Source organism: Sphaeramia orbicularis, chromosome 16 (genome assembly GCF_902148855.1).
Source record: "Sphaeramia orbicularis chromosome 16, fSphaOr1.1, whole genome shotgun sequence".
Classification (NCBI taxonomy): domain Eukaryota; kingdom Metazoa; phylum Chordata; class Actinopteri; order Kurtiformes; family Apogonidae; genus Sphaeramia; species Sphaeramia orbicularis.
The window spans coordinates 40,969,373-41,113,551 of NC_043972.1; the positions used below are offsets into that span (position 1 = coordinate 40,969,373).

Below are 144,179 nucleotides of genomic sequence, written 5' to 3' on the forward strand. Positions count from 1 at the left end.
TGTGGCTTTTGTGTCATATGTAATACATATCAGTCAGAAGGACCAAAAAAGTGACATTACTACATTTGGCTGCTAATATTTACTAAAATAACAGTTTTTTATGCAGGACTTTTACTTGTAATGGATTTTTTTTTTTTTTTTTAGGTTTTTTTTTCCACATTGCTGAAATACTCTTAAAGGATCTTAATACTTACACCACGTCTGTCTTAATTCCAGACAGTATGTTTGAATGAAATGTGACATGCAACACGACAACACTATATAAAACAGGATTCTACTGAGAGTTGCTTCAGTTTGTGTGATAGATGTGACTGTATCAGGGGAGACTTTTTCTATGAGGTCTGCATCTGGTTGCAATTAGTATGTCAGCTCCTCCACTATGGGAGTTGACATATTATTGTGATTATATGTTTACTATGTTTTTGTGTAAGGTTGCTTTCACTAAAACCATATGACATTCTCGTTATAGCCGTACGCTGCAGCTCTGAGAGAAACGTGACTCTAGTAACAAATTGCAAACACCCATTCTGGGATGTACAACAGGGAAGATCCCTCATTTTATTGCGAGCATCATGGCAACATAATGGCACCAATGAGATGTAATAAATGTGTAATTTCAGATGTTCTGGGGATGCTTTGATGAACTCAGAAAATACTCCGAAAAATGTTTTTGTGAAGTGATGTGCAGTTTCTTGGTTAAAATCACCATGACAACCATGTCTTATTATTTTCTCTGGTTTTATGTTTAAACCTTGTGCAATATGAGCACTAGGGATGGGAATCAATAAGAATTTAACGATTCCATTATTGATTTTGCTTATCGATCCATTCCTTATCGATTCTCATTGGGTGAGGGAATGAAAGAGTACAAATGGGTGTGTTTGCATTAACTGTCTTTTATATTTCCATCTCTGCACAGAAAATATACCATATACACTATGTACAAATAAAAATAATGGATGACGCCGGGCCCAATTCGGGGGTGCATGCGTGCAGTGAAAGTGAAACTAAAGACTCTTTACTAATTCTTCTATTGCCACATTTCCACTAGTGGAACCAGTTCGACTCTGCCCGTCTCCCGTTGTTGTGCACCTCATTTCCTTTCCCCTACCTTCGGAAACTTGTATTTGAGGGGGTACGACATTTGTTGCCCGCACTGGAACCGGAACTGGGCCTGGCGTTCACTCTGCCGCTACATTCACAAGCGTTGCTAAGTAGCGAATCAAATACGTGACATTCCTGTAAATGACTGACATGCTGTGGACAAATGTTTGAGCATATTGGAGGGATTCCACCCTTTTGAAGACATGGAAGCTTTGACAGTGTTCCAGTGGACCTGGTGTCGTCTTTTTAGACCGTTTCAGCCTCAACACCATGTTGGCTACACTCTGACTAAAACAATGCAGCGTACGCATGACATCATTGCGCATGCGCAACAAAGGCAGAATCGATAAGCAGAATCGTTAAGCAGGCAGGCAAACAATTCCAAGGAATCGAGCTACTGGGATCCAATTCTTAAAAAGAACCGGTTCTCGATTCCCATCCTTAATGAGGACAATAGACATCTGTATATTATAGGTTCAATATTTATTGTATCCAGGGTGCAATTTGTGAAAAAAACAGAGTTTTAAATATGACAAACTGCAGCAGTCAGCTCTTTCCTGATTTTGTATGATGCTTGAGACACACACACAAACAGGGTCCACTTCCTTTTTATAATATAGTAGATGGTTAATCTAAGTTGCCCATAGGTGTGAACATGAGAGTAGTCGCTTTTCCATTGACCCCCAAATTGTGCAAATATAACTTGCGCATAAAAATTTACCTAATGGAAAAATGACAATTTCGCCAAACATCTCATTTTTCGATTAAAAGTTTTTGTGCTGGCAAGGGGTGGTTTTTCAGGTGTAGCGCAAATGGTATATCACGCAAAGTTGCAATGGAAAGACCTTTTTTTCGCAACTAGAGTCAGGTGAATTAAAAAACTGGATGTTGACGTATGTTAAAACAAGCAAAGAAGAAGAAGCGTCGCTGTATTTGTGGACACACCAGGAAGCCCAATCATTCTTAAATTTAGTACGAGATAGAGGGGTAATATATAATAATAATGAATATATCTGTAAATCAACAATATATTTACGTTCGTTGCCATGTTTATCAAATGACTTCTTGAGTCATCTAGTGATAAGAAATAAACAAATCATCGCATTTGTGATTTAATGGAAAAAACTGACACTACGCCCTTCTGTTTTTTCGACAATTAGTAAATATCGGTAAAGTTTTGTGCAGATGTCCAATGGCAAAGCAACTATTGTTTGGCTGTTCGTCTCTATATGTCAGCCCTGCAATGAACTGGTGACACGTTCTGGGTGTACCCCGCCTTCACCTATAGGTAGCTGGGATAGGCTCCAGCGACCCCCTGTGACGCTCTTGAGAATAAAGCGGTTCTGAAGATGAATGAATAAATCCATTTTTTGGACAAACATCATGTGTGTAAATTAGGGTTAGGAATCGAGAACCGGTTCTTTTTGAGAACCGGGTCCCAGGAGCTTGATTCCTTGGAATCGTTTGCCTGCCTGCTTAATGATTCTGCTTATCGATTCCACCTTCATTGCGAATGCACGATGACGTCACATGTACGCTGCATTGTTTTGGTCAGATTGTAGCCAACATGGTGTTGAGGCAGAAACAGTCCAAACAGACGACACCAGGTCCTCTGGAACATTGGCAAAGCTTCCATGTCTTCAAAAGGGTGGAATCCCTCCAATATCCTCAAACATTTGTCCACAGCATGTGAATCATTTACAGGAATGTCACGTATTTGATTCGCTACTTAGCAACACTTGTGAATGTAGCAGCAGAGTGAACGCCAGGCCCAGTTCCGGTTCCGGTGTGGGCAACAAACGTCGTACCCAAATACAAGTTTCCAAAGGTAGGGGAAAGGAAATGAGATGCACAACAATGGCAGACAAGCCGAGTCGAACTGGTTCGACGTAGTGGAAATGCGGCAATAGAAGAATTAGTAAAGCATCTTTAGTGTCACTTTCACTGCAGCCCCCCCCCCCCCCCGGACTGGGCCTGGCGTCATCTGTTATTATTTGTACATACTGTATATGTTATATTTTCTGTGCAGATGGAAGTATAAAAGACAGTTAATACAAACACACTCATTTGTACTCTTTTATTCCCTCACCCAATGAGAATTGATAAGAGAATCGATAAGGAATCGGATCGATAAGCAAAATCGATGATGGAATCGGAATCATTAAATTCTTAACAATTCCAATCCCTAATCATGTGTGTAAATGGTGGCAAACCTCTAACGGAATAAAAAAAAAACCAAAAAGTCACTTGTTTCTCACTATTCACCTCCATTCACATTTTTTCCAAAGTTACATCCCATGGGACACTTCAGAGGGGGGAAGGACTTCATTTCTATTGTCACGTCTGGCTCCAAAAAACCAACATGGCAATGGTCAGTGAAAGCAGCAGTCCAAAAACCAATCGGGGGGGGCATCACAGTGACAAAACACACTCCAGCAGAAAACGTACACACTGAAACTCTACCAATGAAGCGTAAAATACAATGTAGTTTTTACGACTCCCAGAGCAGTGCAGTTGCACATGCCAGTAGTGATGATGTATGAACGAAAACACACAAAACCATCCGACATGTTGTTTCTTTGTTGTTGTTTTCATGTCGTACTGCAGTGTGCATGGAAAAACTGGGATAATTTGCCTGGAGTTGCTTTCTGCATGTTTCCTTAACAACAGAGGGAAAGTTCCCCTCACCAAACACACACACACACACACACACTCATTGCCGTCCTCCCTCCCCTCTTCCCTGCGCCTGCCCTTTTTAGGCTGTTCCTCTTTTTTTCCGTCCGAAAAGAGAGGGATAGTATGACAGCTTTTCCTGCTTCTTGTGGATTGGAGCTGAGAGGAAAAAAAAACTCTGTTACTCACTCCGTCTCCAACTTTGAAAGGAAGTTACCACCTCTTCCCCATACTCACACGCTCAGGCAGACACACACACACACACACTCATACACACACACACACGCTCTTCAGGACTTGACCACAGCAGTAACAGAGAATCAACAGTCAGAGCTGCTTATAATGCTGTGTTTCTTTTTAAAAGTGGAGGGAAAAAAGGCCAGGATTTCCATTTTAGCCTGAAACTCTGTGTGTGTGGACTGAACAGCTCTTTGTCGTCATACGCCGGTGAGTTTGACAGTTATACTATACGTTTCAGTGTATGAACAGTAGAACTCAAAGTGCATCCAAGTACAGTTTTCCTGTTGCTGTGCTTGGCATGCTTTTTTGTTTTATTATTTTCTTGCATCTTTCTTAAAACTTCGCTTCTGCAACCTCTTAGAGATGCATGACTTTTGGAAAACTAGTGCTATATAAAGTTTAATGCCTGCTTTCAATCACTAAACCTCCTGTAATCATAACTTCATTTATAATGTGTGTTCTTTATATAATTAAGTGAAGTAAGACTCATGTACATGACTTGATGAAGCCCTTCAGTTTGTGTTGATAGTAATAACCCCAGTACATTACACATTTTTTTTCCATTTACTGTTCTGGACTAAGTTGATTGTTTATGTCTCTATAATGCATCACACAGCAGTCTCGCTACATATGTGTTTTCAACATGTATCCTATGAACCGGTGCCAAAGAGGAGCTGATGCAGCACTTATTGTTAAGACAGGACAGGAGAGACTGCATATGGCTTTCCTGTGCAGCTGCACTTTATTGGCTAACCTTGCCGCGATTAATTACTTGTCACCTTGCTACAATCAAATCAAACATCCTGTCGCCTTTTGTGTTTTTTGTTGAAGCAAGCGAGGGCTGACGTAATCTAACCTGAGACAACTGAGGTGAGAGACGTCACTGGATTTCATAGTGTACACATGGTGCATATGGCTTTATTTTTCCTCACATGGAGCTTCATGCAGAACAGCAGTTAACCATATGCTTCAGATCCCATTGCTCTCTCTCTCTCTCTCTCTCTCTCTCTCTCTTTGCAGTGGACATTCAGAGCCTCTTATCTAGGAGAAAGCGAGGTGGGAGGGTGGAGGCTGCACTGGGCTGGGTTGCTCTCAGGGGTCTCTTTCAATTTACACTATCTGAGTGGGCAGGCAGCACTTTAGCTGTGCCTCCTCAAGTCAATCAGATAACCTTCCATAGGATAAGTGTGAATGCTTGGTTAACAAACCCCTCTGAGGCTGACTGGCTGGAAGGAGATGACTTCTGAATGACCTCTCGGAGCTATTCATACCAGCAGACGCTTTTTTTTTTCATTCTCCAAAACCTTACTGATTCACTTATCAGTCGACTTGTCTTATCTGTTCTGAGGATGGTTGTTAACCAACTCTGTTTACCCAAAGGTTAGGGGTCACACGCTGAATTTTACTGCTTGTCTAAACTCCCATGGTAGCAATCGGTTTTCAGGGGAGATGCAGAACGTTTCAGCCTACGCATACAGTATACGCAGGGTGTTTGCTCTTTAGCCAAATAAAGTCAAGGTCTTGGGTAAAAAATAGCAGTTTTTTAATGAACTTTTATGCACTGTAAAAAAAATGACTGTAGAATCAACACCGAAAAGTTGTAAAATTGCAACATAAAAAAAACTGTAAGTGACAATACAATGCAAAGTTGTTTATTTGAAAAGATTTTTGTGTTAACGATTAAATCAAATATAGCTGTAGTTCTTACAGGAAGAGTATGTGAACAAAACCAGATTTGTATTTAGAAATTATGTATTTCTATTGTTTTCAGAAAATAAAACTGTAAATTGAAATACAGTGTGGTGCCGTTTAAATTGCAAGACCATAATGTTGTAATAACGGCGTATTTGCTTTTTTTTTTTTACATATATATAAAAAAAGTTATAAAAAAAAAAAGTAAACATTTAACAATGTAACATTTTAAATTTGTAAATGAATGGGTTGGTAGAGTGGCTCGTCCAGTAACCAAAGTGTTGGTGGTTCGAATCCTGGCTCCGACTGTCCATATGTCAAAGTGTCCATGGAAGACACTGAACCCTAAATTACTCCCAGTTGGAGCGCTTTGGACACCATGAAGGTGAAGAAAATGTCCTAAATAAGTGCAGTCCATTTACCATTTAAATCCAATGTTAAATCTACATGTTTAAAATGTTAAATCTACATGTTACTCCATAAATATGTTTACAGTTGGATGTGTTTTTTACAGTATTGTTCTGGAAACCACAGCTGCCAGTTTTTTTCTGTAAAAAAAAAAACAGGATTTTTTTTACACTTACTTGTACTTGCACTTGTATTCCTACTTTTTTGGTTCAGATTGTATCTGTTTTGTGTAGTAGAAAAATTTGCATATGCATAATTCACAGCAAATTATGTTTTATAGACAGAAACATTTTCAAAACATATGAAAATCACAAAAGTACATGGATATCACACAAACAACTTTCACTAGAATCATTCCAGTACTGACTGGTTAGTGAAATCATATCTAGTTTTTAATGTTTTCCCCATATATTTCATATCTCACAAGATTATGTGCCTTTAAGCAAACTCTAAAATTTAACTATGAGAGAAACATTTTCCATACTTTATAAAGACTGTCAAGGTCTGGAGAAGAGACTTTCAAGCTCTGCACCAGCACCCTGTATATGGGATAGGTTACAGCAAACAGAAACTTTGTCCTGTGCTCTGTGAAAATCCAAAGAACCACTTCCCATACAGTAAAAAAAAAAACAACTGGGCTGATTTAACAAGCTGACAAATGTGTTTTCTTAAATGCAAAACACTTATCATAAGATAATAGCTTTTTCCGCAGTTACCCCCCTAAAAGCCCCTTTAGTTTTATTTCCCTCACAGTGTGTATAATAGCCTAAGGGGAGAGCTATTATTAAAAAAATAAATAATCTTAGACTATGGCAGTAATTACAAAAGGGTAATTTGCACTCACGTTATGTTTCCTTTAAAGTGTAAGTTCAGCAATTTAGGTGTTTATGTCCTGTATATAAATATAATGTGTATCTTATGCAGCAGTATTACAGGGACCTGCAGGGAAATCTGGATTTTGTTAGTTATTTATTGGAAAATAAGGTTAATGTTAAATTAAAGCTAACCCAACAGAAAATATCAAACAGCTGAGTAAAATGAACATTTCTGCACCAATGAATTATGATTTCATGATAGTGTTCCAGCATCATTTCACCGCCCTTGTTCAAAACTCAACATGTCATTGCTTCCAATTTGGCTCGAACCATTTCCAAGGCCTTAGCTGTACATTTACACACCCCTGCAAACCACTTTGGCAAAGGAAAATAGTTGTAATTTTCCAAAATCCACACATAACTGACCGATGATTTCAGCCATCTCAGTCAAAAGTTTCATTATCCAAAAGGGAAAGATTGATTTTTGTACTGAAATACACTGTGAAGAATTGATCTATGAAACTGAAACGCTGCGATGATGGAGCTCATTGCACATATTCAGGCAATGACACACACCATTAGGGCCCCACAGAGATCAGCTGATTAGCATCTGATCGCTGCGAGCATCAGCTACACCCCCAGTCGCATAACTGAACAGTCTGTTCAAACACATAGTCTTCATTAACGGTCAGTATTATGAGGATCAGTCAGGACAATGTACACTATAGTCTGTTTGCTCACTGAACTATGAATGGTTCCTTTATGCATAAATCAAAAAAGTAATGAATGACAAAAGTTATGTGGAGCTTTAATCTTATTAACATTATAACCAGCAGGATCTTCTAGATTCATTGAAGAGAAGGAGTTTGACGAATGAGCTGTCTCAAAAACTGTATTTAGCTAATCTCCCATCAACCACTGCTGCCTTGGAGGACTCTGTAGTAGGAGCCCAGTCGCTGGCCCAGAGACTCCTCTGTTTAGGCTCAGGCACATGTTTGACAGGCCAAATCCATGGGGTTTTCCTAAGCTTACTGTACACTCCCATCATGGATATACAGACATGCCTATAGACATCACACTGACATAATGGGCTGCATAAAAAAACAACCCTCTTATACTGTAATTATCAATTTAGTCCCAATGTTCAGTCCAAGTTAAGTAGATCAAACAGATCAAATCAAAAGTCCAGCTCTTAAATTTATTTTTTAACCCATAAAGACCCAAACATCCACCATCGACCGAAAGCATCTACTGATCTAAACTCTTCATCCACTAATCCTATCAATACATGTAAATAATTGGTGTAAAATACAGTTTGTCATCTTTTCATGGTCATCAGATATGACCCATTTGGACGTTCAGAGGCTCCGTAGGGAACATGGAAACACCATCATCTTCTACAACACTGATTCGCCAGTAAAACCCATGGAGTTGGATAAAAGACAGTGGATGGAGACACTTGGTTTATGTTCAGTTAATGATAGATTTGACTGAAAAAGTCACCTTTTCTTCAGTTTTTGACATAATAACCCCCAACTTTAATCTGAGCTTTAATGAACATCTACATGAGCAGTGAATTAAATATAGGAAAATACCTGATTTCCATAAAAAAAGTAAAACACAGAGGATAATGTAATAAATGGTGACGAATCACTTAAGAAAGGTTAAATATGAGTTCTTCTATGAAACTGGTCCTAAAAACAGGACAAAGGGGCTGATAATTCAAACCAGATGTAGGCTAATGTTATGAAGCAAGTTTGGAAGCACTTTGGGTCTATTTTAAAAATAAATATTTACTGAGATAAAAGAGAAACTATTTTTCAGAAACACATTTTTGTACTTTTTGGGGGTGGTTTTTTATACAAAAATCTGCATGTAACATGGTAAAAAGGACACAAAAATTTTGCGCTACTATTTTTTTTAATATCTTTTTATTCTCTCACAGGTACATTTTGGGAATCAAACTAATCATGCAGACTGTTTCACAAAAATGACAGATGTGGCAAAATCACTCACAATTTATTTGTGTTCCGCATGTAACGCCAGTGGACATGATGAGTTACATGCGACACCTGGAATGAGACTGAGATTCATGAAAAACCCACATGTCTGAATTAGAAAAACCAGTAGGATCATCAAATTTAACACAGCGTCTTTATTTATAGTAGTATATAAGACCATTTCAAGCCACGTTTTCCAGATCAAATGCACTGACAGTGACAGTGTCAAGTCACTTTTTCTTCAGTTTTCTCTCTTTCGATACAATAACCTTTGACTTGACTCTGAGCTTTTATGAACATCTACATGATCAGACAATAAAACATAGGAAAATAGATGATTTTCGAAAAAAAAAAAAAAAAAAGTTAAATTCTTCAGGTGGTGGGGTAATAAATGCAAAACTAAACATCAAACTAATCATAAAAAGTGTAAGTGTAGGCCAAATGTTATGTATTTGCCAGTACTGACACTATCTTCTGCTGATACAGGTAATTTGTATAATGTTCTATCAGTGCCTATTAATCATCTCAAGTAAGATTATTTGTATTAACCCTTTCATGCATAGTGGTCACTACAGTGGACAGCTATTCTACAGCTGTTCTCTTGTATATTCATGGGTTTTATTGTTTCAGTTCCATATCAGCCAACACAGTGGACACTTATCCATCATCCCATACAGTGCGTTTCATACCGTTACTGTAACTATGCTGTTCTTGATAAACCTGATCTGCAGTGACATGTTTTAGTGTAAATCAACAAACAAAACAGGTTTTTTTTTTTTTTTTGGCATATTATCTCCATGAAATGAATAATAACTGGCATTAGAGTATGTTAAAATGTGGGAAAACATCTGATTAGCAGCATTAAAAATGTTTTTATTGCATACTGTTCCATATCACTTTCTGATATTAGGTTTTAAATTCATGTTTCTTTGCTTGAAAAATTAAATGCATTGGGTCCGGCTGAGTGGACAGTTTTGTAACTCCTTAGAAAAAAAAACAAACAAAACTAAATTGTATGTTTTTTTCATGCCTAAAGAACAATAAAAACACACAAATATTGTGACCAAGGTTCTCATAATTGCATGAAAGGGTTAAATTACTCTTGTGCACTTTGATTTAACATTTCTAGCGCATCAATAAACGTCTTATACAGTCATCACTACAGTAAAAATCTGACTTCTTACCATATTCTGATACAAATGAAATGTCACTGTTGATGGATGCAGCGATTTACAGTGTATATATAGAGTTTTAGCGACTGTTAGCTTGTACATTTACTATATAATCAATTCCTGTCACAGCAACATTTGTAAACCTCCTAAATATACTGCAGCTTCACCTTATTCATGAGCACATTGGAACAAGACCAGTAGACATAATCATGGGAAGGGCACACTGGTGGTTTGTGTAACAGAGTAATCCGACGGGCTCTTCTAATTGGTACAGTATGTGGTGCCGGCGTGCTGCTGGACGTTCGCCCAGATCGATGAAAACGGTGAGATCATGGTTCTGTTTGTAAAGCCTGAAGTTTAAGATCATCTAAAGCCCACTGTTCTTCAGAGAATTATGGAGGAATGCTGACATACATACACAAACAAACCAGTATCTGTCTATACACTCTGACATACACACAAATAAAGCCTGTCAGCAAACATGCACAGCTGTGGCTCCGTGGCTTACTACTGCCATGAGCGCAGTTTGATACGCTTGACTGGTACCGTGATAACGTCAGGATGAAGATGGTTCACGGCAGATCTGCTCTTGATTTACATAGCCAAGCATTCTGACTCTGCCTCACATCAGGAACACATCTGGCTGCTATTAACCACTTGCCCTAACCCCTAGCTCAGTCCCATATCTCCATTACCCTCCTATTACCTGCTGTAACCCACAAATCTGTATCTGTACGCTCTTCACAGGACGAGCATTACCCTGCGGTTCACTTTTAATGACACTAAGATACAGGGATTCGTTGGGGCAAGGGTTGTTATTAGTCTTAGCCAAGCTGGCGACATGTGGAGTAACTGTTCTGTTGTATTTATAACCCAAAACGTGTTGAGAAGTGTGATGTGTGATGTCTAAAGTTAAATAATAACTCTCCAGAATACAAAATAAGTGGTTGGTAGAATTTTATGTTTACCTCTGGAAAACTTTTAGTCCTTGAAAGAAAAGCTGTGGCTCATTGAGTCTATGTGAAGTCAAATAAAGTACAAGCCCAAAGCCAAATATATCAAAACAAAGCCTTCTTTCAGCTTTATATCAAACACCAAAACATATTCAAGTGGTTTGGATAAGACTGGATTGTCTAATGGAACAAAAATGTCTAAGTTTGAATACTGAACAAACAATGCAGGTTAAGGCTTAGTCAAGAGGAAACCTAATAAAAGCTGGGCAACTTCAATCTGTATTGATTTGACGTGTTAGTCTTTCAGCTGGCAGCGCACTGTAGTTCAGACAAGGGTCAGATATGACTGAGATGTGTTTGGTTTAACCTGAATGTGCTAGATGAGCGGATGTTTTCGTAGAGAAGCGCTATAGCGTTAACGTTGGTATGTTTGGCTTCAGATTTGTCTATTGGATGCTCAGAAAGTGACTAAAACAGGCAGGATCACCATGACTTTGCCACTCTGAAATACACTAATGTTGTTTCAGTATGTTTTGGTTCATTATATAAGTACTGTTCAGACAAAGAGGAGGTAGTTTGTTTGTCGGATTTGCACTGTTATATTTCTTTTTCTTTATTTTAGCCACTTGAACCCTTTCATTCATAGTGTACAGTGGACAGCTATTCTACAGCTGTTATATTGTATATTCATGGCTTTTGTTGTTTTAGTTTCATATCAGCCAACACAGTGGACGCTTATGCATCATCCCATACACTGCAATTGATAACATTACTGTAACTTCGCTGTTCTTGATAAACCTGATCTAACATGTTTGACTGTAAATCAGTTGCTTGTTATTGTTATTAGACTGTAATTAACGACGATTTGTTTTTTTTGTTTTTTTGCATATTATCTCCATGAAGTGAGTAATGGCCAGTATTAGAGTATGTAAAAATGTGAGAAAACATCAGATTAGCAGCATTAGAATGTTTTTATTTCATAGTTTTCACACAGTATACCAGTAATTACATGTTTCTTTGCTTCAAAAATTAAATGCATGGTGTCTAGCTGCGTGGATATATTTGCAACTCCATGAAAAGTAGCTTCATAAAAAAAAAAAAAAAAATCAATTTCATTTTTTTTTTTTTAATGCCTAAAGAGGAATAAAAACACTCAGGAAAAAAACCTTGACTAAGGTTCTCATAATTCATGCGTGAAAGGGTTAATACTGTTAATGTCTGTTAATCTTTATCACTCTTTGCAAAGGCACCATTGCCATGCTTATGTGTTTATGTGAAGTTTGCGGAACTGGTTGTTTCTTGACATTAGGTAACCCTTTAACCCCTGATGTGTCATTGGTGAGTGTTCTGAATGTATGATTTATTTGAAATATTCATAAAAATTCAAACGTTTGCTAAATAGGAAAAATGTCAAATCGTGCTGATAGAATAGACCTTGTTCTTTCCATAGATATCTGAGCATGCTCAGTTCACCCCTTGTGGAACGGGGGGCAAAACACAAAACAGTGAGTGAGGAGTGAGACCGACTCGCTATAAAAATAGACGGTTTGGGCTTCTTTTTTTTTTTTTTTTACACTGTTTTCCTTGTCGTTTTTTGTTTTTACCGTTGTTTGCAGTGTTGTGGTTTTCCTTTATTTATTTATTTTTTTACTGTTTTTACCGAGTTTTGACAGTGTAACTGCTTTTTGGAGTTCAACAAGGTGCTTTAAAAAAAGAAAAACTAATCCAAAACAAAAACTACTGGGCTTAAATTCAAATGCTTGTTGTTCAGTGTGTTCCAGTTCACAGTCCATGTTCAATATCCTAAATCTCTTTTTGATGTACATTCTGAGTTCCTTATTTAGTAAAAACCTGACAAACTTCAATTCCTTTTCTTTGTCTTATTCCATTATTCCACCTTGTTTTACCCTAAAACACACAGTAAAGCAAAACCACTGAAGAAAAGGAACACAAGCAGCTTTTATGACACTGAAACAGACACAAATTCACAGCAGAATGTTTCCCTGAAATAATGTCTGAAGGGGTTCAAGGGTTACTAAGTCCTATTTCTAAGGTCGTGGTAGGTGAAGTTGTACATTGTTGTAGCTGAGAAGAAAAAAAACACTGAAGAACTTGGGAGAAAGTATGAGGCAAAAGCTACCAAAGTCATCTCCACATAAATCAGTGTACAGGCTGTTATGGAGGATGTAGACAGCTGTTAGCTTATGATTCAAGAAATGAAGAACTCCCAAGATAAACTTCATGTAAGCACACAAACATCCATGAATAATACAGTCAACCTTTGTAGAATTAAAGAGTTTTTGCCCTTATTCCACAATGATGATACAGTCACGAAAAAAATTATTAGACCATCAAAAGTCATCAAAAACAATGGTTATGCCACAGGTGTCAAACATGCGGCCCAGGGGCCAAAACCGGCCCGCCAAAGGTTCCAATCCGGCCCGCGGGATGAATTTGCAAAGTGCAAGTCATGGCATCAAACTCAAAAATAATATTATAATAACCTATAAATAATGACAACACCAATTTTTCTCTTTGATTTAGTGCAAAAAGCATTAAATTATGAAAATGTTTACATTAACAAACTATCCTTTAACGATAAAATGTGAATAACCTGAACAAATATGAACAACCTGAAATGTCTAAAGAAAATTAAGTGCAATTTTAACAATATTCTGCCTGTTACTAAATGTTTTGTGCCGCTGTAGATCTGATCTGTAATGCATATGTATGAATGAAAAGTCGACGCAAAATATTGATAAGATTGTACTTATATTTCTTAACAAATTTCATTTTTTTCAGGTTATTCACATCCTTTTTGTTTAGATACTTACCTCTGCCAAGGAGGTTATGTTTTTGTTGGCATTGGTTTGTTTGTCTGTCTGTTTGTGTGCAAGATAACTCAAAAAGTTATGGACGGATTTGGATGAAAATTTCAGGAAATGTTGATACTGAAACAAGGAACATATGATTAAATTTTGGTGGTGATCGGGGGTGGTGGGGCACGGGGGCCCATTGATCTGCCTTGGCGGAGGTCTGCACTCTCTGAGTGCTTTTAGTTTGTAAACGTAAATACTGGCATAATTGAATGTCCTTTTTTGTGCTAAAACAATTTGTAGTTGTCATTTTTTTATTGGCTATCATGCTATTTACTGGTTCCGGCCCACTTCAGATTAAATTGGACTGAATGTGGCCCCCGGAAGAAAATGAATTTGACACCCCTGGGTTATGCAATCAAGTACTAAGTCCTGTGTGTATCATGTGACTAAAACAGGCAGAAAAAGAAAACATGGAATGCCTAAAAGCACTGTTTTTGGCAACACAATGCCATAGCTATTGATATAAGAACTGAAGTGATTTTGGTTATCATCAAGAAAACATGGAAAATGGCTAGATATCAGCTCTGAAATTAAACTGTTATGAGCTATTTTTGTTGTTATCATTATATTTGTCCAAACAAATGTACCTTTAGTTGTACCAGGCATTAAAATGAACAAGAAATTGAAGAAAACAAGGGGCGGTCTAATATTTTTTTCTGCAACTGTAGGTTGAGGAAGGCCTTTCTCCAGTAGTGCAAAACCCTAAAATGACGTTTGCGCAAAACTATACTGTCTACAACAGGGGTGTCAAACATGCGGCCTGGGGGCCAAATGCGGCCCACCAAAGGGTCCGATCCGGCCCGTGGGATGAATCAGCAAAAATTACACTTAAGATATTAACAATCAAGGATGTCGTAGTCATTTTTGTTCAGGTTCCACATACAGACCAATGTGATCTCAACTAAAATAATAGTATAATAACCTATAAATAATGACTCCAAATTTTCTTAGTTTAATGTGAAAAACATAATATTACATTACATCTATAAATAAGTAAGGACAACTCCAAATTTTTCTCTTTGTTTTAGTGTAAAAACTTACATTAAATGATGAAAATATTAACATTTACAAACTATCCTTTAACAATAAAATGCAAAAAACCTGAAATTTTGAAAGGGAAATTTTAATTATTAATTATTCTTCCTGTTATTAAATATTTTGTGCCTTTGTAGATCCAATCCGTAATATGCATGTATAAATGGTAAGTTTAGGTGTAATATTGTTAAAATTGCTTCTCAAGAAATTTCAGCTTTTTTTCAGGTTGTTCACATCATTTTTGTTTGGATAGTTTGCAAATGTACATATTTTCATAATTTAATTTTGATTGCACTAAAACAAAGAAAAAAAATTTGGAGTCATCATTATTTACAGGTTATTATGCTATTGTTTTACTGGTCTGGCCCACTTGAGATCAATTTGGGCTGAATGTGGCCCCTGAACTAAAATGAGTTTGACACCCCTGGTCCACAACTTTCTGTACCTAAGTGATTTAACACAACAAACCTGTAAAAGTTATCTGATGGTGTTTGCAACCACCGAGAGAGCAAGGTTGTCTTCGGGATCAAACTCACCTGGATTTCCACGCTTCTATCATGATGGTAACCACATGGCTGTCCAGTTTCCAAATACAACTTTCCTCTCAGTCTGATATTGTGGCAGGCCTTGACAAGGAGGAAGCAGCACCAACACTTAGCACAGCTTGAAACCCAAGATCTTCATGTCAAGAACTGGGAAGAAATGCACTCTTGATTTCTGCATACATGTCCTCTGCAACCTTTTTGGATATGTAAGACAAAAATTGCTGTGGGTTCACTGAAAAAATTACTTTCACCCCACGGACTTCCATGAGTGCTTTCACAGACCCTGTAAGAACAGATCTGGGTTTGGATGATTTTTCTGTTTACCGGGTGGAAAGTAATTCGCTGCACCTCTGTCCTTTGGAGGAGGGTTTGAAGTTTGAGTACATTTCAGTACTTGGAGGACGTTTTCTGGCTCGACTGCAGGTGTGTGATAAATGGCTTGCATAAAAGTCCAGCAGATATTTTTGTGATACAGTTTCAGATTCTTTGGCAGTTCCGAGGTATAGCCGTTAACCTCTGCTCTTTAAGGGAATTTCTTCGTGAAGGAGGGAATAACTGAGCTCTGATTCAGTATATTTATTTAAGAGGGAAAATGCCAATTGAGAATGTGCTCTCCAAGCTGAAAATAGAAAATAAATTAACCAGATTGGTTTGTTTGATGCTGTCGCGCATCATTAGGTCCAGACTAATTTCTTTTTCAGTAGCATCAGCAAGGACTTTTTAATGAACACTAAATCTTGTAAATCCTCTAAATCTTCTGCGATCTCTGATACAAGAGTGAAATACACGTGGATTAACCCATAAAGACCCAGTGCGACTTTTATGGCAATTACAAAAATGAATTTTTCTCTCTATTTAACCATTCTTTAGTGTTTTGTCACCATTTATTATAATATTATCCTCTGTATTTTGCATTTTCAGTGAAAATCAGGTATTTTCTTATATTTAATTTACTGATCATGTTCATAAAAACTCAGATTAACCCTTTCATGCATAGTGGTCACAACAATGGACATCTATTCAAAGCTGTTCTCTTATATATTAATAGATTATGATGTTTTAGTTCCAGCCAATGCAGTGGACGCTTATGCACTATCCCACAGACTGCAATTAGTAGTAGTAGTAATCATTTATTCGTCCATTTAACAGAACATGATATATACATACATACAGTTTGGATTTCTATGTTAAACATGGGTAAAAAGGTGTAGGGTGAAGCAGCAGCTTATTTATGCCTTCCCTGTTTACAAGAAGAAAAGTTGCAGAAACAAAACAAGATAAGAAGATGGCACAGTTTTAAACAATAATATAATAAAACAAATAATATGATCTGAGCAAAATCTTAGATTCATACTGATAATTGGCTTACTTTATCCTAATACTAATTCATACCATTACTGTAACTTTGCTGCTCTTGATAAACCTGATCTGCAGTAACATGATTGAGTGGAAATTAATGGCTTATTATGGTTATTAGACTGTAATTAACAGGTTTTGTTTAAACAAAAAGACTTTTTTTGCATATTATCTCCATGAAGTGAGTAGTGACAAGTATTAGCGTATGTTCAAATGTGAGAAAACGTCAGATTAGCAGCATTAAAAATGTTTTTATTGCATACTGTTCCATATCACTTTCTGATATTAGGTTTTAGTAGTTTTCGTACAGTATATCAGTAAATACATGTTTCTTTGCTTCAAAAATTAACTAAATGGTGTCCAGCTGAATGGACATTTTGAAACTCCATGAAAAATAGGTTCATAAGATAATTTTCATGCTTAAAGAGTAATAAAAACACTCAGAAAAAAAAATAAAAAATCTTGATTAAGGTTCTCATAGTTCATGCATGAAAGGGTTAAAGGCTTATTATATCACAAAAAGAGAAAACTGAAGAAAAAGTGACTTTTATCAGCAAATATATCAGTAACTAAACATAAACCAAGTGTCTCCATCCACTGTCACTGATCCAACTCCATGGGTTTTACTGGTGAATCAATGTTGTAGAAGATGACGGTAGCCTCTTTTACTTCTGTTATGGAAATATTTCACCTTTATTCCGGAACGACGTCTGTGTGAACTAAATGGTGGGATCATTTGCTCCCACCTTTATTGTAATGCCTCTGGAGGTAGTAACAGAGCTGTGATAAAGGTGGAACGCTATGTAAAAGGAGCATCTCTTGTTTCGCAACCAAGGTGTGACGTTTTATAACGGTGACTCCCGCACCTGAGAAACAGTGGGCGTGTATGGAGGCATTGGCATGGATTCTGCAGCAGCCGTTCAGGTGCCGCGGCTTCGTGCCAGAGGTATCATGGCTTTGTGCCAAGGGTACTGCGGGTGCCGTGGCTTTGTTCCAGAGATTCTGCGACTACATGCCATTTTCACCCGTGGTACGAAGCCGTGGGACCGGCACCCAGGACGGCTGTCACAGAATCCATGCCAGTGTCGCCATATGCGCACTATACGCTGCACTGCGTCAGCGCCAAGGTTATTATCGTTAACGAAAACTAACGAAATGACGAAAACTAGAATTGAAAAAATATTTTCGTTAACTGAAATGAATAAAAACTGTAATTAAAAGAAAAAAAAATAACTAACTGAAACTGAAACTAACTAAAACGTTTAAAAATTATGGATAAAATTCCCTTCGTTTTCATTTTTGTCAACGTCGGATTGATACGAAAGCGATTTATTTCGCTCTAGCAATTTTATCTGCTGTCACCATATGATATTTAACGGTCTGTCACTTCTCGTCACTTGTGGTTTCCAGTCATCTTCTGGTCCCCACTCTACCTGGAAACATGGAGAATAAAGCTGGGAGAAAGCAGCAGAGTCCTGTCTGGGATTTATGTGAATACGACAGAGAAAAAGAGAAAAGATATAAAAAACACTAAAACTAAACTGAAACTAAGCATTTAGAAAAAAATGAAAACTAATAAAAACTAGCAAACCTGCTCTAAAAACTAATTAAAACTAAGTGAATTAGAGAAAAACAAAGTCAAAACTAAATAAAACTAAACTATAATGAAAAATGCAAAATTTTTATAACCTTGGTCACCGCCCCTTTGATTCCGGAACACAGGTCCACTGTGTTAAAGTCCAGCCTGTCTCACCTCTGTTACACCTTTGGCTTGACTGTGTAAATCAGTCAATGGTGGAAAAAAGGTGGCATCACCATCTCGCCTTTTTTCCAGGATCTCTGTGTAAAAGTGTCTGGTGTTTCCACCTTCACTACGGAGCCTCTGAACGTCCAAATGAGTCATATCTGATGACCATGAAAAAATGACAAATTGCATTTTACACCAATTATTTACATGTATTGATAGGATTAATGGATCAACACGTATTAAACAGTTTAGATCAGTAGATGGTTTTGGTTTTTATGGGTTAAAACGACAATGCAATGGGATTTGGAACTTTATCCGAGTCAAACCGCAGAAAAGCTGTCAGCTGTGCCAGGAATTGTTGTGGCTGTGCAGAAATTCTAAGTATTAAAAATATTTCTTTCCTTCTGCGGTTCAGCGTGTGTCATTACAATGAGGAAATAACACCGGCCTGCTCCCTTGTGTAATCTGACCTTTTCATCTTCCATGTATAAATCAAATGTGGCTTGACTCTCTGCATAAATCCCACTCAAGTGTTATGACTTTGATTTCTTCATTGTGGATGAGGAGCACTGTGGTTGGGTGGTTTATGAAACAAGTACATTGCTGGTGAAGTATCTAGGCAGAAGTGCTTCTATTCTGCGACAAATCTTTATTTTGGAGATCTGCCCCTGTGAGGAGGCAGCTGATAAATCACTCGGCTGACATCTGTGTACAGTAGACAACTCAGTTAATCTGTTTTAACAAACGTATCTCAAACAATAGCGACGATGCTGAGGGAAGGCTTTGACGTGGACATTCCTGCGGAAAGGGACAAACCTATAGGAAGGAAGAGCCATTGTGGTTATTAAAAGGTGGATAACAACAAAAAATACCACACAACATGATAGTCTGGAGCTCCACAACCACACATAATGTTTAACCCTTTATTGGACTATTTTTGGTCATTTCCACATTCATTACAAAACAGTGACAGCAACAGTTCCAATGAGGACAGTGAGTCAACAATCTCAGGTCCAATGTGGTCTACAGGGTCGGTAAGGTCCACCTCTGCATGAACAGTGAGTGTACCTGCTTTGTTAGGTACCATGAAGTAATGGTACTAATGTAAGGAATGATGTTCAAAGGAGAATGTGGATGTGGACAGGGGTCTGGATCAGCACTTATGATGGTCTAATATTCTAAAATACATGTTCCTTTTACCTTACATGTGTTTTTTTTATACTTCTTGGGGTGTTTTTTGGCACTTATGGGTAAGGAACCAAATATGGTAACTTCATTCATTTAGAATTTTTCTTGATTTTTGTTCCAGTGTTCTAAACTACATGTTCCTTTCACCTTACATGAGTTTTTATTGTATTTTTTATATTTAATTCTTGGATTGTTTTTTGGTTGGAGACTAATGAATAAGGAACCAAATATGGTAACTACATAAACCTTGATTTTTCTTGATTTTTGCTCTAATGTTCAAAAATATATGTTCCTTTTACCTTACGTGTGTTTTTCTTGTGTTTTTTTTTTTTTTTATATATATACTTCTCTGGGTGTTTTTTGGCACTTATGGGTAAGGAACCAAATATGGTAACTTCATTAACCTTGATTTTTCTTGATTTTTGTTCTAATGTTCTAAACTACATTTATCAGATGATGCAATCAAAGCATTTGGTAATTTATGGGTTTATCACAACGACAGTGCCTCAAGGCAAAGAGTTCTTAACCCTTTATTGGGCAAGTGACTATTTTAAGTCATTTCCACACACATTATAAGACAGTGACAGCAACAGTTCCAGTGAGGACAGTGAGTCAACAATCTCAGGTCCAATGTGGTCTACAGGGTCTGTAAGGTCCACCTCTGCATGAACAGTGAGTGTACCTGCTTTGTTAGGTACTATGAAGTAATGGTACTAATGTAAGGAATGATGTTCAAAGGAGAATGTGGATGTGGACAGGGGTCTGGATCAGCACTTACGTTGGTCTAATGTTCTAAAATACATGTTCCTTTCACTTTACACATGTTTTTCCTTTTTTTTGCTGCTTATGGGTAAGGGACCAAATGTGGTAACTTCATTAACCTTGGTTTTCTACATAACAATAAACATTTTTGAAAATTTTCACAAAAGTAATAGTCTTGTTATGTCCTCCGATAACACAATAAGGTTGAAATTTTAAATTTCAGAGTATTTCTTATTTATTTGTTTTTTATTTATGCTAGACAAATACTGTGACAGGGCAGGGGTAGCAAAAAAATACAAGACCAAACATCTGACATACTAATTCATAGACTTCAAGAAATACAAGTTCATAGACACCAGACAAGACAGAATAGTTTATAGACATTAAGCAAAACAAAGACGAATGCAAACAGAGGGATATTTACTGATGAGTTTGTTTGTTTGTGTGTGTGTGTGTGTGTGTGTGTGTGTGTGTGTGTGTGTGTGTGTGTGTACTGTATGTATGATTATTTATGATTATTTTGTGCATATGCAGGTGGAGACGGAAGAGGGAATGAAAATGAAATTGACAGTCTAATAAGTAAAAGGGTCAAAAGATTTACAAAAAAATAAATAAATAAAATGAAAAAATAAAATAAAAAAATAAAATAAAATGTGTAACAATAAAAAATTAAATATAAATAAAATACATTTAAAAAATAAAATAATAAAACAAATACAAAATTGAGAAATGAGTAAAAAGTGTGTAATCAGTCCAAATATGGTAACTTCATTAACTGTGATTTTCTACAAATCAATAACAAATTTTCAAAAATGTCACAAAAGTAATAAAGTCTTGTTACGTCCTCCAGTAACACACTAAGGTTGACATTTTGAATTTCAGAGTATTTCTGAGTGTCCTATAAAGGGTTAACCTCTCCTCAGGCCACAACACTGACCCATGTTTATGTTGGATCTTCTCTCGTACTGTTTTGGTCTGATAGAAACGCTCCATTGCTGCCGGATGGATTTTATGTAGAATTACTTGGCGTTTTCACTGGAGTTGCATTTCACTGAAATATGCATGATATTTTCTGACATACACACTCTTCTCACACAATTTACATATGTCCAAATAGGTTAAATGACTGTCTCAGGAAGAGGACGTCTGAATGTTTGGCCTCAGGATATGAGGCAGGGAAAGAGCAAACGATAATGGAGCAGGGACAAAAAAAATAGTACTTATCTTTAACGTCACTGAAGTCCAGACTTGGCACGAGAGCACAGCTTTGGTCCAGTCAGTGGAAAATTCAGCTGTGTTATATTTTTAGTTTCATTGTTGACTATACTTTACACACAGTATTTAGAAGAATACTTTGAGGTGTGATTGCAAGGTTATAGATGACACATGTTCACAATGTTATAAGATATGTAACTATTTTTTTTATTGCACCTTGAATAAAATGACATAATTGACAAAATACACACTTTATCATTTTACCAAGTCAAAAATAAGACAAAATTGGGTACATTCTATACAGCCCAAAAACACAATTAAGGAGTAGATGTAGAATTTTCATGCATTAAATAACAATATGCTGAAAGGGAATTATATAATTTTTGCCAATGATGCTAAAAACTATCAAGCACTGCAGCTGTAACTGTAAAAATGTAACATAATGTATAAATCAAACAGCGCTATCCATACCGTTAGGCTTAAATTCAGATCTCTGACAATGTCTGGGAATTGGGAAATTGATTTGATTGGCAGATAAGAGATACTGATAATTCAAGCAAGAGAAACATCACAAATAATTGCCAAATAATTGAAACTGTGTAGACATAGAAATATTTCCTGATAAACCATCCGACCCTCAAATTTGTCCCAATGGCTTTGCTGGACTATGAAAATATACAAAGCAACAGAATGGCCTTTTTTTTTACTAAAATAAATGTGTTTGGATGCATCTCCAATATTTTTACACTGTTATTTAGTCATTTTTTTATCATTAATTTGAGGTATTACAATTATGTTTACTTTGTAATTTAGGTTTGGATATCCTAGATTTGCATTCTCATATTAGATTTGATTCAACTTTATTGTTATTGCACAAGTACAAAGCAACAAAATGCAGTTTGCATCTAACCAGAAGTACTTAGCAGTGATTAAATAGTATATATTACAGGTTAAAATAGCATATCATAGTGTATTGTACATATTATACAGCAATGGTTCCCAACCTTTTTTGGCTCGTGACCCCATTTTAACATCACAAATTTCTGGTGACCCCAGACATTCAAAACAGAGACATTTTTTTTGGGCGAAAATTAATTTGTTTCTGATCATGTAATAGTTTGCTATGCTATGTTACAAATAAGCGTTAATTTTAGACAACATTTAGACTAAATAATATACATTTTTATTGGTAAGTTTAAATTTTTTTTTTTGTATAAATTATTAGAAATTTCAGGCGACCCCAGACATTCAAAATGGAGACATTTTATTTGCTAAAATTAATTTGTTTTGATTGTGTAATAGTTTGCAAGGATATGTTGCAAATAAATGTTAATTTTAGGCAACATTTAGGCTACATAATATACATTTTTTTAGTAAGTTTAAATTTTTTATCAATTACTAGAAATTTCAGGCAATCCCATTTGAATTCCAGGCAACCCCACATGGGGTCCCGACCTCAAGATTGAAAAACACTGTTATACAGTGTGTACAGGAAGTGTGGTGTGAATGCTATATAGTATACTCTACTTGAATGTCTATTATGTACAGTAGTGCAAATGGGATGATTATAATATATACAGAATATATATGTACAGAGTATGAGGACTGTCCTGGAATGTGTTTCATGCTGATTTTAGGTAACGCCATTTTAGAGTTTAGGATTAGATTAGATTAGATTAGATTAGATTACATTAGATTAGACTAGATTACACTAGATTAGATTAGACTAGATTAGACTAGATTAGATTAGACTTTACTGATCCCACAACAGGGAAATTCAATGGTCAAGGCAGCAACAGAATAAATCGCCAGAAAAAATGTGCATTCATAAAGCAAACTATATAAAATAATTAAAAAAATTGTAATAAAAACTATACAGATGATGCTGTTTACCTACATGTATGATAAAAGCCTGTGCGTCATTTGCTATGTCGAGAACTGTGGTCGGTCATTCCCTAAAAATCCTTATGCTTGCTCCTCACTTGTGCTCCTCTACAGCAGCGACAATGTGTAACCATAGCTACCATTAGCGTTAGCACAGACTGACACAAATTTCACATAATCACTCTTAAATCTTTCACATTGAGCCTTTAAGATCATAAACATGTAACTAATTACTCCCCAGATTGCACAATGAAAATTACTGTCCTATAACAGATGAAGTTCTACGTGATGCCTTCATCGTCTTCATCAGAATATACTGGAATATTTGTTTGAGTAGATTTGCCACACAAAAACACCATATGGGATCCTGATTTCTGAGATTTTCTCAGTTCTGCCGAAGCAGTTGGTGTGATGCTCCCACCAGTTAGCACTCGCTAAATTGCAGATTAAAGTGTAAAAAGACTAGGGTTTTGTTTGTTTGCTTGTTGTGCATAACTACATTGATCCAAGCCAAACTCCTTTCCCACTTTTTGCGAAATCCTATAAACTATCATGACAGCTTAAGTTGCTCTGTCTTTTTTTGCAGGATGCAGTTCAGGGTTGGTGTCAACATGTACTGTCAGGGGTTGTTATTTTAACTCCGGTGGTGTTGTAATGTTTTACAGATGGATTATAATGCATCTTGAGTTTGAGTAATACATGATTACACAAAATGATGCATCAGACATGAAACCATGGCTTTACTGTTGCTGCATTTCCAAGGCTGGAGGGTAGGGCAACTTAGTAAATGGGGTCAGTTGGAGTAAATGACTGAAAGCTGGATCATGGGATAACATAGCTGGGCAGGAGGGGGGTCTGCTAATAATTTCCTTCTTGAGGTAAAACAAAAACACAACAAAACAACAGGGTAGGATAATTAGCGTTTAGATAGGCTTTAAACAAGTCTGCAGTTGTCGTGAACAACCAGTAACAGATGCCTGGTGTGGCTCAGGTTTGCTGCATTCCAGTGTGAGAAGAGGCCAGTTACTGGAGGTGTTCGGTCGTTAGCTTTGACCTTGGCTTGAAGAGCGACCGTGGTCATTTGAGCCATTCACGTTATTACCCTTGGGACGAAAAAAAAATATTTGTAGGAAAAGCTCATGCTCTGCAGCTTGGCTCGGATGATGAAGAATAGATTCCATTAGTAAAGTGGGATTAGACTCAGTGGGAGGGAGGGAATGAACGGGATCATAACCGAAAAGAAAGGGAAGAAGCTCCACAGGAAGAGACAGTGCGCCGCTCCATCCCTACGGTTTGGCACTGGTGCAGGAACAAAAGGCCTCGTCATCTCGCTCCCGAGGGGGTTGGCCTGGGCCTGGAAAAGCGGTTGCCATAGTGACCACTCTGTCACTAGCCCCCAAGCGCTGTCTCGGTCAGGCGCTGTGTAGTGTACATAGGATCTGCCAAGAGTCAGCAAGATCAAAATCTGCCCTGGAAAGCACAGAGGCTCTGTTAAACCAACTGCAGCTGGCACAGGAGCCTTTTCCTAAACAGGGCTACAAGTTAGAAAATTTCACAGCACAGCGTTTTCACAGCCCTTGACCCCCCACCTGGCATGTAAAGCCCAAGCAAGTTACAGAGCTTTCACTGAGTAAAAGAAAGTGATTGTAGAGCTCTAGCTGAAAGATTTAACATGACTTTTTATGGTTGCAATTGCAAGCACATGAATTTGAGACACACAGGAAAAAAAGAGTTTTTTTGTGTAATACATCATTTGAGATACATGGACCAAACATAGTTGCTGCTTCACTGCAAAAATCTAAGTCTTACCAAGTGTGTTTTTCTCATTTCTAGTCTAAATATCTCTTCACATTTAAAATTAGACATAATCACCTAAAGAGTATAGGAAGTTATTTTTAGACAATAGATCTTGAAAATCTTATTTCAAGAATTCTTACCAAGATATTTTCACTTGTTCCATTGGCAGATTTTTTGCTTGAATTAAGCAAAAAAAATAATCTTGAATTACGCAAAAAAAACAAAAAAAATCTGCCAATGGAACAAGTGAAAATTATCTTGGTAAGATTTCTTGAAATAATATTTTCAAGATCTATTGTCTAAAAATAAGCTCTTATATCTCACTGAAAAGTTACTCTTTAGGTGATTATGTCTTATTTTATGTGTGATGAGATATTTTGACTAGAAAAGACAAAAATACACTTGGTAAGATTTGGATTTTTCCCAGTGTTTGCATATTGGCTCCTTATAAGTTCTAAAACACTTTGTAATGGCTTATGAATGACTGTCATGTGCATTGCATGTTGATTACAACTAATTATTTCAATTTAATACGCTTAGTGTGGGAGTCCGTGTTTATGTGAAGTTTGTGCTGGGAGTCAGACTGTTAACATTAGCTAACTCAATAACTCAATTTCTAAGCTACCAACTGTCATGGTTTCCTATTAATGATAACATCCAATACACTTCTTTTTAGACATTCAGCTTTTTTGCCAGAATCCTTACACTCCATCTTGAATTCTTCAGTGCCTCTCTTTTGCTCATCTACAGCAGCGACAACTTACAGCACTAAAGTCAGCAACTTAGAATTAGAGTCAACAAATTACTACCAACCCAACACTGACTCCAACATAAATATCACAGAAGTACACATACATGCACGACTGCTATTTAACCTTTAACATAAAATAAGTATTCTTTCCTTTGCTCAGCAGTGCATATTAACATCATAATGCATGTACAGATTTCCTTAATAAACCCACTATTTATACGTATTCTTTCACACCTGTATGTCTATAGCACCAGTGTCAAACATGCGGCCCAGGGGCCAAATCCGGCCTGCCAAAGGATCCAGTCCGGCCCTTGGGATGAATTTGTGAAATGCAAAAATTACACTGAAGATATTAACAATCCTTTTAGTTCCGGTTCCACATTCAGACCAATTCAATCTCCAGTGGGTCAGAACCAGTAAAATACAATCATAATAACATATACATAATGACAACTCCAAAATTTTCTTTTTGTAAATGTAAATATTTTCATGTATTTACACTAAAACAAAGTAGAATTTCATAAAAAATGTGAATAACCTGAACAAATATGAATAACCTGAAATGCCTTAAGAGACGTAAGTACAATTTTAACAATATTCTGTCTGTTATTAAATGTTTTGTGAATTTGTAGATCCACTGTGATCTGTACGTTATAATGTAAATGTGTAAATGATAAACTGAAGCACAATATTGTTAAAATTACTCTTATTTTGTCAGCTTGTTCATGTTATTCACATCTTTTGAAAGGATAGTTTGTAGATGTAAACCTTTTCGTAATGTAAATCTACTTTTTTCACTCTAAAACAGAGAAAAGTTTGGAGTTGACATTATTTATATCTTATTATGTTATTATTTTACTGGTTCGGCCCACTGCAGATCAAATTTAGCTGAATGTGGCCCCTGAACTAAAATGAGTTCAACATCCCTGGTCTATAATGTATATTTACTTCCATTTTCCTGTGTGTACATATGCAAATCTTGTATTTTTTTCTGCTTTATTAGTGTATTCTATTTATATAGTTTATTGCTTTTATCTCTTCACACTTACCTTCCTTTTTTGCTTGTGGTTTTTCTAGAGTGTTTTTTTTTTATGCAACTGAGCTATTGTGACCAAGTAATTTCCCTTGCGGCTCAGTAAAGTTTGTCTGAGTCTAAGTCTTTGGGAGGTTATAGTAGTAGTAGTAGTACTTGTGTGTAAAAGGCCAGAATGCTACTAATATGTGCTATAATAAGCAAGTAGTTGAGAGTTAATATGGGTTCCTCAGTATGAAGTGTTACCATCCTTTGCATTGGTTTTTCATTCTGCTGCACGGCCTGTGTTTTTGCAGGATCCTTTCATTATACCCTGTGTGGATTTAAGACAGCACAGTTCAACTACTGAAAACTAAGGGGCTGTCTCTAGTCTCCTGCTCGACCGTGTATCCTGCAACAGGTCCGTCGCTGTTTGCATTGCAGACGCCTCAGTTAGTTTGGATCTAATGTAGCTTGACATCTGTATGTGTGTGTCTGTGTGTTTGCTCTTGTCCCAGGGTGGCCAAATGAACTGTTTAGCCTGAGGACCAAAGATCACAGGCCCTGATCCAGCAGCACTGGGGGAAACAGAGAGAAGTACTATCATTTTGTATCCATTCTCCAACTGCTCATTACACCATGAGCTGGGACTGAGGACTTCAGAGTTTCATTTTGTGGTGAGTTTTATACTTTATCTGTACTCAACTTTGTTTATTTCTGCCTTTACAGGGGAATTTTCACTGCATTCTAAAGTTCATTATTGAACCACATTACATATGGTTTACATATGCGAGGTTTTATGCTTGAAGTTGACTGAAAGCTGCATCAACAAATAAGCAAAAATGCCACATAAATCACTGAGGTATTCACATTGTGATAGAAATCAGGCACTGAGGTTATCAGTGGATACAATTTAGAGGTAAATGCAAACACAAACATGTGGTTTATGCAATTTGGGTACATCCATATGATCCATGTGTAGGCGCACTGACATGTGTTTCGACTTACAGAGCAGTACACACAGGTTAGAGTAGGACGGCTTCAGAGTCATCGTCATCGTTTCTTGTGAATAGACTGTTTTTTTCCACAGTCAGTCACAACACAAAACACGTGTTTAAGAGGAATAGTGTGAACATTAGTTGGAAGGTTTAAAGGCACCTCCTTTCATTTTGTTCCGGTCAGTCCCGTGTTGCCATCAACGCTCTCATGTGTTTCAAAGTGCAACACCATGATGTCATCGAGCCAGGGAGGTGGAAATTGTTGACAAAAAGACTAAACAGCAGAGAAAAACCAGAGTCAGCAGGAAAAAAACAGGAAAAGGCTGAAAGGCAACAAGCTAGGGAAGGGTAGTACAAATGCAAAAATGGTCTTCTTTTAGATAAGATAGGTAAAAGCAGTGTTGTAGAGGAAAGAAGTAACAATACTCCACTACTGTACTCAAAGAATTGAAACTTTACTGAGTATTTTTCATTCTGTTTTACATTCACTTTTACTTCACTACATTATCGAACTCAATTGTATACTTCTACTCCCATACATTTTTAATGCGCAGTATCGTTACTCGCTACAAAACATAATTTAGAGGAAATTTGCTGTTTTCACCACTGAGTTTACGGGGGTCTGCAACAAAGTCAGGAAGATGATTTGTCATTGGGCCTAATCGCGAACGTTGGTCCACACTCAACCTGTTGATCTGTTGATGTGAGCGGCAGCGTAATACTCTAAACTCTGACTGCCTTTGGTTGTTATTAACATTTACTTGTACTTTTGCTTTCATTACTTGAGTACATTTACTTGTAGATTACTTAATATACTTAAGTACAGTAAATACTAGATACTTAAAGACTTTAACTTGAGTAACATTTCAGTTGGTGACTTGAACTTCTACCAAAGTCAATTTTTTTGTAGAGTACCTGTACTTCTACTCAAGTATGACTTTCCAGTACTTTATACAACACTGGGTGAAAGGTGGTTTCTCCTAATGAATGCATGGAAGTAGAAGGTAACACGCAGGACTGGCAGCAGATGTAGAAAAAATGAACATAAATGAAAACATTTAAGCAGTAAACTTGAACTTGTCTCGTCCAGTAAAAAGGCAACATGCACATAAGGAAGGTTAAAACCCGGTGGTATCTCTTAGACTTACAGGAAGCCAAGGTGACAGAAACCCAAAATGTCAGGGACACAGTGTCCGAAAAACACAAGTGCGACAACAACGCCCAAGCCCTTTCCTCTCAGCTTGACAAATTGATCTAGGAGTCCCATCAGACGGAAAGGAGCCCTTTGTGGCTCCTTGGAAAATTGACTCTTGACCTCCTTTAGAGAGGCCTGTCCCGGTTCGCAAAGAAAAGGAGTGGCAGACTGCCATGTGCCGAATGCGTTATGATGATCCCAGATGAAGCCAGTACTTAAAGAGGACACAGAGGAGCTTTTGTCCGACACTCGGAGGCTTCATCCCACCCACCTGACGGGACATGAAGAAGTGCTCCGCTCAGTGGGTTGGACATCCAAGTACTGCACAGAATGTGACACTGTAGGGCGGATGTCTGGAAGAGGGTTCAAAAGAGTCAAAGCACCTCGAGGAGCACTGACGTAGAGTCTAATCAAAGGACGTTCTGGTCCTACGTAGGCTCCAGAGCTGATGGTACATTTATTATCCTATGCTTATTGTTTTTCAGGTGTCGGAGGCAAACCAAACACAGTCACTATGGATGTGAAGAAGAAAGAAATGGACCTTCTGAGCAACACCATAGCTGCTTATGCACACATCAAGGGTAAGGTGAACTCTCCAGCCCTGCAGAGTATTTACGTTTAACAGACATGATTTGTTACATATATTTTTTTCTATACTGACAGTCAATAGGAACTTTGAGGTACAAATGTACGCATATTTCTACTTGTAGGGGGGTTGTAATTATTCATTGTGGATTTATTGATGACTTAGTGCTCAGGTAGTTGAGATAATGATGAGTTGTCGTGTTGTCACGGTTCATTGCACATGGGTTGGTCTCTTTGCAAAAGTGGACCAAATACACATTGAGCAATACTCAGTGGGTATCTGCACAATTTGAGGATTGGTTTTGAAGGCCTATATGAAGGCCCAAAAAGGCCACCATTGTTAGTCCAGTGAACGGCATCATGCCACATGTATCATGTGAACAACGTCTCCGGGCACTGGGTATGGTGGAGGCCGGTTTGAGCTGCAGTGATATAGCCAGGCGTATGTATGGGCTGTTCCCAACCCACAATCAGAAACCTGGTTGAACGCCACAACACCACAGGCTCTGTTGATGATAGACCGCGTCCAGGGTGAAAGAGAGAGAGTGACAAATTACAACCAGGACCGCTACTGTTGTGACTTTGTGTTTGGCAGGTGCCGTTTTCTTTTGTTAAGTGTTTTGTTTTGAAATTATTCTTTAAACTTTAGAGTTTTATTTCTGTATGCCAATATCCTAAACTAATGATTCATATGAAAAAATTCCAGTTTAGGGTTTCAAAATAAAAATTCTGTCGAAAAATATGGTCTCAAAGTTTTCATCGACTGTGAGTGTACATATTTCAAAGTGCTATGTTAGAAAAGCTTGATGGAATGACCAAAAATGTGAATATACAGATGGTATTTACCTTTTAAAATGTGTTTAAGGGGAGATAGGAACAGCCTTTTTTCTTATCATGATGCTCATTCAGATAAATGTGGCTATCTCCATGAAGTGCAAAAATACAGCTTCTATGAGGAGATAATATTGTAAAAAAAAAAAAAAAAAAAAAAAGTCCTGGATAGTTTAGCTTGCAAACAACGTCTCAATGCTCTATTTTTGTATTTGTATTGTAACCTAGTTTATTCACACCAAACTTGCCAAAACTGAATTGTCTCACTCTCTAATGTCTTTTGACTTAATTTGATGTCTATTTCTGTCTTGTCTTTAGCAAATCCAGAGAGCTTCGGTCTTTACTTTGTGCTCGGAGTGTGTTTCGGACTGGTGCTGACCCTCTGCCTTCTGGTGATCCGCATCTCCTGTAAACCGCGGACCAACATTGCCCCTTCTACGCCTGAGAAAAAACAGTTAAAAGACATAAGCGAGGATGATGAGGAGAGTGAGGATGAGGAGGATGAAGACGAAGGGGACGATGTAGAGGCACCAATTACACTGCCCACCACAGAAATACCTGTTGGTAATCACACCAGCCAATCAGACGGGACGCTGAGCGTTAACGTCTTTACTTCGGCCGAGGAGCTGGAACGGGCCCAACGATTGGAGGAGAGGGAACGAATCATACGTGAGATCTGGAGGAACGGCCAGCCTGATATCCTGGGCTCAGGAACAGGGACTATTGGACGAGTGCACTACTACTAAAACATTCACGAGGCTACAGAGGAGGCACTGCGAGCCCAGAGAAGGAGATACACAGACTTTTGGATGGGTCCAGTGTCCCTGTAAGACTAAAAACTAAAGGACCTGTGGTAGAAAAAATGCAATACCATTAAAAAAAAGGGCAACATTGACTTTGTCGCATTGATCTATCTAGCTCTGACAGAGCAAAACTACGTGATATTGCACTTCTGATGTTAAAAAAAAAAATGTTTTCATGGAATTAAGCCAAGAGTTATTAATCACAAAGGAGAAATGCAGTGTGAATGTGAGTGCTGAAGGACACTTGAAGTAAATGGTTAATTAAAATGTATGTAGCTTGACAAAAATGCACACGAAATAATATTTTGTATGTAATAAGTAAAATAACAGCATAAATCAGGATCGTGTCTGTGTACTGTACGTTCCTTTGTCTGCAGTGAGGAAATTTCTCCTCAGGCGTGCATTGTTTGGAAAGTTTGTAAGGACAAGTCAAATGTAATCTGGAAATTTCTCCATGAACCCTAAGTCTCAGGGGTCCTCTTAAAGGAAATTACATTGTTTTAACAAGCTCATAGAAACCAATTTGAGGGGTTGGGTTAGGCATACAATAATGCCAGGACAATTACAGTTGAAGTTTTCTAATATATATGCAGCTAAATTACATCCATATCTACAGTATGTCTTCGATGATAAGTCCACCAAAGGAAATCAGAGAGTTAAAGAACCATCTAAATAGCTGCTTTTTTACATTCAAATATCAGATAAATCAACAGTGGTCTTTACTGTAGCCTACCTTTGGGCCATTTTAATCAAAATTTTAATAGACTAACAAATTTTGTCATCATGGAAAGGTCATCAATTGTTTGTTCTTTCTGTACGGCGTCTCCCGTTAAAGGTTAAAGAAACAGTTTTATAATAATAAAATTTCCTGGAACTACACAGTGGACCCCTGGTGATGGTAAATGTTTCAGACTTAGTCATAAATAGCTAAAGAGCTCCTGATAGCAGATATTACAGGTTAATTCCAAAGCACTTTCTAAATTTAGTTTGTACTTTAGGTTTTTTTTCCCCAAACTGTACAAGCCGGTCAGGTGTGTAGCATATATCACATACACCATTAGCATAAAGGTGGTTATTGTAACCTGTCAACACCTCTGTTAGCACAATGCTACTGCAAGAAACAAACCCAACTCAGCCATTTAAGGACTGTTTAGTGCATAGGTGTCAAACATGCGGCCTGGGGGCCAAAACCAGCCCACCAAAGGTTCCAATCTGGCCCGCGAGATGAATATACAAAGTGCAAAATGCAAAAATTACCCTGAAGATATTAACAGTCAAGGGCATGAAACTAAAAAATAACTGCATAATAACCTAGAAATAATGACTCCAAATTTTCTTCTTGGTTTAATGTGAGAAAAATAGTATGATATTATGCCTATAAATAATGGCAACACCAATTTTTTTTTTCTTTGATTTATTGCAAAGAAGATTAAATTCTGATATCCTTTAACATTAAAATGTGAATAACCTGAACAAATATGAAAAACCTGGAATGTCTAAAGAAAAATAAGAGCAATTTTAACAATATTCTGCCTGTTTTGTATCTTGGTAGATCTGATCTGTAATGCACACGTAGAAATCATAAGTTGAGGCATAATATTGATAAAATTTTACTTATTTTTCTTCAGAAATTTCAGTTTTTTCCAGTTATTCACATCTTTTTTGTTTTGGATAGAAATAGGTTCATCATTTAATGTTATTTTTTGCACTAAAAAAATTGGAGTTGTCATTATTTATAGGCTATTCTGCTATTATTTTACTGGTCCGGCCCACTGGAGATCAAATTGGGTTGAATGTGGCCCCTGACAGAAAATGAGTTTGACACCCCTGGTTTAGTGGGTTAAAAACTGTGTTTGTGTCATTTTTCTCCCTACTTCCCCAGTTGTTTCTCATATCAACTGTTTTAACCTCCCAAGACCCAGGACATGTCAGCAAAGTACAAGCTTTTTTGTTTTTTATTAAATAAGTGCCTATATTAGAAACATCATGATGCAACAGTTTTTTCAGATGCAGTTTTTAACATTTTTATGGAATGTCCTTTGTGGTGGACAGTTTTCTTTTCTTTTCTTTTTTTTGTATAAAGTTGTAAAACTCTTGTCCACAAATGTGGACAGTGGGTCTTAGGAGGTTAAGATGCAACCTAAAGCTGGTAGCAGGAGTTTTTCATCCCATTCTTTGGACCCACAGAGTGATTAAGTAGTTTGTGCTTATGTTAACAAACTGTTGTGTTCTTGGGCGTATTTGTAGGGTAAGTCATGTCCTTGTCCAGGCTCCAGACATACTATTGTGCATTACTGGGAACCTCTGTGGTCCTTGTGAGAATAGATAAGTAGGTTATGTGGAAAAACAAGCACTATATAAATAACACAGAACAACAAAAAACCCTTTGTCTCCTTTTTTAGGAATAATGTCTCATCTTGAATAACTCAATTCTGCATCTGAAATGAGAATTTCCTCACTTCTGACCAAAAACTTTCCAATCTTCTGCCAATATCTTTTATTACATAGTCACAATCTGCAGATAATATGTGAGAAATTGATTAACCCATAAAGACCCAAACATCCATCACCGACCAAAACCATCTACTGATCTAAACTGTTAAATACCTGTTGATCCACTAATCCTATCAATACGTGTAAATAATTAGTGTAAAAATACAGTTTGTCATCTTTTCATGGTCATCAGATATGACCCATTTGGACTTTCAGAGGGTCTGTAGTTACCATGGAAACACTATCACCTTCTACAACATTGATTCACCAGTAAAATTCATGGAGTTGGATCAATGACAGTGGATGGACACACTTGATTTATATTCAGCTAATGATAGAGTTTACTGAAAAAAACCCCCACTTTTTTCCAGTTTTGTCTGTTTCTGACATAAAAACCCTCACCTTTAATAAAAGCTTTTATGAACATCTTCATGATCAGTGAATTAAATATAGGAAAATTCCTGATTTATACTGATAAAATACAAAATATAGAGGATAATATTGTAAATAAATGGTGATAAATCACTTTAGAAAGGTTAGATATGCAGAAACTTTCTTTTGGGACCTGCCATAAAAGTAGCACTAGGTCTTTCTGGGTTAAATGTACTTTTAGATAAGAATACCAAGCCCAGTAGTCCATCGGCTTGGCTCTAAAATATTTAAAAATATTTCAGACACTGTCTGCTTCTCTTTTTCTGACAGTTTCTACTAACAGTAATCACCATCATGTCTGGTTTGAAGTGCCCTATCTGGATGAAATAATCTTCAATGAGTTCTCCAATCCAGGCTCCAATAAAAATCACAGCTTTCAGCTTTGCATCACTTTTTTCACTGAACCAAATTCTTCTTATAGGTATAAAATCAGGGGTGTCAAACTCGTTTTAGTTCAGGGGTCACATCCTCCCAGTATGATCTGAAATGGGCCGGACCAGTAAAATAATAGCATAATAATATATAAGCAATGTCAACTCCAAACATTGCTCCATGTTTAAGAGTTAAAAAAAAAGTTAAAATTACATTGTGGAAAAGTTTGCATCCACAAACTATCGTATAAAAAAATCTGAATAACATGAACAACCATGAGAAACCAGTTATTTGATAATAAAAGTAAGTGCAATTTTAATAATATTATAATGCAAAAAATTTGGGCTAAACTGACAAAACAAGACATAAATGTAATACCTGACTCCAACCAGAACATATAGTGACTCACTCTCTAACTTCTGCTGAGTCTGATAAGTTTGGTCTATGTAAATAGCCATGATGAGGTCAGAGTTCATGCAGCCCAGCTAGTGCATATTCATAATACATGTGATCCATGTGAGTCGACCACCTGTTGTATCATATTGCTGCCAATGAAGACTGACAGAACGTTGATGGATTGCCTGCATTGGGAGAATATTTGTTCTGCATATTATTATAAGTCAGCCCTCAGCGGTGAGGTGATTTACAAGTTATGAACTGTTAATTCTTGGCAAACTAGACCAACCACACAAAAGGGGTAATGTACTGTACTCATCAGTGTATGGCAAGTGTCCATGGTCAACCTGGAGGCCGGGGGCTTGGGTCTGCGTAGCATAGAATGGAATGGAAGGGGGTCTTCACTGCAAAAAAGGAATATCTGACTTAGATAAACTGACCTGAATGTGGAATATTTATCTTGAAAGATAATTTTTAGGTTTATTTACTTATTGAGACTTAATCTTCTTTAGATTATTCAAACTGTTCCAAGAATTTTCCTCTTGAGCTACCCCACTTGGATATTTAAACACATTTTAAGCAATATTTATGACAAAACAAGCTACATTGTTGGGATATGAGTATGACAGACACAGTAACTGTTTGCCCCAAGAAATTTTTACTTGTTTTATACAGTTTTGCTAATACGTATCAGTGGTGGATCCAGAAAAATGGAAGGGGGGAGGGGGCACTATATGCTCCTGAGACCCAGCAATGCATTTTTGTCCTCTGTAGGGGACAAAAGTTTCACTGTTTTACTTCAAAAATGCTGCCCATTGCAAGGGACATTCCATAAAAGAAAAAAAAAAAAAAAATAATAATAATAATTTTAAAAATGTATCTGAAAAACAGGTCAGGGACTTTGAATTCTTGTTGAGTTGACTCTGGAAGGATGACGGTGGTAGGTAAATCTGACACTGACATAAATCAGCCACTGGGACAATGTTCACTGTGCAGAATTCTACAGGACCACAGCACTGAACTGACACAGAACTTACAAGTCATACATGACACTACCACATCTATGTAGCATGTAGCTCCGCCCACCTTCTCCAGCCTCTAGAGCACAGGTGTCATACATGTGGCCCAGGGGCCAAATCCAGCCCACAGGATGCATTTGTGAAATGCAAAAATTACACAGAAGATATTAATGATCAATGGTGTCAAAATCATTTTAATTCAGGTTCCACATACAGACACATACAGTCCAATTAGATTTCAAGTGGCTCAGAACCAGTAAAATATTATCATAATAACCAATAAATAATGACAACCCCAAATTTTCTCTTTATTTTTTTTGGTGTAAAAAAGTAAAATTACATGAAAATGTTTACATTACCAAACTACACTTTTACAAAAAATGTGAATAACTTGAACAAATATGAACAAACGGAAATGTCTTAAGAAAAGTAAAGGCAATTTTACCAATATTCTGACTGTTACTAAATGTTTTGTGCGATCGTAATGCACATGTGTAAATGATAAACTGATGAACCGAGGCAGAATATTGTTAAAATTGCACTTATTTTTCTTAAGACAATTCAAATTGTCCATGTTATTCAGATTTTTAAGGAAACTTTGTAGATGTAAACCTGATCATAATATAATTTTACTTCTTTCACAGTTATTTTACTGGTCCGGCCCACTTGAGATCAAATTGGGCTGAATGTGGCCCCTGAAATAAAATGGGTTTGACACCCCAGCTCTAGAGCAAAGAACACCATAAAACAACATATAGAGTATTTAGAACTATAATTCCTATTCTATACTATAGACTATCACTAATTTGTCTTTTCTTCCACCAGTTGCCACAGTATTGTGGTAGCAAAATGCACAAAAGAATACACTGAAGTATACGCCATATATCACCACAGTACTGTGGTAACAAGAGGATAATGAGTTCATGGAACGGTATCCATGATTGGCTCTAGTACAAATGCTAACATTTGATTGGCTCTGTGGCAATAGAAAAAATGATATTGTGTGCCACAGTACTGTGGCAGTAGGCAAAAATCTTACTATGAAGACTTAAAACAAGCATATTCTGCTTAAAATAAAAAATCTTAGCATTCTAGAAGTCTTAGATAATATTTTCTTATTTTAAGAAAACTTAAAAAATGCATTTTTTTTTACTGCACAGGCAGATAATTTTACTTGAATTAAGACATTTTAACCCAATAATGACTAATTTTTTTTCTTTTTGTGCAGGCCTTTTTTGCAGTGTTGGTCAGATATGGAGGTAGGACATGAACGTCTGTGACAGGGTTCAGGTTTTCCTGGGGGTCTGCTCTGGTTTCACATAGAGCCCACACTGGAGTCTTCTGTGTTGAGGTCTCGGGGAAAGCCTCTCATGTGGGCGCCGCCTTTCAGAAATCAGTGGCGTTGATGGTGGGGACTCTTTGAAGCTTCTGCGTAATTACATTTGTTTAATCTTCTCGTCAAAGGCTCGAAATCATAGGAGCAGAAATATGTTTTAGTAAACCCACGCTTCAATATTTGGAATCCAGTCCTTTTCATTTTGTTGGATGTAATCACGACGCAAGTGTAATTAGAAGCAGCGTATTTTACTTATGATAATCGGGCAACTATGGAACAATACCTCGGTGAAATGAAGTGAAAATCAACATGAGGGGAAGCCGGTTTGGGAAAAGCTGTAAATCTGAACCACAGCACAGCGTGGGAATGATCTCCACAAAGACAAACCGAATATGAGATGAGAGGCTGTCATTTGTGGTTCTTTGGTTAATTCTCTGAGAACAACCCCTTTTATAGATGTGACAACTCCAGTATTCATAGAGTTTAACCACTGTCTTCAGTTGTTAAATTAGTCTCATTTCATGACAATGGTTCGTTGGCAGTTTAGTGTTTAAAATGCCACAAATTCTAAGCTCATAGTTGACTGTCTTATTGTTCCCCTCGGTAAAAGTCTGTGTTTTTAAATGTCATTTGTAAATATGTGGTGGTTTTACTGGCATTTCCCATGAGGCCATGCATATTTCATTCTGCTGTCCAGTCCTTCTCGTTTACATAAGCGAGCTGTTTTGTGTCTGCTCAGCTCTTCTTTCGTTATTTCTAATTTTAACTGGTTTTTTTTTTTTTATTCTGACCTCTGATCTCCTTAATTCTTAAGTTGTATGCATGAAGAATATTTTCTCAAAACCGAGCATAAAAGTTGCATTTCCACTCTGTAGCATCAGCTCGGCCCTTTGTTTACATTCACCCCCTGTCAAATAGAGAGCATGACCTTAATGACCATTATTCAACACCGTTTTTAAAAATAGTATGTTCCCATGGTGGTTTCAGAAGCATTCGGGTCCCTGATGAGCTCCAGATGTTCTCCAGATGTGCTCCACAGTGGGCAGCACCGCCAGGCTTAGACGGGCTCACGACGCCGCTACCTCCACAGCTAGCATTTAGAGCCCAAAAAACCCCAAATCTATACAATTTACTGCGAATGTCTGATCCAAATATGGTCAAGTTAAATACGCGAGCAAAGAATTTTCTCATTAATTCTGTTCCCACTCCCCATCCTTCACAGTGAGTCACTAGAGTTTTGAGAATGAGTCAGTTTTCCTGAGTTTTCCAGGGATTGCTGTTCCATTTAACTGCCAAAAAATGCAATTGACCACAAGCTCAGAATGACTTCAGATTTTGATCATGAAGTGCTTTCGATCCATCATTTGTTCATCTTTTTTTTTTTTTTTTAAATCCAAACACACTCTTACTTTTATAATGAGAACACCATGTCTTTTTTTTTTTTTTTTGGTCTTCTTTTTTTTTTAATGAAATGAAGTCACTTTCTCCCAGTTCAACAATCCACCAGTCACACTGACAGTTAGAGCATTTCTCTTTATATATAGAACAACAGACATACAGTACCCCCTAGTGGATTAATACAGTATTACATTCTGCACCTGCAAGTCTTTTTCTGTCAGTAGTATTTAAAACATTCCGGCAATAATGCCCTTTGCACATGAACAATGATAATAATGATAAAAAAAAAAAAAAAACATGGCATAGTTCCTCCTATGTACATTGGCCTATATTGTATATTCTACTAAATCCATAGTTATTTTAATGTTATAACTACAAGTATACAACACCCTGTTATGATATTAAAAAAGGGAACTGACACCCTTATTCTGTGACATAAAATGGCAACCAAACCTTTTAATTTTAGACCAATGTTGTGATTTCCAGCATTCATAAAGTACACATTTAACAGTCTGTGCAGGATCAAATGACCCGGTTTCTCCAGTTCAGTGAAGGACAAAGTTGATCCTGTGTCAAAACTTCTACTTTTTTTTTTTTCCATTGTAGCCCTTGTTTGTACGTCTGCAGTGGGAAGTGTGCGAAAAGTTGTTCATTATATCCCTCCTCACTTCCACACTGTCAGAAAAATGTTCATGTTTGTAGGAAACTGCAGTCCAAAAGGGCCAGACAGCGAGTCAACCGCAGACTGTGGGTTTAATGTTTCATCCTCAACGCGTGCACTTCCTCCTGTTGGGGGATGATATTTTTGACCATTAATTACACCGCAGTCATCATGTTTTCAACCACAGTTTCTGTTTGGTTTGTTGTTATTGCAGGTATTAACCCATAAAGACCCAATGTTAATTTTGTGTCAGTTTCCAAATTAATTTTTCTCTCTATTTTAACCTTTCTTAAGTAATTTATCACCATTTATTTTACTATTATCCTATGTGTTTTTCACTTTTCACCATCAATCATGTATTTTTCTATATTCAATTTCCTATATTTAATTTAGATCAGGGGTGTCAAACATACAGCCCGGGGGCCAAAACCAGCCCGCCAAAGGGTTCAATCCAGCCCGTGGGATGAATTAGTGAAATACAAAAATTACATTGAAGATATTAACAGTCAAGGATGTCAAAATAAATTTAGTTCAATTCCATCTAAAGTGGGTCAGACCAGTAAAATACTATCATAATAAACTATAAATAATGAAAACCAAATATTTTTCTCTTTGTTTTAGTGCGAAAAAAAGTAAAATTACACAAAAATGTTAACATTTACAGACTAGCCTTTTACAAAAAATGGGAAAAACCTGAACAAATACGAACATCTTGAAATGTCTTAAGAAATTTAAGAGTAATTATACCAATATTCTGTCTGTTACTAAATGTTTTGCTTGTTTGTAGATCCACTGTGATCTGTAAGTTATAATGTACATGTGTAAATGATAAACTGAGGCAGAATATTGTTGAAATTACACTTATTTTTTCAGTTTGTTCATGTTATTCACATCTTTTGAAAGGATAGTTTGTAGATGTAAACCTTTTCATAATGTAAGTTTACTTTTTTCGCTCTAAAACAGAGAAAAGTTTGGAATTGACATTATTTATATCTTATTACGTTATTATTTTACTGGTTCGGCCCACTTCAGATCAAATTTAGCTGAATGTGGCCCCTGAACTAAAATGAGTTTGACACCCCTGATTTAGATGCTCATGAAAACTCAGATTAAATTGAAAGGTTATTATATTGAAACAGAGAAAACTGAAGACAAAGATCATTTTTCAGTAAAATATATCATTGACTAAACATAATCCATCCACTGTCATTTATCAAATCCATGGGTTTTACTGTTGAATCAATGTTGTAGAAGATGATGGTGTTTCCACGGTAACTACGGAACCTCTGAACGTCCAAATAGGTCATATCTGATGACCGTGAAAAGATGACAAATTGCATTTTACACCAATTATTTACATGTATTAATAGAATTAGTGGGTCAGCAGGTATTAAACATGTCAGATCAGTAGATGCCTTTGGGCTGTTTGGGTCGTTATGGGTTAAATATGGATGTATGCAAAACCCAGAGTCATGCTTTACTAACCTGCAATATCAGGCGCTTACTTCTCTCTTCCTGCAGTTCTTCTTTCACTTCCTGCATGTCTTGTCTGATGAAAAAAGTCAGAAACATAAGACAAATGTCAGATGTGGCCACATCTGAATAGGTCATTACAGCTGAACTCTATGGGCGCTGCAGTGTTTTCCTGCCGCACGTTATGACATAACAAGAATTTTCACCAGATGGTTGAAATGTGCAGAGTATCTTTATCAACATATCAACTTAAAGCTGAGTTGGTTCAATTCCTTTGTGGTTTCAGAAATCACGTGGGTGCAGCTTCATACAGTGTGGTTCGTGTTTACAGACCAGGCCTGTGTGATTTTCGATATTAAACTAAATCAAAGAGACTTTTTTTCCTGTTTTCATTCTAGTGCAGGGGTGTCAAACTCATTTAGGTCAGGGGCCACATTTAGCCCAGATTGAACTCAAGTGGGCTGGACCAATAAAATAATAACAGTGAATTATAGTAAAATTATATTATGATCAGGCTTACATCTACAAAGTTTCCTTAAAAATCTAAATAACATTAACGACTTGAATTGTCTTAAGAAAAACAAGTGTAATTTTAACAATATTAAGCCTCGGTTTCTCAGTTTATCATTTACACATGTGCATTAAAATCGCACAAAACATTTAGTAACAGACAGAATATTGGTAAAATTGCATTTGCTTTTCTTAAGACATTTCTGTTTGTTCATATTTGTTCAGGTTATTTACATTTTTTATAAAAGTATAGTTTGGTAGTGTAAATATTTTTATGTAATTTTACTTTTTTGCACCAAAAAACAAAAAGAAAATTTGGGGTTGTCATTATTTATAAGTTATTATGATAATATTTTACTGGTCTGACCCACTTGAAATCTAACTGGTCTATTTGAGTCTGTATGTCAATTGATTGTTAATATCTTCAGTGTAAGTTTTGCATTTCACAAATTCATCCTGCGGGCCAGATTGAACCCTTTGGCGGGCCAGATTTGGCCCCCGGGCCGCATGTTTGACACCTTTGTTCTAGTGGGTGAAATTGCTTTTTTAGGAAACATTATGAAATTTATGAAATTTAAATAAATAGACACGTTTTTGACTATATTGTAATTATGAGCTAAGGTTAATTTTGTATTGCATGTAATGTAAATGTTCTATATTGTGTTTGCACCTGCCCAGGGACAGCAGATGGATTGTAGCTTGTATCTAACGCTGGTGCCAAGCATTTCTTCGCTTTGAGAATAATATATTTGTACAGTGTCCCTGACAAATAAACAATAAGCTAAACTTGGTACAGAGTTAGCGTTCCTCTCTTTCCTTACTAGTGATCACTTCCTCTGTGCAAAAGTATTTACACACCGACCATTATATGTGATTTAAGCAGATATGATTTTAAAGCAGAGTTTCTTAAAAAGTCTTAATCCAATAATCTAAATTTTATGACTTAAAGTGTCATTTACTGCTCTTAAAATTCATTAAAAGTTGGAAAGTTGCATAACATTTCATGTGTTTTGGGGAGTAATACTAAATAATCATACAACAGTGAAACCAACATGGAATCACCTTCAGTAATAGAATGCAGCCTGGTCAGTTTATTGAAGAACACACATATGACTTATGTGGCTTAGCTCCTCTCATTAAAAAGAAAAAAATAAATAATAGTTTTTTTAGATTGTACCGTCTTGTTCTTTGTCAAGCACCAAAACGACTGACTTCTTTTCCCCACACAGTTTATGTTAGATTATAATATAACATGCTTTAGGTTGTCATAACCTTTTATATGTAGCTGATGCATTGTCCTCTAGTGTAAAATGGGTTAATGTTACTGTTATGTCTACTGTTTTGTTATTATATTTTGTTATTTTATACATATTTTATTGTAATTTGTCATTAGATGTCTATTATAAATTGCTGTTTTCATCCACTTAAAATTTGATAAAAAATTATCAACATTGAAAGGTTCTTATCATGCATTTCTACAGAAAAATATCACATATGGTCAATTATACTGCTCTATATTTTTTATTTATTTATTTTTTTAGGAACTATCTGTTTCAGACATTAAATGCGTTAAATCTTACATACTTTAATAAAAATAAATTGGAAAACAAATGACAAAACTGCAGGTTAGAGGATGTTATCAATGTATATGATATAGTGTTATTACACATATATATTGGTTATAAACATTTTAACCATAGCTTTATAAATCTCAGTAAGAAAAAACCCATTCTCTCATTAATTCTCACATTTTCATATTTTGACCTAAGACTGAAGCTTAGAAACTACAGCTAACCAGCATTTTTGGACTTAATTTTTCTTTATTAATGACTCAAACTTGACTTTCAGTTTCACTACTTTTATTCTGGAAGCATTTCACTTGTAGACCAGTGTTATTTTTTCCAAAGATATATAAATTAACTTTTGCTGGGCTAAAAGAGCACTCGTGTAATACATTCCTGCCTGTTTAACTCCACCATATAACTGCATAATTATAATTACACACAACTATATTTTTGTATACTTATTCATATGATATAAATATATATATATAGTATGTGTGTGTTTGTATATTTAATTTTATATATCTATACATTTTCTTTTTTTGTTGTATTGATAATTTCTTTCCTGCTACCTTTTGTTATACTTGAATGAAACGACTGTCACATCTAATAATTTCCCCCTGGGATTAATAAAATATTCTGACTCTGATGTAAGGAATCACAAAAACAATGGATTTGGAGATACAAGGTTGAATAAATTTAACACAAGTATATGAACTGGGAAAAGTTCTTACTTTTGGGTAACTTTGCAGTGAATTACCCTGGTAATGTTCCTTTCATGTAATATTAGTAAGTATCAGTGCAACAAGATCAAACTGGAGAACAGTGCAAATATTACTCTGTGTTGACATTGGGAGCGTACGGAAGAGGAAATGTAAAAAAATAATAAAACTGAAGGTCCAATATTTTTATTATTATTATTATTATTATTATTATTATTATTATTATTATTATTATTATTATTATTATTATTATGAGAAAAAAGAATTCCGACTTTTTTCTCAGAATAATAATAATAATTAAATATATATTGGACCTTAATTTTTATTTTATTTTTTCCCAGTGGCCCTAATCCTCTTCTGTAGGAGCGTCACCAAATACAAACTTTAATTTTCTTTTACATTCATAATTTTTTGGAGTAGTTAGACATGAAATAGTTGTTTAATTGTATTCGCAAATGTCTTAAAATCATGAGTCAAAGTAGCAGATTTTAATCCTAGATAAATGAAATGATCTATACTCACTCATGTCGCGTCTGGAGCAGATCCAGAGCCATCCTCAGCTCCTTGATCTCTGCCTGAAGGTTTTCCAGAGTCGGCTGGTCTTTACTGGTCACTGCTTTACCATCCACGACTACCTTTGGCGGTGCTGGTCTTGTAGGAGGTGGGGTCTTCGGAAGAGGATCAGGCTTGACAGGCAATGGCAGTAGATTTTCTGTACCCTGCAATGGTATAGATGTCATATAACAGTCCATGTGAAACATAATGAATGGATCATGTTTCTTGAACTGGTTCTAGACCCATTTTATACATGTACAGTACTGTCCAAAAGCCTTAGGCCACCTCTAGATTTGTTGTTTTTCTAGGGTTGAAATGACCAAACATGTTTATTTCTCACTCTCTTTTTTTTAGATACAAAAAGAAAATGCAGTATATATGTGCACGGCCTGAAAACACGCACAAAAAACTGAACTAAACAGGTTGTAAAGGTTAGATTCATTATTTAGTGTGACCTCTGACCCCATGACCAGAAGCAGCTCAAACAGTCGAATGAAACCTGGTATAAAACAACAGAAAATTAATGTAATAAATGTCATATTGTCTGAAAAAAAGAGTTATAAGAGCAAAGGGAAGTCACAGTAAATACAGTTTGGTTTATAGAAGCTGTTTTTTTCCCTGAACTTCTGTTTTTACTGTTGTATACTTCACATATATCTACTCTTTCTTCTTCTCCTTTCTTTTTTTTTTTACTGTAACAAGACCTGTGTGTGTATTGTAACTGGATCTGTGTATTCTGATTTTGTATCCTGAACTTTTCTTTTTTTTTTTTTTTTTTTTTTTTTTTTTAAGGTGACCCCAGGAAGAATAGCCTGGTGTTTGTGGGTCTGCTAATGGGGATCCTCAATAAAGAATAAACGAATAAAGAAAAAACAAATATATCCAGATTGTATCTAAATACAGACTGAGAACTTAATGCACTACTGCTGCTATTGTAAATAGATTTATATTCTATTATAGTTTATTCTTTATACCACCTATTTATTCCTATTTTATTTTCAAGTCTTTTTTTATTTGCATGGCTTTTAATTCCAAGGTGTGAGAGAAATAGTATCTCAGTTCTCTGCATGTATCCAGTAAATTGACAATAATAAAAAAAAATATTTGAATTTTGTTAGAACCAACAAACCTAATCTTGGACTTGGACGTTTGCACAGTATATATTTGTCACCAATTTACAAAAAACTAATTGTTTGAAGAGCTAAAGGAGGCTTAAGGCAATTTTTTTCATTTCTTTATTTCACCGAATGACGTCTAAAAAGCAGAGTTCAAGTTACAAGTTGTTGTGAAAAATGGGTGAATATTCCGCTTGTGAAAAGTGAGGTCAGGTCGGGGCTTTCCCTCTGACACGAATGCATCTTGTAGCTGCAGTTTGGTTTATTCAGAATGCTGATGTAGAGATGTTGGTTCTTCCTGTGTTCTGCTTGTGCAACTAAATCTCATTTAAAAAGCTAAGCAGAAAAACATTAAAAAAAAAAAAAAAAAAAAAAAGAAAGAAAGAAAATAAAAGCTCTTTGTTGAACATTGCTCCCAATTAGGACTTCACAGTTAATTAAAATTTTATTGAAATCCCAATACGGTGAAGTGGAATATCCCCATTACCAGCCTATAAATCCCATTCTGCAGATGTTAGGGAATATACGGGTTTAGTATGACAAAAACCACATTGTTATTGTCTTTCTAGTGAAATTAAATGCCAAATTTGCCATTCCCACTGAAATCATGACTCACACTAAAAGCAAATCTGTTAAAATATTAGGTTTTCTTTCCCAAAAGTGTTAAACTAAAAAATGAAGAGCATCCATTTCTATCACCCACACTGTGCCGAAAATAACCTGACAATGAAATACACGCCATGTCATTGGAACGATGATGCACAAACAGGTATAATACAAATACAAAGCTTTGACAGTTATTACATAATTACATTTATTGGCTTTAACCACATTTCTTTTTGCAGAATTCTGGTTCAATCCACCTATAAAACCACAGCTGGATGGAATTAAGAGAAATGTCACATTTCTGCAACAGTATCATTAACTTCATTACATATATCAGGAACTGACTTTGAATAGTTCAGTGTCAGTTCTGTTCTGTGTAATTAATACACAGAATCTAAAAAACAAGCAAAATACAGCTTGTATTACTCTGCTCCAGTGTTTCCAGTGTTCAGAGTAACTAAATGGCTCTTCCTCTTTTTCATTAATTATACGTGTGCATAAATTGTGAAATTGTTACTGGTCACTTGTTAAGTATAAACTGTAATAAATAATGAAGTTGTCCCCCGAAGAGGGGGGGTGGTGGCGGGTCAAAAAAAAAAAAAAAAAAAAGTTATAGGTGTGCATTGTAAAATGAATGTTAGCCTCCTTGAGGTGGTGTTTAAATACATTTTCTGTTTGAAGGTACTATCTTTATTCTATTGTTTTTATTTGGTAGTGGTTTATTGTTCTTATTTATTTATTTTGTTGTTTTTAATTGTATGACTTTTTAAGCTGTTCTTGTATTTTATTCTTTTTTTGTTTTGTTTTATTTATTCTTCTGTATAGCATTTTTTTCTTTTTTGTACAGTTTCTGTGTCTTTAAATCTATTCTGTATTTTATTCTTCTATTTTGGTTTTAATTATTCTTCTGTACAGAACTTTGGTCCACTGCAGTTGTTTTAAAGTGCTTTACAAATAAAGTTGGATTGGATTTTCTGCCTCATTTGTTATGGATTGGGCACTCAGTTTTGTTTTGGAGATTTCACTGTCTTGTCAAAAATGTTAATTTTACTGTTATAGTTGTGTTTTTATGCATAATTTATTATATACTATCTTTAAATACCTATTATAAATCTGTGTTATTATCCGTTTTGATAACTGTGAAAGGAAATTATCAATGTTTAAGGGTTGATATAATTAATTTATAGAGAAAAAAATAAACACAGGCAGTCAAATATTTTTTTCAGATCTATATAAATAGACTGTATTGCTAAACTTGAACTGTACTAGTCACATAAAATAGGACCAATGTCCCTGTTTCTCACCGGTAGTAAATGATAAACAGAGACAGAATATTGTTAAATTGCACTTATTTTTCTGAAGACATTTCAGGTTGTTTATGTTATTCACATTTTCAAAGGATAGTTTGTAGATGTTAAAACTTTCATATAGCTATTTTACTTTTTTCACTGTAATTATTTTATTGGTTCAGCCCACTTAAGGTTATATTGAGCTGAATGTGGCCCCTGAACTAAAATGAGTTTAACACCCCTGCTATAAGCCATCAAAATATGGCCCATTGAAAGTAAAGACAAATGTTTAATATTTCAAAAAATCATTAAAAAGGTAAAGTTTCTCAAGAGACAGGAGATACCTCATGTTGCACTGTTTTTTCTGCAGTAATAGTGGTTAACACCACCTCTGTGGTTTAGTGGGTTTTCATAACTGGATAAAAATGACCTAACTGACACATAGGTGAGAGGCCCTCTCATAAAAAGTCAACCCTCTTAGCATTCTGAAGTGAACATACTTGTGTGGTGGTGACCAGGCCTGTCGGAGGTCTCCTCTGAGGTGGTTTGGCTCTGTTCGCTGTGGGATGGCTTAGCTTTTCAGTCTCCACGTCCAATCCATCAAACTGGTCACTGTCTTTCTCTTTCTCCTTCTCCTTCTCTTTCTCTCTCTCTTTCTCTTTCTCTTCTGGCTGTTTGGGTACGGCAGGCACTGCATCACCATTGGTTCTAATAATAATAGAAAATAAATAAACAAATAAATAAATAGGACCACTGTACCTGTATCTCACCTGCATGTTCAATCAAGCATCAATAACAATTTGAATCGGTGAGGTTGTCAGGTTCTGTCTCTATGTTACAGTCTTGTGGTCTGGATGTAAGAGATCAGTCTCCCAATAGAAGTGGGTGGTACTTTCACTGGAGGAGAACTCAACTAATTAAATGAAAGTCCATATATGACTTCTATCAGTGATCAGTAGTAACTATATTGATATCTGTAACCATTTCCATGTTATAAACTATCAAAATATGGACCACTACAAGTAACTAGTGCGTTGACCCATGGGGATCCATGGGTTCTAGATGTGGTAGTTTTTATACTGTTGTGTATTTGTGCATTATGTACCACATTTGTCCAGTAGTCACCACCAAAGTGTTTCGGCCAACATGATTGTAAGGCTATTGTATTCCAAAACTAGAAGCACTCGGAGAGCGCAGACCTCCGCCAAGGCTGATCAGTGGCCCCCCCCGTGGGCCCCCCCCACCCCCGATCACCACCAAAATTTAATCATTTCTTCCTTATCCCATTTCCAACAAACCCTGAAAATTTCATCCAAATCTGTCCATAACTTTTTGAGTTATGTTGCACACTAACGGACAGACAGACAAACAAACAAACAAACAGACAGACAAACAAACAAACCCTGGCAAAAACATAACCTCCTTGGCGGAGGTAATTACGAATATCTCCCAAAATATTGGTCTTATCAACTTGCCGTTTTCGCTAATCTCTTCCTTGACCAAAACTATGTAAGTATGCCAAACTGCAGCTGTCAGCTCTTTCCAGATTTTGTGTGAATCCGCGGACACACACACACACACACAGACACAGAGGCCACCTGGCTTTGATATTATAGAGGGCAAATTTTTAATATTTCAAAAATTCGTCAGAAACTTAAGAATGGTAATTTCTTAAAACTGTGAACAGACTTTGTAGACATTGTCCCAAGGAAGCTACATATACAAATTGACATTAATCCTACCAATAGTTTCAGTGAAGAAGACTGTTGAAATGTAGACATTGGTGACCTTCAAGGTCACTCAAGGTCAAAGGTCATGAACCCAAATGAAAGTCCATACAAAAATTATTAGACCATCAAAAGTCTTCAAAAACAATGGTTATGCAATCAAGTACTAACTCCTGTGTGTATCATGTGACTAAAACAGACAGAAAAGAAAACATGGAATGTCTAAAAGTACTGTTTTTGTCAGTACAATGCCATAAATATTGATGTAAGAACTAAGTGATTTTAGTTATTATCAAGAAAACATGGAAAATGGATAGATATCAGCTCTGAAATTAAACTTTTATGAGCTATTTTTGTTGTTATCATTATATTTGTCCGAACAAATGTATCTTTTGTTGTACCAGGCATTAAAATGAACAAGAAATTGAAGAAAACAAGGGGTGGTCTAGTAATTTCTTCTGTACTACATATATCTATTGAGTCATTACATCTTCATAAGACCATATATATGGGTGCTTCTATGAAACTGGGTTCATTTTGGTATCTGGCACTTTGCCAGCTTTTTAGACCGAATAATTAAAGACAAATTTAGACATATTTCCCCCCAAAATGTACCTAATGATGCAAAAAATTATACTCTTGCTCTGAGCCATCCCAAAATTAATGAATTTTTAATCAAATATTGGGACCAAAAACACTGGTCTACAATTTTTTAAGAAATGATTTGCTTCAGAGGTTAAATGTGCAAAATGTTACGTATTTTAATAAGATTAATTGGAAAATAAATGACAAAAGTGCCGGTTTGCTGATGTTTTCAAGGTATATGATTAAGTGTTATTACACATATATATTGGTTTATGTACATTTATATAATAGTTTTATAAATCTTCCACTAAATAGAACCTGTAAAGTGAATGTATTCTAATGTGCAGACAGTGTTTTGAAGTAGATCTTGTAGCTCTGAGACAAATATTCCTTTTGAGTCAAACCCATTCTCTCGTTAATTCTTGAATTTCACATTTTGACCAAAGGCTGTATCTTGGAAAGTTCAGCCAACCGGCATTTTTGACTTGATTTTTCTTTATCAGTGACTCTCATGTGGTAAAATTTCATTACTTTTATTCTGGAAGCATTTTCCTTGTAGACCAGTGAAATAGGACCAAAAACAAACAAAAAAAAAAATTGAAGAAAAGAAGCGGTGGTCTAATAATTTTTTCTGTGACTTTATATGACTTGCTATCAGTGCCCAATAGTAACTATTCTGATATCTGTAACCATTTCCATTTTATAAACATGACCCATTATAAGTAATGGCAAATCTTAAATAATTGAAAAAATTTGTCAAAAATTAAAAAAAAATCTAAATTTCTAAAAAAAAATTTGGAGACAGTTTGTTGACATTGTCCCAAGGAAGCTACATATAAAATTTCAAATGAATTTGAGTAGTTTTGTCAGAGAAGATGTTTGACGAAATGAACCAAAGTACAGTTTTATGTTAATGGTGGTTAAGCTGCTGGTACATGACTGTAGTTCTGCACAGGCTGCAGTTCATATATGACTTGGAGAATGTGGTTTACCATTTCCTATAGCCTGTATGGTGCAGGTGCAGAGCACAGTGGCAGAGGTCTTGAAGTTTCTGTGTCCCATTTAGTCTTGGCATACATTTCACTTACACAGCATAAAGCATGAACTAGAGTTGAATTAGTGAACTGACATCTGAGATAATCAGGTGTGTTTTCTCTAAATAATTGCTATAAATGCTGTGAGACTTAACTTTTGTAAATATTACAAAGGATCCTTTAATACATTGGAAGATTATCTGTCGCCAACTTATCTGCTTCAAAACAATTTCCAGAAAAGCTCGTTCTCATTAGGAGTCCCCATCACACACTGCTGTTTTTGTTCCCTCCGCTTTGTGTGAGTGTGTGCGTTTTCGTGTGTGTGTGTGTGTGTGTGTGTGTGTGTGTGTGTGTGTGTGTGTGTGTGCGTTTGCTCAGGAAACAGGAAATGGGCTGCTCTCGTCTGTTTAGGTCCAATCTGACTCATCCCAGAGTTTCCAGTGAGCCACTAAAGGTCGGGCATCCTGGCATTCTTCTTTAAGGACGCTATAGCAACCAGCGGTGGCAACCAAATCCTTTAACATCTACAGGCTCCGCTCCCGGTGCCAGACCAAAGAGAAGAAAGTGTTCTGACATTTCCTAAAGGCCTTGTACTACACAAAGGCTGAAAATGAATCACTATTCATGTTTCACTACGGGTTCACCAGTGGTTACTGACTTGATTTACACAGAAAGTCTTAGTCTGGGCTTCCCCAACAGAGCGTAATGCAAACAAAAACTGAGCAAAACAGGTTTAAAATGAGCAGCCTAAGCAGAAAGTAAACTCTAAATCCCAGTATTGATGTCCAACAATGTTAAACAGGTAGTATGTTCAGGTGTTACAATCACAATAACAGACAATATAAATTATAAAAATAAAATAAATAAATCCACCGCTTTGTTCATACCTGTCATCAAAAATGCAGAAACACATACATATTTACAATGTAAACAATGCAAATATGTAAATACCATTTAAATTTTAAATTTTTAAGAATGTGCAATTCTACCTGCCTTTCTCTTGCATCTTATCTTGTCTTGTCTTGTCTTATCTTATCTTATCTCAGTGGTTTCCAACCTTTTTTGGTTCGTGACCCCAATTTAACATCACAAATTTCTGGTGACCCCAGACATTCAAAACAGAGACTTTTTTTTTTTTTGCTAAAAATGAATTTGTTCTGTTCAGAGCTTGTATTTACAAGGCTGCAAATGAATACTAAACAAACAATAACTAAAACTATGAATTATGAAAGAGCTGTAGCATCTGAAACCGACCACAATGAACATTTGAAAGATAAACAGTACCACAGTGCTTCAGAGTTACATACTTACATACACAGAATCATTAAAAAATATTTTTATCAGTAAATTTTTTTTGTCAATTACTAGAAGTTTCAAGTGAGAGTTCACCTGGAAAATACAAAACATAGGGCGACCTGTTTTAAGTGATAAATACTGTGGTAATATGAAGATGCTTACCAACTCAAATTAAAATAAATGAATACATAAATCTATAAATTTAACATTAGTGTTGGGAAACAGTGTTACAGCTGCATTTCAGCTGCTCTGTATATATAATTTTATTATATTTAACCTTTATTTAAGCAGGAAAAAGCTCACTGAGATTAAAATCTCTTTTTCAAGTGTCCTGGCCAAGACAGCAGCAGCAGATGAACACAAAACAGAAATCACAGCCATACATCCACATTAAAAATATACATAAAACACAATAAAAGTCAGTTCTAAAACCATATACTAAAACATATATACAGACACTACATTATTTTCTTGCAAAGTATTAAGTTAGTTTAGCAAAGAAATTTAATCTATCTCTTCCTTACTGAAAAATTTGCCCAAAAGAGAAAAAACAACAGGACAGTAAGTGAGAGTGGTGGCAGTTTCAGCCATGTTTACCTTTTTGTTGTAGAATTGAGCAAAAAATTATCTCTCTTTTTTCCCCAGTGTCATAGACAGTGAATACAACCATTGTTTTAGATCCTGCTCTGACAAAACTTTATCCTAAAACACTCTTTGTTTAATAAATGTGACTGGTTATATGACCATTCACAGTATATTTCAGGAAGCAAACAGCTTAATTTAAAACTTTTGTTGAGCAAGAAAGGTCTCCAGAGGAAGACAGGAAATATTTAGTATTTTTCATGATTTTCAGAAATTAAGTGTATTAATTCAATATACAGGGGTTGGACAAAATAATGGAAACACCTTCACCTCAAGATGATAATGCCCCAATCCATACAGCTAGAATTGTTAAAGAATGGCATGAGGAACATTCTAATGAAGTTGAGCATCTCGTATGGCCGGCACAGTCCCCAGACCTCAACATTATTGAGCATTTATGGTCAGTTTTAGAGATTCAAGTAAGACGTCGATTTCCACCGCCATCGTCTCTAAAAGAGTTGGAGGGTATTCTAACTGAAGAATGGCTTAAAATTCCTTTGGAAACAATTCACAAGTTGTATGAATCAATACCTCGGAGAATTGAGGCTGTAATTGCTGCAAAAGGCGGACCTACACCATATTAAATTATATTTTGTTGATTTTTTAAGGTGTTTCCATTATTTTGTCCAACCCCTGTACTTCCCAACCTTAGTTTGTTGTGTCTGACTGTACCAGTATCGAACCAGTATATTTACAGAAATCAAACTAAACTGTAGGGAGCTTTATATTTAATCTTAATTTTCAATTCAGTTTCATTTATAGAGCCCAATATCACAACAAAGTGGCCTCACGGGGCTTTACAGAAATTGTTGATTTGATTAAAAAAAAAAAAAAAAAGTGTAGGGAGATGATTTATTTGGGTTTATAAGTGAATCTTTGCATGAGATTATTAGAGATGGTTTTACTCACTTTGGTAAAATCTTGTTGGGTTTGTCTTTGACTGGAGGTGGGCTAGGCTTGTTCAACGCTGGCAACTTGACTTTGGTTGGAGGATTACTTCTCAAGTCCTTCGGCTCTGGTTTATCATCTGTAAGGAGAGTCGTCACATTAATCCACAAGAGTGTTAATATTAAAGACATTATTTTCAAATGGCTCTGGGTGACATGGACATTAAAAACACAGACATACACAGACACACACACACACGTATATTCTGTATTGGCAATGTATTTATTTATTCCTGTGTCCCTCTGGAGGCCAAAGCAGTTCAAAAAATGAATGAATGAATGAATAGATTCTTCAGTATATTATGGGCCATTTATAACTATAGGGAAATGAAAGAACTGTCACACTGAATATTTAACAGCAAACAACCAGGTTACATTTTTCATTTAACCCATAAAGACCCAAATATCCACCAGTGACCAAAACCATCTACTAATCTAACATTTTTAATACTTGTGATCCACTAATCCTATCATTACATGCACAGTAAATAATTGGTGTAAAATGCAGTTTGTCGTCTTTTCATGGTCATCATGGCTGTTCAGAGACTCTGTAGTTACCATGGAAACACCATAATCTTCTACAACTTTGATTTACCAGTAAAATCCATGGAGTTGGCTCAATAACAGTGGATGGAGACACTTGGTTTATGTTCAGTTAATGATATATTTGACTGAAAAAGTAACTTTTTTTTTTTAGGTTTTCTCTGTTTTTAGTATAATAATCCTCAAACGTAATCTCAGCATGATAATTAAAGTATATGATCAGAAAATTAAATATCGGAAAATACCTGATTTCCACTGGAGAAAAAAAATGCAAAATAGAAGATAATACTATGGTAAATGGAGGTAAATCATTTAAAAAAGGTTAAATAGAGAGAAAAATTAATGCCACAAAAGTAGCACTGGGTCTTTATGGGTTAAGCAAAAAAAATACAAAATCTGAAATGGATTTTGCTGGTTTTTTGCTCTTATTTTTGATTCTATCTCAGTCCTATCTCCAAACAGAATTATAAAAGAGTCTGTGTTTGTACCTTTTGCCTTTGCGGGACCACCTCTCTCCATTGCTTGACTTTCTGTCTTCTTCACTAAAATAAATACATAAATAAAAAATATTGAATGGAAAATCACCAGTATCTCATCACAAATCAGGCTCCACAGTCCTGTTCAGACAAACAAAAAACAAGCTTTTATTAGGGATGGCTACTTCATGATGAACTTAAAAGTGCAGGTTATGCTTGTATATAGTTGAAATAGAGCCCAGACAGCGTTTTGGTGGTTGTTTTGTGTTGTGTAAGCAGGGTGTTGTAGGTACACAGGGCCTTCCCCAGGTGTGAGTGTGTTTCTGAAAACCGAATGCATGATCAGCAGACCTTCCTCTGGTAAATAAAGGCTCGTCTTCACTTCCACGTTACACAGGTTCAGCTCTGAGGTATTGATTTTTCTCAGGTGTAGCATCTTGTCAAGCTAATACATCATCCTCAAAAGCCATGGGTTTATTTTTATTAATTCACAGCAAAAAAACAAAAAAACAAAAAACAAAAAAAAAACAGGAATATCTGACTTAGATAAACTGACTTGAATTTGGAATATTTATCTTGATGATTTTTTTTTTTTTTTTTTTTAAGATTTATTTACTTATTGAGACTTAATCTTGTTAAGATTATATGACTTGTTCCAAGAATTTTCATGTTGAGCTACCCCACTTAGATATCACAACTAATTTTAAGCAATATTTATGACAAAACAAGCTCCATTGTTGGAGGATGAGTATGACGGGCACAGTGACTGTTTGCCCTCTAGACATTTTCACTTGTTTTATTCAGTTTTGCCTATACATACAGTCATAGAAAAATAACTACACCATCAAAAGTCATCAGAAACAATGGTTATGCAATAAAGTACTAACTCCTGTGTGTATCATGTGACTAAAACAGACAGAAAAGAAAACATGGAATGCCTAAAAGCACTGTTTTTGGCACTGCAATGCCATAACTATTGATGTAAGAACTGAAGTGATTTTGGTTATTATCAAGAAAATATGGAAAATGGTTAGATATCAGCTCTGAAATTAAACTCTTATGAGCTATTTTTGTTGTTATCATTATATTTGTCCAAACAAATGTACCTTTAGTTGTACCAGGCATTAAAATGAACAAGAAATTGAAGAAAACAAGAGGTGGTCTAATCATTTTTTCCGCAACTGTATATATCTATTGAGTCATTACATCTTCATAGGACCATATATATGGGTGCTTCTATGAAACTGGGTTCATTTTGGTATCTGACACTTTTCCAGCTTTTTAGACGGAATAATGAAATAGAAATTTAGACATATTTCCCCCCAAGATGTACATAATGATCCAAAAAAAAAAATATATATATATATACTTTTGCTCTGAGCCATCCCAAAATTAATGAATTTTTAATCAAATATTGGGGCCAAAAATAGGACCAAAATTGGGACAGGAAAAGCTACCTAGGTGTCAGTGCATTTTATCTGGAAAACATGGCCTGAAATGGTCTCATATACCACTATAAATAAAGACACTGTGTTAAATTTGAGGATCCTAGTGGTTTTTCTAATCCAAATATGTGGGTTTTTCATGAATCTCAGTCTCAGTCCAGGTTTGTGTAACCCATCGTGTCCACTGGTGTTACATGCAGAACTTGCCCATTTAAATAATAAACACTAAATAAATTGCCAGTGATTTTGTAACAGCGGCCATTTTTTGTGAAACTCTGCCTTGCATAATTAGTTCGATTCCCAAAATGTATCTGTGAGAGAATAAAAGGATATTCGAAAAAATTGCAGTGTGTAATTTTCGTGTCCTTTTCACAGTGTTACATGCAGATTTTTGTCTAAAAATAATTTTAAAAAATGTGTTTTATCTGAAAAATAGTTTCTCTTTTATCTCAGTAAATATTTATTTTTAAAACAGATCCAAAGTGCTTTCAAACTTGCTTCATAACATTAGTCTACATCTGCTTTTAGGGACCAGTTTCATAACCATGTATATACCATAGATTAAAAAAAAAAAAAATCTTACTGTTTATTGTTGTTCCTGTTCTGTTTTTGCCTGTTGTTGTGTATAACCGCTGTCCTGTTCTCCCATCAGGTAATATCCATACAGTAATAAAAGTATTAAATCCAACCAATAGGGGGAATTAATTTAAGGTTCAAAACCCTCTTGCTGAACAGGACAGGGCTGAAAAAAAAAAGAAAAAAAAAAAATAAACAAAACAATTGAAACAAGTATATTCTGCTTAAAATAAGAATTTTAGCATTCGATAATCCTTAGATAATATTTTCTTATTTTTAGTGCATTTTTCTGACTGCACTGGCAGATTAAAATAAGATATTTTAACCCAATAATGACTTTAATTTTCTTATTTTTGCGCAAGCCTTATTTGGGGTGTTGAATTTGTTTACTCCAGAATGTGGAATAGTGGTTTAATGTGGCAGAGAAAGAACTCTAATGGTGTTTAATTAAACTGCACTTTGGTTTAAGAGCTGTTACAGAGAGCGGATCATGTCAGGTCACAGCTGTTTTCAAGAGGGCTGAAGTAACTGTTCCCAAGGCGCTCAACAAGTTCACTCTGGCTCAGCTCACAGAAAAAAAAAAAAAAAAAAAAAAAAAAAAAAGAAAATAGAGCCCCTGAGAGCACTTTGCCTTGGAGACTGAGAGCACAGATGCTTAGATTAAGAAACGCCAGTGAAGTGAAGGTAATACGAGAGACTTAAGGTTATATCTACGTCAAAAGCAGGTGAGAGGCTGATGTAAGTCCTGCTGTAGGAAATAGAAATAAACACGAAGCAAAAAAAAAAAAAAAAAGAAACACACTTTGTTTACACTTGGAACAATAAAGAAGTCAGATCTGAGAACGGACTGAACGACAACACAGGAAGCCTACCTTGAGTTTGCAAAGCATTGTGCAACATTTCTGTCAAGTAAACCATCCACAGAGCAGGAGGACATGAAGCTGGAGCGCTGCCTGTCGTGCTGCTTGTGAAAATCTCTGTGTGCAAAATTGTCCTCAGCCCCTCACCCCCCCAACCTCCTCCCTACCCCCCCCTTACTTGTTTCCTCCAAGACTCCTGAAGTGTGTCACATGACCAGTGTGAGTACATCCCCCATCTCACTACATTCTGAGACTTCCTGTGAAATTCTTGAGAGTTATCGTGTGTGTGTTTGTGGGGGGAAAACTGTTATTCAGAATGTGACGCTGTAGAAAATAAGACGAGTTGTGTTGAGACGTCCTTGGTTTATGTGATAATCTGAACAGAAGAGCCTGTGTTTTGGATTATTTTGTAGAGTATACAGCAGAGGTGTCAATCTCATTTTAGTTCAGTTCCATATTCAGTCCAATTTGACCTGAAGTGGGCCGGACCAGTAAAATAATAACTGCAAAAAAAAGTAAAATTACATCATAATAATGTTTACATCTATAACATTTCATTAACCCATAAAGACCCAGTGCTACTTTTGTGTCTTAAGTGATTTATCATAATCTATTGTAATATTATCTTCTTTATTTGGCATTTTTTCAGCAAAAATCAGGCATTTTCCTACATTTAATTTACTGATCATGTAGATGTTCATAAAAGCTCAGATTAAAGTTGAGGGTTATTATATCAAAAACAGAGAAAACTGAAGAAAAAGTGACTTTTACTGTAAAATCTATCATTAGCTGAACATATACCAACTGTCTCCATTCACTGTCACTAGTCAAACTTCATGGGTTTAACTGGTGAATCAATGTTGGAGAAGATGATGGTGTTTCCATGGTAACTACAGAGCCTCTGAACATCCAAATGGGTCGTATCTGATGACCTTGAAAAGATGACAAACTGTATTTTACACCAATTATTTACATGTATTGATAGGATTAATGGATCAACAGGTATTAAACAGTTTAGATCAGTAGATATTTGGGTCTTTATGGGTTAAAAATGTGTATAAAATGAACTACCTGAAATGTCTGAAGAAATATAAGTGCAATTTTAACAATATTATGCCTCTTTTTATCATTTACACATGTAAATTATTACAACTTACAGATGACAGTGGATCTACAAATACACAAAACATTTAAAAACAGGTGTAATATTGGTAAAATTACATTGACTTCTCTTAAGACATTTCAGGTTGTTCATATTTGTTCCGATTATTTACATTTTTTGTGAAAGAACAGTTTCTAAATGTAAACATTTTCATGTAATGTTACTTTTTTTATACTAAAACAAAGAGAAACATTTGGAGTTGTTATTATTTGTAAGTTATTATGATAGTATTTTACTGGTCTAACCCACTTTAGATCAAAATGGCCTAAATGTGGAACCTGAATTTGATTGTTAATATTTTCAGTGTAAATTTTGCATTTCACATATTCATCCCATGGGCCAAATTGGATCCTTTGGCGGGCCATTTTGGGCCCACAAGCCATATGTTTGGTACCTGTGGTATACAGTGTAAGTCTTGATATAGTAAATGGCACCTTTTTGTTGATTTCTTTAAAATGTTGCAAGATTTCACCGTTAAACTACAAACCTCACGTTACACCTGACAACAAGCCACATCCTGCTCTCCAACTTGTGATTTTTTTTATCATTGTAAATTAAATTAGTTCATTCACTTTTTTAGTCTACACAATAGTACTGAATGAACAGCTTTGTAGATAATTACCGGACCACCACAACAGTTAAGATTTGTCATTTGGGATTTTTCTTGTGCATAAATCTGAGCCAAGTCACATGAAACACATGAAATGCATGATATAAAGAAGTACGCTATATTTAAATAAATGAGAGCAAAAACCTAATTTCCTCATAACACATAAATTATGTGGTTGAGAAAATGGAAACAATGAATATTTCCAGAACAGAACATGAAAAGGTAAAGCTGCAGAGCTCTTATTTTATGCATAATAAGTATTCCCAAATCTGTAAGTTAATGTTAAAAATGATTTTAAAGAACTTTAAAAATTAAAAGTAAATCCACTCTGTTAAAAGATAAAAGACAGGAAACAGTTCAAGTACAAAACACTGATTTTATAAATAATTTGACTCATAAATGTTTGTCCATATGATATAAGATAGTATTTCCTTTTGAAAACACAAGCAAGGGATTATTAACATAAAAATTATGTTTCAGCCCCTATTTTTTGGTATCTAGCTACATATTTGTAAGACTTCCTCACTATAATATTATGCTGTATTTATTCTTGCAATTATTTTACCTTTAAAACCTCTTTATAATTCTGATCTTAAATCTCTCTTCTTCCTCTTATAATTGTTTTATATAAGTGTATTTAATGATTTCTTTATTCTAATCCAGCTGTATATTTCATTTTTATTTTTAATTTTGTAACACTACCTGTTTTTGTGATGCTCTTTCACTTATCTTAATGTGACTCCATGTCTTTGCCAACGTGAGCGCCCCCTTAGTGACCTCTCGACTATAAATAAAGGTCGTCTGATTGATAATTGGGATGTTCTCTATACACACAGCTGGATGAAACCACTATAAATGTCACATTTCATTGTTAATTCCTCATCGTCTTTGAGGTTTGACAGGTATTTCTACTTTAATGGCATACTATCTTCATCTCAAAGTGGTTCACTTCTATTAGTATCTGCCCTTTCTCAATCATTTCTGGGTATATTTACACTCCAGTTGTTATATCAAATCTGGGATGTGCACCTTGTGTTATGAAAATGCAGTTTTTATGTATGAGGTTCAGTTTTTAATACCAATAAATGGCTCCACTTTTTTATTAGATGAACTGCATGTGTATGAATAAACTATAACTTGGCTAATTCTATGAAAATGGTAAAAACTGAACAGGAAAAAAAGTAATTAAATCATAATTTACAATTATTTGTATGCACCAGATGGTCATGTCAGCTACCGTGCATTGTAGATTTACCGCCTCCATTACTAATTACCTCCGCCAAGGAGGTTATGTTTTTGTCAGCATTGGTTTGTCTGCTTGTGTCCAAGATAACTCAAAAAATTATGGACGGATTTGGATGAAAATTTCAGGAAGTGTTGATACTGGCACAAGGAAAAAATGATTTTGGTGGTGATTGGGGGTGGGGGGGTTGTGTGCGTGTGTGTGTGGTGGGGGGGGGCGGCACAGGGGCCCACTGATCTGCCTTGGCTTTTTCTAAAAAAGCACTCGTAGAGCGCAGACCTCCACCAAGGCAATTCAGTGGGCCCCCGTGGCCCCCCCACCCCCCAATCACCACCAAAATGTAATCATTTGTTCCTTGTGCCAGTATCAACATTTCCTGAAATTTTCATCCAAATCCGGGGCACTGATCTGCCTTGGCGGAGGTCTGCGCTCTCCGAGTGCTTCTAGTTTTAACAATAAAATCCCCTAGCATATCATCACTGTCTGGTGGAAACCTTGTAAGTCCATTTTCAGTCTTTTTCAGTTTTTTTGTCATAAAACAATTCTATTGTTCGGCCTTCATGGCCTGAAATTTTTTGAAATATTTGTCTTGCATTTTGCCTTGTGATTGGCTAACCAGGCCTAAGCTACTGGCTACCTTACCTTCTTATATACGGCTGCATGTAAAAGAAATTTTTTCTTCTACAAGGGGGTCTTCAAGGGGGGGTCTACATATGAGACCGTGCTGCTCAGCAAACTAGAAAATGTTAGTTGAGCCTCCCACCCTCTGCACTCATTTGCATAAATAATCTGTCCCCATATGATAAAATCCTTGATTTTCTTTATTTTTTTTACAACTCGAGAACTGCATTTACATGATCAGAAAATTAAATACAGGAAAATACCTGATTTTCACTGAAAAAATGCAAAATGCAGAGGATAATATTAGAAAAAAATCATGATAAATCGTTTAAGAAAGGTTAAATAGTGAGAAAGACAATTATTTGGGAAGTGCTACAAAAGTAGTACTGGGTCTTTATGGGTTAATATAGAAATGTTACATACTGTGGGTTTAAATAATTATGTATAATCAACAGTATCAAGCACTGAAAATAATGGAAAAGTTTAACTAACAAAACATGGCTTATTATCAGATTATTATTTTAAAATCGATTAAAATATCTTAAATGCATAGACTGTAATGACATCTATGTGAGAACTGCTGTACCTGCTTTTATAAACCAACCTCACTAAAGCTGAAACACCAAAAACATGCTGCCAGTATGTCCATCTGCTGCAATGACAGTCCAACCTGATGGCTGAAGTGCCAGGCTGAACTCCCACGGCTAAAAGGCATGAGTCACAACCTCTGAAACATGACCCACGGCAAGCCACCACAGTGTCAAACAGTTGTTGCTCCTGCAGAGTTCGGCTTATAATGTCATCTTACCTGAGGTTTTTTTGCTGAGGGTACGGGCTGGAGGCTGGCTCGAGTTCCCGATCTAAAGGAGAAACAGAAACAGGCTAGTAAGTATGTTCCCCTGTGCTTTAAAGACAGCCAGAGTTTCCACTAAGGGAATTTTTAGAGGGTAATTCCAAAACAGAGGATGTCAGTGCTGAGTCACTATGTGTTGACTACTACCAACCAGCTGCATTAAAAACACCATTATACACTGAAGAAACTGGAGAATTTAAAAAAATAAAGTTACTATAAAGTATGTCCACGGCTTCATGGCAGCACCACACGGCGATTGAACCCGTCTCCAAAACATGGTTTTCCTGGTCTTGATACTCTACAGATTGTGTGTTCACTCACTTGCAGACTGTCCATTGGTGGTAAAACCATGACGAAGTTATCAGGGAAGAAGCCGCAGCGTCCGTTTACCTCCCCCTCCCACCAGCCTTCATCTTCTGTTTCCTTCAGATGGAGATTAAAGAGTCACATCAGAACCTCAAACACAACACCGTCCCTCAGGAGGTGAAATTGCTGCTCAAGAGGTTACGGAGCGGTCAAGGAAAACATGTCTTATTTACTAATTTATCATTAAAGGTTTTAGAAATCAGTCTTTTCACTGATGCTGTATCATTAAGGTGTAAAAACTCCATTCATCTTCCTTAAAAATAGTAGTTTTACAGTAGTTTCTACCATATATAGAACTTAATTGCTGCTGCATGAAAAGAAGTCATTAATCGTCACTATTTTGACTGTATTTTACCATTTATTTTTCTGCATGTAGTAAAATATTAAATTAATCTAATTTCTGCCATGTGGTTGATTATGTATTTGCTGTATTGAACTAGACTGACATGATGATATGAAATTATATGAAAGCTGGAAACTGATTAATCAACCGAATCAGTCATTTTATTCCAGACTGATTCCGGTTTCATGTGTTTTATTTGGAAATTCAGGTGGAAATTCTGGTGGTCCGTCTTTACATTCAGATCTCAGGTCAAATGGATGTTGTGTCATCTGCTGTGTTGGGCTTTGATTGACAGGTCAGTATGACAACTCACCTGCCTATCCAGTCAGACTTTGAGTTTCTGTTCATTCAAAGGCACTTAATATTTGAAATCTACCATTTTACGGAATCAGTAAGCTAGCGTTTAGCATTAGCTCACCTCTGACCCCCTGCACTCCAACAGTTCCATGCCTTTTGTCCAAATATGGTTATTAGGCTTATTAAGAATCTGGTCTACACCAACACTAAATGTGAAGTATCATGAGTTAACTTTTGTTATATATTTGCTCAGGGGCACCACTACTAATTGTGGGCCCCATGAAAGCGTAATTGTTGTGGACCCTTTATAAAATGAGTATCTTCTCAATCTATCAGACAGGGGGGCGGGAGGTCCATAAATAACATCATGTGTGCCAGCATGAAATGAAATTGAAACTTAAATGTTTCAACGTCCGACTGCTGACTTCTATGCCTCTATCATACAACGGATCTTACATGAAATTTTCACAACTTGCCTGTATCCGCTGGACCCCCTCCACTGCTCTATGGGCCCCCATAAATGCTGGGCCCCATGAATTTGTCATGTTTACCCCTTTATTGGTGCCCCAGTATTTGCTATGTAAGTAAAAATTAAGCCTTATTGGTTGGTTGGTTGGTTGGTTGGTTGGTTGGTTGATTGACTGACTGACTGACTGACTGACTGATTTATTGATTGATTGATTGACTGACTGACTTCTGACTCGAAAAAGACAGTTCACAATGGCAGTTCACAAACCAATGGGTGATATCATTTTTCCTTCACTAATATAGATAGTTTGTAAAACATTACATTAGCAAAATTAATCAATCATACAGCATATGATCTGTTTCTATACAGAAACTCAGCAATACCACAAAAGATTACTTTTAGCATCTAAAAAACATCTACTTTTATTCATTTGGCTACTGTGAAGACTGAGCAATAATAATGGAGAACACAGGTGTCAAACATGCTGCCCAGGGGCCAAAACCGGCCCGCCAAAGGTTCCAATCTGGCCCGCGAGATGAATTTGCAAAGTGCAAGTTAGGGCATTGAACTCAAAAACCATATCATGATAACCTATAAATAATGACAACACCATTTTTTTCTCTTTGTTTTAGTGCAAAAAAACATTAAATTATGAAAATATTTACATTTTACAAACTATCCTGTAACAATAAAATGTGAATAACTTGAACAAATATAAACAACCTGAAATGTCTGAAGAAAATTAAGTGCAATTTTAACAGTATTCTACCTGTTACTAAATGTTTTATGCCTTTGTAAAATCAAATCTGTAATGCACATGTAGAAATGATAAGTCGAGGCATAATATCTATAAAATTGTACTTATATTTCTTAATAAATTTCATTTTTTTCAGGTTATTCACATCCTTTTTGTTTGGATAGTTTGTAATGGTAAATATTGGCATAATTGAATGTTATTTTTTGCACTAAAACAATTTGGGGCTGTCATTATTTATTGGTTATCATGCTATTATTTTACTGGTCCGACCCACTTCAGATTAAATCGGGCTGAATGTGGCCCCCGGAAGAAAGGGAGTTTGACACCCCTGATGTAGAAGATCTGATGTTGTACATTATTGCTCCTTGGATGTTTGGTACCAATTTCAACTCAGCCCAATGAAAAAAAATAAGCAAATGAAGAAACTCAAGAAAATCCATTGACTGAGAGGCCACGCTGAGCTGTCATGGAATGACCCATTAAAACATCTGTCATCTTGTATGATTTCTTGTCAGTGACTTCCTGGTCTGATATGACTCTGACATTCCTTTTCCTGGTTTGACATGATTATTAATATCAGAAACCTGCAGCTACTGTGTAAGAAGGAAACAAAGCAGAAACCACAATTACACAAAGTAAAAAAATAAAGTGGAGTCACACCTTTCTCAGGATCACAACCACGTCTCCAGTCTTCAGATCCAACTCATCGTCGGCTAGGGCCTTGTAGTCAAACATAACTTGGCAACATTCCACTTCTGAGGACACACATGACACAGTACATGATTATTATGTATGACGAGCCAGAGGATGATCTGCATAATGTGATACGGGAAAAGGAGATTTCAACAGCAATGGCTAGTCATGACGTCTGATGAACCATAACGTACAGGAACTTTGTCAGAAAATAACCATAAAGAGGATGTGAGTAAGTGATAGAGGTCGTAAACCCTTGACTTCTGAAGGATTCCTCTCTATGACTCAACGCTCTGAACAGAACAATAAAACCATGTCATTATGATCATTATATTTGACCTCACCTATTAATGATCTGAAAATACAGGTATTTCTTCTTGTCTCATGTAGACAAGGCTATAAATAGAACCAATTAGCAATAATAGAAACGGTCTACAGGCAGGTAAAATACTGTGACGTACCTTTTTTCATTTTGTTCCTCACACTTGCTCTTTGAGAGGTCTACATGGGATCAAAAACAGAATATGAGGAGTTAAAAGAAGATCATCCAGAAGAGTTCATAGATGCGATGTTTGAGTTTTACTCACGTCTTTGCTAAACACAGCGTCTGCCAGTTTAGGTCTTGTTTTGCCCTCATTGTGTTTGCCGTCTGTAAAATGAGTATCAGTCATGATGAGTTTTTAACCCTTTAACCCAGTGTTTTTCAACCTTGGAACCAGGACCCCATGTGGAGTCATCTAGAATTCAAACAGGGTTGCCTGAAATTTCTAATAATTGATAGAAAAAGAACTTACTAATAGAAAATATATGTTGAGTTGAGAGAGACAATCCCAATACGTAAAAAACATGACAAATTCTGAAGCTGAAACTGAAGCACTGTGGTACTGTTTATCTTTCAAATGTTCATTGTGGTCAGTCATACTGCAGCTCTTTCATAATTCATAATTTGAGTTATTATTTTATCAGTATTAATTGTCAGTCTTGTAAATCCATGGACTGACTGTACATATCCTGACCAAGGAAAATAAAATTCTCACTTTGTGCAGTAATCTACACCTGGCTTTTCTGCCTCCGTCCATAATAATATACATTATATAGACTAAATGTCATTTAAAATTAATGTTTATTTACAACATAGTACAACAAACTATTACATGATCAAAAACAAATTCATTTTAGCACAAAAAATGTCTCCATTTTGAATGTCTGGGGTCACCAGAAATTTGTGATGTTAAAATGGGGTCACGAGCCAAAAAAGGTTGGAAACCACTGCTTTAACCCCTGACACATTATTCCAGGTAAATGTGCTGCTGTGAATTTGTCTGTTTCAGTGTCATAAAAGCTGCTGTGAGTATGTGCTTGTGTTCCTTTTCCACAGTGGTTTTGCTTTACAGTGTGTTTTAGGTCAAAACAGGGTGGAATAACAGAAAAAGACAAAGAGAGGAATTGAGGTTTGACAGGTTTTTACTAAATAAGACACTCAGAATGTACATCAATAAGAGATTGAAGAGATTTTGAAATTATTGTCTTAATGTATAATTAGTTTTATTGTTTTTATTCATTCTTTTATGTTGTAATAGTTTTTATTACCTCTGCCAAGGAGGTTATGTTTTTGTCTGTCTGTCCGTGTGCAAGATAACTCAAAAGGTTATGGACGGATTTAGATGAAAATTTCAGGAAATGTTGATACTGACACAAGGAACAAATGATTAAATTTTGGTGGTGATCGGGGGGGGGGGGGGGGGGGGGGGGGCACGGCACTGATCTGCCTTGTCTGCGCACTCCAAGTGCTTTTCTAGTTATGTCTGTGTTCAGCACTTTAGCCAACTGTGTTGTTTTAAAAGTGCTTTATAGATAAAGTTGATTTGACTTCTTTCACCCCCTTTTTTTTTTTTGGTTCTGTCCTCCTGTTTCAGACTGCTAAATGCCTAAGGGAGGGCCATGGGTCAGTCTACTGGATGTTCGTCTTTACTGGATGTTTGTTTTTATTGGATGTCTGATTTTATTTTATGTTATGATAATACTGAATGTTTGATCTTATTGGGTGTTTTGATTTTATCAGATGTCTTATTTATTGCTATTCAACCTTTTATTTTGTGGCACCGATGAAGATAAGCTCTACCCAGTTTCGTTGTATAGCCATTGTGCAATGACAATAAATCTATTCTTCTATTATATTCTGTTTGCTACAATTGGATTTCACCCAGTTTTTCTTGCACTTGATAATGTTTTGCTTATTGAACTTTAGCACTGATGCTTGATTTGATTCTCTCTTTTGTAAGTTGCTTTGGATAGAAGTGTTTGCTAAATGCAATGTAATGCAGTGTAATGTAATTTAGGATGTTGAACAGGAACACACTTAACAACAAGTATTTGAATTTTGGCCCAGTAGTTTTTGTTTTGGGTTAGTTTTTCTATTTTTCTAAATCAGTCCAGTTGCTTTTTGGTACCTGGTTGAACTCCAAAAAGCAATTACGCAGTCAAAACGCAGTAAAAACACAGTGAAAAAAAAAATAAAAGAAAAAGAAAATCGTCACAATACTGCAAACAACAGTAAAAACAAATGACAATGAAAAGTGTAAAAAAAAAAAAAAGGCCAAATCGTCTATTTTAAAGTAAGTTGGTCTCACTCACTGCTCTGTTTTATCCCCTCAGGTCTATTCTCTCAATATGTTTCTCAGTTTTGAAATGTTTCCTATTGAGCAAACGGTTAAATTTTGATCAATATTTTAAATAAATCATACATTGAGAACGCTCACCATAGATACATCAGGGGTTAAAGGGTTGATATGAGTAATAACACACAAACAGCTTGGATTGGAACATTTGGGGGGTTTTACCTTTAGAAGGAACGAAGATCTCCTTGACAAAATTTGATGGAAATGCTCCAACTTTGCCATTTTTCACCCCCATCCACCAGCCATCTTCAATCTGTCATGCAGTACAAAGAAAGTAAAACATAAACCCTTACCATCCAGGAAACATTCCAGTCTTTGGTGACTTTCTGTCTATAAGATCTCTGATAATATAATGGCACGAGTGTCACGAACTCAGAACTAGTCAGGTCAGTTTTTCAGAAACTGGGGGAAAAAAAAAAGAGACAACTGAAAAATCAAACAATTAATGAATGCCATATGAAACGTCCTCTATTTACCTGTGGATATTTAACTAAACAAACACTTAACCAACGCCCTCATTTGCATAGTCTGACCAAGATTTGTTTCCTGAGGAGGGTAACTCTGCTTTAGCCTGAGGCTGCCGCAGATCAGGACGGATTATTCAAGTTCAGATACATTTGTAAGAGCAGCGATAAGCTTGGACTCTACCTCTCGGATGATCTCTATCGTCTCCCCAACACAAAGCTCCAGTTCATCCTCATTCATGGGGTTGTAGGCAAAGGTCACTTCACATTTCCGTGACTTCTTGATCGTGTTTGCTGGGAAGACACAGGACACATCAACAAATATGTAGACAGTTTAGATCACAGGTGTCAAACCTACAGCCCACCAAAGGGTCCGATCTGGCCCATGGGATGAATTTGTAAATGTAAAAATTTGACTGGAATATGGACAATCATTTTAGTTTAGGTTCCACATACAGACCAATTCAATCTCGTGGCTCAGATCAGTAAAATATTGTCATAAATTTCCCATAAATTAACAAATTTTTCCTCTTTGTTTTAGTGTAAATAAGTAAAATTACATGACAATCCCTTTAACCTGAACAAATATAAACAACCTGACATGCCTTTTAGAGAGCTAAATGCAATTTAAACAATATTTTGTCTGTTACTAAATGTTTTTTGTATCTGTAGATCCACTGTCGTAGTAGAATTTATTTGTCCATTTAACAGAACATAATATATACACAAATACAATTTGGATTTCTATATTAATATTCTATATTAAATCAATAGCTGATTTATGCCCACCCTATTTACAAGAAGGAAAGTTGCAGAATCAAAACAAGATAACGAGATGGCACAGTTTTAAACAATAACATAACTACCGTAAATTCCGGACTATAGACCGCACCTGAATATAAGCCGCAGACCCTAATTTTAGAAAGAAAATCAATTTTGTACACGTATAAGCCGCGCCGGTTTATAAGCCGCGGGTGTCCACCAGTGGCGATTTCTCATAGACTGCAGGAGAAGCCTGGCTTCCCCTATCATTACGAAAATGAAATGGTTAAATGTTTGGTTGTGTTGACATTTCATTGACTACACATGTGTTAAAACACGTTCATCTCACAGACAAGTTGGTTCAGAACCAGCTTTATCGCAAATCATCAGACTCCATGTTGTTCACTTCTCATACATTCCCGTTGCACTGTTTCCTCATACGATCTATGGTCGATGCATTTCCCCGCTGAAGCCTGGCTTCTATGGGAGTCTATGGGACCTAGTGGAACCTTTTTTTTCATTGCGTCAAAACTGCACGGTAATTGGATAAAGGTTTTCTTTGAGTTCAAATGAAATTATTCCCTGTATGTAAATGGGTATGATATGTGTGAGCTTGCTGTCATATCTATAGGTTGATTCGTTGTTAATATGATGATTAAAAAACAAAAGACAAAAAACGAGGCAATAAAAGGATAGTAATAAAAGCACATTTTCTCTTTCTTTTTTTTTTTTTGTCGGTGGACTTATCGTGGTTTCCTTTGGATTGGTGCCGATACGGGATTGACTTGCTTTTGCGCCGGCTGTGGATTCACGGACCTAAAATGACTTGAAAGACACTTGAAAGTGAACAAATTTTTTGTTTTTCGTTAGAGTAGGACTTTTAATTTGTTTTTACAATATAAAGATTAAAAACAAGTAATTACGTCTGTTGTAATATCATTTTCATTTAACATTACACACGACGTGCAGTAGGGACGAGATGCCACGGTACTTGGCACTGTGCTGTGGTATCTGGTACCAAGCCGTGGTACCGAGCTGAGCTGTGTTACCGAGCCATGGTCCCACGGCGCCATGGCACCTGGCACCGAGCTGTGGCACCGCGGTGCCACGGCACCTGGCAATGAGCCTTGGTGCCGTGGCGCACCGAGGTGGTGCCGCCGCGGCTCGGGGGCAACACTAGGTGCCGTGGCACCGAGCCGTGGTACCGGAAGTGAGCCACCGGCGATGTCTGTGCCTCAATATGCACTCGCTGTCTCTCACGACGTGCGCATTAATTCTGAGATGCTTTAAATTTATGACAGTCTCTGGAGAGCTTTATTGGGCGTTTTCAATCAGAGTTTTGTTTTGTATATTTGTGAAACAATATTAACATTTGAAGGTTTACTATTTTTCCTTAAAAGTTCCCCTTTTGTGTGTGTTAATATTAACTTTATAAAGGTTAAGTTGTTAATGTTATCCATTCCTGCATACCTGGTAACAATAGACAGATTCTCCCCTGGGGTGTGGCAGGCAATAAGGGAAAATCATATAAGCATAAGCTGCGTCGGAGTATAAGCCGCAGTGTTTAAAGCGTGGGAAAAAAGTAGCGGCTTATAGTCCAGAATTTACGGTAAAATGGGTGGCTGTGGCTGAGTTGGTAGAGCGAGTTGTCCAATGACCACTGAGTTGGCGGTTTGAATCCTGGCTCTAATTGTCGAAGTGTCCTTGGGCAAGACACTGAACCCTAAATTGCTCCCAGTAGGATCTGGCAGTCCATTTACCATAAAAAAAATATATAAATCTAAGCAAAAATCACAATGATTTGCAAGTAAGAATGAGAAGCTGAAGCATAATATTGTTAAAATTGCACATATTTTTCTTAATAAATTGTAGTTTGTTCATGTTATTCATATTTGTTAAAGAATAATTTGTAGATGTAAACATTTTCATAATATATATTTTCTTTTTTCACCCTAAAAAATACAAGTTAGACATAAAAACTTTGGAATTGACATTATTTATATATTATGATGTTATTATTTTACTGGTCCCGCCTCCTTCAGATCATATCGGGTTGAATGTGGCCCCTGAAATAAAATGACTTTGACAGCTCTGGTTCAGATCTGACAATTCAAGAAAACAGAAACCAAAATGCACAGAGAAACGAGTAGATGGGTCTCAACAGGAGAAACCTTCAACTGCAGGATCTGGCACTGCATATCTAATCCCTCAAAGACGCTGTGTTCAATATCATCTCTATTCTCCTAAATTATACTTAAGTTTTGTGAGGCCAGGATGCGGTGAATGTATAGCTACAATCAGCTGCATTGTTTTCTGTCTGAATGCACCACACTAACCACACAATGAGCACTTTGTTTTGTAGATTATACATTTGTAGAACAGAAAACCGAGCGGATTTTGAATTGCATGGTTTATTTTCACTCTATTCTTATGTCAACTGAGTGTATTTTTTTTTCCTTGTTGCAATATGTGCAACTTTATGGCATTAACCCATACAAACCCAAACATCCACTGGCAACCAAAATCATTTACTGATACAATAAGTTAAATATCTGTTGATCCATTAATCCTATTAAATCACGCAAATAACTGGTGTAAAATACAGTTTGTCATGTTGTGACCCATTTGGATGTTCAGAGGCTCCATAGTTACCATGGAAACACCATCATCTTCTACAACATTGATTCACCAGTAAAACCCATAGAGTTTGATAAATGACAGTGGATGGAGACATTTTTTTGTTCAGTTAATGATATATTTGACTGAAAAAGTCACTTTTTCTTCCGTTTTCTCGCTAATAACCCTCAACTTTAATTTGAGCTTTTATGGACATCGGCATGATCAGTGAATTAAATATAGGAAAATACCAGATTTATACATAAGAATGCCAAATACTGAGTATAAATTTAGAATAAATGGTGATAAATTGCATCAGAAAAGTTAAAAATAGAGAAAAAATCATTTGAGAACTGCCACAAAAGTAGCACTGGATTTTTATGGGTTAAAATTGCAATAAAAGAACAGAATGTAATAACTTAAGACATGAGAACTACTTTGTTTTTTGTAGATTTGTGTGTTACAATCGGTGCAGTCTAATCTGATAACAGTGACAAAAACACGTTCATAGCACAGATTCGGGGTTTTACGTTTTCTCAGACTTCGTGGTTCCCTTTTGCTGTCACCCTGTAGATATACTGGCACCTCCTGTAATGAAAACCCAAAAGGAGACCAGTTTAACACACTTGAATATGCTTCAATGCACCATGCAGAAACGGGCAGCATCGTTCCGACAGACCTTGACAAAGTTAGCGGGGAAGATGCCTCTCTTTCCTCTCAGCTCCCCTTCCAGCCAGTTCTCCTCATTGGACTTGGTGACGTTTTTGATCACATCCCCCATCCTCACTGTGAGCTCATCCGCCATGGTGCCCTCGAAGTCGATCAGCACCAGCACCTCTGCTCAGTTCAGCCGTAAATGGGGCAGAAAATTAGATTGTTGGCACAGAGGCCTTTCAGGATATGTGCTTTTTTATGAGTGATGTGTCCTGACATCAACACAAATATCATACACAGTAGGAGCATAGCAATAATATGGACTTGACCCATAAAGACCCAAACATCCACTAGTGACCAAACTCCTTTACTGATATAAAATGTTAAATAACTTCTGATCCATTAATCCTATCAATGCAGGTAAATAATTGGTGTAAAATGCAGTTTGTCATCTTTTCATGGTCATCAGATATGACCCATTGGGACGTTTAGAGGCTCCGTAGTTACCGTGGAAACACCATCAACTTCTACAACATTTTTTTTTTAATCAATTTATTTTGAATATGGAAAAGGTACAAGCTTCCTGATTGCTACTAACTGACTTCTTTGCACAACATAATATAGAAATGAAAATTCAAGGAAGCAAAAAAAAAAATTATATACACAAAAAAAAGAAAAAGAGTCATATTCAAAAAGGAGTGAGAGGAAGCTTATTAGCTATCACCCCTTTATCCATACTAGCAATATATATACATATATATGTATATATATATATATATATATATATATATATATATATATACACACACACACACACACACACACACACACACACACACATATATATATATATATTTATATATATATATACACACACACACACACACACCAGTAAAAACCATGGAGGTTGATCAATGACAGTGGATGAAGACACTTCATTTAATGACAGACTTTACTGGAAAAAGTAACTTTTTCTTCAGTTTTCTCTGTTTTTGATATAATAACCCTCAACTTTAACCTGAGCTTTTATGAATATCTACAAAATCAGTAGAGTAAATATAGGACAATTCTTAATTCTCACTTAAAAATGCAAATACAGAACATAATATTATCATAAACGGTGACAAATCATTAAAGAAAGGTTAAAAATTGACCGCCACAAAAGTAGAACTGGGTCTTTATGGGTTAAAATGTAAAAATACAATATTGCAGACAACCCACATTTAGTCTGTCAGTATAATGTAAGTAACTTTTATGCAGGTTTTTATTCTTTTAACCCCTTTTGGTAAGACTTAAAAAATAGGACACAGTTATTACAGTATAGACAGAAAAAAACTGTAAATAAATGAGCAAATCCTTTATATTCAAAGTTATGCGTAAGTCAAATACATTTAGCAAATATTAAAAAAAACTGCATTTTTACATTATTTACAGTAGCAGTGTGTATGTTCAAGTAGAAAATTCCCACATATTCAGGAAACAGACTGTAGTTCACACACTGAAACTGTAACTTCATCGGTCTTGTCAAAAATGCACAGACATATCGACTCACCCATGTCTTCTATCTTGTTCTCTCCCGTCAATATGAATGTGTAATTCTGCCACACATCAGCAAACGCAGCCTTCAAAAACAGAGAACTGAAAGAGTGTGGTTCTTTGAGTCTCAAGACGAGATATGGCAAAGGCTGTTCTTCCTACTTGTCAAACATTAACATTGAGCAACTTTTCCTGAGGCTAGTCAGGGCAAGTGAGAAGCAAGGAGTAGGATGGGTCAGAGAGAGAGAGAGAGAGAGAGAGAGAGAGAGAGAGAGGAGGAGGAAAGGAAGATAAAACAGGTCAGACAGGTTTATAGTAGAGGAACAAAGCTCATAATAGGTATGACTTAAAATGGAGCATGACAACAAAGCTCAGATGCACAAAATACAAGCAGTCATAACAAGTCAAACACACATATCCATAGTCTGTTGTACTGACCTCTGTGTGGTGTCGAAATAACTATAGACTTTAACCTTGTAAAACCTGACCCATTAACCCTTTAACCTCTGACGTGTCTGTGGTGAGCGTTTTCACTGTATGATTTATTTTAAATATTCATAAAAATTCAACCATTTTCTCAATAGGAAACATTTCAAAATGTGCTAATAGACTAGACCTTGTGCTTTCCATAGATATCTGAGCATGCTCAGTGCATTCCCGCCTTCTGTGTAATGGTGGGCAAAACACAGAGCAGTAAGTGAGACCAACTCACTATAAAAATAGAAAGTTTGGGCTTTTTTTTTCTTTTAACACTGTTTTCCTTGTCATTTTATGTTTTTATTGTTGTTTACAGTGTTGTGCTGATTTTTTGTTTTTCTTTGGGGGGGGGACTGTGTGTTTACTGAGTTTTTTTCTATCTATCTATCTATCTATCTATCTATCTATCTATCTATCTATCTATCTATCTATCTATCTATCTATCTATCTATCTATCTATCTATCTATCTATCTATCTATCTATCTATCTATCTATCTATCTATCTATCTATCTATCTATCTATCTATCTATCTAACTAAGTCAGTGTTTTTCTACCTTGAGGTCGGGACCCCATGTGGGGTCACCTGGAATTCAAATGGGGTTGCCTGAAATTTCTAGTTATTGCTAAAAAAATACAACTACATATATATATATATATATATATATATATATATATATATATATATATATATATATATATATATATATATATGAAACCAAAAAAAACAAACAAACAAAAACTTACTAATAAGAATATATGGTGTGTTGACAGGGACAACCACAATACATAAGACATGACAAACTGTGAAGCTGAAACTGAAGCACTGTAGTACTGTTTATCTGTCAAATGTTCAGTATGGTCAGTTTCAGATGCTGCAGCTCTTTCATAATTCATAGTTTGAGTTCTTGTTTGTTCAGTATTAATTGTCTGCCTTGTAAATCCAAGCTGGACTGACTGTACATATCCTGACCAAGGAAAATCAAATTCTCACTTTGTGCAGTAATCTACACCTGCCTTTTCTGCCTCCGTCCATAATAATATACATTATATAGCCAACATGTCGTCTAAATTAATGTTTACTTGCAACATAGTATAGCAAACTATTACATGATCAGAAACAAATTAATTTTAGCAAAAAAAAAAAAAGTCTCAGTTTTGAATGTCTGGGGTCGCCAAAAATTTGTGATGTTAAAATGGGGTCACGAGCCAAAAAATGGTTAAAGGGTTAAAAACTATCCATAAAATTTTAATTTTTTTGAAATCGAAAAGTTTATTAGCCATTTTAACATAATCCAAACAAAAAAAATTGCCATATCATTTTGTTTATCATATATTTTTTGTATCACATTTGATACATTGGGCTTTTTTGGCAACTGACAACATTAACTTTGGATACAAAAATAAATTTTACCAGTAACATTTTGAAAATATAGAACATTTCAGGTAGTTTTTGTTTTTTTTAAACATAAATCTTTTTATAGCCCTTTTATTTCCCTTGAATGGCAACAATTTCAATATTTTCCACCAAATAACAATATAAATGTGCTTCTTGATGCAACTTTGTGAAAATTACCAAAGACTTTCCTACAAAATGTGTGTTGATGATTTAATGATAGCGGCTATATTGAAAAGGAAAAAAAAAAAATAAAAAATTCTTTCCACAGGCTGCAGTGGGATGATAATCCACCAGGGGGCAGAAAACAAATATCAGGTCACACGACACATTTTTAAGGGAAGTATTGATCTTGTTGATAAGATAAAAGTCTCAGAACCAGGCATAGCGAATATGATACAAATGGTTTTATAGGGTTAATGGAACTGAAGCTCAGTCTCTTGTTTGTGCTGTTATTGTGTTCACCCCTCGAGGCCAAGTTCCATTTATAGAAAGCAGAACCTATGTACACAACACTGGATTTGACAAATAAAACACATGACAAACAAAAGGATCGGCCTTCTATAGGCGGATTAATGATTAATAATGAAACAGAAGTTCAGCAGTTAATACAGTGCAGATATAGATTCTTTTGCTGTATTTTAGTCATTGCATGCACTTACTCTACTTTTTTAACCCTTTAACCCCTAAGACATTATTCCAGGTAAATATGCCATTGTGAATTTGTAGAAGTGTCATAAAAGCTGCTGTGAGTATGTGTTTGTGTTCCTTTTCTTCGGTAGTTTTGTTTTACTGTGTATTTTAGGGTCAAAGCAGGTTGGAATAATAGAAAAAGACAAAATTTGACAGGTTTTCACTAAATAAGGCACTCAGAATGTACATTAAAAAGAGATTTAGGATGTTGAACATGAACTGTGAACTGGAACACACTGAACAACAACAAGTATTTGAATTCTGGCCCAGCAGTTTTTATTTTGGGTTAGTTTTTCTTTTTTTCTAAATCAGTCCAGATGCTTTTGGCACCTGGTTGAACTCCAAAAAGCAGTTACACAGTCAAAACTTGGTATAAATACAGTTTTAAAAAAATAAATAAATAAAGGAAAATCACCACAATACTGCAAACAACAATAAAAACAAAAAATGACAAGGAAAACTGTGTAAAAAAAAAAATCCCAAATCGTCTGTTTTTTATAATCGGTCTGGCTCACTGGGGTGCTCTGAGCATGCTCAGATGTCTACAGAAAGCACAAGGCCTATTCAATCACCACGTTTTGATCATTTTCCTATTGAGCAAATGGTTGAATTTTCATGAATATTTAAAATAAAGCATATTTTCAGAACAGTCACCACAGACATGTCAGGGGTTAAAGGGTTAACTTCCCTACTGAATATTGGTAAATGCATCCTGTCATGTCCTCATATGTTGCACCATTAGACATGAGTGTGAAGTTTTCTTCCTAGACAGAGCAGAACCGTTGTGAATCTATAATCACTATATCCTGACAGATGCCTATGCCGCAATTATAGCTAAGTCTTGCCAGGACAAATATTACACAACCTATCATTTTGCCTCAGTCTGTCTGCACCAGGAAATATGCACCAAAAACTATGCTGAAAATGATCCACTCTTTGTCTAAATATTGCAATGGAATTGGACCAGAGATATGATTTAAAAAAAGGCACTTTGTTATCAAAAAACAGAAGCATTTTTTAGAAAGCTGAAGGGAAAAAAGTGAATTTTTTTATTGAAGCTATGCAGAAGATACAGTCGCGGAAAAAAATATTAGACCACCCTTGTTTCTTCAATTTCTTGTTCATTTTAATGCCTAGTACAACTAAAGGTACATTTGTTTGGACAAATATAATGATAACAACAAAAATAGCTCATAAGAGTTTAATTTCAGAGCTGATATCTAACCATTTTCCATGGTTTTCTTGATAATAACCAAAATCACTGAAGTTCTTACATCAATATCTATGGCATTGTACTGCCAAAAATAGTGCTTTTAGACATTCCATGTTTTCTTTTCTGTCTGTTTTAGTCACATGATACACACAGGAGATAGTACTTGATTGCATAACCATTGTTTTTGATGACTTTTGATGGTCTAATATTTTTTTCCGCAGCTGTAGATATGACATATTAATGACCACTCTTTTTATTCATTTAAATGATGAGATTAGAGACTCAATAGCGTTATTCATGTGTCTTGCATAAACATGTAGTAATTTTGTTTGGTGTGTTTATTTTAAGTTTTATATAACTGTAAACTGCAGTTGTGCACAAACTGCTCATGCACTAAATATACAGTTGAGTCCAGGGAAGAAAGTCAGAGTTCAGTGAAGGAAAATAATTAATGCAATATTGTTATGACACCCCTTGAATTAAAGGTTAAAGTTGACATTTCAGTTCCATCTGGAGTGTTTAATGGTGGTGTACAGAGGCCAAATTACACTGTCACTGTCCACATATACATATGTGGATCTGACTGGATGTTTTTGCTCACAACATGTAACTTAGTGCTTGTTTAAGTTTTGTCTCTTCTATGAAGTAAATGTTCATTTTTCCCAAAATGTTAAACACTGTTACATACTAGCTGTCATAAATGGGGGGAGCATGGAGCTGGTGCACATGGGTGTGTGTTGAGCTTTGCCTCTAGATCTGTGTAGGATCAGTGTCTTTTTCCCCAAAAACACATTATTACTTGTTAATTAATACTTAAGAGTTTTATGTTCAGAAGTCCAGATTTCTATATTTGTTTATTATGAGTATGTTTTGTTTTGTTTTTTTTATTAGTTTTATTGTTTGTTTGTTTTTTATCTTTATCTACAACTTTGTATAGCATTTTTATGAAGATAATTTTGTGTCTTTATTATTCAAGCAAAGGGAAAAAAAGGCAAAAAAAAAAAAAAAAAAAAAAACAGTTTTGAAACAAAAAATCAAGATTTGACAAACAAAAATGAAGGTTTCAAAATTGCAAATTCAAGTGGTACTTGAAAATCATTTGCAAGTTGAAAAGTTTTGTACATTAAACAAGATTTAGAGGTGCAAAACCTTTGGACTTGCAAACAAAACGTTTAAAATGACAAAACATTTTGGCCTGCAAGCAGAAGTTTCAGATTTGAAAAGAAAGAAAATAAGAACACAATCGGTTTTGTTAAGGTGAAAATTTTTGAAACCTTCATTTTTGTTGTCAAATCTTGATTTTTTGTTTCAAAACTGTATTTTTTGCTTGCCTTTTTTTCCTTTACTTGAATAATAAATGCACAAAATTATCTTCATACACTTTGGGCACTTTGTGTTGTTTTAAATATGCTTTATAAATAAACTTGACCTTGACCATGATGTATTTATTACATTATGATATTCATTTTAGCTGATTTTCAGATCTGAACTATCATTATTATACCAGCGTCTAAACAGGACATTTGAAAATGATATCCCAGCATGCACCGCTCATATTCTGAAACATCAGACATTTGTTGTTTGGCATAACAGGGGGAATGTCATACATATATACAATCATACATGTCATATCACTGATTTTCACTGTGCATTAGTTTTTAAATACTTGTTCTTTATATTATATCATGTCTTTGTTTGAGCTCATGATGGACCACATACTGTTTCTGTTTTAGAAGCAGGTCTTCATCCATCATGGTGCTGTTGTGCTGCTGCTGAAGACTCATGAAGACCATGGATCCATGTGATTAAATCTCTTGTTACCCCGCCCCCCAAAAGGGGAGGCAAGGGGTATTGTTTTTGGTTCAGTTTGTTTCTTTGTTTGTTAACACTCTAGCAGCAAAACTATTTGTTGAATTCATACCAAATTGGGTTTATAGATCGCCAGTGACCCAGAATAGATCTGATTACATTTTGGGAAAAGTAGGTCAAAGTCAAATTTTTATTTATTTTTTTTCTCATTTACTTATAATGGCTGAAATTTCAAATGTCTATAAAAACATCAATTTTATTTCAATTTACTTCAAACTTGGCACATATATAGAGGTAACTGATATGCTGACATCACCACATGCATAGACATGATGACATCAGCTGGATCAACGCCAAAATAAGATGCAATCCATGTGAGGGGCGGGGTTTGTTTTGCCTGGCACCACTTGATTTTGTTATATTAAGTTTAGAAAAAGGAGGATGATATGAAATGTCACATAATATCCAGAACAAAACTAATCTCATCATGTGAAACCCTCTGATCTCTCATGTCTATCTTGCATGTCCTGTAGTTGTAGGTCAGACGTGCTAATACAAAAAAAAAAAACATTGTTCTTTTCCAGAGCGGTCCATATCTGATGTGAACAGGTCATGAGGTCCTGTCACAGCATCAGTAGTAGTCTGGGCTTTGGCTGGTCCACTCTATAAGGTTAGTTTCTGTGTTCGTAGCAGTTCTGCAGTAGTTTTACAGGAGCGTACCTATGTAACCCTTGGTGAAACTAGTCAAACCTCACTGTCTATAATTATGGTTTGTAGGCCTCTGTCCCTACAACTCCATTCTTGTCATATATGTTGGACTGGGGAACACAGGGCTGACTCCAGATTTACTCATCCTCATCCTCCTGCTTCATCACAGAACTCCTCTGATCCAGCCTCTGATATGAACTTGATCCAGATCGTGACCATATGACCCATTACACAGAGGGTTACATGTTCTTTATAGACTACTGAATCTTGCTTACTGGTTCTTTTAACATCACCAATCATCCTCTGTGGTGGTACCTGTATCCACAATCATATATGTTCTTTTCATCAGCAAATGTGCATTGTGGAAAGTAAAAAAAAAAAAAAAAAAAAAAAAAAAGGCTTTTTTGTGTATCTGAGTAACTTCTAACATGGAACTTCACTAATTCCTAAACTTCAATTAGTTTTTATCAATCGTGGTTCATGTACTTCTCCTAGCTGTACTGTATGAAGTACTTATACTTATAGCTTCAGTGTGTGACATTTACTGAGCCCTAGTGGTGAAATCGCAGATTGCAAACAACTGCAACTATGATGGTTGTAAAAGTAATTTTTTAAAATGTGAGAAACAGTGGTCTGTTGTGTCTGTAAATATGGCTCAGTCATTTTTGTGAGATGAGCTGAGTAAAATAATGAAAAATAATTATGAATAACAATACAACAATCATGTAAATTTTACATACTTTATCGTTAACGCTTGTGTTACAGTAGTAATTGTAGCTGTGCAGCTGATGTGTTCAGTTATATTGTGCCAATATAGTGTCGAAAACACAGAGATCCAGAGGGCCAATGTTAAAATACAAGCATATAATAATAATGCAATTGCTCAAACAATAATTATTGTGTTCATGTGAATTCATAAGACAGTTTAAAGATGCGTGGTTGTAGTGTTTTTTCATCTAGATGAACTGCCTGCAGCCTTAATAAATGTGCAACTATGACTTTTGTTAAAATCCGTTAATCAAATATAATAATGCAAGTGTGAGTAGTTTAGAAAGAAATCACTTACATTTCTTTTGAGTTTTTATGATCTCATAAAACTGATTTAAAAAAATTAAGTCATACAATTCAAGCACACCGTATATAAATTAGAAAAGATTTAGAGTTTTTTCAAGACTTAAGTCATGGCAAAGTATATGTATGATAGTTGTATGATATTTTGATACTTTAAAGAATAGAAAAATGTCAAATAGCTAATGGTTTTAGAAAACTAAAAGTGAGTACGTTCATGATGATATACTACATAGTGTCCTTGATCGTTTGAAACTTTTTATTTTTTTTAGTGAAAAAGTGCATTGGACAGAGAATCTAAGCATCATGTCATTGATCCATGACGTGAAAGACATGAATGTATGTGAGTGTTTTTAGAGGTGTCAAGTAGCGAAGTACAAATACTTAGTTAATTTACTTAAGTAGAAATTCTGGTTATCTATACTTTACTGGAGTAATTATTTTTCAGCCGACTTTTTACTTCTACTCCTTACATTTTCATGCAATTATCTGAACTTTCTACTTCTTACATTTTAAAAACAACCTCATTACTTCTATTTCATCTTGGCTTGTTTTCATTCTGGCTTGTAATCGTTCAAATTTAAAAAAAAAAAAAAAAAAAAATCCAAAAAATGGCACCATCTGGATAGAGTGAATTTGATTGCGGTTGGATGAGAAGTATAAACATATACCATTCTGACACCCTATTGGTTTGTACCTGATCCATCGCACTTGACTTTTTGCACCATTCCAATACTTATAGGAACTAGTCCTCATATCTTCAGCTCCATGAAACACATGTTAACGCTCAGTAGTACACATATATGGTTCTTTAATACATTTGCAATGGACTAAAATGTGTTTATTTTCAATGGGCATATATGTAGCTGAAACTCGTAGCCTAGTGCATCCCAAATGTTTCAACATTAACATTTTAATATAACATTATAGTCATTATGGCCTTTAGACAAATGTTTTTTGAGGAGGTGGGGTAGTGCACTATAGGCCCCTGTGGCACCACCTAAGCTTCTGTCCTAATGGCATTTTTTCCCTTACATTTACTTTTATACTTTAAGTAGTTTTGAAACCAGTACTTTTACACTTTTACTTGAGTAAAAACCTTGAGTTGATTCTTCAGCTTCTACAGAGGTCTTTTTAAGCCCTAGCGTTTATACTTCTACCTGAGTAATGAATATAAATACTTTTGACACCTCTGAGTGTTTTACAAAAACTCAGTGAGCTGCCAATGGGTATTACAGAACTTTTTAATAAAGGACAATTGCTGTGGTGTTTAACAGTACATACCCCTGGTATCAATGTTGGAAAGTTAACTGTAGTGTGACTGGAAAAACGACATAACAACGGCCAATCCCTTCGATACGTGAACTTCTGTCTGACTTGATTGTTCGGAAAAAAAGTAACTTTATTGTCATAGTTGTAAGATAATTGCGCATTTCCTATTTTTAATTGGAAAAATATTGTCTCAGGGAGCCGTTGTGTTGAGTTTGTGTTGTTCAGGAAAAAATATACGTTATGTTTAATTTGCACAACTAATTATTCAAGGAAAAGCAAAAAGCATTGTTACAACATTGAGGTTTCATTCAATAAAAGTTATAGTTGCACCACTGTTACAATGTTGTTGGGGCTGAGGGGGGACTGGAGATTTTTGGTCCTCCAAAGGGGGCCGGAGAGAAAAAGATTGAAAACCACTGGTTTAGTGAGAGCAGAGCTGAGAGCAGGAGGAGGATTAGAGTGAACAACCAGTGGAAGGTAAGTAGCTGTATTTAGCTTATGTGAATGACCTTTTATTTCATGTTTGTGGAACCCACATGGTTACTAGACCCACCTATGGGATTTAAATGTAGTTACCATTGCTCCGCCACTAGGTGGCAAACTAACTTTATGCTCATTACCATGATCACGCAGCGCGTGCACAATCTGAGCCGAGCCACTGACCAGAGTACCCACAGATAAACAAGCTGACCAGCCTGAGTGACAAAATACGGTGTAGAAGCCGCAAAATGATTAGAAATCACTTTGAATCATATAACTAACCGGTCGCTTGCTTGTTAGGAATGAGATCTGTGTGTTATGGTGATGAGAGGAGCTGCTTCATCGTCTGAGCCCTCTATGTGAACTCCGGTAAGCTACATGCTAGAGGCTAGGCCTCAAAGTTAGCTTGTAGATGTGAACTGTCATGAAAAAAGGATTTCATTGGGATGATTTCATGAAACTAATCGGAGTCACTGATGTGTTTATTGGTGTTTGGGCTTATCGTGGTATTATCCGTATACTGTATACTGTGTAAACTTCATGTTAAAATATTGTTCACCACGTTAGCCCAATGCTAATGCTAATCGCTAGTGTCTTCCGCCACAATGTTACCTCAGATATTAAATGTAACATTTGATAGGGGAGCTAACAGTGGTGCTAGCTTGTCATTACTGTATGTAGTGAGGGAGACAGAGACTGTACATAGTGCACAAATCTATTAATATGGTACTAGTTCATGATTTAAAAAAAAAAAAAAAGTGTTCCCTGATGAATGTGATGAATCAAATGTGATTTGATTGTCATTGTTAAAAAATTGTTGGTTTAAAGAAACAATGATAACGATTTACAGTTAAAAACACGTTTAAAAAATTAAATGTAAGCTATGGTTATAAAGATAAATGGTGATGTTTAAATGATGAATATTGATTAATAGAACTAAATAGTGCTTACCAAACTAAGTAAGTATACACACACATACATACATTTATGTAAATAACTGTTATGTTAAAGTACTGTAAATTTATTACAGTTCATTTACAATAATTAAAGGTAAGGTGTGTCCAGCAATTGGGTGTATATTGAAGATGTTCAGATTAAGAGTAGTATGACAGGATGAGATGATAGTATTTGTGATGTTTTCTGTACTACATGTGTAAACTGTTTTTTCTGCTGGATAGAAATTGAGTCTGAACCCTGAGTGCTTCAGTGGCGAGCCAGGAGAATGGAACAGGCCGGACAGAAGCACACTGTGGCCACACGTGGAATCCACCTCAAGAAGAACCTCTACTCACTCTGCCCATGAACACAGATAAGAACTCTGAAAACTAGGGCTAGGTAATAAAACGATAACGATGTATATCACAAAGTAATTTTCCTCGGTAGAAATATGAGACATGCTTGATATAGTTTCGATAGAATTCATTTGTCTATGTTTTGACAGATATAAGAACAGCCAATCATAATTAACTAGCATCGCACCGAACCATTCACACTAGAGCCATGGCAGGTTAAGTTGAGGCCCACAGCACAGGTGAAAGAGCAGCCGCAGCACACACGCTAATGTTTGAGCTGCAGCGGGAGATGAATGTTCCCTCAGGAGAAAAGGAGACTGAGAACTTGGGCGACTGAGTTACTGAGAAGTAGGGTGCAAACCGTTTGGGTTCAGGGCATTCAGTACAATATTGAGATATATGTAGCCTATGTAACGAATGCAAACAGTCACCGTGGTAAAGTTGGCAAGAGATTCACAGATTCGCACTTTGCGGCTCAATAGATCATCGCTCAGTAATCACTGAGACACAAATGATGGCTCTATGCAGCTTTGGTAACACAAAGAGGAAACTACAGCCCCGTTTTCATCTAAACAAATGGTCCTTAATGATCAGTAGATGGTATTACCTCTAATGTGGACCCAGTTAGTGAGCGAAGGTTTAGGGACTGTCTGCAAAGTGCTAACTGGAAAATTTCGACATCCTTAAAATTCAATAACTTTGCTTCTACTCAGTGAAATGGCACCAGATTTATCTCACACACCCATGGACCCCTTCTGCACACACTACACCACTCAGATTGGACAAATATCGTACACAGATGAATTAAAATGTAATATGAGGTACATCTGTATTTAAATGGGCCTATATAATGTCACCAAATGATGTATTGTTTGTTTATTTGTCTAAGGATTTTTACATGTTTGCTGGGTATATATATATATATATATATATGTATATATATATACATATATATATGTGTGTATGTATGTGTGTGTGTGTATATATATATATATATATATATATATATATATATATATACTAAAGAACAAAAGCTGACAGAACATAAACTATATTTAAATCAAAAATAACCTTCTGATGTCTTCACAACTAACTTATGAGTAACAAAAAATTTAAGCTGGACAAAAATTGTGATTTGACTTATATCATGATACAAAGCGATATCGTCTGATGAAAAAAATTTATCGCGATATGACTTTTTTCCATATTGCCCAGCCCTACTCAAAACCTACCCGAGTAGTCGAACGAACATATACAGCTTTGGAAAAAATTAAGAGACCACTGCGATTTCCTGTGAAATCAACATGTGTGTGTGTATGACAACCATTCCATTCCTGCCTGTTGAATTCCAACACAAACACACCTTATTCTACTGAATAAACACCTGATCCATGTCTTATTAAGGAAAAGTATAAAAACCACTACTGTGGCCATCACTGTCTTCTTACAATAGGTAAAAACAGTGCTATTAGTCCCGCAAAAGTAACTGGAATCCAAAAATAACGACTGAAAACTATTGGACTTCTGCTCTGACAATGTTCCCGAACTCTGAGAACTGTTTTTTCTGTCAGGACAATGCTCCTGGCCTCAGCTAGGTCAATAAAGGTGTGGATGTCGGACCACCAGATGAAGACCCTGTCATGGCCAGCCCAATCTCCAGACCTGAACCCACTTTGAAAACTTGTGGAGGAAGATGGATGGTCACAAGCCATGGAACATATCTGAGCGTCTTGAATTTCTGTGCCAGGAGCTGCATAAAGTCATCCAACAGCTATGGAGGAGAGACAAGACACATGAAAGCTGTCACTGAAAATCAGGGTTATTCCACCAAATATTGACGTCTGAATCTTTCCCAAGTTACACCATTAGTATTGTGTTTAGAAATGAATACGAGCTGGTTTTCTTAGCAGTATTTGAGGTCTGAAAACACCTGCATCTTTTTGTTATTTTGACTGTGTCGTGTTCTGCAAATACATGCTCTAAAAAACTATTTTTATTTGGAATTTGGGAGAAATATTGTTTTTATTGATCAGAACTTTCAATAGTGTCCCACTGTGGTCCAATATCATATTAAAAGCCCCTGAAATGAGCATTTTAGGGCCCCTAACAGATAATAGATTTATTTATTTATTTAGAACATGCAAAGAAACAAAATAGAAGATCATTTCTTTTAGAGGACAAATGTTGGTCTCAGATTAATTATGGCAGCCATATTGGTTTGTCTGAACGTAAAGGTAAGCTTCATGTGTACTGGGAAGAAGATCAGCTGACAGCTGCCTCGGGGGCTCGGTTAACAACATATTAAGATATGGAAAAATAGTTTATTATCACCTGATGTCATTCTATATTTTGATTTATTTTATTCAGCTACATAACAGCATTGATTTTTAATATAGCTACAGTACAGACTGAATAGCCTAGTGTCGAATCTAAATACAATAAAGATGGATAACATTTGTCTTCCAACTTTTTCAGGCGCTGTGCTCAAAAGCTTTAAGGAGGGAACTGAGGATGTGGTCCATGGACACGCTGGAGAGCACCTCAAGCATGTTCCCTCAAGAGTGACGGGCACAGATACCCAAGACCAGTCTCCACTTCCTTCTACGTTTACTGTTACCCTGAAATAAATTCATTTTCTTCAACATGACAAATAGACTATGCTTCTGTTTATTACAAATCCTAGACTGATCCTAAACTTTTCAGTATTATTCAGTAGTGTCTACTGTCACTAAGTGTATACTCTACATCCACTTGTATTTCAGTTACATTTCTGAATAATGCTCTTCTTTTTAAGGAATAATGTAAAAAACTATCGTGATTACAGCATGACGTCTGTGTAAGGTTAAAATATGGTTAAAAATGGTGTGGATGTCCTCTCCATGTCTTACATGGACCAAATCTGAATGTCATTTATATATACATTAGATTATTGACAATTTTGACAAAATGAATATGTAAGAAAAGGTTTAATACAGCGTTCAAAATACATTTTAATAATGGTATTGTACGCTTTCACAGTGCAAGACCATTTTTAAAATGTACTTTGAATGCTGTATGAAACATTTTCATTCATATTAATTAGGTCAGTTTGGTCACATTTTAAATAATCTTGTATATATTAATGCCGTTCAAATTTGGTCCGTATAAGACATATAGAGCAGTGGGCCCCAACCTTTTTTGTACTACGGACCAGTTTCATGCATGAAAATTTTCCCTGGACCGGGTAGAGGTGCGGGGGTTCCAATGACAAAAACCTTTGTCAGTTCAGAGCATGTGATCTGAAACACTTACACTGTATATCAGGCAATTCCAATGATTCTACAGTAGAATATCAACTCACCCTAATGCAGAACCAGTGGAACCCTGGACTTGTTTCTCTGCAACTAGACGGTCCCATCTGGGGCTGATGGGAGACACACACTTCAGGTGTGTTCTGTAGATCCAGTCTAGTCTGGATTCCGTTGGAAACGGAAGAAGGACTTTCAGGGTTTTTGTGGCGATATCCGCATATTGTGCTTTGACTTGAATCCAGAATGCACAGAGGTTTGAAGAAGTCTCAAACATGGATTGATGTGCCGAAGCAGTTTGGAGGCGCTTGTGTGTCACCTTTTGTGATCAACCTGGAACTGAGGCAGGAATGCTGACATTTCCTTCTAAATGCAGCTTTCTGTTTGCAGGCAGTCTGTGACCCTTCTGCAGCACCATCGTTTCTTCCCGAAAAAGTTTTCCAGTGAATTTTGTTTTTGGCTCATTTCTTTAGCTTGTGTTACTACTGATTCATGAAACGGCACCAGAGTTAAGAGTTTGAGGTGAGGGCAGAAACGATTGCTTTTAAAAATAAAATCTCCGTAGGACTAATGGAAAAAATTGCTTTAGTATTAACCGCAATTTTTTTTTCTTTGCGGCCTGGTACCAAATGATCCTCCGGGGACCGGGAGTTGGGGACCACTGATAGTGGACGTCCACACCGACCCTTTTTGAGCCATATTTTAACATTACACACACATCCTTTCTGATGTGCAGAATATATATATATATATATATATATATATATATATATATATATATATATATATATATTATGTGTGCTCTGTATCTAAGATTGAACTCTGTAAAGTTTTATATACCTTACAGTTTACACATTCTTTAATATTAAACATACAATACTTTAGGGCGTTAATAAGATGTAGGCAGGATAAAAAAAATACCTGAAGTAAATCTTACTGTTTGGAGGACAGTAACAGGACTGTGTTTATGAAGGCATCGGCCGAACCGCACGTGACCCATAAACAGGGTCATATAGACTGGCACATGTGCAGTACAACTGGCACCAAACCACCATGAAAACCATGGACAAAATTCAGACACTGCATTGGAATTCTACTGTTGTCAGGTAACGGACAGATTATATAAAGAGCGGGCGGTTATTAACCGTAGCTTTTTTAACTTACCTTGAGTGAGAAAAGCAGGTTATCTGATCCCAGCGACAGATATCCAATTAAACTAGGAGCAGCGAAGAAAGAAGAGAGACCAACAACCACAGAAGAGGAAGAAGAAGGACAGAAGAAGAAGAAGGATCCACCTACCGGAGAACAGACCATCATCTGACCGGAGGAACACCGCCGAGAAGGACCAGGACCGCCAGAAGCAGCAAAGCGCTTTGCGCCAGGAGGGTAAGAATTATTTTAACTTGTCATTTCATGTAAATACCATTTAGAGCAGGACTAAAACATGAAAACCAATGTAAACCTTGTCACATTATTTCATTATTTCATTACTGAAGCTCTATCATGCAGGTTAAGCCGTTTGTGTGGTTTTAGGCTTTCAGGCAGTGAGTACATAGCTGTCAAGTCTCCTGTTTTGGCCGGGGAAACTACCGTATTTTACCCCCTTTTCCCGCTGTCCTCCCGTATTAATAGTATCCCGTAAATCTCCCGTATTAGAACAAAATAATAATAATAATGAAAGACATTCTTCTGTCTCTCCTAGCTGAGCTCTGTCACTAGCTTCGCGAGAACTGCCATCTGCAGTAGCCTAGGTCTGAGGTGGCACGAGGTTAGTAGTGCTGACAGCGGAAAACAAAACACACAGGTGAAAGATGGACGGATGTGATGGAGAAGGCCCTCTGGCCAAAAAAAAGCTAAGAAATCTTGTAAATATCTGGAAAAATGGGACAGCATGTTTCCGTTTCTAAAGAGGAGTGTAATGGGGCACAATCATGCGTTCTGTAAGGTGTGTTGCTATGGCAGGCCATCTCTGTCACTATTCGCCACTCCCACAACATGTCTGGTCATTTAAACTCCGTTAAAAACGCCGTCCTAACCACCAAAACGCCGTAAAAAACGTATGGTATGCAGATTTTAGCTAACGTTAGCAAATAGTAATGGCATTAGACAACAGCACTGTTAGTGCTTTACTGTCCTGTAAAATTAACCACTCTGGCCCAGCCCACAAATACACTCCTTCCAGAAAAGTTTTAAATGATGCAAAGTCTGCAACTAATCTGTATAATATGTCATTAGTTAATGCCAGAGAGCCAGATGAGTGAACATAGCACATTAGAAGAAAATGTGTACTGAAAATAAAAGGAAAATTTCTATCTTAAAAACATTCCATTTGAAATGAATATATGTAAAGTAATTAAATATGTAAAGTAAATAAATATATGTGCTTCAGTGCCCCTCTGTGTTTTCATGTAGGCTGTATCACAACATAGAAATGTTAAGAGCATTTTAGTGTCAACAAAGGTAAGCCTATCATATTCTGATCACCTAATAGTAATTTGTAAATTTGGATGACAAAGTAGTATTTTGGATTTCTTGTACATCTGTGTTAAAATGTAAAGGACACTGAAGCTGGGTTGGGGCGGTGGGACGGCTTGCGGTGAGCGCTGAAAAAATTTCCCTTATTTTCAAATCCAAAACTTGACAGGTGTGAGTGAGTATCATTTTGAAAATTGCACTTTGTTATGAAAGTTAATCAGGAATATTTGAGGAAAACCAAAACAGTGGTGCTGCTAAGTCATGTGAACAGCTGATGGCATGTAGCCAGCTCCATGTAATACAGCCTGATGTATTAGTATTAGTTTATGCAGGGTCAGTCTGGGGCATAGGCCATAAAGGCAGACACCTGCAGGAGGGGGCACTACTGGAAGGGAAGGAAACCTAAAAAGGAAAGTACTAGTTTCTCATGTTCTGTCTTAACAATAAAGAAATTAGTAAATTAAAACAACTAACAAACATCTGCTGAGCCTGAGCTGGTTTATAAAATGTAAAATTGCTGTTGTAAGATTGTAGCCTTTGATAAGAGATGATTTTATCCTATCTTATGTGATCTTATCTTAAATGTTATCTGGTTATTTGCTGCAGATGTAGTTTATATGTTTGTATGTGGTTATTTGCTTCTGAGCTGGTTTCTATGTGTTTTTATCTGGTTTACTGTTGTTGAGCTCATAAAGCAGAACTCCCAATAGCTTCAATGATGCAGTAGGCTGTAGCAAATTTCCTCTGAGGTCATGTATATATACTTTGGCTGGTAGTTTGTGGATTTGAAAACTAATACTTTGGCATCAGGCTTTATTGCATGGAGCCGGCAACATGCTATCAGCAGTTCACCTGATTTAGTGGCACTACTGTTTTGGTTGTCCTAGAAAATTCCTGAATAACTTTTACAACAAAGTTTTACTTTCAAAATTATATGCTTTAGTTGACACTGCCTGAAAGCCTAAAGCCAAAAAATGTCGTAGTAGAATAGTCCTGATTTTTTGTTGAGTTTCAATGATAAAAATGCATAATGTAGAGAATAATGCAATAATAAATGGTGATAAATAACTAGGCAAAGGTTAAATGTAGAAGAAAATCTCAAGTCACCACAAAAATCGTTCTAGATTTTGAAGAGTTAAACAACTAAATGCATCTTCATCTTCATGTCTCAGTTGTCATATCTGATCAGTATCATTTCATTTTAAATCTGTGATTCAAGCAGATTCAATAGTTTTTATTGTGACCCAATACTTTGGATGTTTAATGTACAGTCAAATGGGAGGGGCTAGTTTGAGGTAGTCTCATTCAGGTGCCAGGAGAGCTCCCATCAGGCCTCTGTGTAGGAATTTCTGATCATGAGCACTGTGTTTTTAGTAAAATGATGTCTTACACTAACTCTGAACTCTTTGTCTCTCCTTTGTGCAGACGTACCACTGCTGAAAGCCAGCTACCGTAACCATGGAGAGGCTTCTGCAGAGCTGCAGGATCCAAAGTCAGCTGGTCCGGGAATGTCTGGCAGAGTTCCTTGGACTGTACATCGCAGTTGTAAGTGTCTTGTTTGGTTAAATATAAAAATCTCTTGAGTTCAACAGTAGTTTCATGTATATCTTTGTGCAGTGTGTGAACATGTGTCTGCAGAACTATCACTGCAGGGTCAGATTAAGCCAAAGTGAACATGAGTGTCAAAAATGAAAGTTTCACCTATCATTTCTCAAATAGGCCCATTTTTACCTTAAGAACTCTATTTTATGGAACTATTTACAAAATGTCAGTATCACTTGTAGAAAAAAAGATATAACTGATTATGTAAAGTTATACCTCTTACATATGTAAATGCACTTTTAACTTTAATAATAATTTTTTTTGCTTGTATAAGTGATATTTTTAGTCTCTAGGAAGTAATTTTAAACAGTACAAGAATATACAGTGGAAAGGTTATGTACAATCCAATTTGTCAAATATGCTCTGCTTTTAGCTGTATATACCACTTCAGTTGTAATATGTATGTTAAATCAAAGTTTATTAGCATATTTGTAGTGTTTTAGTTCCAGCAAAGTCTTTTATTCTGATACTGAACAAAGGTACAAACTGCTGTCCCCGTGTCACAACATATAAAAATTTCGTAAAAACTTTGTAAAACGTTCATAAAAACTTATCATTTAAACATTTTTATCCAATATTGATCACAATTGTACTTTAACATCATAGCTAAAGCCATGTGTTTCATTTATTTCTTAGGAGAACAGCATGTTTTGTAGATTTGCTTAAAGTGAAAAAAAAAAAAAAGATGTTCATTTTTAGTCCCTGTGTCATGCAATTTAAATCATTTAAGCACATCACCTGATATGATTAAATCCAACAAGCATTCAAGTTTATAGAGCTTGGAACTGGGAAATCTGCATAAAAATATGAAACCGTCAAAATACTCACTTGCCTAATGTTGCACATTCTCAAGGTCCTTTTTGCAGACATATTCTTTACTGTTGTTGTTTTTTTCATGCATTTGCAGTTAATCGGATCTGGAGCGGCAGCCCAGGTCATCACCTCCCAGGGGACCCATGGAAGCTACCTCACCATGCAGCTTGGTTCTGCCCTGGGAACAGTGTTTGGCATATTTGTCACTCGTGGAGTTTCGGGTAAGGAGTGAATTGATGCTTTTGTAGATAAGATATTGTTTTCCTCCCAGGACTCATGATGTTTGTTTCCTCTCAGGTGCTCAGCTCAACGTTGTCTGGTCCATGAGCCTGTGGCTCTTGGGTCGACAACCATGGAGGAAGGTGCCCTTATATGCTCTTTCCCACCTCCTAGGAGCATTTCTGGGCGCAGCAACAGTTTACCTCCAGTACTACGGTAAGATATCTACAGTTTTTATTTCATTTTTGTCCTTTCCTTTAATGAATATGTACATTGCATTTACATTTTTTGTTGTTGCTGTAACCTCTTGCTTTTAGCATATTTGTCTTTTATCATTTTTTTTTTTTTACTTTATTACCGTCACTAAATTTACCAGCACTTATGCAAATTTATAGGATTTCAGTTCTGTTGCAACATGTTGATGGTCGTATGAACTATGTTTTCAGGTCAAAAATGTCCAATTTCATCACAATTAATGCTATATTTTCATGTCACAAATGGCCAAGTTATATTTTAACTGAATTTACCTGAAAAACAAATATTCTATTCTTTTAGATTCCCCAGTTTTCCTCACAAGATTATATACCACATATCACGTTTTATTTTTACAGGTTCAATATGGAGTATGGTGCTGATCCATCCTGCTTATGGTATGCCAATACATACATTAAGAATGTCACATGTCACTTTTCAAATCAACAGTTTTCTAATAATAAGCATTTTTATAAAGAAATTACAATTCTATATTGTTATTTACTCTTTAGTATGATGATAAACTATACAATAAATAATTCTGATACTAGTTTTTGCACAGGGATCATTTGTGGAAATGGTGGCATGGCTGCCGAGCATCAGTACGATGGGATCCGTAACAACCATGTCACATCCGTCCACTGCCACATTTTGTGTTTTTGTGTCAGCTGTTATTGTTTTAGATCCACAATACTAACATTTATGAATAAGAGGAGAATTAGCAATAGTAAGTATAAAAGTTTATTCCTAATAAAGTACTGGTACTGACCAGATCATCATGGGTAATGTCATGTCTATCCGCTGTCACTGCCACTGTCAATATTTCTGAAAATATAGCTTCCACTGTCAAATAATATCAGTAGTCTGTGCACAAATGTATTAGCATTATTTCAACACAGTTCTATGCATTTCTTACAACTTTTTTTTTTTTTCTTTTTTTTGACAGAAATGGCCACTCTTTTGACCCCCTAAGTAAATTTTAGTTGATGCTATTTTCTTGTATCAGTAACATTTTATTTCTGCCACATTCAGGCAGGGAGGGGCCGCCTAGGGGTCCTAGATTTTTGTGTTTTTGTGTCACAGTTGTGGTTACACCTGAATTCCTTCTTAATCCACCCATAAATGTGTTACAGTATGTATTTGGGATGCTGGTATTTTCTGCAGCAGGGTGACATGTATGGGATTGACTCAAAACAATGTCTGTAATGATGGAAACACGTCATTTGACACAATAAAGTATTAGGTAGAGACTAAAGTCTACAACACACAATAGTAACGTTTTTGGTTTTGTGTTTTGCATGAAAAATTCCCACCCTTATTGGACTTTAGACTTGAATGTTTAGTCTGAATATTTTCCCAGAATGCCCTAAATGTGTTTTGTCTCTATGTGGATACAGATGCCATCCAGGTGTTCAGCGGAGGTCACCTGTCAGTGGCAGGCCCCAATGCCACCGCTGGGATCTTCTGCTCATACCCTGCGGACCACCTGAGCGTGTGGGGTGGCATCGTGGATCAGGTAAGGATCTGTCACTCACATCTGCTTGTCTTACATTTAACTGAGGCTTTGTCTGGAGTCTGTGTAGCACATCATGAAACTTTTAGACTCTGTAATGACCATAAAGGGGCTTTATGTAGTATTTCCACTTTCAAATACTAAAAAATGGCTCAAAACTGTTATTGGAATGTTTAGAATAAAGAGCTGTGAAGTTCTGTCAAAGATGCCAATGTATTGAATTGTTGCGATATGAACTGAATTTATTTACATGGATGTGACCACAAGAAGGAGTAATGAGTCACTGTGCTAGACTGACATGTTGAGGAAAATATCACAGGGCCTTCAAAGTGGCCTGAAAGGATAAGAACCATTAAGAATCAACTTTTAGAGTAAAAGAAAGTTTAAAAAGTGATAAAAGTTAATGAAAAGACTGGAGTTTGACGCTGAAATGTCAGCATTTCTTCTACATGGGTGAGTTTATGAGCAGTAATCGAGTTGTAAAAAAAAAAAAAAAAAAAAAACTTAAGGGGGATGGTGGATTTGATTCTATGGGGACAGATAATTTGTGCTGATGACAGCGCAGAGGGTGGGAGACTCCACTAACATTATCTATTTTGGTGAGCAGCTCAGTCTCATATTTAGTAGTGATAGTAATGATAGTTTAATAATATAATATAATATAATAAAAAAGAAAATCATTTTGTGTCATTGGATGTGTATGTGCCCTCTCACCCACAGTACTTTAATCAATCTGCTCAAAACAGCCTAAATGTTGAAATTGCAGGAACACCACGTTTATTGATAAAATGACAGAAGGGATGGAAAGGGGGAATGGTAGTTTTAGAAGGGGGATGATTTTGACCGTTTATATTTCAGGGGGGATGGCATCCCCACTCATCCACCCTCAACTTGAGCACTGTTTATGAGGCTTATGAAGGTATAAAGTTATAATGTGATGCTATAGTCTTGGCTAAGCTGCTGTTTGTTGATCCATGGTTCAGACTAAACTGTGACAGTTCTGACAGTTCTCTTGTTTATTTGATTCCAAACTGATCTTTAGTTCAGCTACAGACAACACAAACTGTACAGAAAACAGAGCTGTCTGAAATCTTGATATAGAAATTTAATATATATATATTTTTTAAAATGGAGCCTAAGGGCTAATACTACATAGAACCCCTTTAAATAAATGTTGAGTATTTTTGTATGAAAAGCTTTAGTTGCAGTCAAACTGAAACATCTTTTTACCTCCTAAATCCAGGTGGTTGCCACTGCTCTTCTGCTCATCTGCTGCCTGGCCGTTGAGGATCGCAGACAGGGGCTGCTCCCTGACGGACTTGCGCCTGTCCTGGTGGGAGCACTGATCCTCACCATCGGCCTGTCGATGGGCTCCAACTGCGGCTTCCCCCTCAATCCAGCCAGGGACCTGGGGCCCCGGCTCTTTACGTTCATCGCAGGCTGGGGGGAAGAAGTGTTCAAGTAAGTAGATGATTAATTTTAGACTGAAGTGTGGAACATGTAAATGGTAAAAGTGTGGAACATGTGGAACCCTTTAATAAAACTGTTGTCTGTGCAGGGCTGGAGGTGGTTGGTGGTGGGTTCCCATCGTGGCCCCCTTTGTGGGTGGGCTGCTCGGAACCCTCATCTATGAGCTACTCATTGAAGTTCACCATCAGCTCACGCCGCAGAGTCCAGGTCAAGAGTCTGAAGCAGTGGAGCTGGAGGAGGTGGTGGTGGACTCTGGAAACAACAGGTAAGGAACCCTTTACATAGTGGACTAAAGACACTTCATACTATTTAGTCTGAAAGCACTGGAGTTATGTGACCGTCTCCAACTGAACATGTAGAATGATTACAATTATACATTGAATTATAATACATATATATATATATATATATATATATATATATATATATATATATATATATATATATATATATATATATATATATATATATATATATATATGTGTGTGTATATGTGTGTGTGTGTATATATTGTATTATATATTATATAATATATTAAATTTTAAATGAGACTAAGACAAAACCAAACCAAAACTCATCCAAAATTATTGACACTGTTTTCAACAGCTAAAACCAAACACATCACCCTGAACTGAAACAAACCACGTCCAAATCACATGAGTTTAAAAGCAGAATTAGTCATTTGCTTGAAAAACTTTGAGAAGGTTTAATGCTTACTTTATTTCCATGTTTTACAGCGAAGTTGAGCATGAGCCCTCGGAGCAGAGCGGCGGCCTCCAGCCCTTCGACAGATGGAGAAGTGAAGGTGACGTCCACAATGGACCATGGAAGAAGACCGGGACCAGGACCATCCCCCTTTTTCATTCTTCATCATTGTTTTAGACTGCAGGACCTGTGCGTCTGGCCAGGCCTGCACCAGATTTTTTGAACAGTTTAAAAGTGTATTGTTCTTTTAGTTATGACCCCTGGTAGCGTCTTGCACTGGGGGTCATCTTAATCATATGAATTAGTTCATTTGTTCGGATGTTGACACCAGGCCACTGTTTTTGTGCATTTTGCATGTTTATTTATTTATTTCTTGGGGCCCGGTGTCATCTTAATCATATGTAAGTAGTTCATTTGTTAGGATGTTGACACAGGGCCACTGTTTTTGTGCATTTTGCACGTTTATTTATTTCTTGGGGCCTGTTTGTGTCATGTTAGAGTCCTTAATATAGTTATGTAGAATTGTAATAGATTTATATTGCTGTGTCTCCCCTTACCCCCCCCCCCCACTCTCTCTGTCTCCCTCCCTCTCTCTCGCTCTCTCTCTTTCTCTCTGTGTCTCCCTCTCACTCGCTCTCCTCTCTCACCCTCTCTCTCCCTCTCTTTCTCTCCCTCTCTCTTTCCTTCTCTCTCTCTCTCTTCCTCCCTCTCTCTTTCTCTCTCATCTCTCTCCCTCTCTTTCTCTCTCCATTTCTCTCTCTTTCTTCCCCCTCACTCTTTCTCTGTCTCCCTCCCTCTCTCTTCCTCTCTTCCTCCCTCTACCTCTCTCTTTCTCCTCTCTCCCTCTCTTTCTCTCTCTTTCTCTCCCCCCTCATTCTTTCTTTTTCTCTCCCTCTTTCTTTCTGTCCCTCTCTCCCTCTCTCTCCCTATCTTTCTCTGACCCTCTCCCTCCTGTCTCTCCCTCTCTCTTTCTCTCCGTCTCTCCCTTGCCCCCCATGTCCCCCCCACCCCCTCTGTGTCTCCCTCTCTGTCTCTCTCTCCCTCTCCTTCTCGCTCTCTCTTCCTCCCTCTCTCTCCTCTCTCTCCCTCTCTTTCTCTCTCTTCCTCCCTCTCTCTGTCTCTCTCCTCTCTCCCTCTTTCTCTCTCTCCATTTCTCTCTCTTTCTCTCCCCCTCCCTCTTTCTCTCTCTCCCTCCCTCTCTCTCCCTCTCTTCCTCCCTCTCTCTCTGTCTCTCTCCTCTCTCCCTCTCTTTCTCTCTCTCCATTTCTCTCTCTCTTTCTCTCCCCTCTCATTCTTTCTCTGTCTCTCCCTCTCTCTTTCTGTCCCTCATCCCCTCTCTCTCCCTCTCTTTTCTCTTTCTCTCCCCCACTCCCCGTCTCTCCCTCTCTGCCCCCCCCCCCCCCCCCCCCCCCTCCCCCAACTGGTCATGGCAGATGACCATCCTCCAGGAGTCTGGGTCTGCTCGAGGTTTTTCTTCCACTTAAAAGGGAGTTTTTTCATCTCGCCACAGTCACACATAGTGTTTGCTCCTGGAGGATTCTGTTGGGTTTCTGTAAATTGGCTTAAGAGTCTGGTTTAGACCAGCTCAAAATTTCAAGTGATTTGATTTGATCTGATTTGGTTTGATTCGAATTGATTTGGCTTAAAGCTACAAAAAATCTTGTACTTTGCTGACATTTCCTGGGTCTTAGGAGGTTCAAGCTGTGGGAGACTTTTGTCACCAATTTTTCATCAGATCTGTCAAACCCCAGTCATATCCTCAGCATCACGAATCCGTAAGTCTTTCTGCGATTACTCACCTGAATCTCTTGCATCATGGTGAACAGTTTCAAAGTTCCATCCACCATAAACAAACCATTTGTTTACAATCAGTGCCAGGAGGTAACTCGAGCATGTTCGGAATTTTTTCACGACATGCATTGTGGAAAGCGAAGGTTTTTTCCAGTCGCCTGGCAGCGGCAGTGCAACCGCTGAAACACGGAAACAGCTGGAGGGAAGTGGAGCTTCAGCTTTTTCTGCGTCGTGTTTGTTGCAGCTGCCGCTGCCAGGGTGCTCCACTGGCTCCACTTCCCTCCAGTCATTTCAGCGGTTGCACTGCCGCTGCCAGGTGGCTGTGCAAACCTTCGCTTCCGACAATGCACATCGCGGCACTTCGAAATTGTTCACCATGATGCAAGAGATTCAGGTGAGTAATCGCAGAAAGACTTACAGATTTGTGATACTGAGGATATGACTGGGGTTTGACAGATCTGGTGAAAAACTGGTGACAAAAGTCTCCCGCAGCTTTAACCTCCTAAGACCCAGGAAATGTCAGCAAAGTACAAGCTTTTTTGTTTTTTATTAAACAAGTAAAAAAAACAAACTAGCAAACAAAAAAACTCCCCCTTGAACTGCCACCTTACCGTGGTGGGGGAGTTTGCGTGCCCGAATGATCCCAGGAGCTATGTTGTCGGGGGCTTTATGCCCCTGGTCGGGTCTCCCATGGCAAACAGGTCCTGGGTGACGGGCCAGACTAAGAGCAGTTCAAAAGCCACTATGGAAAGGATTAGAGCAAGGACTGTTATGTCACCTGGTTTATTTATTTATTTCTTGGGGCCTGTTTGTGTCATGTTAGTCCTTAATATGGTTATGTAGAACTGTATATTGCTGTGTCTCCCCTTATCCCACCCCACCCCTCTCTCTCCCCCCCCCTCTCTCTCTTTCCCTCCCTCCCTTTCTCTCTCTCTTTCTCTCTCCCCCTCTTTCTCCCCCCCACCTCTCTCTCTCTCTCTCTCTCTCTCTCTCTCTCTCTCTCTCTCCTCTCTCTCCTCTCTCTCCTCTCTCTCTCTCTCTCTCTCTCTCTCTCTCTCTCTCTCCCTCCTACAGGTCACAGCAGACGACCATCCTCCAGTAGTCTGGATCCGTTTGACATTACTGCCCGCTGACTTTTTCCTCGCCACAGTCACACTAAGTGTTTGCTCCTGGAGGATTACATTAGGTTCAATCCTTAAATAGGCTTTAGACAGTAATTGATAGATTTAATTGGATTTTAAATTTTAATTAATATTTTTAGCAATTATTTATTATACATGTATTTTTCTAAATTTATCTGATTATTGAACATAACATTTATTGCTTGCATAAAGACCCAAACATCCAGCTTTACTTAAAACCATCCACTGATCTAAACTGTTTAATATCTGTAGATCCACTAATCCTATCAATACATATAATTAATTAATAGATTAAAACAGCACAGAAAAAAGACATGGACAGGTACTCCCAGCACCTTGCTGATTATGATTAAAATAGACAAAAAAATAAAAGATAAAAAGCAGACTAAAATAAAGAAAAGTTATCAAATATCACTAAAAATGGCAAAATATAAAACCTGTAAAAAGTGTGGTAAAAACATCATAATATAATGATACAGTATAGGACAAAAGACAATAGATAAATAAATAGTAAATAGATTAGGACCACGTTAAAATAAGACAAAACTAAAGAATTAAAACAAAGTGAGGTGCCATCAGATATGACCCATTTAGACATTCAAAAGCTCCGTAGTGAACGTGCAAACACCGTCATCTTTTACAACATTCATTCACCAGTAAAACCCATGGAGTTGGATCAATGACAGTGGATGGACAAACTCAGTTTAGATTTAGTTTATGAATAGATTTAGGTGAAAAAGGCATTTTTTTAAAAAAGTTTTCTCTGTTTCTGATATATCTCTCAACTTTACTCTGAGGTTTTGTCAACATCTACATGTTCCATTAATTAAATAGAGAAAAAGCCCAAAATACATAGAATAGTAATTAATGATTATAATTATAATATAAAAATAAAATAAAAATATAATAATAATAATACGAAAAATGTTGATAAATTACTTATAAAAGGTTAAATAGAAAAATTAACTTTAAAACTGTACTACTAATAATAATAATAAAACTAATAATAATCAGAGTAATCATAATCAAAGTATCAATGGGTCTTTATGGGTTAAAAAAATTACAACCAAAATGTTTGCTCAATAAATCAGTTAAATGTACAACATTTGTCTTGTGTGGTGTCTCATTTTAGTTGTTTCCAGTGTGTTTTGCCCTTTTTAACTGAGCAGACCTCCATGCATGGGGGTCCAACCTATCTGACCACCTTAGTTGGTCTGAACTGGTCTTGGAGACCGTACTCATTGCAGTTCCAGAGATGAGATGGAATGTCCTCAAGGCCAAGCATGCAGAGCAGGTCCTCCTGATCCTGGAACCACTGCATGAGCTTTAGTTTGTTGAGTCCTGCAGCCTTTGCAGCTGACAGGACTTCAGGTTTCTGCATCCCAAGCCCTGGGTTGAATACTCTGCACAACCAGCCCCTAATCTGGTTCTGTGATGGATATGGAAGGTCAGCTGCATGTAAGATATGTTCAAACACATTCATATATGATCAAATTAATGTATTTTAATCAATGGAACCATTGAAATATTTGCTAAAACACAAGTCTGAGGGTGGCTCATTTTAGTTGAAATGCATGGCTCAGTTTTTCTGAATACTTGGAGGATCAACCACAACATATATATATATATATATATATATATATATATATATATATATATATATATATATATATATATATATATATATATATATATATATATATATATATATATATATATATACACACACACACACACACACACACACACACACCTGTTTTCTATTAATCACCCTTATTACTTTAAAGTCTGATTTGTGTGCCAGGCCACTTTCCTCACAGTTGTCCTCAGCAGGCTGGATGTGAGGCACTGAAACACTAACCACAGCAAACACACACCAATCAAATCAATTCTTTTTTGTCACGTACAGATGCAGCAATTTGAAATAATTTACATTCATTGGCTCTTAAAATTTAAAGAGCTAGGAGGCTCAAACCTGAAATGACTCATTTTATCTGATATCACCTATATATGCCAAAATGAACCAATATATATGAGGCAACACTATCATATACATTCAAAACATCAGATAACCAGCATTTTTGTTATTTGTTTTCCAGTTCATCTTATTAAAGTACATAAGACTCAGTCCAATTAATGAGGCAGATAATAAAAAACTGTAGACTAGTGTAATAGACTGTGAAAAAGATTGAAAGGAAAAGCAGCCACAACAGCAGGAAATAATTGACTTTATAGTAAAATCTTTTTATTCAAAAGTGTCCCAAGTAGAATCCTTTTTTCATATCTAACAAACATCTGCGTACACACAGAAGGGACAAAGTGGATAAACAGTCAACAGAGAAACATACAGAACGAGCCACCTTTCATTTCTTAGAGGACAAAACAATATTCCAACTTGGGCGTCAAACTCCACCCTTCATCCGTTTCAGAGTCCTCAAATGTGAAAAGAAGTTGCATCACTTCAACACATCTCAAATTTAAAAAAAATTAAATATGGTTGTATTTGAGGAATCTGCTGTCTAAAGGGTACAGAACGTCTCTGACTGTAAAGGTGAAATACTTGGACAATGCTACAGGAAGGTGGGTTGGCCTCTGTGAGTCATACAATAAGACTCTAAAATGTGTTAGCTTCACAACCTTGGATTAAAAAGGTTATTTTTTTCCACCTCATTTCACACCATTTAAAGAAAAGACTCAACTTTATTAGAAACTTGGGATTTCATTCATCTAAAGCTTAATGCAGTTTTTATTTATCAAAGCTCATCTGTTGAACATTTGAAAAATATTGAAGTCCTTCCCTACAGATGAACTTGTATAATATTCATTCTTTACACTTCATTCATATATAAACAAAGAAAAAGAGCAAAAACAAGTCAACATGTATGATTAGGATCATAAACAAGGGCGCATTTTCACATTCATGGAAATCAAAGTTCTGCTTTTTGCAAACATATGGTCAAATATATCCCCAGCTCTGTGCATTGTGCTTTCATTTGTTCCCCCTCACATATCTATTGTGTTTGTTACTGTCCAACCCAGTTGTTGCATTGCACTTTGGAGGCAAAGTAGAACAGACACTGTCTTCAAACTATAAAGGTAGCAGCTTGGTATAGTACGAACATGATAAATACAACAAAAGCACAAACAGAACCATTATAGACATGCTCAGAAACTCTGCCTAAACCTTCTGTATTTCACTCTTTGACATTCCTCATACAACGCAATCGACCCATTAAACAAATGGCAACAGAACCGACAGCCGACATGATTCTTCAGTCCTGTCTCTACACAGATACGAGTCAGTGATGATAACATTACAGTACAGATGGTGTCGGCTGCTGCCTTATTGGTACAGACAGCTGCCTGTCAGCCAGCTGAGCCCATAAAGAAAGAAAACAAAACAAAAAAAACCAGTGATGATAACATTATGGGTTTTAAAGTGAGGAACAGGAGACAGTTTTGATCTCTGGAGCAAGACATGCAGCAGTGATGCACAAGTTTCCAGTGTAAGTTAAGTCTGTATCACTTATCTAAATTTTCCATTTAAACAGTTATATTTAGCAGACATCACGATGGACAAAACATCAGTGGTCAGGAAAGACATACCTGAAATATGGCTGATGGTTAAGTAGTAAACAATGAAATGATACAGACTTTAAAAAAAAAAAATAGACAGTTAATGGTCATGTTTCTCTGCTTGGTCACCTCTCCCCACACACACACACCAATGTATAATGATGAATATGTAATCAGTATCTGTTTTTGTCTTGTCCTACTTGTTGTCATGTCTCTCACATTTTATGTTTTCAACAGCAACCACTTAGCCGACTTGTCCCACTGTCTTGTCTCATCTTGTCCCTGTACACTGTCGTCTGTGTGAGTCCTACCTCTATGTATACGTATATATAATATGTAAACATGAAGTTGGACATTGTTGCTTAAACACAAGCTGTAATTAAAAATAAAGTTGTCCTCTGAAGAGGTGTGGTGGTGGCAAGTTTAGGAAAAAGAAAAAAAAAAAAAAAATTTTTCTGTTGTTAGCGCAGCACTAACTGATCAAGAGCAAACTGACATTGTAAATCATCCATATAGAAATGGGACATTTCACTCACTGCACTGAATTTTTTTGGGAAGGCCAATCTTCTGCTCAGGCTGGTGTAGTCGTTTTTACATTCATAGGAATGAGACTGTTAACTATGGTCAGGTACTGCCTCATACGGCCGTGTGCACACACCAGCAGCAGAGAGACACAAAGGACTGGAACTGTTTTACAGTCAAGCTAAGAAAGGCACAAGAATAATGTTATACCACATTAGATTTGTTTGCTCTCCATTATCCATCTTGAAAAAGATGGAAATCTTTTTGTTGGACATCATTTGTTTTTCAAAAATAAAGTTTGACAGACCTGGAAAATAATTTTTTGCACCTTTCATTTTACCAAGTACAGTTAAAAAAAAAAAAAAAGGAATCTGCTATATATATATATAAAAAAAAAAAAAACACACACACCTCTAATGGCATTTTGGTTATTAAATAAGAGTTCGATTGACACTATTTGCACTAAAAAAAAAATCTTGGAACACAAAGACATTTATAAGTTTTTGTGCTGCAAGAAAAAAAAAAAAAAAAAAAAAAGTATTGTGTCCTTATGGTCAGAGTGAGAAGTCTAGTTTTTGATATATTTATTGAAATGTTTCATAGATCTGCTACAAAAGCAGAAACTGCACCGTGGCCCTGAGAGCGGATGAGACACTAAACCAGTGGTTTCCAAACATTTTTGGCTCGTGACCCCATTTTGAATTTACAAATTTCTGGCGATCCCAGACATTCAAAACGGAGACTTTTTTTGCTCAGATTAGCATCATGATCAGTTTCTGATCATGTAATAGTTTGCTATACAATGTTGCAAATAAATGTCAATTTCAGACGACATTTAGTCGATATAATGTATATTATTATGGATGGAGGCAGAAAAGCCAGGTGTAGATTACTGCACAAAGTGAGAATTTGATTTTCCTTGGTCAGGATATGTACAGTCAGTCCAGCTTGGATTTACAAGGCTGACAATTAATACTGAACAAACAATAATTATGAAAGAGCTGCAGCATCTGAAACCGACCACAATGAACATTTGAAAGATAAACAGTACCACAGTGTAATGAGCTGAGTACAGAGGCTGAACCCAATTGCAAGACCAGTAGACGGATGAAAAGTTGAGTGTGTTTATTAAACACAATCACAGGGAAAATAACACAACACAGAACAGTTAACACGTCTGTGAAGGCGTGGGAATCTGAACTCGACGTCCGGGCTGTGAGCGGGGTCAGCGGGCAATCCGCACGGCTGAGCCGGAGTAATCCCGACAACAACCCAACTAGGGCAGAACAGAGGGATGTCAAAAAACAAGCCAGGTCATACACGGGAGAGCAGATCAGAAGGCAACAGTACATGGGGGAAAGGCAAAAACTCACGGTCAGTAATCCAGGCGCCGGGTCGATACACAGGTAATCGTTGGAGGCAGAGGTACCAAAGGGAGTAGGCAGAATCAAAGTTGGGTAAACGAACCAGGTCACAGACAAGCAGGCAAAAACAGGAACAGGCAGAATCGGTGGTCAGAAGACAAAACGGGTCACAACAAGCAGACAGACTGACAGGATCCAAAAACGCTGGTAAGTGAGCACACAAGTGTAGCAAACAAACTGGCAGAGAAACAGGGGAAGACACAGGGTTTAAATACACAGAGGGTGGGAAGACAATTAGACACAGGTGGAACACATCAGGGTGGAGTCAGGCAATCAAGCACAGGTGAAACAATCAAGGAGGGGAAGTAAAGACACCAGACAAGACACATGAGGGAAACTTAACAAAATAAAACAGGAAATGACAGACAAAACAGAAAAGACAGACAAAATCCAGACACAGTCTGGGAGCAGACATGACACACAGTGTTTCAGTTTCAGCTTCACAGTTTGTCATGTCTTTTATGGATTGTGATTGTCTTTATCAACTCACTACATATTTTTAGTAATTTTTTTTTTTTTTAAATTTTCATCAATTACTAGAAATTTCAGATGACCCATGTGGGGTCCCAACCCCAAGGATGAAAAACATTGCACTAAACCGATATAAATTAGTGCTCTGCTGGCACGTGCAAAGCCGGGGGGGCTTGAGCCCCTGCCACTTTGATCCTCTGCCTACAAGTGCCCTTTTTACTCTTTTTTTTTTTTTTTTTTTTCACAAAAAACTGCATGACTAAAATTTTCAGGACTAAAATTTTGATCAATGATAATAAATGTTAAGAGTGGTTTAATTTGTCTGTCACTGGACCTGGTCGTGGTGCCCTTTCATCTCTGTCACGCCCCTTCCTCCTGTGCAACCTTGCTTGCAACACACACACGCGCACACATGCGCACATGTCATGTGGTCTGGAGAATGAACGAGGAGAAGGGAAGCGCTGCGATTCAAGGTACGTGAGAGTCCACCCCGCTATCTGTCCAAAACATTCACTTGTCGCTTTTGGTCCAGGTCCTATTCTTCAACAACTATGGTTTTGGGGCCAAAAACCGATCCTAAGTGAGTAAATAATTCAATACCATCGTCATGTCATGGAATGGTCTCCCAGACTAGCCCACTCTATCAGCTGAGTGCCCACCTGAGTCTGAGTCCTGCTGAAGTAGTCACACATATTTGCTTATGTTTTATTTCCATAAACTGTTGAGTTTTAGCCGCAAAATTGTGACACATGGTAATAGTCCTCACTTTTGAGGCTAAGAGATATATATTTTACATTGTACAAAATGCACATCTTTTACAGTAGTCTAATGTAGCCACTATACACAGAACAGGTGCAGTCTGAGTCTAGTCTAATTAGTCAGATACATTTATTGAATGAAAATAAGCAACAGCCACCCCACAGTTCTCAAATAATTTTAACAAGGTATTTCCAAGGACTTGCTTGGAATGTGGAGTCTGGAAAATAATGATAATACTGAATGATAATAATACTGAAAATGATACTAATGATGATAATACTGAATGATAATAATAAATATAGTAATAATAATGATGATGATGATGAAGATGTAGCATTAGTATTATATATCTTTTTTGGAAACTCAGTGACACTTTTCATTGGATTTTGTATTCATTCCATACACATTGGTGGCAAGCTACTGTTGTAGCCACATCTGCCCACCACCAACCACTCACTCACCCCTTACATTCACTCATGAATAATAGAACAACTTGACATGCATGGTGTGTATGTGTGTGTATTTGTTGTATTTCTTATATATTTTATTGTTCTGTTATTTAGTTTGAAGATGCCTTGCAAACAAAGACACATTAACTCTTTAAGTGCCAGACAGTTAAGGGGCTAATAAGCCTTAAAAGTGCCACAGAATGTGGCCGTTTTTCAGTATTTCGCGTCGTTTTTATAATATTTGAAGAATCCTTCAGGAAACCGCTCGGTAACATCCGACCGATTGCTGATTAGATTCAAAACGCACCGGACGCAGCCGATTCATTATTGATCGTAATTTGCATAATTTATAATAATAATAATAATAATAATAATAATAATAATAATAATAATAATAATAATGATAATAATAATAATAATAATAATAAAAATAATAATAATAATAATCTTTATTTATATAGCACTTTTCATACATTAAAAACTGTAGCACAAAGTGCTTTACATATCAGTTTAAAAATCAGTACCGCCCCCCACCCACACCCACCCACTCACCCGCACACACACACACACACACACACACACACATACACATATACATGCAAACCCACAAGCTCACACATACTTAAGAATACTGACTGAGCACGGGTAGACCAGAACAAAAATGTACAAGTAAAAGTAAAACATCAATTTAGGAGGCGCTGTCTCAGGAAGCCATCCGCACCAGGATGCAGCCGCCGACCCTGGCGACCAGGCACCAGCAACACAGCCCCGCATCCCAATTAGTGGGAGAGGGCCAACTGGGACCCCCACCCACCAGAAAGGAGCGGACCCCAGTGAGAGAAGGCGCACAGCCCCCCCCGGCATGGAGGGCTCCCTCTGATGAAACACAGGAGAATAAGAAACATTAAAAAGATATAAAAATATTATTCGGTCGCGTGACCTCAAATTCCCGTCTGCTTGGTCTCAAAAGGGGGACACAGAAAGAACGTCATCGAAATGTGAGAAAGAAATGGGGGTGGATGGTTTGTTTGTACACAAATGTGGCGTGTTCTCCAAAGCCGATCTGATCAGCCCGTGGCACTTTACAGGTTGTTTTCGTAAAGCCGATTTAATCGGCCCATGGCACTGAAAGTGTTAAACAAAAAAGAAAGGAGCAACTTGAAGCTGCTAAAAGTAGCGGATCCCTTACCGACTGGGTGAAAAAAAGTACTACAGATAAGCACAATATAAGGAATAACATTACCTACTATTCATGGGCATTAGGCACGCCATTCACACACATTAATTATCTCCATGTAAATGTCTGCAGTCCCAGAATTTGCCACATTTGGGATGGGGATTATTCAAGACCAGTGAGACCATCCTTTTCAGAGTGATCTTCACCTGGCCTGCAAGGAGGCTACAACAAGAAAGAATTTCAAACCTAATTTTGATCACTTTTTTCGACTTTGTAAGTTATTACATATTGTTATTGTAGCTGTCTGCCAAACTAATGTAAAAATGTATACTTTGTGTAATGATTTATTAAACATTTCAAATCATATGTAATTGGTGGTTATTCCTTTTCATGTGCCCTTTTGGAAGTTTGAGCCCCTGCCCCTTCATAGCTCTCTGCACGGCCCTGATCCAGAGTTTAGTCTGATCCACAGATACTCCACATATATCCAGAGTTTAGCCTGATCCACAGATACTCCACATATATCCAGAGTTTAGTCTGATCCACAGATACTCCACATATATCCAGAGTTTAGCCTGATCCACAGATACTCCACATATATCCAGAGTTTAGTCTGATCAACAGATGTGCATGTGTTCAGTAACTGAACACTTTGTTCATTGATCAGGTTTGCCCCCCCCCCCCATGCGTCCACTTTCCTTCCAGGACAGATTGATGGGTACCTACTGGGAGACAGAGCATATCCATGCCAGTCTTCTGTGCTGAGCCCTGACCCTGACCCTGATCCAGGGCCCCAGGAGTGTTTCAGTGTGGTCCACTGCAGGACTAGAGCTGGGTTCCAGGATGGAAGGGCGTCACATTGAAGTGACAGGAATTCCTTTTCACATTAATCCACTGACACAATCATCACCAGTCATAGAAAGACACACAACTCACATTTGGTTGTTTTTCTTTATTCTCCAACAGTAAAAATACAACAGTTCAAATCTAGAATATTGTTCCAACAGTTAACACCTATTACCTGGAACTATGCCCCCACCACCACCTGGTGTTCCACTCATGATACTAGAGAACAGGCTGCTTCAGCGGATTTTACAGTAGCATATGTGCAAGAAACACACACAACTACACACAAACACACAACTACACACACACACACAACTACACACAAACACAACTACACACACAAACACACAACACAACCACACAAACACACAACACAACTACGTAAACACACAACTACACACACAAACACACAACTACACACAAACACACTACTATACACACAAACACAACCACACTACTACACACACAAACACAACTACACACAAACACACAACACAACTACACACAAACACAACTACACAAACACACAACACAACTACACAGACAAACAACACAACTACACAAACACACACAACTACACACCACACAAATACACTGTGGATCCTGGCCACAGTCTAAATCCTCCAAACAGTGGTTCAGTGAATGTGGTTTTGAAGGTGTGCAGGTGGATCAGTTTGTCAGAGCAGACTGTGTAGAAGGACACAGATCCAGCAGGACAGTCCACATACACTGAGACTGTACCAGAGGGGAGGGAGGAGGAGGAGGAGGAGGAGGAGGAGGACTGAGGGAGGAATGTGTATTTGCCTTTATGCCTGACACTGTATCTACCTCTACCACAGCTCAGACTCCAGGACTGATCATTGAGTCCAAACACACAGTCTAAACTGTCTCCTTTCCTTCTGATTCCTCTGTAAGTCACTGATATCCAAACCCATCCACTCCACTGGACCTCCCAGTAACAGCGACCAGTCAGACCAGTTGAACTCATCACCTGTTCCCAGAAGTCAAATCTGTCCTGATGATCAGGATATGACTGAACCTCCTCCACTCGTTCCACCTTCTTGTTGTTTTCAGACAGTTTCAGTTTTCTGTTTGCTGTGTTTGGATCCAGAGTAAGTTCACAGAAATCTGATGGGCAGAAGAAAACACAATCCAGCTGCAGTTATTGATCAGTGATCAGCTGATTGACTGACAGTCTGATCACATCACTGGGTTCAATTCGACTGTTATTGATGGATGGATCATGTGTGAGTCTGACTCTGATCAATACTGATCAATAACAGATCAATCCAGTGTTTTCTAGACAGATCTGTTGTTTCTGGGCACATTTTCACCAACAGAGAATAAAAGTGTGAAACAGATCAACTCTGACTCCATGACTCAGATCTAATCTGTAGAACCAGTTCACCTTTAGGATCATGTATTGATCCTTAACATTCAAACATTCAAAGTCTGTTTCATTTTGGATCCAAACTGATTCAAACCTAAAAACACAATCCAATCCTTTCAGTCATTTCTCAGTTCTTCTAGACCAGGGGTTGGCAACCCTGGTCCTAGAGAGCCACTATCCTGCATGTTTTAGATGTATCCCTCTTCCAACACACCTGAAACAAATGATAAGCCTATCATCAAGCTCTGCAGAAGCCTGATAATGACCAGCAGGTGTGCTGGAAGAGGGACGCATCTAAAACATGCAGGATAGTGGCTCTCTAGGACCAGGGTTGCCGACCCCTGTTCTAGACCACAGGTGTCAAACTCCGGTCCTCGAGGGCCACTATCCTGCAGGTTTTAGATATTTCCCTCCTCCAGCACACCTGGTTCAATTAATGATCAGCTCATCACCATGCTCTGCAGAAGCCTGATAACAATGTAATGGCTTCCAGGTGTGATGGAAGAGGGAAATATCTAAAACATGCAGGATACTGGCCCTTGAGGACCGGAGTTTGACACCCCTGTTCTAGACTCTTAGTGTTGTTGCTGTTTGTTCAGGTTGATGTTTTGTTGGTGCTAATGAATCTAATGTTGGATTTGTAGATTCCAATCTTCTCCACAGTGATTTTGACTGTTTACTAATTGGATCTAAACTCAATTCTTTTGCTCATTGAATGCGATTCTTTATCTGATGGATAATAATAGTTTGTAGAAGTGTTTTGGTGGTTTCATCTGAGTTTGTTCCTCAGACAAACTTCTCATCCTGATGAACTCTATTGTGTTTTGGATCTTCTTGGTTGTATTTGTATTGTTTGTCCCACAGTGACAGTACAGACTGTAAATGTGCATAAAAACACTAGAGCTCTGATATGCACTCAATAGTCTGGGACTGGACCTGAGGACTCACTGCTCAGGGTATGTGGGTCCATGTGGTACCAGTCCTGACCAATCAGCTATCAGCTCATCCTTCCACTAAACTGACTGTCTTCATGAACACGTCAGATGTTTCACTGCATGAAAAGAGCTGTATCTGGAAATAAGTGGCATGGGTGATCTCTGCTGAATCTCACATATTCCACTGGCCTGCTTGGAAAGGTTGTACCAGCAGTATATTTTCAGGTAATCCGCATTATGGAGTCTTGATGGCTGCAGCTGCTAAAGCTTTTTCTTCTGTTAATGACTAACAGTCATGCCCTGTTTCCACTGCATGGTATCGGCTCGACTCGACTCGACTCGGCTCGACTCGGCTTGGCCTTTTTGCGTTTCAATTACAACAGAGGACCTGGAATCTGGTACCCGGCACTACTTTTTTGGTATCACCTCCGCCAAGGTTCCAGGACCAGGGAATGGATACTAAACTGTGACATGTAAACACTGCAGACCACTGATTGGTCAGACAGTTTTCTCTGTGACCCGCCATTTTACAAAAAACAGATGCAGAAGTGGACAGTAAATATAGCGGTACATTAATCCACAACAGAACAGCCCAAAACTACACCATGGTCTGTCCAGGAGATTCAGTCTGTGGTGGAAGATGTAAAAATTCAGACGAGACAACACACAACGAGCGAGTTTATCAGCAACTCTGAACAGACGACACGGAAGTAACGCGCCGCATCGCTATGACGACCAGATACTGTAAAGTGGGTAGTATCTTGTAATGGAAACGGTCTCCAGTAATACCGAGTCGAGCCCAGTTGAGCTGGTTCCACGCAGTGGAAACACAGCATTAGAGGAGCGGTCTTTGGACAGGTGTGGGCGGGCCCTGAGCCCTGCCTTCCAGGAGACAACACATCCTTTAAAATGCAAAAAAGCCGTTGGTTGTGTGGAGGACACATTATCTAGCAGGTTGGAGCAGCTTCATGAAGAAGATAGATGCCAGACAGAACTAAAAAGAGTCAAGAGGGCACACAACGTCGGTGTTGCGGTAAGATGATCTTACTTTACCACACATAGGCTACATGAGTAAATTGTTTTTAGATGCTTTTCTTGAAAAAAGGTTTTATTTAATGTTGTTAATATGTTAGAATTTTGATGTCACAGGAGGATGTCCTTCCATAACTCCGAAAGGAATCAACTTAAATTTGACCCACAAACAGGATAAGTGCTATTTTTACTGTGTGTGAAGTATCATAATGCAATTAGACGAGGCCTATACTGCCAATTGAACTGAGTATCAGATTAACTTTACATGTAACTTGGCTCTAATGTATTTTTTCCTCCTCCCAGAATAACGTCACCACATAATCAGGCGGTGTTAACATTTTTATTAGAAGAACTTAAGACGACCTACGCCGACACAGATACCGAGAGTATCAAAGGTAAACATTATTGTAATTATTTTTGTGTTCCTTTGTTTATAATAGTTTTACGTAGTTCTGTTACTGACCTTTTTTTGTATTTATTCAGCTTCATTGCAAAACATATTATGAGACTCTACGGAGAAAGTTGACACTTTCACAGCCGGATAAAGCGCTTCTGAGGGACACCATCAGAGCTGGAGCTAAAAGCAGGCAGAGAAAAAGAAGAGGAAGTGTAGAAGCTAATGTTTGTGCTAACTTTGGGTCATCTTTGGGTGTTTTATTAGAGGTTAACGTGTTTTGTTTTTGCAGCTGCTGGAGTCCAGGACAAGGATGATCCAAACCCTTGAGGAAAGTGAAATCTGGCAGAAGAAAATGGACCAAGTTAAGAGGCCTACTAGTGTTTTCATGTTTACTTGTAACTTGCACATTGGTGAATTTTGGTGAATTGCACAGTGGTGGATTTGCAAAAGTGGTGTTTGTAATTGCATTTGTCATTTTTTTTATTTGTTACCACTTTATTTTATATTTGTCTCATATTTTATTACTGTTTGCCTTCATTTAAATAAATAGCCTAATAAAAAAGTGTAAGTTCAGTTCTGTTTTGTTTTTCTTTTTTTTTCTTTTTTTTTTAGGGGGGGGGGGGGGGGTATAGGGTTCAACAATAACCAAGCAGTAAAACACTGAATAACCAAGCAATAAAGCAATGAGCTTGGATTAGGGGAAAAGAATTAAAGGTGAAATGCAAAACATTAAAAATATGAATTAATGTATAAATATGCATAAAACTGGGGAGGAACTGGGTTTTGAGGTTTGTTTGTTTTTTTTTTTTTTTTTTATAAACAGCCAATCAGTGTTGAGATGGATGACAGCAAAATACTAGCAGAAGTGTGAATGTCTCTGGAATGTGAGGGGATTATCTGCCATGGCAACAAAAGGCTGCTCCCTGGAAGTCTACCTGGAGGGCGTATGTACGCATATGGTATCAATCCAGGCGTCTCCTACTTTGGTGGAATCAGATGTATATGGACAATGGAACTGGCAAATACTTCCAGAAATCAGGGGAGTACACTGGAATATCCTGGTACAGATACACCTCTTTTTATGCAGTGTTTAGAATGTGGAACCAGGTCCCAGTTTGGGTTCAGGTTGGTTTGAATCAATCTAATCAAATCACACTTACATCTCCATGGACCTGGTTTCAACATTTGGACTCCAGCAGGATCCAACCTGAAAGGAGGAGGAGGGTCAGAGGTCAGCTGGAAACATGGACATTCCATCCCTCTGATCCACTGAAGCTTTTCTGTCCACATCCACTAAATGGTTCCTTCTGAATCACTGACTGAGTGTGTTTGTCTGTGAACATGGGCTGGACTATGGAAGGAAATCTGTCTCATCAGATTTTGAATGATTAAAGCCATTGAATTTCTTGCGCTGATATTTTTTGCACTGAAATTGAGTATCTGAATTTTTTTGTCTCTGAATTCAACTATGTTCATGAATTTAAAATAAAAAAAATATTCAGATACAAAAAATTCACACGCAAAAAATTCAGATCACACATCCGGGACACCAAGGATAAGTCATCAATTCTGTCTCAAGTCGAACCAACAGCCAATCGAGTTACGTTAGGTTGGTCATGTGACACCGATGCAGGAAGACAGTCAGCGTGGATGTGTGATCTGATTTTTTTTTGCATCTGAATTTTTTGCTTTTGAATGTTTTGCATCTGAATTTTTTTACTCTAAATTTATGAACATAGTTGAATTCAGAGACAAAATTTCAGTTACTTAATTTCAGTGCAAAAAAATTCAGCGCTAGAAATTCAATAGCTTTTATAATTCAAAATCTGATGAGACAGATCTCCTTCCATACTGGACCTTCATACAGGATGGATCCCAGCTCTGACAGATGGTTCCTGTCAGCTCTACCTGTTCTATCTGCCATTATCTGTGGACACATCAGCTCAGTCCATACCTGACAGTGTCCAGTCTCCAGTGTGGATCCTCCACTAGAGCACACAGCTCCTGTCCTGAGGCTCCTGGATGGTTGTAGCTCAGGTCTAGCTGTCTGAGATGGGACGGATTGGACTGTAGGGCTGAGACCAGAGAAGAACATCCTTCCTCTGTGATCAGACATCCTGACAATCTACAACACAAAACATCACATCCATCAACTGAGGATGGAGATGAGCGGAGTTGGAGTCATTGAACAGAGTCTGTGAATGCATGAGACTTCACCAACAGGACTTCAATGTGTAAAGTCTATGAGTTCCAGACTCTGAACACAGTTGAAGATCAGTAGAACTGGTCTGGAATTCAACACAAACAACCACTGACAAGTTCAACCCATCCAACAACTGCAGACAAACATTGAAATGATGTGTTGTGTTCTTTGTTGAACCCTGACCTGAGAGTGTCCAGTCTGCATCCTGGACTCTTCAGTCTATTTGACAGGATCTTCACTCCTGAATCCTTCAGGTCATTGCTGCTCAGATCCACATGTGTCAGACTACAGGACTGGGATCTGAGAACTGAGGACAGAGCTTCACAGCTTCTGTCTGACAGGTTACAGCCCCTGAGTCTGGAGAAGACAGAGGAGATTATGTTGAAAGGAATGAAGATGAGTTTGGACTAAAGTACAGTCACAGTGAACACACATCTGATTGTTTACAACAGACACAGCCAAGTACTACTGTCAAATGTTTCATCTACAAACTAATGCATTTATTTATTTATTTATTTATTTATTTATTTATTTATTTATAACATGCAAAGAAACAAAATAAAACAAAACAAAGCCAAATAAGACAAAACCAAAATAACATTTAAATGAACAGAATCTTTCTTCAAGTACGTGTCTGAATTTTAGTATTTGAGTCTAAACTTATTTAATCCAACCCCTCAGTGCTTTTCCACCTTTATCACTAACTTAATCCATGAATCAAACAATACATTTGTCCTAATTTGAACATTTAACCCACAGCTAATCCATACTGCAGTCATTGAATTGTGTCCCACAGAATGATCCTAGTAGTGCAGTCCTACAAACACACATCAACAGTTCAACAGTTTTCTTCAATAATACCAGCAGATTTATCACTTCAACATTATTGAGAAACAAACAGCCCTCACTGTCTTTATTAAATACTGGACCTGACAACAATCAATTCTTTATGTTTTTGAAACTGAATTGTGTTTGATCTTTGTTTTCTGTGCACACACACTTTTCCTCCACAGATGCTCATACAGACACTTTTGAACCTAGTGTGCACTTTATGAATCTGGACATTGAACTTTCCCCTAAAACCATCACCTCCCTCTCTTTCACTAAACATTTCTGGAATATTCCCCTGCAGTACGTTATTCTTTGCTTTATATTTGATTTGAATAGTTTTGAACTCCATAAGGTCAATGAGTTTAACAGTTTTAGATTGTAAAAATAGTGGATTGGTGTGTTCACCAAAACCAACAGGATGAACAATTCTGAAAGCATTAAACCATCATCTAATGGAAGGTTTATGTCACAGCTGCCCTAAATTAACAGCATTAGTAATTAGATCAGTATCACTGATGTGTCTGGAGTGGTTTATACACCAGGATGGAGAAGCTCTGGAACTGAAATTATATATTCAATGTGAAACAAAATAATTCACATTGTTTCCCGTGAATTTTCAAATGGACTGTTTTACCCAAAAATGGATCAAATTGTAAAGTCCATTATTTGTGGATGAATTGTAAAACTATAGTTGTTTTCCTTTTCTTCCTGAACACAAACATGAGTTGTAGTGGTTGAATGTGATGTTTGTTGAATTTGTTGTTGTCACAGAAGCCCAGTGAGGGACTGAAATGTGGGAATAAAAAGGGGAATTCACTGCGAAATTCTTTCTTCCTTGTTACATGTCAGACAGCAGAGGGCGGTGTTTCTTCCTGTTTTCCCTCCTCCCTTTTTTCTATAGGTCATTTTCACATTGGTTTCCACCTGGGCAGGCTGAGCCGCCTGTGATTGGATCCTGCCGACTCCAGCCAGCCAATCAGCTGTCAGAAGACAGGTGAAAAGCTTCCCCCTGAAGACTTCACCCCCCCATCTCCTCTTCCTCTTCTCCCTGACTGCTGTTTGATGAGGCCCTGCTGCCATGCCAGTCTTTAGGAGCCCTTTTTCTGTTTGTTCGAAGGCCGTTTGGTGGCAGGTTCAGGACATAGGTGAATTCGGGGCATCCTGTACATTTTTGCGTTCACGCAGCTTTCATCTGTCGTTGAACACACTGGGTTTATTGGTTTGTGCCATCTGTATATGTTTTTGTGACAGCAGTTTGGAGATAAGTTTAGGTATTTGTAATAGGTGGCAAATGTTGCATGTATATATGTTTTTTGTTATTGAAACAGACACCCCCCAATCTTTTTTTTTTGTTGACTATTTAAAATGGTCCAGGTAGAATTACAATTTTGACATTGGGTCAGTACTGGAGTGCGTCAGTAGATGGCGCTGTAGTCCCACTGTGGATTTGCGAGGGAGACTTCAGGTCGGTGTTCCGCTCATGCGCAGCTCAGTATTAAATGCGCGGTGAATGAAGCGAAGCACTGACTTATTGTCCTCTCTCGTTGATCCACAGGTATGGTTAAACTTGTTTTTTTATGATTAGTGTCATTGAATATGTGGTGTTGATGTTTCATGGCCTGTTTGGTGGAGTTTGGATGGGGTTTTAGGATGCATTTTGAGTGCAGAGGGTGTTTTTGTCAGTATGTGTCCCGGTCTTGACCGCCATCTTGTGTGATTGCCTTCGCGGGTTGCTGTTGGCCGAAGTGTTTTTGTTATAGTAATTTGTAGATATTACCTGGGAGTAACATGGGTGGACGTTGTGGGGGGAGTTTGTCATCATCATGTCCATGTGGTACGAGTGTTGTATTGTGTTTGTTGAAGTGTGAGTGAATGTGAGTATTTGAGTTCAGTGGATGTGCGTTTTGAGTGGTATTGTTTCTGTACAGTTTCATGTTATAATTTAGTCAATTCTTGTTTATGTGGAATGTAATTAAAATTATTTTGAGCTCATGTACATGTAATTTACTTTGGGTTTGATATGGTTTCTTGCTAATTGGATTTTTGCATTGATTTTGTTTGTATAATATACTTTTGTATAAATGTGGATGATGAACATTAACTCAAGAAGCTTTAAGATAGCTAACATTATGGAAATGTAACTGAATTATGCGCAGCTCAGTATTAAAGCTATACCTACCGATGTGGCATTTCTCACAGCACATCCCTCCAAAGCCCCGCCCCCTTCCCGCTGCCTGAGCTCTGAGGCTCCTCCTCCTCTCATCTGATGCACGATGGAAACAGAAGAGGAAGCAGAGGCGGAGGTCCGGTCCGTTTTGGCGTGTCAGTGGACCCCTCCCTCAGTAATCAGATGCATCATCCACCTGCCGCGGGCCCGCAGCTCCTGTTCCATCAGTAGACCTGGTCTGTGCAGTACTGGGTCAGTGTCTTCACTGCAGTGCCCAGGGGATGGGCGCGCACTGTGAACGCGCGGCCTCCGCGAATTTTCCGTGGACATTTGAGGTTTCATAGTCCATACATTTATCATCCTACATCATCTTATATTGTGTGACACCATGTAATTGCACCTGTATGAGTCCCACCGTCATAAATGCTGAGCTTTATGCAGACCTGTTCAGTCCAGTACAGCTGACTTCCGGACTTTTATCTCCATCCTTCATTCATCAGACTCCCGTTTGTGCCCCTCAGTTGTCGTTTCTGTTGATAAATCTGTTTAATCCCTTCCACATGTGCATGTCAGTTCTATCCAAACACATCCTAGACAGTAGACTGTGGTCAGTGACAGGAGAAGCAGCGCGAATGAAGCGTCAGATTCAGAGGAACACATATCGGATGTGAGGCAGCGATAGTGGATCGGATGCTGGACAGCCGTAATGGATGATTGACAGGAGGCTCAGTCAGGTTCTGCCAATTATTTCATTCGGACCGACTAAAATGATTGGTCAGACTTTTATTAGAAATATGTGAGAATTAAACATTTTTGAGTTTCAATGCCTGGTGGATTTCTTTTCCATTTTAGTTTGACACACACTTATTAGGAGCATTTTAAGATGACAAAAGAAAAGTGTAAAAATGCCACATCATACGGTATAGCTTTAAATGCGCAGTGAATGAAGCTAAGCCATGACTTGTTGTCCTCTCTCGTTGATCCACAGTTCACACCTTTTCATTTTGTTGGCTGCACGGTGCACCCTAGCTTGTGCAACCTTTGTTGCCGGTCCAGATTCCCCTAGACCTGGTGCTGGTAACATATTCATTTAGTTTTTCTGTTTCCTTCATCTAAATGCTCAGTTAGGCCCTGTTTTGTTCTATTAATTTCATTAATTTGACACAACCGTCACTGTCCCAGCCTCCGCCACATTTTTCTGGCCTTGTGTTTTTGTCCACGGCCCGCATTTGAATTATTAAGGGAATAAATGAAACTAAATGTATGTGACTTTTGTTGACTGATTCTTTGTTGGCTTTCAGGTTACTGTCCAGCATTCTGACGAAACATTCCTGTTGAAAAGGATCAAACATGGAGAGGAGACTGAAAATGAAAGAGTGTCAACACTTGCTGATGTTGGATGGACTCTGACACAGAGGTAAAGGTGGACCGATACATTTGGTATCAACTAGAACTGGAATAAAAGAATGAGGATTTAGGAAAACTGGAACTATTTGTACAAACACACAAAACACAAAGTATTTGAGCATAAAAAAAAACATGAAAGTGTAATAAAAGCATGAAAACATATAAATCCACTGTGTCTGACCTGAGAGTGTCCAGTCTGCATCCTGAACTCTTCAGTCCATCTGACAGGACCTTCACTCCTGAATCCTTCAGGTCATTGTTGCTCAGATCCACATGTGTCAGATTACAGGACTGGGATCTGAGAACTGAGGACAGAGCTTCACAGCTTCTGTCTGACAGGTTACAGCCACTGAGTCTGGACAAAACAAAAGGCATGAGTATAAAGTTATTGATCTGGTTGAAATGATAGATCCATATTTGAGATGTTTGATCCAACTGTTTGTTCTCACAGAGCTTTGTTGGAGGCTTTGACCACTGGCAGCAGCCTCAGAAGAACCTCCTCTGAACCAGAGTATTCCTTCAGGTCAAACACATCCAGGTCTTTTTCTGATGACAGTAAGATGAAGGCCAGAGCTGACCACTGAGCAGGAGACAGTTGTTTTGTGGACAGACGTCCTGATCTCAGGTACTGTTGGATCTGATCCACCAGAGATCTATCCTCCAGTTCATTCAGACAGTGGAACAGGTTGATGCTTCTCTCTGCAGACACATTCTTACTGATCTTCTTCTTGATGTACTCTACAGTTTTCTGGTTGGTCTTTGAGCTGCTTCCTGTTTCTTTCACCAGACCGTGTAGAAGACTCTGATTGGTCTGCAGTGATAGACCCAGGAGGAAGCGCAGGAACAGGTCCAGATGTCCATTTGGACTCTGTAAGGCCTGGTCCACAGCGGTCTGGTACAACTGGACTGGTTTGACCTTTGATAGTTTAGACCAAACAGATGTTTGTTCTGACAGCAGATTGACTCCAGTGTTGATGAAGGTCTGATGGACATGAAGAGCAGCCAGAAACTCCTGGACACTCAGATGGATGAAGCAGAACACCTTGTTCTCGTACCCTCCGCTCTCCTCTTTGAAGACCTCTGTGAACACTCCTGAGTACACTGACGCTGAGCTGATATCGATGCCACACTCTGTCAGGTCTGATTCACTGAAGATCAGGTTTCCTTTCTTCAGCTGCTCAAAGGCCAGTTTTCCCAGAGACTCAATCATCTTCCTGGTCTCTGGACTCCAGGGTAAATCTCTCCCAGATTTTCCATCATACTTGACGTTCTTCACTTTGGCCTGAATCACCAGGAAGTGGATGTACATCTCAGTCAGGGTCTTGGGCAGTTTTCCTCTGTCTGTGGTCTTCAATACATCCTCCAGAACTCTAGCAGTGATCAAGCAGAAGACTGGGATGTGACACATGATGTGGACGCTTCGTGACCTCTTGATGTGGGAGATGATTGTGTTGGTCTGTCTTTTATCTGTGAACCTCTTCCTGAAGTACTCGTCCTTCTGTGGGTCAGTGAACCCTCTGACCTCTGTCACCATGCCATGATACTCTTCTGGGATCTGATTGGCTGCTGCAGGTCGTGTGGTTATCCAGAGGCGGGCAGAGGGAAGCAGGTTCCCCCTGATGAGGTTCATCAGCAGCACATCCACTGAGGTGGACTCCGTCACATCAGTCAGGATCTGAGTGTTGTTGAAGTCCAGAGGAGGTCGACACTCATCCAGACCGTCCAAGATGAACACCACCTGGTGGTCTGCAAAGATCCTGATTCCTGCTTCTTTGGTTTCAGTGAAGAAGTGATGAAGCAGTTCCACCAAACTGAACTTCTTCTGTTTCAGCACATTCAGCTGTCTGAAGGTGAGTGGAAATATGAAGTGGATGTCCTGGTTGGCTTTGTCCTCAGCCCAGTCCAGACTGAACTTCTGTGTGGACACTGTTTTCCCCACGCCGGCCACGCCCTTTGTCAGCACTGTTCTGATTGGCTGACGTCTGTCAGGTGGTGTTTTAAAGATGTCTTTACATGTGATGGTTGTTGGTGGTCTGTGTGGGTTCCTGGATGCTGTTTCAATCTGTCTGACCTCATGGTCCTGGTTGACCTCTGTAGCCTCTCCCTCTGTGATGTAGAGCTCTGAGTAGATCTGGTTCAGGAGGGTTTTGGGGTGTCCTGCTTTAGCAATGCCCTCGAACACACACTCAAACTTCTCCTTCAGCTTAACCTTCAGTTTTCGCTGACACTGGTCAATGCTCTCTGAGTGAAGACAAAGAAGACGATTCAGAGGATGTTCCAAACACAAATGGAAGGGGAATGTTTCCCATTTCTTTTAGTATCATATCATTCTGTTCCAGATTCTGTGTGTATTCAGGTCTAGTCATTCATTTCCTCATTAGATCAGTTTATAGTTCATGTGTTTTCTGTCATATCCATGACATTCAGCTGGAGGACAGTAGAGTTGAACTGTTCAAATATGTTCATGTGTATTTGTACATGAGGAACCCTTCAATGTCTTCAATAATTGATTATTCAAACAAACTACATCCACCTTATTAACAACACTTTGGGTACGGTTATGTGATGTCTTTTTAAATCCGATTTATTTTTCCAGAAGAAATTAATTTGGAACTAAAGTATTTTCTCTTCTGTTTCCATGGAAATGTTAAACCTGAATAAAGGTTTACATGAGGTATTAATGAGGTAGATCAGTGAGCAGAAGGGTTTGCACTGCAGTGCTCATGTTGCCTTGTTCTGGCAGCCCTTCTGTTAGCTTAGCTTAGCATAGTCACTGCATTTCCACGGTCACGCGTAGGCAGTGTTTTAAAGGTGATTTGTCGTCTTTTGTCAGTGATTTTTTGAAATCCGATTTTCTCTAATTATTTCTTTAGATCTGCGACTTACTGCACTCATACAATCAGTGGAATGTAGTGTTGACGGAAGTTGGAAAATCTTTTTGTTGGAAGGGATGCATGCGCTAAATTAGCTTAGCTTTACCGTTTTAGCTTTGCATTAGTTTTTATTTGCCCAGATTTTATTCCTGCAGTAAGTCACATGACCATGATTTGAGCCTAAATTTTTGATCATATTGACCCCAGCGGACTAAAGGAATGATTAGGGAGAAATGAATTTCACAAAATCACTCATAAAACACTACAAATCACCTCTAAAAGCCAGGCTACGTCTGACCACAGGAATGAAGCCATTATGCTAAGCTAGGCTAAGCTAAGCTAACAGAAGGGCTGCAGTTCAAACTGTTTCTCCCACTTCTGGAACTCATTAGTTCATGACAAATGAATGAATAAAACCAAGTGTTGAACTGTTCCTTCAGGGTTTTCCAGGCTGGTAGATCCCATCAGAATAGCCCACTGGAACGCTTTGGGAAGACTAGACTGCATTGCATATTCTTCCACCAGCGCAGAATGTGTGTGTCATCACCACAGGACAAGACAACGAGCATGTGCAGAATGGAAGGAATAAAGTCCAAATGGAATAAAGGGTTTACATGTCCAAGGAATAGTTTAGCTCAGAATTAAAAGGGGATTAAAGCAGTGACTTTAATCAGGTTTAAATTTAATCTTAACTTGTCTTTTTCAACAGAAATAAGGTGTTTACATGGACATCTGAAATAGGATCGAACCTTTAATCAGATTAAACCAGGAAGAAAAGTTGTCATGGAAACGCACGGTTTGTCTTCTCTGTAGTTTTCTATCATCATTGATCTTTAATCCTGAATATCATCTTTGTTCTCTTTGGAGTGTCCTTTAAACCCTTTTATCTACAACAAACACAGCTGTAAAAATATTCAGTCATGTCGGCAGTAGTTTCATCAGTTTCATCCATTTGACTTCAGTCACTGTTTTTCCTCTGATTCAAACTCTACACATGGATGTCATCCATCAGGTTCGTTCATGTCCATTTAGTCAAATACCACTAGGTAGTTCAATGAGAAAGTCGTCTGTATTTAATAGGATTGACTCAGTTATTCTCACATGTCCGTATTTGGCCACTACAGTGTTATAACTGAGACCAAACGTGTTCAGGTCCCAGTTTCGTAGAAGGAAACTGTTGTGGAGCTGAAAATGACCACTGGAAAAACGGTCCAATCCTACAGTGAAAGAATAACAGCTGAACCACTGGATGTTTCCAGGGACTGAATGACCTGCTTGGACTAGAAGACTGTGATGAAAAGTGTCCTCCTTCCACTTGGTGTGTTCACCTGTGTGTGTTTTCAGAGTCTCTTGTATCTTTGAGTGTAGTCGAACCTTTCAAACAGACTGACAGCTGCTTCACTTTGACTTTAGAGCCACACAAAAAGGTCCGTCTGTCAGCAACAGTTACCTTTAAAAGACCAAATCTAAGGAAGGCTTTGACACACTTCAGTCAAATCTGGACCAAATGGTCACTTGGACTGAAGGATGAAGTAACTGCATGGAGGTGGACAAAGGTCAAAGGTCACTGAGACCTCAAAACTCACATTAGTGGGAATGACTGAGAGTAACTGAGAAAACTACGAGTGGATTCTGATAGAACAGCTGATTGTTTTAGTTTATATTAGCTGTCCATTTGATCCATTAATAATAATAATAATTAAAGCTGCAAACGGCATTGAAAGGTCCTCGCCACGGGCTCGTCCAGTACAAGAAAGTCCATCATTCAACAGGTGGCGCTCTAGCACCAAATTTTAATGTCTTCTGATGAATGGGTGTAGGGCTGGGAGATTGATAACAGATTCAAATTTGAGCAAAATCAGTATTCGTATGTAAGACCTAAGACAATTTTCGTAAAGGTAAACTTGTCGGGGGTGCTATAGTGGCAAATTTCAATTTCTTTCAATAAATTTGTGTAGGACTGGGAGATTGACAATTGACTCAAATTTGAGGCAAATTGGTGTTCGTATGTCTGAACTGAACAAATTTTTGTCTGAGTAAATCTGTAGGGGGCGCTATGCAGCCAAAATTCAATTTCTTTCATTGAACGGGTGTAGGCCTGCGAGATGTAGCACTGAGTCAAATTTGAGCCAAATCAGTGTTCATATGTCTGAACTGATGCAGTTTTCATTCAGGTAAATTTGTAGGGGGCGCTGTAGTGTGAAATGGCAGTTTCTTTCGATAAATGGGTGTAGGACTGGGAGATTGAACACTGATTTAAATTTGAGCCAAATTTATATTCGTATTTCCGAACAGAAGCAATTTTCGTGAAGTTGTAGGGGTCGCTATAGCGCCAAATTTCAAATTTTTCTGATAAATGGGTGTAGGTCTGGGAGATAGACGTCTGAGTCAAATTTGAGCCAAATTGGTGATTGTATGTCCAAACTAAAGCAATTTTTATAAAAAATTTGTAGAAGGTGCTACAGTGCAAAATTTCAATTTCTTTCCATAAATGGGTGTAGACCTGGGAGATAGAGGTCTGATTCAAATTTGAGCCAAATCAATGTTCGTACGTCTGAGCTGAAGCAATTTTTGTAATGGTAAATTTTTGAAAAAACTTTGCAAACTTTGTGACCTCGTCATACAAAAAAAGGTGACACCTTTCCCAAAAATTTGGCTAACTTTTGATGCCCCACTTCTCTAGATACCGTACACCAATTTTGAGTTCATTTGGCCAAACGCCCAAGGAGGAGATAGTTAAAAAACAACGTCCGCGAAAACGCTGATTCGGCATTTTGGAAATTTCAATCCAACATGGCCGACTAAGGGTTGGTTTAGGGGCGTGGCCATAATAACATTTTTTGTTTGTCTCCTGATGATGAATCTGTGTACCGATTTTTGTGGCTCTATGACAAACTTTACATTGGACGTGGTCCCATTGGTGTAATGTATTTCCACTTTTCAAGGGGGCGCTGTCACAACATTTCTTTACCGACATCTACAAAATCTGTATGTAAATTCAATTTTTCACACTTCTGAATTTTGGGCAAAATTTGGTGAGTTGTCGTAAATGTTCAGGGGGTCAAATTTGAGCTCAAAGCATAAGAGAAAGAAAAAGAAACAAAAAAAAAATATATAATCTGAGCAAGAACAATATATTCGTTTCCATGGCAATGACATCTTTGTTTTTTTTCGAAAGGTCTCGAGGTCCCCCACGTCTCTGTGGGGTCAGATGTCACGTGCCGTGCACTTAAACACGTGACTGACCCCGACTGGACGTGTCCCATTGACTCCCATTCATTCAGAGGAGGTGTAAATATGTGGTTTGTGCACACGTCATGTACATGTTCTGAAAGGTCTGACTGTCAAGAAGGTGAATATGAGTGAGAGTGGAGACAGAGGAGAAAGGCGACCACCTCACTGGAGATTTGGTCCCCATGAACCCACTGCAGCCTGCACCGGCTTTACTCAGCTCAGGCATAATAATAATAATAATAATAATAATAATAATAAAAGTGTTCAGTGTTTGTGTAATACAGTTCTGCTTCATCCTCAGTTTGAATTGACTGGGGTTTTTTTTAGTTTGACTAAACTCTGTGTTGAGTTCATCTTAGATTTTTGACTTCTCCAAACCCAGATGACGACTGCCTTCACAGATTGAACTGATCTGTAAATTGATGCTCTGAGGGGTTTGAATGTTACCAGGACAGGATCTGAATATTCACAGAATTCTACTGGGTCTGAACAGATGGAAACAACATGATCACCGTCCTTCTGTTTATTGTGTCACAGGGAAGGAAATATAGAACCTCTTACTTTACTAATTACTTATTAATGACTGACCTTTAGATAGGATGCCTTTTGAAAGTTTCTGCACCAGATCAGTCCTGTCCATCTTCTGCAGAACCCTTACAGTGACTGTCTGAGTATTTGGGTAGTAGGTCTGGACCATCAGATCCACAGTGTCCGTCCGTTTTGCGTTCTCCAGTTTACTCACTGGGATGGATAGTTCATTTCTCAAGAACCACTTGAACGTTTCAAAATCACCATCGGCCAAATCCTCCAGAATTTTCAACAGACTTTCTTTAAGTGCTGCCATCTGTGTTTCCTGTAAAGATCCAAAAGAACATGTTCACCTTCAACAACCAGGTCTGTATGTGATGTGATCATGAATCTGTTCATCAACGTAATCCTCAGGTTTAATGAACCTGCTGTCCAAATGTTTGACACTTTCCATCAACATCATTCATTTTATATCAAAGACAAAAACCTCCTGAAGAGTTCCACATGAATAAGCTGGACTGCATCAGCGTTGGACATTATTGATTGGACAGAACAGATGGACCAGTAGATGTTGGACCAGTACACACCTCACATGTGGAGTCCGGCTGAGATGGACGCCGTGGATCACTGGGAACCTCTGAGCTCTGCTGCTCCGCTCTGTGGACCAATCATCAACAATGAGCTCACATTATGTCCGTCCACACGGACTCCATCATGAGTGACATGACCCCCTGTAGTGGGACAGGTGTCCTGGTCCTGCTGGTCCCAATGACAGTCAACATGTGAGTGTGTTTGGAGCTTCACACTCACTGGGTTTAGTTGGTCTCATCCACATTTGGATGAAACCAACAGCTCTGTCTTAACAATGTGTGTCCTCACCATCTGCACTCAACATACGATACAAAGGTGTTCAATGGACCAGGAACCAACCCTGGACTCTGATCCAGGATCATCCAGGACCAGCTCCCACTACAAGTACAGTTTTTCATTGATCAGGTTTAGTGTGATTCTCCTGCCAGTGTCTGAACCAGAGATTGAAGAAAAAGACCATGTGACACCGATGGTGCAACAGGACTAACTTTAGGTCGGACCTAGAACGCCAAGTTAGGACTGACTGAGCAGAAAACCCGGTTGGATCTGGACCAGATCTGAGGGTCACTTACTGATTCTGTGGAACACCCATGGAGTCATCGCTGTTCATGGACACACAGCTGGGTCCTGGTCCTGGTCCAGGTCTGTGAATAGTGGTGTCAGTGGTTTTAGTGCTGAGCTCTGACATGGAGAACAGTGGTGTACAGATCCAGATGGGGGTCTCACCTCTGAGCTTTGGGGGGTCTGTCGGGTCCAGGTCCTGAGGGGGTCCTGTCGGTGGTCTTTGGGGGAGGGGCTCCCTCCTCTCTGTCCTCACACTGATCCATTCTGCTGAATCCACATCAGTCACATGACAAACACTGAAAACAGCAGAGTTTGAGATGTGGTTCTATGATGGACAAGAGTCCGATGTGGACCAGCGGGTCACAGATAAACCAGACTCAGGGTTTTGGACCAAGACCTGCATCCCACATCTCATATGGTGTGTGTTGGATGAAGAAGGGAGTTCATGAAGGTGTGTGTGTGTTGTTTGTGTTGTTGTGCTGTAGTTCTACATTCAGACCACTAGATGTCCTCCTGGAGCTGATGATGAGACCTGAAGGGAAGGACAAGCACAGCTGATTCTCAAAGTCTAGCAAGAAAATACAGAGGTGACGATGACCCATGACCATGTGATGATGGTTTCTTAGATTTCCATTAAAACCTGAAGGACTGAAGAGGTCACATGAGCAGAGGTCACATTGTGACAGTTTGAGTTTGAAGGTTTAATTTATTTATTTTATTTTATTATATACTGATTTTTTTTAGGGGTGCCAGCCAGGTCTCTCTCCTGACATTTAAGATGTTCAGACAGACGTTTTAATTCAGTCTTTTGTATGCACTCCAGTCTTTGTTTTTGGTTATTTAGTTTTTGTCTGTTTGTTATCCCTCAAACTACACAAAGGATGCAAGTCTTAATTAAACACACAATACACAATAAATGACAGAAAAAGAAATTACATTTAAACGATTTAAAATTAAAAATCATGTATTAAACAATGCAGGCACAAAAACTCACAAATTCAAACACCCAGCCCCCCCCCAAAATCCAAACTCAAAAATAATCCTACCAATCAAAATTTCCACATTAGGTTATCAGTCTTTTAAGAGAAAAAAGGTAAAAAAAAAAAAAACAAAAAACAAACAAACAAAAAACACATCAGTTCATTTAAACCAGTGGTTCTCAGTCTTTTTCTATTGGACCCCCCTTTGGAGGATGAAAAATCTCCAGACCCCCCTCAACCCCAACAACATTACAACAGTGGTGCAATTACAACTTTTACTGAAAGAAACATCAATATTGTAAAAATACTTTTTGCTTTTCCTTGAATAATTTGTTGTACAAATTAAAAATAACTTAGATTTTTGCTTGAATAATACAAATAAACTCAACCAGACTGCTCCCTGAGTTAATATTTTTCCAAATAAAAATAAGAAATGTGACAATAAAGTAACTTTTTTTTTAGAACAACAGACTAATTTTGGTAACAAAGATTTTAACAATATCAGTGCCTGCAGTGAGCCCATTTACATTACACATCTCAGAACATTAAAGTGCAAACTGTATAAACGGTGAAAAAACAGAAACATTGCAGTCAAATCCTTGTCCATTTTTCAAACCTAAACTCTTTGTCTAGTCTATTGACAGATCACCATGGCAGTAGATTTGTTTGTTGTGCATCCCTAAAAAAAGCCCAGGGTGCTCCAGTGCTAAAACATTAGTTCTACCTGCTACATGTGCTAACCTGAAGAAAAAAAAAAAACAGGAGTGATCCCGTTCTCCGTTCTATTCTATGTTCAGTTCTATGTTCTGTTCTTTTCTATGTTTAGTTCTGTGTCCTGTGTTCTTGTCTGTGTTTAATTCTCTGTTCTATGTTTAGTTCTGTGTTCTATTCTATGTTCTATTCTATGTTCTGTTCTTTTCTATGTTTAGTTGTGTTCTGTGTTCTTTTCTGTGTTTAGTTCTTCTGTTCTATGGGCTATTCTAGGTTCTATTATATGTGCTGCATTCTGTTCTAGGTTCTGTTCAATGTACAATTCTAGGTTTGTTTCTATGTTCTATTCTAGGTTCTGTTTTATGTTCATTTCTATGTTCTGTTCTATTTACTAGGTTCTATTCTGGGTTCTGTTCTAGGTTCTGTTCTATGCTATCTTCTACTTACAAGGTTCTATTCATTGTTCTGTTCTATTTATTAGGTTCTGTTCTGTGTTCTGTTTTCTGTTCTATGTTCTATTCAAGGTTGCTTTCTTTGTTCTATTCTATTTACTAGGTTCCATTCTATGTTTTGTTCTTTTCAGTAGGTTCTGTTCTCTGTTCTGTTCTATGTTCTGTTCTATTTACTAGGTTCTTTTCTGTGTTCTGTTTTCTGTTCTGTGTTCTATTCAAGGTTCCTTTCTGTGTTCTATTCTATGTACTAGGTTCCATTCTATGTTTTGTTCTTTTCAGTAGGTTCTGTTCTCTGTTCAGTTCTATTAACTAGGTTCTGTTCTGTGTTCTATGTTCTGTTCTCTGTTCCTCTGCCGTTTCCTAATAGTGTTCCTCCTTCTGTACGGAACTCCACAGTAATCCAGGAGTCATGTAATCCATTACAGTTCTGAGACAGTAAAAGTGTAAGGGAGGGAATGACTTTGAAGTAACTGTAATCTGTACTGGATTACAATTTGGAAGGAACTGACCCAACATTGGAAATCCCAGTTTAGAGGAACAGGAACCCAGGACCAGGACCCGGTCTGTAAAATCCCAGAGTTCCGTCAGTGTGCAGGAGGACTGGAGCTGAGAAAAGGGTCCATAAAGGGTTCAACATGTCTGAGAGGAACAGGAAGGAACATTTGAGTCTGGACTGACTGAACCAAAACAAAAACTGTCAATCCAACAAAAACATGTTCAAAGAAAAAAAATACACTTCAATCCAACACAAACATGTTGAATCAAAGAAAAAAAGGGATTGAATGAAAAAAAAAAAAAAAATCTAAAAAATGGCATTTGAACACTTTTTTTTCTTTGAAGTGAACATTTTTGGATTGAACATAATTTTTTTGAATGAAGTCATCTTTTTTGTATTTGGTCATATTAGGGGTTGGATATTCGTGTCTATTATTCAATCCTCAAAAATGTCACTTCAATAAAAAAAAAAAATATATATTTTCAATAAAAGTGTTTGAAAAAATCCAAACTGAGACCCAAAAAATTGTTTTTGAATTTGTTTTTTCTTTAAAGGGAAAAAAGTTTTAAAGTTTTTTTGTTTTGTTTGTTTTTTTCCAGTGGGCGGATGCTTCCTCATTGGTCAGACATGTTTGAGTGACAGGTGTCTCCACCAGTGCCGTTAAACATAGGACTGTGTGTGTGGAAGGAGGAAGTCCCTATTTGTCCCAGTCCAGGTATGTGCTGTAAATCTGTCTTCCGTCTCCATCCTATCGATCTGCACAAACCCTTCAGATGAATGCATTTCTATTCACACACAACATTAGAGGCCTTTTCAAATGGACACCGAGGGGAAATGCTGTGGTTTTGTGGGATGTCAATAACATCAACAGTGACTTGAACCCAGACCTGAACCCTCTGTGAAGGCCCTGACCGTCGGACTGGGTTCAGGACCACCTTTGACCCCAAGTCTGTCCACCGACAGTGTGTTGTTCAGTATCAGTCCACTGTGCTTTGAGTCCACTTCAACAACATGTGGGAGAAAATCCATGTTGTGTGTCGAGCATGTGTTTGACGTGTTCTGTTCAGGTTCGACTGCACAAGGTTCCGCTCTGTCAGTGTCACTTACACAACAAACGTTTGACGTCTGGTAAAGTTTCACACTGTCTTCCAAGTCAACTGTGTCAGTGATTCATTTATCAGATAGGGGCAGTTGTTTACCTGCTTGACTAGTTCCGCCTACTTCCTGTAGCCTTCGTCAGAAGCGTCACATGATGTTGCTGTGACATGTCTTACAGGCTGCTCAGGAGGATTTGTCAGACCACAGATAGGGCGAAGGAGAAGACATCAGACAGTAGGGGGTGCAAGCCCTATCTGCTGTCTGACAAATGAAATGGACAGAGGTTATTTTTATTTTTAATGTATGTATTATTGTTATGAAATGGACAGAGGTTATTTTTGTTTTTAATGTGTGTATTATTGTTATGAAATGGACAGAGTTTATTTTTGTTTTTTAATGTGTGTATTGTTATGAAATGGAAATAGTTTATTTTTGTTTTTTAATGTGTGTATTATTGTTATGAAATGGAAATAGTTTATTTTTGGTTTTAATGTGTGTATTATTGTTATGAAATGGACAGAGTTTATTTTTGTTTTTAATGTGTGTATTATTATTATTATGAAATGGACAGAGTTTAGGCCTGATTATTGATCTGCATGTGTGGGCTGTGGAACAGATAAAACATCTGTTCACGTTCACAAAATCCTTATGTGCCCCCCCCTCTTACACCACAAACATTTGAGTTTGGGACAGACTCACTGTTGATGAAGCTGGGATGGAAATGTCCCCAATGGTCCAGTGAAAGTCCCTCCTGTTCTGGACCACTTCAGCTCACATGAGTGTCCCAGTCAGACGTCGGAGGGGATTTCCTGAATCTGCAAAGACAAATGGAGCCCATGGAACATCATCCAATGGTTGAACTGCAACCAAAACCACTTTGAACCAGTAATAAACCACACTAAACTGGTGAAAGTTTACAGAGAACCAATCAAACAGCACAAAGAGACTGAACCCAGAGAAAACAGAGAAAACAGACCTGTGGAAGGCTGACGGATGGACAGAAGAGTCTGAGTGCTGGTGTATCTCAGGTGGACTGTGTCCCGGAATGGAACACAAGCTCACCTGGTCCCACAGGTTCCACCAGCGCCAGCAGGAGTAGCTTAGTGGGAACGTCTGTCAGATTTTCCCTGATGATAAGGTTGTGGAATGTCAGCAAACGATCCACGCTCATGACTCAGAACAAAGAAACCACAGAAAAACAGATGTTTCTGGTGAAGTTTGGAACATGAACATGAAGACAGGAACCAAAGCTTTTCTAAAGTGTGAGTGCACTTCTAGGCCGTAAGGTGAATGGTGTATCGTTTCATCCCGTTCCGACATATGGGGCGCTACAATCTTTTCACTCAGTTACAAAGATATATTGTTCCTGAGGTAAATGTCAAAAGTTCTCCATTTGCAATCCTGCAGTTTTTTTTAAATCAGTGTTTGAAGTCGGTACTACTTAACTTTATTTGCGCAATGCTATTGTTATCATGCGTGCTGCGGTTTGAATCTCGTGTAACCAGCTGGTCCAATCAGAAAGTGTAAAACATCCAAGATAGCTGCGACCAGGAAGCGAGCTTCCTGTAGTTCGGAGGAGGAAAATACAACCAAAAGTTTTAAAAAGCAAGCAAAAATATGGAATATGCACCTCATATGCATAAAAAAAAGAAGAAATACAGGATTTTCGGCCAAACGATGGGAAACGTTAAGAAACTGTGTCGAACGATGGCTTTATTTGAGTGGTGAGAGCAGGACTATAACTGAAACTTATAAACACTATCACTACTGACTTTGACAATGTTCCAGAAGGTGCTGGGTTTCATGCAACATTCTACAGACGATTCATTGATAAAAAGCGATTGGATTCCGCTGAGAAACATACAAGAGAGAATCCAGACGTCAATGAATCACAGGGAGGCGAGTCTGTGCAAATAGGGGATGCCGGCAGCACCACAGGATCAACAAGTGAAACTCCAAGGAAGAAATGACGGTCCAGGATGGGTCTACCTTCTGTTTCATCTGGTCCTGTTCTGTCCAGGATGGGTCTACCTACTGTTTCATCTGGTCCTGTTCTGCCTGCCTTATGCATAATATGAAAAAAAGTGGATGAATACATCACTGTGTCTGGAAAACGCACAAAGGATCATCTTTCACTGGCACAGACGTTATCAGCAGGTGTGTAAAACAAATAAATAAAAAATTCTGTCTCTCACACACTGTATTATTAGTAAGTTTGTAAGTTTATTCTATTCTCTACTATTACAACTGCTATCACTACTACTGCTAGTGCTATTACAACTACTGCTATTACTGATCATAACTCATTCTCTCACACACACACAATGTTCCTTGCAGCTTTGTGAAACTAGGTGTGTGTTTCAGAAATGAGCTGCCTTCAATGTCAGCTACAAGATCTTCTCTTCTGTGAGCAGATCATCAGGCAAAGAATTATTATTGTTGTGAACCACCACCAAACATTCATACACCAGAGTGAGTGGTACTGGGTGAAGTGCCTTGCCCAAGAACACAACGGACTAACTAGGACAGAGCCGGATTCGAACCGCCGACCCTTCGGTTATTGGACGACCTGCTCTACCATCTGAGCCATGGCCACCCAGAGTCTTACTGACAATGTGTCATTATTGCCTTGGTAGTTTGCCCTGTCCATACCTCCAACATGTGATGCTCTACACCAACACTGCAAAAGGGCAAACTACCAAACAGCAATAATGAGACATTGTCTGAAAGGTATTACGTGTGCACCCTCACCCATTGGTAGTGGATGGCACATTGAGGATGGGGAGTCAACAGTGACCTGGATGACTAAAAATCCTGCTCCTCAAAGTGTTTTGCAGTTCGTCCACTGCACTTGCAAGCAAGGCAAATGTGATACAGACAGGTGTTCCTGTATGTCAGCAAGACTTGCACTGATCTGTGTAGGTGGCAGCACTGTGAATGTTCAGAAGGAAACAGAAGATAGAGCTACATGGGATGATGTTTCTGACAGTGATGGTGATGATTAGACATGTTATAGAACCATAAAACATCCTCTAAAAAGAGCATCCATGGAACAAAAATAAAAGTTTAGTGTACTGTGTAAAAAACCAGACCGAAATCTATTAAAAAACATGTATTGTTACATGACAAACGCATCATTGTTAAAAGAAGAAAAGAAACCCTGCAACTGTAAACACTGTAAATGTCAAACAATGCTGTTACATTGATGTGTGTGTTTGTGTGTGGCAAAATTCACCATGTGTAATATGTGAAATTAGTAGAAGCTTTTTTCCACAAATTTCCAAGATTTCATGGTCTGAGTTCACATTGCATGGTAATAATTCATCAAGACTTGTCTAAAATGTTAATATGTATAAATATCAATTTGTGAGAGTTTTTATGTTGCTAAAATGAATGTTGATAAATAAAACAAGTGAATCTAGCATCACAGAATTTTCGGTTTTTGTTTTTTAATATGTGTATTATTGTTATGAAATGGACAAAGTGTATTATTTTTTAATATGTATATTATTGTTATGAAATTGACAGATTTTTATTTTTGTTTAATATGTGTATTATTGTTATGAAATGGACAGACTTTATTTTTGTTTAATATGTGTATTATTGTTCTGAAATGGACAGACTTTATTTTTGTTTAATATGTGTATTATGAAATGGACGGTTTATTTTTGTTTAATATGTGTATTATTCTTATGAAAAGGACTGAGTTTATTTTTGTTTTTTAATATGTGTATTATTGTTATGAAATGGACAGATTTTATTTTTGTTTAATGTGTGTTATTGTTATGAAATGGACAGAGTTTATTTTTTTAATATGTGTATTATTGTTATGAAATGGACAGTTTATTCTTGTTAATATGTGTATTATTCTTATGAAAAGGACAGAGTTTATTTTTGTTTTTAATATGTGTATTATTGTTCTGAAATGGACAGAGTTTATTTTTGTTTGTTAATATGTGTATTATTGTTCTGAAATGGACAGAGTTTATTTTTGTATGTTAATATTTCTATTATTGTTCTGAAATGGACAGAGTTTAAATGACATCCGTCTGAACACACACAGGTCCAGTACCAGTCTTAGTCCTTCTGGATCTGAGTGCTGCATTCGACACAGTTGATCATGTGATCCTGTTCCAGAGGTTTGAGGACTGGGTAGGCATCTGTGGTCCCGCCCTGAAATGGTTCCAGTCCTACCTTGAGGACAGGAGGTATTTTGTTCAAATCGGAAACTGTGTGTCCGACCAAATGGCAGTGACCTGTGGGGTCCCCCAGGGGTCCATCCTGAGACCCCTCCTGTTCAGTCTTTACATGTTGTCCCTGGGCCAGTTCATACACAGTAAGAACGTGTCCTACCACAACTATGCAGACGACACTCACATTTACATCTGTCTGACAGCCGGTCAACATGGGCCCTAACCCTAGCCTTAACCCTGACCCTAACCCTGACCCTCCAACAGATCAGTCTAACTAACCCTGACCCTAACCCTGACCCTAACCCGCCAACAGATCAGTCTAACTCTAATCCTCCAACAGATCAGTCTAACCCTAACCCCTGACCCTCCAACAGATCACAGTGTGGATGCAAAACATCTTTCTCCAGTTAAACTCAGACCAGACTGAAGTCCTTGTCTTTGGCCCACATAAACCTAGATCCAGTCTCATCAGTCATCTGGAATCTGTTCCTCTAAAAGCAGAACATCAGGTTCTAAATCTAGGGCTAATACTGGACTCAGACCTAAACTTTAACAGACTCATTAAATCAGTTCCATCTTCCTTTGACCATCTCAAAAACACTGGTAGAACCACAGATTTAAACCGGTCTAAACCAGACTTAGACAGACTGATCCGTGCATTTATCTGGACCAGGTTTAAACCGGTCTAAACCAGACTTAGACAGACTGATCCATGCATTTATCTGGACCAGGTTTAAACCGGTCTAACCCAGACTTAGACAGACTTATCCATGCATTTGTCTGGACCAGGTTAGACTACTGGAACGGTCTTCTGACTGGACTCTAAACCAGCTGAAGACAGCTGGGGTCCAGACTAGAACCAGGAAGGACCACCATATCAGTCCTGGTCCAGGTCTGTGCACTGGGGTCCAGACTAGATCCAGGAAGGACCACCATATCAGTCCTGGTCCAGGTCTGTGCACTGGGGTCCAGACTAGATCCAGGAAGGACCACCATATCAGTCCTGGTCCAGGTCTGTGCACTGGGGTCCAGACTAGATCCAGGAAGGACCACCATATCAGTCCTGTGCTCAGACCTGTGCACTGGCTTCCTGTCGCTCAGAGAATAGACTTTAAAACAGCTCTGCTGGTCTAGAAGTCTGTCCATGATCTAGAACCAAAGTCCATCTGGGACATGTTGGTCCATATGAACCATCTGGGACCTGAGAACCTCAGGGACTGGTCTGAAAACTTCATGGACTGGTCTTGTGCTGGTCCCAGAGTCAGGACTAAACAGGGTGAAGCTGTGTTTAAGTTCTGTATGTTTCAGTTCTGCGTGTTTCAGTTCTGCGTGTTTCAGTTTTCTGTGTTTCCGTTCGTGTTTCAGTTCTATGTGTTTCAGTTCTACGTGTTTCAGTTCTGTGTGTTTCAATTCTGTTTGTTTCAGTTCTACGTGTTTCAGTTCTGTGTATTTCAGTTCTATGTGTTTTAGTTCTGTGTGTTTCAGTTGTACGTGTTTCAGTTCTATGTGTTTCAGTTCTACATGTTTCAGTTCTGTGTGTTTCAGTTCTGTGTGTTTCAGTTCCACGTGTTTCAGTTCTACGTGTTTCAGTTGTATCTGTTTCAGTTCCACGTGTTTCAGTTCTACATGTTTCAGTTCTCTGTTTCAGTTCTATGTGTTTCAGTTCTCTGTTTCAGTTCTACGTGTTTGAGTTCTACGTGTTTCAGTTCTCTGTGTTTGAGTTCCACGTGTTTCAGTTGTATGTGTTTCAGTTCTACATGTTTCAGTTCTCTGTGTGTCAGTTCTGCGTGTTTCAGTTCTGTGTGTTTCAGTCCAGGCTCTAAACAGCTGTTCAACTCCAAGGCTTCTATCTGACCTCTGACCTTTTCCTTTGTTTTATTTGATTATTATTTATGTTTTATTGATCATATTTTAATTGTGTGGTTTTAATCTGTCTCTTTTCCATTTTTGTAAAGCACTGTGAATTCTCCTGTGTATGAATTGTGTTATAGTAATAAATCTGCCTTGAATATATTTGTTTTTAATATGTGTATTATTGTTATGAAATGGACAGAGTTTATTTGGTTTTTAATATGTGTATTATTGTTATGAAATGGACAGAGTTTATTTGGTTTTTAATATGTGTATTATTGCTATGAAATGGACAGAGTTTATTTGGTTTTTAATATGTGTATTATTGTTATGAAATGAACAGTTTGTTTTTTAATACGTGTATTACTGTTATGAAATGGACAGTTTTTGTTTTTTTTTTCAATATGTGTATTATTGTTTTTAAATTGACAGAGTTTATTTGTTTTTTAATACGTGTATTATTGTTATGAAATGGACAGTTTTTTGTTTTTTTTTTAATATGTGTATTATTGTTTTTAAATGGACAGTCTCCCAGGCCTACACCCATTCATCAGAAGACATAAAATTTGGTGCTAGAGCGCCACCTGCTGAACGATAGACATATTTTTACTGGACTTGCCCATGGTGAGGGTTTTCAATGCCACTTGCAGCTTTTATTATTATTATTATTATTATTATTATTATTGTTGTTGTTGTTGTTGTCAATTATCTTTTTTTTTTTTTTTTTTTTTTTGGTCCAACAGGATGGGAATGTTCATGGGTTTGGGTTAAAAAAACATCAATCCCTGACTGTATTATGCTTGTCTGTGACTAGATATGCAATAAAAACACTTTGAACAAAAACACTGAGCCAACATCCTTTGGTCAGTGCTATACACACACTTTTCTAAAGCGCTTTAAGGAGGCCAATATTGTAGAACTGTGTTGAATAAAGAGAGAAAAGACAGAAACCAGCGGTGAGGGCACATGCACACACATAGAACTATAAATCTATTTAATGAAGCCGTCCGTTTTGACTGAACTTCTACTTGGGTTTAAGTGACAGTCTGTGGAAATCTTCATCAATACCAAACCAGTGTAATATGTGTGTGAAAGTCAAACATCTGCAAAGGTTTCTAGAGAAAACAGTCAAGTCAAAGTCCAGCTCTTATCAAAGTTATATTTGGGTTTATATTTATTATGCACCAGCTGTAGAGCTCTGTGTGCTGGTATGTTTTTGTATTTTTATTTTTTATTATCTTATTTATATGTCTGATTTGACATCTTCTGCAAGCGCGGTCAGAAATGTGCTTCTTTATTTTAGTTTGAAACATGAAGTCTTAGCGCTTGTTGGACTGCATGTTGTGTTTCCAGATTTAAAGGTTTTCACAGTCAGGTTTGGACGTTAGTGGATCTAACTGCTCGCTGTTTTTTGCTCAGTATGTATTTGTCACATTACTGTGGGCTGAGGATCTGTTTTGTCAGACATGGATCAACTACACTGACAATCTGATGTCAGTGAAATTCATTTGTCAGTGCCGTTGAGCTGACACTTGCCCCATTCTGTGGAAGTAAATCTGTGTCATCAGATTTTGAATTATCAAAGCCGTTGAATTTTGAGCACTGAGTTTTTTTGCACTGAAATTAAGTATCTGAATTTTTTAAATTCTAAATTTATGAACGTAGTTGAATTCAGAGACAAACGGTTCAGATAGTTTCAGCGCAAAAAAATATTCAGATACTTAATTTCAGTGCAAAAAATATTCAGATACTTTTTTTCAATGCAAAAAAAAATTCAGATACTTAATTTCAGTGTAAAAAAAAATTCAGATGCTTGATGTGAGTGCAAAAAAAAAAATTCAGTGCTACAAATTCAATGTCTTTTATAATTCAGAATCTGATGACACAGATTTACTTCCATACAACCCACCCAACAGGTGCAGCCAAACTAACAGGAGATTCAAGTGGATGTCAGTGAAGTCCAACTGTTCATGCCCACACAGTCAAACTGCAGATAAACAGGACACCACAGCAGGTTACATGCACACGCAAAACCAAATATAAAACAAAGACATGCCATAGTTTTACTAAATTGTGATAGGATATCTATCAAAGAAGATATTTAACCCTTAAAGAAACATATGTATCCCATAATGACATACAATTGTTTTTGTGGTCACTTACAAATGATTTTTTTTCAACATTCAACCTTTCCTAAGTGATTTGTCACCATTCACGGTAATAATATCCTTTGCATTTTTAGTGACATTCAGGTATTTTCCTACATTTAAGTTATGTAGATGTTGAAATTCAAAGTTTATTATATAAAAAAAGAGAATACTGAAGAAAAATATATCATTAACTGATCATAAAAACAAGCACCAAACACTCCATGGGTTGAACAGATGAATCAGTGCTGCAGCGCTGCTTCCAAAAAAACACAACTGATGACAATGAACAGCTGAAAAACTGCATTTTAGTTGGATTATTATTTCTACGTATTGATAGGATTAGTGAATCAAAAGTGTCTAAACATTTTTCTTGCAGCTGTTCAGGTCTTTGAGGGTTCATCTCTATCATCTAATCAGATCATGTGACTGGAATGGTGGACTCATTTGATTCCAACTGTAAAGTCCAGTCCATTTGACATCTACACTCAGACACAGTTTGGCTTCATTTAACTGAACAGAAATAAGTCGAGTTGTCCCATAAAACCATCTTTGCAGCATATTCACTCAGAAGGCTGTGTGCATGTGTGTGTGTTGGGGGGGGAGGGGTCACTGAAATTCCTATGCAAGTCAAGGCAGGTGAGCAAATACTTTTGGCAATATAGTGTATATGTATATATAATATGTGAACATGAAGTTGGACATTGTTGCTTAAACACAAGCTGTAATTAAAAATAAAGTTGTCCTCTGAAGAGGTGTGGTGGTGGCAACAGTCATTTTTCTGTTGTTAGTACAGCACTAACTGATCAAGAGCAATCTGACATTGTAAATCATCCATATAGAAATGGGACATTTCACTCACTGCACTGAATTTTTTTGGGAAGGCCAATCTTCTGCTGAGGCTGGTGTAGTCACTTTTACATTCATAGGAATGAGACTGTTAACTATGGTCAGGTACTGCCTCATACGGCCGTGTGCACACACCAGCAGCAGAGAGACACAAGACACAAAGGACTGGAACTGTTTTACAGTCAAGCTAAGAAAGGCACTAGAATAATGTTATACCACGTTAGATTTGTTTGCTCTCCATTATCCATCTTGAAAAAGATAAAAATCTAAAAATCTTTTTGTTGGACATCTTTTGTTTTTCAAAAATAAAGTTTGACAGACCTGGAAAATAATTTTTTGCACCTTTCATTCATTTTACTAAGTACAGTTAACAAAATGTAATCTGCTACAAAAAACAAAAAAACTCTTCTGGCATTTTGGTTATTAAATAAGAGTTCGACTGACACTATTTGCACTAAAAAAATCTTGTAAGAACACGAAGACATTAACTATAAGTTTTTGTGCTGCAAGGACAAAGTATTGTGTCCTTATGGCCAAAGCGAGAAGTCTAATTATTGATATATTTATTGAAATATTTCATAGATCTGCTATGAAAGCAGAAACTGCACTGTGGCCCTGAGAGCGGATAAGACACTAAACCAGTGGTTTCCAAACATTTTTGGCTCGTGACCCCATTTTAACATCACAAATTTCTGGCGATCCCAGACATTTAAAATGGAGACTTTTTTTTTTTTGCTCAAATTAATTTGTTTTTGATCATGTAATAGTTTGCTATACTATGTTGCAAATAAATGTTAATTTCAGACGACATTTAGTCAATATAATGTATATTATTATGGAAGGAGGCAGAAAAGCCAGGTGTAGATTACTGCACAAAGTGAGAATTTAATTTTCCTTGGTCAGGATATGTACAGTCAGTCCAGCTTGGATTTACAAGGCTGACAATTAATACTGAACAAACAATAACAATAACAAACAATAATTATGAAAGAGCTGCAGCATCTGAAACTGACCATAATGAACATTTGAAAGATAAACAGTACCACAGTGCTTCAGTTTCAGCTTCACAGTTTGTCATGTCTTTTATGGATTGTGATCGTCTTTATCAACTCACTACATATTTTTTAGTAATTTTTCTTTTAAAATTTTCATCAATTACTAGAAATTTCAGGTGACCCCATGTGGGGTCCCGATCCCAAGGATGAAAAACACTGTACTAAACTGATATAAATTAGTGCTCTGTGTTGACAAACAATAACAGAAAGAGGACGTGAGAAAACTTAAAAATACGAGTATGTACATAAACATAAAAAAATACTAGGTGGGTCACAGTGATACCATTTGGACAGGGAGGTGTCTTTTACTAGAGGTGAGAGGACAGCGCTCCATTAACAGAGCCGTTTTTTTTTTGTTGAGAAAAACAAAGGTCACTTTTTGAAATCCCAGTCCTCGCCTGCTTGGACAGAAGCAGCGGTCACTGGATGTCCAGTCTGCTGGACTGGACACCGCGGCTCCACTGAAACGACGGCAGCTGGTAGTTACAAGGGAATGTGCCGTTGACATTTTCCTCAAAGTACTGGAACCATCGGTACCACCATACCCGGGAAAAAGGGTTACTCTGAGATGTCTCCTTTAGTGACTGAAACAAAAACAAGATTAAAAAAAAATCTAGGTTAAGATACAATATAGATGCAAACTGTTAAAACATCAGATCACATAGATTATAAGAATGTATCAACACTGATTTCCTGCATTCATTCAATTGCAATTCATGCATCCAATCTTGGTTTATTGATTCAGTGTTATCCTTTTTAAAATACCACTTGTAGAAAATAAATTACAACCGATTTTTATAGCCATGCCTCAGACCTAAAAATATAGCTTGAATTTGATGCCAAAAAATTATATGTAAAAAATTTGGAAAATTTATTCAATCTGTTGATTATATAGATGATTGTTAAGTTTCAAGTATTACATTTTCATTATTTTGTGAATATGGTCACATTTAAAAAGACAATCTGTGAACTGTTACTGAGAAATTATTCTTTATTTGTAATTTACCTATATTACAAATAAAACAAATAAAGGGGAGCGTCAGAGCTCAGGCACCAGGAAGCCAGTGGAGCTTTGGAGGGAGGTGAGTTGTTCGTGTTCAAATTCTTACGAAGTGCTGTGCGACGTGTCAGATCGGTAGGTATAGCTTTAATACTGTTTTCGTTTCCTTTGGATCTGTGCGTGTACACGACGTCCAAAATAGGTTGGCATCTGAACATCACACCACGACCTCCTCTGGACGTTGATATGACATTCAATAATATATGACAGTCTGCTTCTGACAACATGTCATGAGATCACTTTTGTTATGATGTCGCGCTATGCAAATAACATCTGATTGATTGATTTGATTGAACATCTGAATAGATTTCTGCTCACACCATCTTTTCTTAAATGAAACTAAAACAGTCTCAGCCATGACACACACACACACACACATACACACACACGTAGTGTGTCTGGGTGTTCTGCGCCAGCATGAACCAGTGCAATTTCAATTTAGGAGCCTTTGGAGTGCAATGTTTCTCAAACTGTGGGCCAGGCCCCCCAAGGGGGGGTGCATGGGATTTCTCCTGGGTGTTTTTTTTTTCTTCTTCAAATTAGAACATGTAGCAGGTGGAACTAATATTTCAGTGTTGGAGCACCAACTGATATTGTTAAATGTTCATCTTTGTGACCAAAATTTGTTCATTGTTCTAAAAAAAAGTAACTTTATTGTCATAGTTGTAAGATAATTGCACATTTCCTATTTTTATTCGGAAAAATATTGTCTCAGGGAGCTGTTGTGTTGAGTTTATGTTGTTCAAGAAAAAATCTTTGTTATTTTTAATTTGCACAACTAATTATTCAAAGAAAAGCAAAAAGTAGTGTTACAACATTGATGTTTCATTCAATAAAAGTTATAGTTGCACCACAGTTACAATGTTGTTGGGGCTGAGGGGGGACTGGAGATTTTTGGTCCTCCAAAGGGGGTCGGACAGAAAAAGATTGAGAACCACTGGTTTAATGAGAGCAGAGCTGAGAGCAGGAGGAGGATTAGAGTGAACAACCAGTGGAAGGTAAGTAGCTGTATTTAGCTTATGTGAATGACCTTTTATTTCATGTTTGTGGAACCCACATGGTTACTAGACCCACCTATGGGATTTAAATGTAGTTACCATTGCTCCGCCACTAGGTGGCACACTAACTTTATGCTCATTACCATGATCACGCAGCGCGTGCACAATCTGAGCCGAGCCACTGACCAGAGTACCCACAGATAAACAAGCTGACGAGCCTGGCTGAGAAAATACGGTGTAGAAGCCGCAAAATGCTTAGAAATCACTTTGAATCATATAACTAACCGGTCGCTTGCTTCTTAGGAATGAGATCTGTGTGTTATAGTGATGAGAGGAGCTGCTTCATCGTCTGAGCCCTCTATGTGAACTCCGGTAAGCTACATGCTAGAGGCTAGGCCTCAAAGTTAGCTTGTAGATGTGAACTGTCATGAAAAAAGGATTTCATTGGGATGATTTCATAAAACCAGACGGAGTCACTGATGTGTTTAGGCTTACCGTGGTATTATCCGTGTGATTATATACTGAAAATTGAATGCTAAAAGATTGTTCACCACGTTATCCCAATGCTAATGCTAATCGCTACTGTCTTCCGCCACTATGTTAACTCAGATATTAAATGTAACATCCGATAGGGGAGCTAACAGCGGTGCTAGCTTGTCATTACTGTATTTAGTGAGGGAGACAGAGATGGTACGTGGTGCACATATCTGTTAATATAGTATCAGTTCGTGATAAAAACAAAAGAAGTGTTCCCTGATGAATGTAATGTACCAAATGCGATTTGTTTGTCTTTAAAATAGTTGTTGGTTTAAAAGAAAAATCTTGACAATTTAATACAGCTGATTTACAGTTAAAAACATGTTAAAAACTTAAATGTAAGCTGTGGTTATAAAGATAAATGCTGATGTTTAAATGATGAATATTGATTAAAACAACTAAATAGTGCTTACCAAATAAATAAGTTAATATATGTTAAAAAGATATACATTTATGTAAATAACTGTGTTATGTTAAAATACTGTATATTTATTACAGTTCATTTACAATAATTGACCTAAGGTGTATCCAACAGTTGGGTATATATTGAAGATGTTCAGAGTAAGAGTAGTATGACATGATGAGATGATAGTACTTGTGATGTTTTCTGTACTACATGTGTAAACTGTTTTTTCTGCTGGATAGAAATTGAGTCTGAACCCTGAGCGCTTCAGTGGCGAGCCAGGAGAATGGAACAGGCCGGACAGAAGCACACTGTGGCCACACGTGGAATCCACCTCAAGAAGAACCTCTACTCACTCTGCCCATGAACACAGATAAGAACTCTGAAAACTAGGGCTGGGTAATAAAACGGTAACAATGTATATTGCAATATAATTTTCCTTGATAGAAGTATGAGACATGCT

General features: G+C 37.4%; 4 protein-coding genes and 2 long non-coding RNA genes across 10 annotated transcripts; 2 read left to right on the plus strand and 4 right to left on the minus strand.

Moving 5' to 3' along the window:
- Positions 1-3,972: 3,972 nt before the first annotated feature.
- Positions 3,973-31,994, plus strand: eva1ba (eva-1 homolog Ba (C. elegans)). Of its 2 annotated transcripts, XM_030158811.1 has the most exons (5): positions 3,973-4,224; positions 27,546-27,649; positions 27,747-27,905; positions 29,907-30,002; positions 31,156-31,994. In XM_030158811.1, the coding sequence occupies exons 4-5, from the start codon at positions 29,936-29,938 to the stop codon at positions 31,581-31,583; spliced, it is 495 nt and encodes a 164-aa protein (XP_030014671.1). In that variant the 5' UTR covers positions 3,973-4,224; positions 27,546-27,649; positions 27,747-27,905; positions 29,907-29,935; the 3' UTR covers positions 31,584-31,994. The 2 variants fall into 2 exon arrangements, with proteins under 2 accessions (XP_030014671.1, XP_030014670.1); XM_030158810.1 differs by lacking the exon at positions 27,546-27,649.
- Positions 31,995-39,201: 7,207 nt separating this feature from the next.
- Positions 39,202-74,051, minus strand: sh3d21 (SH3 domain containing 21). 4 transcript variants are annotated; one of them, XM_030158808.1, is made up of 18 exons: positions 73,851-74,051; positions 72,324-72,481; positions 72,175-72,232; positions 68,451-68,560; positions 67,965-68,055; positions 65,712-65,773; positions 65,586-65,625; positions 65,092-65,186; positions 62,521-62,622; positions 62,155-62,206; positions 54,842-54,895; positions 54,141-54,146; positions 53,773-53,896; positions 48,239-48,287; positions 48,080-48,208; positions 44,537-44,733; positions 41,233-41,296; positions 39,202-39,872 (listed from the first exon to the last, which is right to left on the minus strand). In XM_030158808.1, the coding sequence occupies exons 1-18, from the start codon at positions 73,852-73,854 to the stop codon at positions 39,840-39,842; spliced, it is 1,428 nt and encodes a 475-aa protein (XP_030014668.1). In that variant the 5' UTR covers positions 73,855-74,051; the 3' UTR covers positions 39,202-39,839. The 4 variants fall into 4 exon arrangements, with proteins under 4 accessions (XP_030014668.1, XP_030014665.1, XP_030014667.1 ...); XM_030158805.1 differs by having other exon boundaries at positions 48,080-48,287; positions 73,851-74,050; XM_030158807.1 differs by lacking the exon at positions 54,141-54,146 and having other exon boundaries at positions 48,080-48,287; positions 53,773-53,890; positions 73,851-74,050.
- Positions 56,888-57,837, minus strand: LOC115436089 (uncharacterized). The gene is made up of 2 exons (XR_003937774.1): positions 57,723-57,837; positions 56,888-57,016 (listed from the first exon to the last, which is right to left on the minus strand). It is a non-coding gene; the product is annotated as an uncharacterized LOC115436089 (long non-coding RNA).
- A 17,410-nt stretch (positions 74,052-91,461) lies between the features above and the next one.
- Positions 91,462-96,754, plus strand: LOC115435815 (aquaporin-10-like). Its single transcript, XM_030158428.1, has 7 exons — positions 91,462-91,548; positions 92,513-92,639; positions 92,716-92,853; positions 94,287-94,405; positions 95,646-95,863; positions 95,961-96,137; positions 96,610-96,754. The coding sequence occupies exons 1-7, from the start codon at positions 91,462-91,464 to the stop codon at positions 96,752-96,754; spliced, it is 1,011 nt and encodes a 336-aa protein (XP_030014288.1).
- A 12,449-nt stretch (positions 96,755-109,203) lies between these two features.
- Positions 109,204-114,504, minus strand: LOC115434914 (uncharacterized). The gene is made up of 3 exons (XR_003937611.1): positions 114,443-114,504; positions 112,555-113,695; positions 109,204-109,862 (listed from the first exon to the last, which is right to left on the minus strand). It is a non-coding gene; the product is annotated as an uncharacterized LOC115434914 (long non-coding RNA).
- A 5,205-nt stretch (positions 114,505-119,709) lies between these two features.
- On the minus strand, positions 119,710-121,053 carry LOC115434875 (protein NLRC3-like; the record flags this gene model as incomplete). Its single annotated transcript, XM_030157006.1, has 1 exon — positions 119,710-121,053. A coding segment is annotated over one exon (1,344 nt), but the record flags the coding sequence as incomplete, so codon positions are not given.
- Between the last annotated feature and the right edge of the window lie 23,126 nt (positions 121,054-144,179).

Coding starts and splice junctions, on each gene's coding strand:
- eva1ba (XM_030158811.1), top strand. CDS start 29,936: ATGGATGTGAAGAAGAAAGAAATGGACCTTCTGAGCAACACCATAGCT. Junction 30,003..31,155: donor TGCTTATGCACACATCAAGG/GTAAGGTGAACT, acceptor TCTTGTCTTTAG/CAAATCCAGAGAGCTTCGGT.
- sh3d21 (XM_030158805.1), bottom strand. Junction 72,233..72,323: donor TCCCCGCTAACTTTGTCAAG/GTCTGTCGGAAC, acceptor TTTTCATTACAG/GAGGTGCCAGTATATCTACA. Junction 62,623..65,091: donor TGGTTGTGATCCTGAGAAAG/GTGTGACTCCAC, acceptor CTCCATCTGAAG/GAAACAGAAGATGAAGGCTG.
- LOC115435815 (XM_030158428.1), top strand. CDS start 91,462: ATGGAGAGGCTTCTGCAGAGCTGCAGGATCCAAAGTCAGCTGGTCCGG. Junction 92,854..94,286: donor AGTTTACCTCCAGTACTACG/GTAAGATATCTA, acceptor ATGTGGATACAG/ATGCCATCCAGGTGTTCAGC. Junction 95,864..95,960: donor TGGGGGGAAGAAGTGTTCAA/GTAAGTAGATGA, acceptor TTGTCTGTGCAG/GGCTGGAGGTGGTTGGTGGT.